At 42.5% G+C, this 109713-nt stretch overlaps 7 protein-coding genes and 2 long non-coding RNA genes across 18 annotated transcripts; 5 read left to right on the forward strand and 4 right to left on the reverse strand.

Annotated features, from left to right (window-relative positions):
- Window positions 1-1600: 1600 nt before the first annotated feature.
- Window positions 1601-15814, reverse strand: LOC115147446 (interleukin-2 receptor subunit beta-like). 3 transcript variants are annotated; one of them, XM_029689688.1, is made up of 10 exons: window positions 15593-15814; window positions 9743-9802; window positions 8962-9064; window positions 5719-5830; window positions 5511-5583; window positions 5145-5244; window positions 2819-2952; window positions 2468-2660; window positions 1963-2062; window positions 1601-1739 (listed from the first exon to the last, which is right to left on the reverse strand). In XM_029689688.1, exons 3-10 carry the CDS (start codon window positions 9032-9034, stop codon window positions 1625-1627), a joined length of 900 nt encoding a protein of 299 aa, XP_029545548.1. In that variant the 5' UTR covers window positions 9035-9064; window positions 9743-9802; window positions 15593-15814; the 3' UTR covers window positions 1601-1624. The 3 variants fall into 3 exon arrangements, with proteins under 3 accessions (XP_029545548.1, XP_029545549.1, XP_029545550.1); XM_029689689.1 differs by lacking the exon at window positions 9743-9802; XM_029689690.1 differs by lacking the exon at window positions 15593-15814 and having other exon boundaries at window positions 9743-9890.
- Window positions 15815-23165: 7351 nt separating this feature from the next.
- Window positions 23166-24951, reverse strand: LOC115147447 (uncharacterized). The gene is made up of 2 exons (XR_003866341.1): window positions 24099-24951; window positions 23166-24056 (listed from the first exon to the last, which is right to left on the reverse strand). It is a non-coding gene; the product is annotated as an uncharacterized LOC115147447 (long non-coding RNA).
- Window positions 24952-26987: 2036 nt separating this feature from the next.
- Window positions 26988-45363, reverse strand: LOC115147448 (interleukin-2 receptor subunit beta). Of its 2 annotated transcripts, XM_029689692.1 has the most exons (11): window positions 44814-45363; window positions 38155-38258; window positions 36832-36934; window positions 35098-35209; window positions 34890-34962; window positions 34514-34613; window positions 32555-32688; window positions 32183-32375; window positions 31677-31776; window positions 31349-31442; window positions 26988-28813 (listed from the first exon to the last, which is right to left on the reverse strand). In XM_029689692.1, the coding sequence occupies exons 3-11, from the start codon at window positions 36902-36904 to the stop codon at window positions 27617-27619; spliced, it is 2076 nt and encodes a 691-aa protein (XP_029545552.1). In that variant the 5' UTR covers window positions 36905-36934; window positions 38155-38258; window positions 44814-45363; the 3' UTR covers window positions 26988-27616. The 2 variants fall into 2 exon arrangements, with proteins under 2 accessions (XP_029545552.1, XP_029545551.1); XM_029689691.1 differs by lacking the exon at window positions 38155-38258.
- Window positions 45364-45527: 164 nt separating this feature from the next.
- On the reverse strand, window positions 45528-48571 carry LOC115147449 (3-mercaptopyruvate sulfurtransferase). The gene is made up of 2 exons (XM_029689693.1): window positions 47901-48571; window positions 45528-46401 (listed from the first exon to the last, which is right to left on the reverse strand). Exons 1-2 carry the CDS (start codon window positions 48487-48489, stop codon window positions 46091-46093), a joined length of 900 nt encoding a protein of 299 aa, XP_029545553.1. The 5' UTR covers window positions 48490-48571; the 3' UTR covers window positions 45528-46090.
- Window positions 48572-49321: 750 nt separating this feature from the next.
- On the forward strand, window positions 49322-54421 carry LOC115147450 (active regulator of SIRT1). Of its 2 annotated transcripts, none has more exons than XM_029689694.1 (4): window positions 49322-49516; window positions 51562-51744; window positions 53109-53206; window positions 53540-54421. In XM_029689694.1, exons 1-4 carry the CDS (start codon window positions 49462-49464, stop codon window positions 53687-53689), a joined length of 486 nt encoding a protein of 161 aa, XP_029545554.1. In that variant the 5' UTR covers window positions 49322-49461; the 3' UTR covers window positions 53690-54421. The 2 variants fall into 2 exon arrangements, with proteins under 2 accessions (XP_029545554.1, XP_029545555.1); XM_029689695.1 differs by having other exon boundaries at window positions 51565-51744.
- Window positions 54422-60869: 6448 nt separating this feature from the next.
- On the forward strand, window positions 60870-70261 carry LOC115147452 (uncharacterized). 3 transcript variants are annotated; one of them, XM_029689696.1, is made up of 13 exons: window positions 60871-60999; window positions 62472-62600; window positions 64799-64924; window positions 65087-65218; window positions 65683-65766; window positions 67203-67328; window positions 67491-67622; window positions 68089-68172; window positions 69071-69223; window positions 69611-69656; window positions 69742-69793; window positions 69889-70008; window positions 70172-70261. In XM_029689696.1, exons 1-12 carry the CDS (start codon window positions 60991-60993, stop codon window positions 69959-69961), a joined length of 1146 nt encoding a protein of 381 aa, XP_029545556.1. In that variant the 5' UTR covers window positions 60871-60990; the 3' UTR covers window positions 69962-70008; window positions 70172-70261. The 3 variants fall into 3 exon arrangements, with proteins under 3 accessions (XP_029545558.1, XP_029545556.1, XP_029545557.1); XM_029689698.1 differs by lacking the exon at window positions 68089-68172 and having other exon boundaries at window positions 60870-60999; XM_029689697.1 differs by lacking the exon at window positions 65683-65766 and having other exon boundaries at window positions 60872-60999.
- Window positions 70262-71201: 940 nt separating this feature from the next.
- LOC115147453 (uncharacterized) lies at window positions 71202-76892 on the forward strand. 2 transcript variants are annotated; one of them, XR_003866343.1, is made up of 4 exons: window positions 71202-75348; window positions 75559-75690; window positions 76037-76120; window positions 76322-76892. It is a non-coding gene; the product is annotated as an uncharacterized LOC115147453 (long non-coding RNA). The 2 variants fall into 2 exon arrangements; XR_003866344.1 differs by having other exon boundaries at window positions 71202-75054; window positions 75181-75348; window positions 75559-76120.
- Window positions 76893-78226: 1334 nt separating this feature from the next.
- On the forward strand, window positions 78227-84785 carry LOC115147454 (cyclic AMP-dependent transcription factor ATF-4). Its single transcript, XM_029689699.1, has 3 exons — window positions 78227-78398; window positions 80294-80824; window positions 82858-84785. Exons 2-3 carry the CDS (start codon window positions 80440-80442, stop codon window positions 83862-83864), a joined length of 1392 nt encoding a protein of 463 aa, XP_029545559.1. The 5' UTR covers window positions 78227-78398; window positions 80294-80439; the 3' UTR covers window positions 83865-84785.
- Window positions 84786-90685: 5900 nt separating this feature from the next.
- LOC115147455 (uncharacterized) lies at window positions 90686-101195 on the forward strand. 3 transcript variants are annotated; one of them, XM_029689702.1, is made up of 4 exons: window positions 90686-91009; window positions 91455-91543; window positions 99577-99785; window positions 100135-101195. In XM_029689702.1, the coding sequence occupies exons 1-4, from the start codon at window positions 90984-90986 to the stop codon at window positions 100819-100821; spliced, it is 1011 nt and encodes a 336-aa protein (XP_029545562.1). In that variant the 5' UTR covers window positions 90686-90983; the 3' UTR covers window positions 100822-101195. The 3 variants fall into 3 exon arrangements, with proteins under 3 accessions (XP_029545562.1, XP_029545560.1, XP_029545561.1); XM_029689700.1 differs by having other exon boundaries at window positions 90687-91018; window positions 91359-91543; XM_029689701.1 differs by having other exon boundaries at window positions 90687-91009; window positions 91359-91543.
- The last annotated feature ends 8518 nt before the right edge of the window (window positions 101196-109713 follow it).

Below are 109713 nucleotides of genomic sequence, written 5' to 3' on the forward strand. Positions count from 1 at the left end.
CCTAACTACAGCCATTGTAACCTAACTACAGCCATTGTAACCTAACCATAGCCATTATAACCTAACTACAGCCATTATAACCTAACTACAGCCATTATAACCTAACTACAGCCATTATAACCTAACTACAGCCATTGTAACCTAACCACAGCCATTGTAACCTAACTACAGCCATTATAACCTAACTACAGCCATTATAACCTAACTACAGCCATTATAACCTAACTACAGCCATTGTAACCTAACTACAGCCACTGTAACCTAACTACAGCCATTAAAACCTAACTACAGCCATTAAAACCTAACTACAGCCATTATAACCTAACTACAGCCATTATAACCTAACTACAGCCATTATAACCCAACTACAGCCATTACAACCTAACTACAGCCATTGTAACCTAACCACAGCCATTATAACCTAACTACAGCCATTATAACCTAACTACAGCCATTATAACCTAACTACAGCCATTATAACCTAACTACAGCCATTGTAACCTAACAACAGCCATTAAAACCTAACTACAGCCATTAAAACCTAACTACAGCCATTATAACCTAACCACAGCCATTATAACCTAACTACAGCCATAATAACCTAACTACAGCCATTATAACCTAACTACAGCCATAATAACCTAACTACCACCATTATAACCTAACTACAGCCATTATAACCTAACCACAGCCATTATAACCTAACTACCACCATTATAACCTAACTACCACCATTATAACCTAACTACAGCCATTATAACCTAACTACAGCCATTATAACCTAACTACAGCCATTATAACCTAACTACCGCCATTATAACCTAACTACAGCCATTATAACCTAACTACAGCCATTATAACCTAACTACCGCCATTATAACCTAACTACAGCCATTATAACCTAACTACAGCCATTATAACCTAACTACAGCCATTATAACCCAACTACAGCCATTACAACCTAACTACAGCCATTGTAACCTAACCACAGCCATTATAACCTAACTACAGCCATTATAACCTAACTACAGCCATTATAACCTAACTACAGCCATTATAACCTAACTACAGCATTGTAACCTAACAACAGCCATTATAACCTAACTACAGCCATTAAAACCTAACTACAGCCATTATAACCTAACCACAGCCATTATAACCTAACTACAGCCATAATAACCTAACTACAGCCATTATAACCTAACTACAGCCATAATAACCTAACTACCACCATTATAACCTAACTACAGCCATTATAACCTAACCACAGCCATTATAACCTAACTACCACCATTATAACCTAACTACCACCATTATAACCTAACTACAGCCATTATAACCTAACTACAGCCATTATAACCTAACTACAGCCATTATAACCTAACTACCGCCATTATAACCTAACTACAGCCATTATAACCTAACTACAGCCATTATAACCTAACTACCGCCATTATAACCTAACTACAGCCATTATAACCTAACTACAGCCATTATAACCTAACTACAGCCATTATAACCTAACTACAGCCATTATAACCTAACTACAGCCATTATAACCTAACTACCGCCATAACAAGGAAGTGCACAATACAGGGAATAGGGTCCCTTTGGGCACATGACTTCAGTCAAAAGTAGAACTGACCTTGAAGTTTCCATCGTGATGGAGTTTGAGGCCCTCAAAGTACCTGGAGGGATCTGGTATCGGAGGATTCAGAATCTTCTTGACCCTGTCGGCACTGAACGGAAATGAAAGGAAGTTGCACTTAACCAACTACAAAACATGATGTTAACTTTGCAATCCGTTGGTGTTAAAATACATCACATTTACAATGGACCCCACCCCCCTCCCTCACTCACACACACACACACACACACACACACACACACACACACACACCACACACACACACACACACACACACACACACACACACACACACACACACACACACTACTCACTTTCCTTTGCAGAGCAACATGGAGACCAGCAGGACCAGTACAACAACAGCTCCCACCACGGTGACCACCACAAAGTCCTGGTCTAGAACATCAGGACTACCTGAGAACAGGACCAGAGGAACAACATAGAACATACTTAGAACATATTTACAACGTACATAACAACACCACTATTTGACTAAAAGATTGGCATAGAAAAGCGTTCTTTCACATTTCTGTCTGTAAGTTTGTTTTGAGCATGTGTCTGCCTATCTAAGAATGAAAGAAAGAAATAGGGAAGGAAGGAAGGATGAAGAAGAAGCTATTTTTCAAGATTCATATGGAAACACACTACTATGCCTGCATTCCAAATGGCAACATATTCCCTGTTTAGTGCAGTACTTTTGGCCCATAGGGCTCTGCACTCTAGGGAACTTTAGGGCCATTTGGGACACAGTCCAACTATATATAGGCCCACATTCAAACGTCTACTAATAACCAATGACATCACGGATGCTGTATTTACCTGTTGGCTTCATCTGGCCCAAAGTGGAGACCCATGATGCACTGGGGCTCCAGTCGCTCCACTGACAGTCTGGGTAATCGTCTGGGTCGGCTCGAACCCTGACTCTGACCTGGTACCTCCTTTCTCTCTCCAGCATGTCAGGGTCCAGGTCAAAATCTGTCTGTTTGTTTGATATGTTCACCTCCACAGCATCCTGCAGTACCACAACATATATGTTTCAGTAGGTGTACTTTTAGATAGTGTACAAAGAGATGTGCACTCTTTCACTGTATTCTCTCTTTCACATCTCTCCCTTTTCCCTCTTGTTATTATGTGTCCTCTGTCTCTCTTCCTCCCCCCTCTCTCTCTCACCTCCCAGTGATGTAGTTCCTGTTTCCACTGTAATTGGAAGTCATAGTTGAATATCATGTCTGAAATGGGAGCTCCTGGTGTCCAGGCGATTGAGGCATTGGTGACAGTCGGCTGGCCAGGGGGATGCATTTTAACTGCCAAACACAAAACAATGTAGTCATAGTAGTACTAATATCACTGTAACAGAACTACTAGTACTAAGATGAATTAGAAATGTTAGTATCAGGTATGAATTAGTATTAAGTTGTATACAGTGCATTCAGAAAGTATTCAGACCCCTTCCCTTTTTCCACATTTTGTTACGATACAGCCTTATTCTAAAATGAATTTAAATCAATCTACACACAACACCCCATAATGACAAAGCGAAAACAGTTATTTTGAAATGTTTGCAAATGTATTAATGTATTAAGCATCCTGTTTCCATTGATCATTCTTGAGATGTTTATACAACTTCATTGGAGTCCACCTGTGGTAAATTCAATTGATTGGACATGATTTGGAAAGGCACACACCTGTCTTTACAAGGTCCCACAGTTGACAGTGCATGTCAGAGCAAAAACCAAGCCATTAGGTCGAAGGAATTGTCCGTAGAGCTCCGAGACAGGATTGTGTCGAGGCACAGATCCAGGGAAGCTTACCAAATAATGTCTGCAGCATTGAAGGTCCCCAAGAACACAGTGGCCTCCTTCATTCTTAAATGGAAGAAGTTTGGAACCACCAAGACGCTTCCTATAGCTGGCCGCCCGGCCAATCTGAGCTGTCTGGGGAGGTGACCAAGAACCCAATGGTCACTCTGACAGAGCTCCAGAGTTCCTCTATGGAGATGGGAAAACCTTCCAGAAGGACAATCATCTATGCAGCACTCCTCAAATCAGGCCTTTATGGTAGAGTAACCAGATAGAAGCCACTCCTCAGTAAAAGGCACGACAGCCCGCTTGGTGTTTACCAAAAGGCACCTAAAAGACTCACACCATGAGAAACAAGATTCTCTGGTCTGATGAAACCAAGATTGAACTCTTTCGCCTGAATGCCAAGCGTCACGTCTGGAGTAAACCTGACACCATCCTTGCGGTGAAGCATGGTGGTGGCAGCATCATGCTGTGGGGATGTTTTTCAGCGGCAGGGACTGGGAGACTAGTCAAGATTGTGGGAAAGATGAACGGAGCCAAGTACAGAGAGATCCTTGATGAAAACCTGCTCCAGAGCACTCAGTACCTCTGATTGGGGCTAAGGTTCACCTTCCAGCATGACCCGAAGCACACAGCGAAGACAATGCAGGAGTGGCTTTGGGACAAGTCTCTGAATGTCCTTGAGTGGCTCAGCCAGAGCCCAGACTTGAACCCGATCGAACATCTCTGGAGAGACCTGAAAATAGCTGTGCAGCAACGCTCCCCATCCAATCTGACAGAACTTGAGAGGATATGCAGAGAAGAATGGGAGAAACTCCCCAAATACATCTGTGCCAAGCTTGTAGCATCATACCCAAGAAGACTCAAGGCTGTAATCGCTACCAAATGTGCCTTAACAAAGTACTGAGTTAAAGGGTCTGAATACTTTTGTAATAATTTTTTTAATATATATACATTTGCAAAAATGTATAAAAAACAGTTTTTGCTTTGTCATTATGGGGTATTGTGTGTAGATTATGAGGGGAAAATTTTTTTTTAATACATTTTAGAATAAGGCTGTAACATAACAAAATGTGGATAAGGTGAAAGGGTCTGAAAACTTTCTGAATGCACTGTAAATTAATAAGCTTTCCAGCATGTTTGTATTGCATTATGTTGTATCATTGTGTATTGATTTTGTGTATTTTGTATGATGACCTCACAAAACCTCATAAAGTTATAGTATCGTATCGTTGTAGTTGGTCTACAATTAATGTAGTACTAGTAGGTTAGTGTCACGTCCTGGCCATAGAGATCTCTTATTCTCTATGGTAGAGTAGGTCAGGGCGTGACTGGGGGGGTTTATCTAGTTCTATGTTGTTTGGTTGTAGTTTCTTTTTTCTATGTTGGGGTTTTTGTATGATCCCCAATTAGAGGCAGCTGGTCATCGTTGTCTCTAATTGGGGATCACATTTAAGTAGTTGTTTTTTCCATCTGTGTTTGTGGGAGATTATTTTGAGTTAGTGCATGTTGCACCCCTTTCGTCACGGTTTGTGTTTTGTTTGTAGTTTGTTTGTTTTGCAAAGTTTCACATTAAAATAAAAGATGTGGAACGATACCCACGATGCGCTTTGGTCTCCTTTCTACGACGAACGTGACAGTTAGTAATAGCTGACACATCGTACATGATATCACTCAAATTACTGTACACTTACTGTGGTTAAATGGTTGATACAGGTAGTTAATATGTATCACATAATCTTCTGCTTGTCCACACCGTACATCAATGGGTATTTCATCATCTTCCCAAAAGAACTGAAAGATAATTTACAGAAGTTCAGTTATCCAGGGTTGTTTGTCTATTGGTCTATATATATGCTGTCATTGTTTTATTATTATTATTATTAGGAAAAAATATTTAAAAAATTACAAATTCCTGGTTAATTTATTCATCCAGATTAATATATTACATTCATGTTATTATTTTTATAATCTGTTTTGAAATCATTGTTTTTATCTATAATACTGCACATATATAACCAAGCATTGGTTTTAACTTGATGTAGTTTTATAAAACTCACAGGATTGCCCTCAAAGACCAGACTGCCGCCTCTCAAAGTGTTGGAACCGCCCAAGGACTTCATCTCACATTGCCTGTAGTTACAACAGTGAACCATTGTTTCAGTTAGCATCCCAAATGGCACCCTATTCCCTATATAGTGCACTACTTTAGACCAGGACTCTATGGGAATAGGGTTCCAGTTACGGTGCATCCTTAGTCTTCTTTACCTTTTAAACCCGGGGTATTCACCATGCAGTGTGCATGGCATGTCTGGGGGCACGCATGGGTTGTTCAACACACATGTGATGTTACTGATGAAGTCATTGACACACTGCAGACCTATGAGAAACAGAGACAAAGAGAGTGAGAGAGGGGAGAGAGGAGAGAGAAACAGAGAAACAGAGACGGAGAGAGTGAGAGAGGAGAGAGAGAGGAGAGAGAAACAGAGACAGAGAGAGAGAAACAGAGAGAGAGAAAAATTATAAGAGTTTTAATATAAGGGTCAATATAATGTTTTATAAGGCTCTATATCATGTTTTATAAGGCTCTATAACATGTTTTATAAGGCTCTATATCATGTTTTATAAGGCTCTATATCATGTTTTATAAGGGTCAATATAATTTTTTATAAGGCTCTATATCATGATTTACAAGGCTCTATAACATGTTTTATAAGGCTCTATAACATGTTTTATAAGGCTCTATATCATGTTTTATAAGGCTCTATAACATGTTTTATAAGGCTCTATAAAATGTTTTATAAGGCTCTATGTCATGTTTTATAAGGCTATATGTAATGTTTTATAAGGCTCTATATCATGTTTTATAAGGCTCTTTATCATGTTTTACAAGAATCTATGTCATGTTTTACAAGACTTTGTGTTATGTTTTCTATATTATGTTCTATAAGGCTATATGTAATGTTTTATAAGGCTCTATATCATGTTTTATAAGGCTCTATATTATGTTTTATAAGGCTCTTTATCATGTTTTACAAGAATCTGTCATGTTTTACAAGACTTTGTGTTATGTTTTACAAGACTCTATATTATGTTCTATAAGGCTCTATGTCATGTTTTTTAAGGATCTATGTCATGTTTTACAAGGCTCTATATCAGGCTCTATGTCATGTTTTACAAGGCTCTATATCATGTTTAATTATACACTGCCGTTCAAAAGTTTGGGGTCACTTAGAAATGTCCTTGTTTTTGAAAGAAAAGCATTTTTTGTCCATTAAAATAACATCAAATTGATCAGAAACACTGTGTAGACATTGTTAATGTTGTAAATTACTATTGTTGCTGGAAACAGATGATTTTTTATGGAATATCTACATAGGCGTACAGAGGCCTTTTATCAGCAACCATCACTCCTGTGTTCCAATGGCACGTTGTGTTATCTAATCCAAGTTTATAATTTTAAAAGGCTAATTGATCATTAGAAAACCCTTTTGCAATTATGTTAGCACAGCTGGAAACTGTTGTTCTGATTAAAGAAGCAATAAAACTGGCCTTCTTTAGACTAGTTGAGTATCTGGAGCATCAGCATTTGTGGGTTCAATTACAGGCTCAAAATGGCCAGAAACAAATAACTTTCTTCTGAGACTCATTTTTACATTTACATTTACATTTGTCAGTCTATTCTTGTTCTGGGAAATGAAGGCTATTCCATGCGAGAAATTGCCAAGAAACTGAAGATCTCATACAACGCTGTGTACTACTCCCTTCACAGAACAGCGCAAACTGGCTCTAACCAGAATAGAAAGAGGAGTGGGAGGCCCTGGTGCACAACTGAGCAAGAGGACAAGTACATTAGAGTGTCTAATTTGAGAAACAGATGCCTCACAAGTCCTCAACTGGCAGTTTCATTAAATAGTACCCGCAAAACACCAGTCTCAATGTCAACAGTGAAGAGGCAACTCCGGGATGCTGGCCTTCTGAAAAACAGCTTCTATCTCAAGGCCATCAGACTGTTAAATAGCCATCACTAGCACAGAGAGGCTGCTGCCTACATGCAGACTTGAAATCATTGGCCACTTTAATAATTGGAATAATAGTCACTTTAATAATGTCATTTTAATAATGTTTCATGTCTTGCATTACTCATCTCATATGTATATACTGTATTCTATACTATCTATTGCATCTTGCCAATGCAGCTCTGTCATTGCTTATCCATATATTTATATTTGTATATTCTTATTCCATTCCTTTACTTAGATTTGTGTGTATTCGGTATCTGTTGTGGAATTGTTAGATATTACTTGTTTGCTGCACTGTCAGAACTAGAAGCACAAGCATTTTGCTACACTCACAATAACATCTGCTAGCCATCTGTATGTGACCAATACAATTTGATTTGATTTGATTTACTGCAAGTCCCAAAGAAAACAGGAGCTGCCTCCACTATCCAGCACCATTTCAACTTCAACATTTCATCATCATCAAATCACCTCTGCTTAGTCTAATACAGTGACAACTACAAGATACCCCCCCCCCCCCCAAAACAAATGTGTCCAATCAACATAAGCTGAATATGATGTGGCTGTCCATGGTTCTGATTTATGTGTGCATTCGTGCAAGTAGAAAAACATGTTGACCCCACTCTACTTGTAGAGAAACACCAATGCCATCCTCCTCTCTTTCATGTTGACGAAACGTTCTGTCATACAGTACAAGCTTATTTTTTTGTCCTAGGCTACCTGGCTAAAACACTTGCTTGAACTTCCATCCTCTCAGGCCAGGTTCACAACAATGTATGAATTAATGGTTGGATCGGAATTGCCGTTGGCCAATACGGAGAATTAAGTAAATCCAAAAGTCCAAATCCCTATCTCCGTCAATGGCTAATTTAGGAGGACAACAACACAACAAAACACACAACAATTCAGTTGTTTCTGTTAATGATGTATACTCTCAAAGCGTTTTGATAGGAGAGATGCCAAATCCAAGCTGGCTTCCCTTGATACTTTTCTTTCTTTTTTCCAGGACCATTCACAGTTGAGCTCACCCAGTTTAGCTCAACGCTCCTCCAGGGGAAGTTAGCATTTTGTTCTGGGGGGGATGATATTTCTCACTCATCATTATTCATGGTAGCATCCACATTAGAAGTGTTTGGAAACATGCTCTATTCTTATTTACAGTAAAAGTAACTCCAAAATGACAAAATACATTATTTACCATTCATTTCTATTAGGCACAAAATAATAACACATTTATAGAGTCACAAGCTTGATGTAATCATTGTGTGCTATGAATATGGGACCAAATACAAAACTTTTTACTACTTTAACACACATTAAAGTACTTTTGGTCGCCTAAAATGGGTAGACAAAAAGTGCTGTAGTTTCTAAAAAGGTTCACCCGATATGGTTGAAAATACACTCAAATTAAAGCTGACAGTCTGCACTTTAACCTCGTAGTCATTATAAATGTGCTTGTAATGCATTATGAAGGGTATTGATGACTTACAGGACTGTGGTTGGCTGGAGCAGGTTAGTAGGGGGAGGAGCAGGATGACATAGAGACACCATAGAACCTCCATTATGACTTCTTCCTGGTCCTTTTTCTCATTCTAGAACACAGTAGGAGACATGACCTTTAGCAACAGGTGACAGGTGGCTTAGTGTTCCAAATGGTACCCTATTTCTTATATAGGGCACTACTTTTGACCAGGGCTCATTGGGCAATGGTCAAAAGTAGTGAACTATGTAGGGAATAGGATGCCATTTGGGATGGAAGAAAAACTGAAGCATAAGAGAGAAGAAAAAGTACAATTTTCTATGTCTGTCTGCGTGGTGTGTTTTTTCCGTGAAAGTAGATCAAGTGTTATCAGTTTCACCGTAGCCACACACGCATACACACACACACACGCACAGTGAAAGCCACAGAAACTGAACAGGTGTGCAAGTGGGAGAGGGATCCATACATCCTTATTTACAGAATAGAAACTTATTAGGTCACATAAGGAGAAATACATGTCAGATATAATTAACATCTAGTGAATACAAAGTATCATCTGTTTTACTGTTACGCATATCAGTAGACATGAAGGTTATTTGCATAAAACATCTTATTAACAAAGTTGCATTTGTTTAAACGAACCTTTCGTACACACCGGTATGCCAGAAATAAGCCAAGCACAAACTTAAACACTGTAAACCCATTTAGTATGTTATTTACATTTGCATAGCATTTTAGGTGCATTTCAAACATTTACATTTTTTAATATTGCAGATATTTTGTCTCTTACCTTTAGATTTTGAACGGCCCAAGCTGGACAGCTTGTGTCATTGGATGAGCTGTGATGGAACTAGATAAAACACATGGAAAGGGTTGGATGAAGGATGATAGCTGGACTGATGATGTTACTAACTATGATGTTACTCCAACTCTAGTGAGGCTGACACATGAGAGTCTCTCTCTCTCTCTCTCTCTCTCTCTCTCTCTCTCTCTCTCTCTCTCTCTCTCTCTCTCTCTCTCTCTCCCTCCCTCTCTCTCTCTCTCTCCCTCTCTCTCTCTCTCTCTCTCTCTCTCTCTCTCTCTCTCTCTCTCTCTCTCTCTCTCTCTCTCTCTCTTTCTCTCATGTAGGACCTTACTGACCACATCATCGGATGAACAGCATGTTCAGACCTATATCTGAGAAGATATATATAGTTCCCATAGCTATACATGGGCACTGTGCTGTTTGCTACCATTCTCTCATGTGGGGTTTTCTTAGTAAAAGGTCACTGTGGTTAGAGAGACTGATGTTATGTTCAGCCTGAGGTGTGAAGTTTCCACTCCTTTTAAAAAAAAACAACCACCTAAAAACAACCACCTAAAAACAACCACCTAACAACAACCACCTAAAAACAACCACCTAACAACAACCACCTAAAAACAACCACCTAAAAACAACCACCTAAAAACAACCACCTAAAAACAACCACCTAAAAACAACCACCTAACAGGTACAAGATGTGTTGAAACGGTGAAGAAGAAGAAGAAGATTGTGATGATGATAATGAATGACCTGGATGATATGTTAGTGCAGGGCTGGGACAAAAGCATGCACATCCTGTGTGGCTATAATGCTTCTACAAGGAATACCAGTACTGCGTAACATTGGTCATTCCTTTGAACTGTTTGTAACAAATTGATAGGTGGTTGAAGGTTGCGCAAGAGCGAAATGTTTATATCAGAGGATGGCTCATAATAATGCATTGAATGGAGTTAATGGAATGGTATCAAACACATGTAATCAGTGTGTCAGATGTGTTTGATACCCTTCCATTAATTCTGTTCCAGCCATTACTATGAGTCTGTCCTCCGATTAAAAGAGCCACCAGCCACCACTGGTTTCTGTACATTGTTAGCTGTGAAGCCTTCTGATGTCGTGTTCGATGTCAAATGTACCAACAGTCCTGTGTGTCCCAATTCAGGGCTTTCCAGCCCTAACCTGGTAGCCTGGTCCCAGATCAGGGCTTTCCTGCCTTAACCTGATAGACTGGTACCAGATCAGGGCTTTTCCTGTCTTAACCCACAAGCCTGGTCCCAGATCAGGGCTTTCCTCCCTTAACCTGATAGTCTGGTCGCAGATCAGGGCTTTCCTGTCTTAAACTGAAAGCAGAGAACATACACACACATGCATGGCCACGCAAGCTAACACACACACATTATACATGCACACACACACACACACACACACACACACACACACACACACACACACACACACACACACACACACACACACACATATTGTGCATGCACGCACACACAAGCGCATTCTGCATGCATGAACACACACAGTACTCACGCACACATGCATACACACACACACACACACACACACACACACACACACACACACACACACACACGCACACACACACACACAAAGGGGCTGCAGGTAAGAAAACCACAACGTCCTCGTTTCCCAGAATGTTTACAAGCTGTTTCCAATAACAAACAAACCGCAAACCACTAACACCCCCGTCCCTCCTCCTCTCTTCTCTACCTCTCTTCTCATCCTCTGCCAAACCAAACCTCAAACTAACACCCCCTCCATTCGTCTTCTTATCGTGTACACCTCTCCCCTCCTCCCCTTCACCCTCCCTATCTTCTCTCTGACTTCCTTTCCACCAACACTCACTCCCTGACTCCCCCCTCACCTCCCCCTCCTGTCTTTGACTTCCTCTGTACCTGTGGCTGGGTGTGTACATCCTGTCCTACTTAAACACTGGACCAAATCAACCCCTAGGTTACATTCTAACAGGCACCCTATATAGTGCACTATATACCCTAGAGGCCCTGGTTAAAAGTAGTACACAATATAAGGAATAGGGTGCCACAATGAGGACAGTGGTCTCCAGTTAAGCCCTACTGGAAGCCCACAAGGTGTGCAGGGTTTTGCTCCAGGTCTATTTGAACATCCTGTCCTACTAAACCCAGACCCTAATCAAAGCCTAGCCCCCTCCGTAATGAAGCCCTAATCAACCCCAAGCCCCTTCATAATGAAGCCCAAATCAGCTCCTAGCCCCCTCCATAATGAAGGCCTAATCAGCTCATAGCCCCCTTCATAATGAAGCCCTAATCAGCTCCTAGCCCCCTCCATAATGAAGCCCTAATCAGCTCCTAGCCCCCTCCATAATGAAGCCCTAATCAGCTCCTAGCCCCCTCCATAATGAAGCCCTAATCAGCTCCTAGCCCCCTCCATAATGAAGCCTTAATCAGCTCCTAGCCCCCTCCATAATGAAGCCCTAATCAGCTCCTAGCCCCCTCCATAATGAAGATTGAATCAACTCCTAGCCCCCTCCATAATGAAGCCCTAATCAGCTCCTAGCCCACTCCATAATGAAGCACTAATCAGCTCCTAGCCCCCGCCATAATGAAGCCTTAATCAGCTCCTAGTCCCCTCCATAATGAAGCCCTAATCAGCTCCTAGCCCCCTCCATAATGAAGCCCTAATCAGCTCCAAGCCCCCTCCATAATGAAGCCCTAATCAGCTCCTAGCCCCTTCCATAATGAAGATTGAATCAACTCCTAGCCCCCTCCATAATGAAGTCATAATCAGCTCCTAGCCCCCTCCATAATGAAGCCCTAATGAGCTCCTAGCCCCCTCCATAATGAAGCCCGAATCAGCTCCTAGCCCCCTCCATAATGAAGATTGAATCAACTCCTAGCCCCCTCCATAATGAAGCCCTAATCAGCTCCAAGCCCCCTCCATAATGAAGCCCTAATCAGCTCCTAGCCCCCTCCATAATGAAGCCCTACTCAGCTCCTAGCCCCCTCCATAATGAAGATTGAATCAACTCCTAGCCCCTCCATAATGAAGCCCTAATCAGCTCCTAGCCCCCTCCATAATGAAGCCCGAATCAGCTCCTAGCCCCCTCCATAATGAAGATTGAATCAACTCCTAGCCCCCTCCATAATGAAGCCCTAATCAGCTCCTAGCCCCCTCCATAATGAAGCCCTAATCAGCTCCTAGCCACCTCCATAATGAAGCCCTAATCAGCTCCTAGCCCCCTCCATAATAAACCCTAATCAGCTCCTAGCCCCCTCCATAATGAAGCCCTAATCAGCTCCTAGCCCCCTCCATAATGAAGCCCTAATCAGCTCCTAGCCCCCTCCATAATGAAGCCCTAATCAGCTCCTAGCCCCCTCCATAAAGAAGCCCTAATCAGCTCCTAGCCCCCTCCATAATGAAACCCTAATCAGCTCCTAGCCCCCTCCATAATGAAGCCCTAATCAACTCCTAGCCCCTTCCATAATGAAGCCCTAATCAGCTCCTAGCCCCCTCCATAATGAAACCCTAATCAGCTCCTAGCCCCCTCCATAATGAAACCCTAATCAGCTCCTAGCCCCCTCCATAATGAAACCCTAATCAGCTCCTAGCCCCCTCCATAATGAAACCCTAATCAGCTCCTAGCCCCCTCCATAATTAAGTCCTAATCAGCTCCTAGCCCCCTCCATAATGAAGCCCTAATCAGCTCCTAGCCCCCTCCATAATGAAGCCATAATCAGCTCCTAGCCCCCTCCATAATGAAGCCATAATCAGCTCCTAGCCCCCTCCATAATGAAGCCCTAATCAGCTCCTAGCCCCCTCCATAATGAAGCCCAAATCAGCTCCTAGCCCCCTCCATAATGAAGATTGAATCAACTCCTAGCCCCCTCCATAATGAAGCCCTAGTCAGCTCCTAGCCCCCTCCATAATGAAGCCCGAATCAGCTCCTAGCCCCCTCCATAATGAAACCCTAATCAGCTCCTAGCCCCCTCCATAATGAAGCCCTAATCAGCTCCAAGCCCCCTCCATAATGAAGCCCTAATCAGCTCCTAGCCCCCTCCATAATGAAGCCATAATCAGCTCCTAGCCCCCTCCATAATGAAACCCTAATCAGCTCCTAGCCCCCTCCATAATGAAGCCCTAATCAGCTCCTAGCCCCCTCCACAATGAAGCCCTAATCAGCTCCTAGCCCCCTTCATAATGAAGCCCTAATCAGCTCCTAGCCCCCTCCATAATGAAACCCTAATCAGCTCCTAGCCCCCTCCATAATGAAGCCCTAATCAGCTCCTAGCCCCCTCCATAATGAAGCCCTAATCAGCTCCTAGCCCCCTCCATAATGAAACCCTAATCAGCTCCTAGCCCCCTCCATAATGAAACCCTAATCAGCTCCTAGCCCCCTCCATAATGAAGCCCTAATCAGCTCCTAGCCCCCTCCATAATGAAGCCCTAATCAGCTCCTAGCCCCCTCCATAATGAAGCCCTAATCAGCTCCTAGCCCCCTCCATAATGAAGCCCTAATGAGCTCCTAGCCCCCTCCATAATGAAGCCCTAATCAGCTCCTAGCCCCCTCCATAATGAAGCCATAATCAGCTCCTAGCCCCCTCCATAATGAAGCCATAATCAGCTCCTAGCCCTCTCCATAATGAAGCCATAATCAGGTCCTAGCCCCCTCCACAATGAAGCCCTAATCAGCTCCTAGCCCCCTCCATAATGAAGCCCTAATCAGCTCCTAGCCCCCTCCATAATGAAGCCCAAATCAGCTCCTAGCCCCCTCCATAATGAAACCCTAATCAGCTCCTAGCCCCCTCCATAATGAAGCCCTAATCAGCTCCAATCACCCTCCATAATGAAGCCATAATCAGCTCCTAGCCCCCTCCATAATGAAGCCCTAATCAGCTCCTAGCCCCCTCCATAATGAAGCCCTAATCAGCTCCAATCCCCCTCCATAATGAAGCCATAATCAGCTCCTAGCCCCCTCCATAATGAAGCCCTAATCAGCTCCTAGCCCCCTCCATAATGAAGCCCTAATCAGCCCCTAGCCCCCTACACACATACTCCCTAATCAGCCCCTAGCCTCTTCCACAATGAGGACAGTGGTCTTCAACCTTCTTCTAGAGATCTAAAGGGTTTGCAGGGTTTTGGTGCAGCCCAGCACTAACACAGAACAAAAAACCTGCAAAAATAATGCACAAAGCCTGAAAAAGTGAACAAAAGCATGGTCTTCTCCGGGACCAGGATGGAAGAATCCTGTCCTAGCGCATAGCCTAGACACATTTCATCAGCCCCAAAGGATGGGAGAGGTGTATGCAATATTGTAACAGCTTCGCTCTCTGTGTGTCTCTTCAGTGATAATAGTCATCATCATCATCAACACTACCGTGATCATGACCTCTGTTTAATACTGTGTAATACTGTGTCTTCCAAATGATCACAGTCAAACCCACACATGGGCAAACACACAGGCAGAGTAGCTTTTCTTGATTGAACAACAAATGTAATCCATAACCACCTGAATACATCATAGATGTTGGAGCTTCATTTGAGCCAGTTTGCTACAGCAGGAAAATTATCCTGCAGCAACTGGAAATGTGAATTATTATGTAGATTATAGTTATATGGATTATGGATATTTGTTGTTGGGGATGATACATTTTTCGATAGGGCAAATCAAGTCTGACATTTTAAATTGGAGATTACAAGCCTTAATGAACCTTGAATACACTACAAGTTTGCATTTTCTACTGTGCAGGAAAATCAGCAACAAAAGAGTGATCAAATTAAGATCCTACATCTGTATATGAATATTCAGAGAGCACTAGTCAAAGAGAGCCTTACCTTGTATAGTGGACCTTCTTGTAGTCTCAGAAACACCGGCTTCTCAATGCTCTACGTTTGAGTTTCGTTTCACTCTGAACTGAAGGACAAGTGCTTAATGATGAATCAGTTTCTTGTCTCTCAATTAGTCACCACTGAATGATTCAACCCCATTAATGACGAAAAACGTCTGCCCGCCTCCTCTGAGAAGTAAATGAGTGAACAGAAAAGTGATTGCTGACTGAAAAGGAATTTCTGTGGCTTCAGTTAGTTTCAACTGAAACCACATGCGTCATCAACGCTGCTATCTGTACTTGTCAGAAACTGGGATTAAAACAAAAATATTACATTTTTCAGTTGTTCTTCTGTTCTTGTTACTTTTTTCTAAAGCGTCCAATGTGACTTCTGTTATTGTGAAATGTTGAGATGATGTAAAGTGTAAAATTAGAACATTTTATGTTTTTATTCCTTTCTGGAAATAACCGGTGCAAAAGCTTTGAAAGTGCCGTGTGTGGCGAGTGAGGTAGTGAAAGAGACAGACAGACCAAATAACACGTTTTGCTGCCATCAAGTGGACAAAGTATAACTAGAGTATGGACTTGGTGTAACAACTAGTTGATTTTCCACAGGTGCTTTTCTCCTCCACAAGCAACTATGAAAAGAGACTGTTCATTACATGTTAGTCTTCCTTCAACCGTATCCAGGTGCTTTATTTATACAGCAAAAGGATAAAGAGGTTTAATAGTTATTATAGAACTTATTTTTAATATCAGATACAAACAAAAATTCAACCATGTTCTTAACAAATTAAAGATTTGATTACACCATCAGGAAGAGGTTTTTTTGGGGGGGGGGGTATTTTTCTCCCTGCTCTGCTGAATAGTATTGTTCTCTGCTCATACAGGCCTACGGCACTAATTTGGTGGTAACAAAATAAATAATCATAAATGTTTTATTTTTACATGTATTATTTTTCAAATGTGATTCATCAGGGGGTGCTGAAGCACACTCAGCATCCTTACTTCCTGCGGCTATGCATACCATGTGTTTATTCCACGTTAAGTACATTCCTATGACTACGGAATGTCTTCAGGTTTAAAGTGTGTGTGTGTTTCCGTGTGTGTCTGTGTGACCGGTTGGTGGGTCCACTCGGCCATCCTGTATCTCTGCTAAACCGGTCTGGTCCAAAGGTAGAGACAGATAACAGATTGAACCCTTTCATCTGATGATCATAAACACACACACCAGTTGGGTCAATAGACTCAACAAAGACTATTTGTATCATGAGGATGAGTCACCTATTATTTCACAAGGATATGATTTTCCTTGGAGACCTCTGAATGCAGACATGGAAGAACTTCCTGAATTGACTATATCCATTTACTGATACAGGACAAGTTTAGTAGGTGGGAACAGGAGCACAAACAGTTGATGGTCAAACTGTAAGGTTACACTTACTAAAATACACTATATACAAAAGTATGTGGACACCCCTTTAAATGAGTGGATTCTGCTATTTCAGCAATGCCCATTGCTGACAGGTGTATAAAAGCGAGCACACAGCCATGCAATCTCGATAGATAAACAATGGCAGTAGAATGGTCTTACTGAAGAGCTCAGTGACTTTCAATGTGGCAGCGTCATAGGATGCCACCTTTCTATCAAGTCAGTTCGTCAAATTTCCACCCTGCTAGAGCTGCCCCGGTCCACTGTAAGTGCTGTTATTATCACGTTTCAGGTAAGACCCAGATGCAGACAGTGTCGAAGTAACAAAAGTGTATTACTAGAACAGGGGGCAGGCAAAACGACAGGTCAAGAGTAGGCAGAGGTCAGTAATCCAGATCAGAGTCCATAAGGTACAGAACGTCAGGCAGTCTCGGGGTCAGGGCAGGCAGAGGTCAATAATCCAGATCAGAGTCCATAAGGTACAGAACGGCAGGCAGTCTCAGGGTCAGGGCAGGCAGAGGTCAGTAATCCAGATCAGAGTCCATAAGGTACAGAACGGCAGGCAGTCTCAGGGTCAGGGCAGGCAGAGGTCAGTAATCCAGATCAGAGTCCATAAGGTACAGAACGGCAGGCAGTCTCAGGGTCAGGGCAGGCAGAGGTCAATAATCCAGATCAGAGTCCATAAGGTACAGAACGGCAGGCAGACTCAGGGTCAGGGCAGGCAGAGGTCAGTAATCCAGATCAGAGTCCATAAGGTACAGAACGGCAGGCAGTCTCAGGGTCAGGGCAGGCAGAGGTCAGTAATCCAGATCAGAGTCCATAAGGTACAGAACGGCAGGCAGTCTCAGGGTCAGGGCAGGCAGAGGTCAATAATCCAGATCAGAGTCCATAAGGTACAGAACGGCAGGCAGTCTCAGGGTCAGGGCAGGCAGAGGTCAATAATCCAGATCAGAGTCCATAAGGTACAGAACGGCAGGCAGTCTCAGGGTCAGGGCAGGCAGAGGTCAGTAATCCAGATCAGAGTCCATAAGGTACAGAATGGCAGGCAGGCTCAGGGTCAGGGCAGGCAGAGGTCAATAATCCAGAGTGTTGTGACGAGGTAAAGAACGGCAGGCAGGCTCAGGGTCAGGGCAGGCAGAATGGTCAATAATCCAGAGTGTTGTGACGAGGTAAAGAACGGCAGGCAGTCTCGGGGTCAGGGCAGGCAGAGGTCAATAATCCAGAGTGTTGTGACGAGGTACAGAATGGCAGGCAGGCTCAGGGTCAGGGCAGGCAGAATGGTCAAGAACCTGGAACTGGAAAATAGGAACTAGAACAAGACAGGAGCAAGGGGGAAACGCTGGTAGGCTTGACAAACAAAACGAACTGGCAACAGACAAACAGAGAACACAGGTATAAATACACTGGGGATAATGGGGAAGATGGGCAACACCTGGAGGGGGGTGGAGACAAGCACAAAGACAGGTAAAACAGATCAGGGTGTGACAGTTATTGTGAAGTGGAAAAGTCTAGGAGCAACACAAGTGGTATGCCACACAAGCTCACAGAACGGAACCGCCGAGTGCTATCCTCTGTTGCAACACTCACTACCGAGTTTCAAACTGCCTCTGGAAGCAACGTCAGCACAAGAACTGTTCGTCTGGAGCTTCATGAAATGGGTTTCCATGGGCGAGCAGCCGCACACAAGCCTAAGATCACCATGTGCAATGCCAAGCGTCGGCTGGAGTGGTGTAAAGCTTGCCACCATTGGACTCTGGAGCAGTGGAAATGTGTTCTCTGGAGTGATGAATCACACTTCACCATCTGGCATTCCGATGGACGAATCTGGGTTTGGCGAATGCCAGGAGAACGCTACCTGCCTCAATGCATAGTGCCAACTGTAAAGTTTGGTGGAGGAGGAATAATGGTCTGGGGCTCTTTTTCATGATTCGGGCTAGTCCCCTTAGTTCCAGTGAAGGGAAATCTTAACACTACAGCATACAATGACATTCTAGACAATTCCGTGCTTCCAACTTTGTGGCAACAGTTTCAGCATGACAAGGCCCCTGTACACAAAGTCAGAGAGGGGGAGTGGGAGAGACAGAGAGAGAGAGAGAGAGAGAGAGAGACAGAGAGAGAGAGAGGGGGAGACAGAGAGAGAGGGGGGAGACAGAGAGAGAGATATATGTATATTCTGTAGTTTGATTGTCAGTATTTAAATTGAAAAGAAAAAACAATACAACAACACAGTAAAACAATAAAACAACAAGACAATACAGAGACTGCAATGCATGTGTGTGTGTGTGTGTGGGTGTATGTGTGTGTGTGTTAGTGTGTGGGTGTTTGTGTGTGTGGGGGTGTTAATGTGTGTATGTGTGTTAGTGTGTGGGTGTGTGTGTGTGTGTGTGTGTTAGTGTGTGGGTGTATGTGTGCTAGTGTGTGGGTGTGTGTGTGTGTTAGTGTGTGGGTGTATGTGTGCTAGTGTGTGGGTGTGTGTATGTGTGTTAGTGTGTGGGTGTATGTGTGCTAGTGTGTGTGCACAACTAGCTCTCACAGTCTCATGTCAGAATTAGACGTTCATCCATTTTTCTCGAACGTCAAATTTCAAAGTGTTTAGGGTTAAGGTTAAGCATTAACTCCGTAATGGTTAAGGTTAGGGTTAAGGTTTGGTTAACACATTTCTATCACTGGCTTCAAACTTGCAACCTTTGGAATCAGAGGCAGATGCTTACGCCCATCCACCATCCTTGTCCACAACGCCCCAGCAAAACCGAAACCTACTACCAAAACCTACTGGAAGGTAACAGTTGTCATGACGTTGGCCTGTGGGTAAGGTTTATGACCCCCCCCATAAATACCTTTCTCCCTTCCCCTCTCTTACTGACCTTACTGAAGGACTGCTGTCCTGTTAAATATAGAGAGTCTGGGAACATCAAACAAATGGGGAAAGGAACCATCTTTTGATGATAAAACCAGTTGGAAATATGCTTGATAACGTAATGAGTATGTATGTCAGTTCATTGTTATCTGAGACATTATGATTGATGACAGGACGACATAAACTGTACCTGAGAAAGTATACACCCTCTAGTTATCAGAGTCACATGGAATTGTTATGCAATTGAAATGTTTGATATTGAAATTGTTTGTTAGGAGATTAAATGTCATTTTAGCTTCCAAATGAGAGAATTGGGTTTTCATAAGGAAAGTGCCCTGCTCGATCAGTGGCCAACCCTGTGAAGAGACAGGGGTTATAAACGATGAAACACCTCCTTCCCTCCTCTCCACTATATAAGCCTTTGACGAAAATACATTCACCATGTTCCAGTACGGGAGGTCTGCAGCCTCTATGTTAGAAGGACAGACACATATCAAGGACAGAACTAAGCCAACCTCGGCGTGAGCTATGGTATGAACTGGTATGAACTTTGAGCTTATTCACTACAGAAGTGATACTTCCTAGCCGTTGAAAGGACGGACGACGGATCCAGTCTAACAACCAGACGAAGATACCACCACGTATCCAATTTGCCACCATTGACATTCTTCCACTACAGGAAGATCTGTTGGCTTAATCAGGTAATATTAATTACCTGATTAATTACCTGATTAGCTTAATCAGGTAATATTAATTACAGAGAAATAATTTTATAAGTTAGCATGTCATATCACTTAATCCGGCATAGCCAAAGACACGACACAGTGCTCACTGTTGCCCCTAGTGGCCGGTATCCACGCCATCTCCCGAAGTCCTCAGACATGGATGGACATCGAATACTGACTTGTATCACTGGTGACTTGCCTGGTGTGCAAGCCTTCCTGCCTGCTTGCATGCGTGGCTGTGTCCCACCGGTGCACGTGTGAGCCTGCGTGTGTGCCTGAGTGTGTGTGTGTTTGCTTGTGCATGACTACATGCATGCATGCGTGTGTGTGTGTGTGTGTGTGTGTGTGTGTGTGTGTGTGTGTGTGTGTGTGTGTGTGTGTGTGTGTGTGTGTGTGTGCGTGTGCGTGTGCGTGTGTGCGTGTGTGCGTAAGTGTTCTGGGCTGCTCGCAAGTGTGTCTGCGTCCCACATTATTATCCCACAATCCCTTGCTCACCCAGGAAGTACCAGACCAGAGTGCTTCCTCCGGCGAGGATGACGATGGTGACGATATAAAGAAGGCTAGGAGACACCCGCAGGGTCGTCTAGACGTATTAGAGGACGTCACAGAGGTCTCGTTACCAGCCTGTAAAGAACATCATCAACACCACCACCACACAAACCCACACACACACACACACACACACACACACACAATCCTCTCTAACAGCTGGCATCAGAGTTTAGAGTTCTGCATGAGTAGGATTCTGCATACAGGCTCAGGTATTCTTTCATCCTAACGGTAATGATTGGGTTAGAGTATGCTAGTCTGACTCTAGATCTGTTCTTATGGACAAGGGAACTATTATAAAGTAGAAAATATATGTTATTTACTTGAAATGGTAACTAAATCATAGGCCTATTGTCAATCACTACTTCTGCTGACCTATTCTAATGGCAGGTCCACAGGAGCGCGACTTTTTGGAGCCGTGCCCGAGCGCCATAAAACTTCACAAATCCGTTATTCCCTCGAGACATGTACTGTCTCTGTCTGGTAACTGTCAAAGCATTAAACATTTAACAACAGTTCCGTCCTCGTTCTTGTTATTATTTCGCCTCCATGGCCTATTTATTGCCTTACCTCCCTACTCTTCTACATTTGCACACACTGTACATAGATTTTTCTATTGTGTTATTGACTGTATGTTTGTTTATGTGTAACTCTGTGTTGTTGTATGTGTCGCACTGCTTTGCTTTATCTTGTCCAGGTTGCAGTTGTAAATGAGAACTTGTTCTCAACTGGCCTACCTGGTTAAATAAAGGTGAATTAAATAAAAATACATTTAAAAAAGCCATCGCCTGTAGCACCGTACATCCTCTCGGGGCATGTAACAAGTGTGGGCTCTATTGACATCACCAGTGGACCTCTAACAGCAGCAGCACCTTCACCATCATCCGGGCAGCCCGCCCCCCGCATCCAACAGGGTCTGTGCTATCTGGTATTGTTGGGACAGCTCTACCCCATTGAAGTTGAAAATGAAATGAGTTAAAGTAAGGGTTAGTGTTCGGGTTTAGGGTATGGACGTCCTAAGGATCCCGGAATAGCACTGACCCATCCCACAGGTATGCCTATGCCCTCTAATGGTACATTTCAATGGGTCCAATGGAAGTGTTTGTAGAATTTAAAACACACAGAGACAGAGACAGAGACAGAGACAGAGACAGAGACAGAGACAGAGACAGAGACAGAGACAGAGACAGAGACAGAGACAGAGACAGAGATAGAGACAGAGAGAGAGAGTTGATTCTTTATTAATTGGCTGAAATATAAAAAACACCAACTTTCAGCTATGTTAAACAATACATCCCTTCACCAATGACTATCAATAAGATTGTAATAAAAATTAAGCTGCCTTATAAAAATACATTTAAAAAGGAAAACCCAAACATAATTTCATCTGCAACATTTTTATTCATTTTTTTTATTGAATTTTTGATAGAATATTTAAAACATACAATATACTTGAAGCGAAGCCGCTCAACATCAACTACATCACATTAGTCATCTAACAGACTCCCATCCAGAGAGACACACAGAAGCAACTAGGGTCAACGCCCTGCTGAAGGGCACGTCGACAGATGTCCCACAAGGTCAAAAACGTGGCCCCAAACCAGCGAACGATCAGCCCCCGGCCCAAGCTCCCAACCGCCAGGCCACCAGCCCTCCAAGACCCCCCCCCCACAGTTCCCCAAGAGCTGCCCCTCAACCACCCAAGACATGTTTTATCATTCCATTCCCCACCCCAAAGCCCCCAATGCACCAACAACCAACAAAATGAACAAAAGACAAAAAAAGAGAAAGACAAAGGAAAACAGAAAACAACAATGCAAAAAACAAAAGACATCAAGGACAACTAAAATCATAACAGCAAGGCCAACTGAATATGTTTGAGTGAATGTATGGCACTATTTATGTGCACGTGTGCATTTGAAGGAGAGTGTGTGTATATGCATGTGTACAAACACCTGCACGGCATCAGCCTCAGGGAAACAGGCATTAGCTGTAAAAACACTGCACCTCAGTGTCATTCAAACTTACTTTTTGTTTTGTTTTATTTTGACTTGTTTTACTTTTATCTTTGACCGTCATTCTATCCCCTACCAAGCAACTCCAATCCCACTTGTCTCTAATTCCACATCCCAACCCTCAGCTTCCCTCAGCTTCCCTCAGCTTCCCTCAGCCCATCCCACCTATCTCTGCTGGCCACTCTTCGGATTTCTATGCACCATATATCTTTCAACTATGCTGTGATGTTTAACATACAACAGTATTATTTAAATATACAAAAATAATAATATAATTTTTCAAAAAGAGACATTACATTCAAGATGGTCATGTTATAAATAACATAATAATACATTCTTCATTTCTACTGAGAGATTTAGCTGTATCAGATCAGTATTTACTGTGAGCACAATCATAGTATCATATTCATATCATAAATAGATGTAATACTGACATGAGAGGTAGAAAAGTGTTTAGAAGTGGTATAAAAAACACCAAGGCCCGAGGGGGTGTGGTATGTACCAATATACCACAGCTAAGGCCTGTTCTTACGCACGATGCAACGTGGAGTAAATTAGCCATATATCACAAATGCCCGAGGTGCCTTATTGTTATTATAAACTGGTTACCAAAGTATTTAGAGCAGTAAAAATAAAATGTTTTGTCATATCCGTATCATACGGTCTGATATACCATGTATTTCAGCCAATCAGCATTCAGGGCTTGAACCACCCAGTTTATTAAAGCTTATAGACTATTTTCTGAGCATTCCACAGAAAATGTATGACTTGAGTGGTTAACTCAACTGCTATTTCTTCTTTGTTTTTTAAACTAACAAAGTAGCCTACAAGACAAAGCACTGTTTATGACTGTAACACAAAGCAATGAACAATAACTGTCTGTCTCTATCCACCTGTTACCATCCTATAGAACCACATTAACTGTCTTTATCCACCTGTTACCATCCTATAGAACCACATTAACTGTCTTTATCCACCTGTTACCATCCTATACAACCACATTAACTGTCTTTATCCACCTGTTAGCATCCTATGGAACTGATGATATGCACACTAATGAGTCTTTGTGAGCATCAGAGAGGGCAACAGAAAGCACGTATGTGTTCCTTAGAGTTGTAGCTTTCATCATATTTTGAAGTTTAAACCGTTCAAATGCTACCGCCAAATGCAGATGACAAAAAAAAATCATTGACATTCTACATAGGCACTATAAACCAGACTATAGACAACCACCATAGTGCTTGTCATTTTGGCACTGAACGTCGGATTTTGGTGGAAATAATTACTTTTTTTTACAGATCTTTTATTACTGTTCAGGGTATAAATTCATAAACGGGCCGGATCTGGCGCGCGGACCGCTAGTTGAATAGCCCTGATGTACAGTATCTACTGTACATGCATATCTATGAGCTTATCTAAAACATTCCCATACCTCAACATCCCATTTAAAGGTAAATCTGGGATTCAAACAGCAACAAAATGAATGTACCAATTCCAGATTGCCCCTTTTTTCTTTATCCACCTGGAAGCACTGTATCCCTCCCAATGACCTATATAAACCCTGGATTGCGGATGCTACTGTATGTTTTGACCAATGAGAGGCTTTGAAGCCACCGGGCGACCATATTGGCACTCCTCAGAAAAGCAGTCCTCCATAGAGTTACCACAGTATGAGTCATAATACACATAAAACTTAGCAGTCATACAGGGAAATGGTTCCAACCGTTTTTACACCATACATTTTTCCCATAGGGGATTTTGGAAACACTTAAAATAAGGGTTGTGTTTCATGTAGGCTCATGATGTGATGTTTTGATAACCATGTAAATCTCTCGAGGACAATGTGACTTTTATCAATATATTCGCCTGTATTTACACCCCCCCCCCCCCCCAAAAAAAAGTGATGCTAATTAGCTGCTAATGTGGCTATCATAAAGAACTACAAATGCCATGAGGGAAAAGGTAATAATTAAAAAAATAAGTTTTTTAAATGTAACCTTTATTTAACTAAGCAAGTCAGTTACGAACAAATGTTTACTTACAATGACGGCCTACTGGGGAGCAGTGGGTTAACTGCCTTGTTCAGGGGCAGAATTACATTTTTTACCTTGTCAGCTCAGGGATTCAAACCAGCAACATTTTATTTACTGGCCCAACGCTCTAACCACTAGGCTACCTGCTGCCCCAAATCTCTGGATTAAGTGTCTAATGTTAGCTAAATGGAGTAATGAATGAATTGGCAGAATCTTTTTAAATGTACAATTCTGGAAACTGTCTTGTGCAAGTTTTAAATTGACACAATACCTGTTAGCAAAAGGTGTCAGCGATGACACCAGAGATGATGTGCAGGACCTTGTTGGGATTTGTAGTCTTGCATGATGTCTATGTTGATGCTAATTAGCATTTTCGAATTGGAGAGTGAATAGAGCCGAATATACAGTACCAGTCAAAAGTTTGGACACACCTACTCATTCAAGGGTTTTTCTTTATTTTTACTATTTTCTACTTTGTAGAATAATAGTGAAGACACCAACACTATGAAATAACACATATGGAAATAAAGTGTTAAACAAATCAAAATATTTGTTATATTTGAGATTCTTCAAAGTAGCCACCCTTTGCCTTGATGACAGCTCTGCACACTCTTGGAATTTTCTCAACCAGCTTCATGAGGTAATCACCTGGAATGAATTTCAATTAACAGGTGTGCCTTGTTAAAAGTTAATTTGTGGAATTTCTTTCCTTCTTAATGCGTTTGTGTTGTGATAAGGTAGGGGTGGTACACAGAAGAAAGCCCTATTTGGTAAAAGACCAAGTCAATATTATGGCAAGAACAGCTCAAAAAAGCAAAGAGAAACGACAGTCCATCATTAATTTAAGACATGAAGGTCAGTCAATCCGGAAGATTTCAAGAACTTTGAAAGTTTCTTCAAGTGCAGTTGCAAAAACCATCAAGTGCTATGATGAAACTGGCTCTCATGAAGACCGCCACAGGAAAGGAAGACCCAGAGTTACCTCTGCTGCAGAGGATAAGTTCATTAGAGTTACCAGCCTCAGAAATTGCAGGCCAAATAAATGCTTCACAGAGTTCAAGTAACAGACACATCTCAACATCAACCGTTCAGAGGAGACTGCGTGAATCAGGCCTTCATGGTTGAATTGCTGCAAAGAAATCACTACTAAAGGACACCAATAAGAAGAAGAGACTTGCTTGGGCCAAGATACACAAGCAATGGAAATTAGACTGGTGGAAATCTGTCCTTTGGTCTGATGAGTCCAAATTTTAGATATTTGGTTCCAACCGCCATGTCTTTGTGAGATGCAGAGTAGGTGAACAGATGATCTCTGCATATGTGGTTCCCACCGTGAAGCATGGAGGAGGAGGTGTGATGGTGTGGGGGTGCTTTACTGGTGACACTGTCTGGGATTTATTTAGAATCCAAGGCACACTTAACCAGCATGGCTACCACAGCATTCTGCAGCGATATGCCACCCAATCTGGTTTGCGCTTAGTGGGATTATCATTTGTTTTTCAACTGGACAATGACCCAACACACCTCCAAGCTGTATAAGGGCTATTTGACCAAGAAGGAGAGTGATGGAGTGCTGCATCAGATGACCTGGATTCCACAATCACCCGACCTCAAACCAATTGAGATGGTGTGGGATGAGTTGGACCACAGCCAACAAGTGCTCAGCATATGTGGAAACTCCTTCAAGACAGTTGGAAAAGCATTCCAGGTGAAGCTGGTTGAGAGAACACCGAGAGTGTGCAAAGCTGTCATCAAGGAAAAAGGTGGCAACTTTGAAGAATCTAAAGCATATTTTGATTTGTTTAACACTTTAACACCGCCCCAAGGAGTCGCTAGAGTGCGATGAGCCTAGGAAAGCCCCCTCGGCCAAACCCTACCCCAACCCATGCCGCTCTGGGTCAATTGTGTGCCGCCCTATGGGGCTCCCGCTCACGGCTGGGCTCTGACACAGCTTGCGATGCAGAGTTTTAGACCACTGTGCCACTCAGGAGGCCACTTATTTAAGTGTTTCTAAAATCCCTTAAGGGAAAAATGAATGGTGGAAAAACAATTGGAACCATTTCCCTGTTTGACTGCTAGGTTTTATGGGTATGATGACACCTCCACAGCGGAGCTTTATTGGAATGGATGGAATTCTACAGTATTTCATTGAAATGTTTCAATGACAAAATGACATATTTGTAAGTATTTTTTGTTGTAGTAGGGACAGTTACATTAGTTCTTAAAAAAGTGTCTGTAACAGAATAAATGTGGTAAAAACAAATGTAGACATTAGTAAATGCATTTCTATAGCATCCAAAGTATTTTTTACAATGGAGGGGGAGTGCCCAGATGGAGGAGCGGTGGCTTCAAAACAGCCTGTCAGTCATCTAGTGTATATATAAGTCATTAGTCCCTCCCTAGTAAAATGTTTTCATAGTTCAGTTCTGAGCTTCTTTCACTGGCATGTAGCCGCCACTAGAGGGCTCTATTGCCATTGAAGAAGACAAGAGAGACATCTCCTCCAGGAGCCTGTCATGATGACTCGTACTAGTACTGGGTCCCAGGGATGGATCCAACCCCAACCCAGAGAAGGTGAAGGGTAGTTGGGGTAAAACGTCCAGCGGGATTGGTAAGGGAGTGGAACAGAATGGAAATATATTGTTAGTGGTAATAAGAGGGATATGGTTACAGGCGGTCACAGTTGGCCCGACCGCATCCTCCATGCTCTCCTGACTTTCCTGATCCTCTCCACCACTGCCAATGCCTGAGTCTGGGCTCTGAGGGGCACGGCGTTGGGTCTGGAGCTGGAGATTATCCACACGTTCATAGGAGGAAGACATTGTGAGAGAACCTCCTCCAACCTTCATCTCTGTACCCTTTCCCCCTACACTATCCAACCCAGGTAGGGTGAAGGGAAGCTGGGGAAAAGCAGACAGGGAAATGGGTAAGGGGGTGGAGCAGAATGGAAAGTTATTGTTATTGATAAGAGGAAGACGCGGAACAAGGTGGAAGTCCTGAGAGACAAAATGGGGGATGGTCGAAGTAGGCCCGTCCGCCTCCTCCACACTCTCCTGACTTTCCTGATCCTCTCCCCCACTGCCGATGCCTGAATCTGGGCTTATGAGGGCCCGACGCTCGGCCTGGATATTCTCAACACGCTCATAAGAAGAAACCTGGACGATATCTTCACCTCCACTGATGCCTCCAAATATACTGCCACCCAACATCTCTCTATCCTTCCCTCCACCCCCCATCTCTCTATCCTTCCCTCCACCCCTGATATCTCCGTCCTTCCCCCCTACACCTCTATTACTGTCCATCCTTTCTCCTCTGTTCTCCTCCTTCCACTCTACTATCTCTTCAGTAGTGCCACCTACTGGTCCGTAAGGGGAGTGGACAGAGCAGGGTTCCAGCTTGGTGGAGGTGGATCCAGGCTGGGAGCATTGGGATAAGAAGTTGCTGAAGCCGGAGCGGCCACTGTTGTCCAATCTCTTCTTCAGTAGTAGTGCAGTACCGGTCTCCCTCCTCAGGGAGGCAATGGTGCCAATGCTGTTGGTAATCTCTACCTGGGAGATTTCTTCACGGTGCAAGGCAGAGTCGACGGATTCAAAGGCAAACAAAGGACCCAGCCAAGCCTGTAGGCGCGCACAGAGAGACACAGAGAGAAACAGACACACAGAGACACACAGAGACAGAGACAGAGAGAGAGAGAGACAGACACACACAGACCGAGAGAGAGAGACACACACACACACACAGAGCGAGAGAGAGACACACACACAGAGCGAGAGAGAGACACACACACACAGAGAGAGAGAGAGAGACACACAGAGCGAGAGAGAGACACACACACAGAGCGAGAGAGAGACACACACACAGAGCGAGAGAGAGACACACACAGAGCGAAAGAGAGAGACACACAAAGCGAGAGAGAGAGAGAGAGACACACACACAGAGCGAGAGAGAGAGACACACACAGAGCGAGAGAGAGAGACACACACAGAGCGAGAGAGAGAGACACACAGAGCGAGAGAGAGAGAGAGACACACACACAGAGCGAGACAGAGAGACACACACACAGAGCGAGAGAGAGAGACACACACAGAGCGAGAGAGAGAGACACACAGAGCGAGAGAGAGAGAGAGAGAGAGAGAGAGAGAGACACACACACAGAGCGAGACAGAGAGACACACACACAGAGCGAGAGAAAGACACACACACACAGAGAGAGAGAGAGAGAGACACACACAGAGCGAGAGAGAGAGAGACACAGAGCGAGAGAGAGAGACACACAGAGCGAGAGAGAGAGACACACAGAGCGAGAGAGACACACAGAGCGAGAGAGAGAGACACACAGAGCGAGAGAGAGACACACACAGAGCGAGAGAGAGAGACACACACAGAGCGAGAGAGAGAGACACACAGAGCGAGAGAGCGAGAGAGAGAGACACACACAGAGCGAGAGAGAGAGACACACAGAGCGAGAGAGAGAGACACACAGAGCGAGAGAGAGAGACACACAGAGCGAGAGAGAGAGAGAGAGAGACACAGAGAGGGAAAAATTATTATCATTATTTTCATTCCTTTTTATTGCAGAAGAGGCTGGTAAGGTGAGGATGGCATTGTCTTCCGACAGTTGGCTTCAATCATACATGATGCTAATGTAAGACAATGGTGAGGACAGCTCATAATACTGTCTGGTAATAAATATATGGAAACTATGTGTTTTATACAATTCCATTCATTAGACTCCAGCCGTTATAACCTAACTACAGCCATTATAACCTTACTACAGCCGTTATAACCTAACTACAGCCATTATAACCTAACTACAGCCATTGTAACCTAACTACAGCCATTATAACCTAACCACAGCCATTATAACCTAACCACAGCCATTGTAACCTAACTACAGCCATTATAACCTAACTACAGCCATTGTAACCTAACTACAGCCATTGTAACCTAACTACAGCCATTATAACCTAACTACAGCCATTGTAACCTAACTACAGCCATTATAACCTAACTACAGCCATTATAACCTAACTACCACCATTATAACCTAACTACAGCCATTATAACCTAACTACAGCCATTATAACCTAACTACAGCCATTATAACCCAACTACAGCCATTATAACCTAACCACAGCCATTGTAACCTAACCACAGCCATTGTAACCTAACCACAGCCATTATAACCTAACTACAGCCATTATAACCTAACTACAGCCATAATAACCTAACTACCACCATTAAAACCTAACTACAGCCATTGTAACCTAACTACTGCCATTATAACCTAACTACCGCCATTATAACCTAACCACAGCCATTGTAACCTAACCACAGCCATTATAACCTAACTACAGCCATTATAACCTAACTACAGCCATTATAACCTAACTACAGCCATAATAACCTAACTACCACCATTATAACCTAACTACAGCCATTGTAACCTAACTACCGCCATTATAACCTAACTACCACCATTATAACCTAACTACAGCCATTGTAACCTAACTACCGCCATTATAACCTAACTACAGCCATAATAACCTAACTACCACCATTATAACCTAACTACCACCATTATAACCTAACTACCACCATTATAACCTAACTACAGCCATTATAACCTAACCACAGCCATTATAACCTAACCACAGCCATTATAACCTAACTACAGCCATAATAACCTAACTACCACCATTATAACCTAACTACAGCCATTGTAACCTAACTACCGCCATTATAACCTAACTACCACCATTATAACCTAACTACAGCCATTGTAACCTAACTACCGCCATTATAACCTAACTACAGCCATTGTAACCTAACTACAGCCATTATAACCTAACTACAGCCATTGTAACCTAACTACAGCCATTATAACCTAACTACAGCCATTGTAACCTAACTACCGCCATTATAACCTAACTACAGCCATAATAACCTAACTACCACCATTATAACCTAACTACCACCATTATAACCTAACTACCACCATTATAACCTAACTACAGCCATAATAACCTAACCACAGCCATTATAACCTAACTACAGCCATTATAACCTAACTACCGCCATAACAAGGAAGTGCACAATACAGGGAATAGGGTTCCTTTGGGCACATGACTTCAGTCAAAAGTAGAACTGACCTTGAAGTTTCCATCGTGATGGAGTTTGAGGCCCTCAAAGTACCTGGAGGGATCTGGTATAGGAGGATTCAGAATCTTCTTGACCCTGTCAGCACTGAACGGAAATGAAAGGAAGTTGCACTTAACCAACTACAAAACATTACATCTAAAACATGATGTTTACTTTGCAGTCCGTTGGTGTTAAAATACATCACATTTACAATGGACCCCACCCCCCTCCCTCCCTCCCACACACACACACACACACACACACACACACACACACACACACACACACACACACACACACACACACACACACACACACACACACACACACACTACTCACTTTCCTTTGCAGAGCAACATGGAGACCAGCAGGACCAGTACAACAACAGCTCCCACCACGGTGACCACCACAAAGTCCTGGTCTAGAACATCAGGACTACCTGAGAACAAGGCCAGAGGAACAACATAGAACATACTTAGAACATATTTACCACGTACATAACAACACCACTATTTGACTAAAAGATTGGCATAGAAAAGCGTTCTTTCACATTTCTGTCTGTAAGTTTGTTTTGAGCATGTGTCTGCCTATCTAAGAATGAAAGAAAGAAATAGGGAAGGAAGGAAGGATGAAGAAGAAGCTATTTTCAAGATTCATATGGAAACACACTACTATGCCTGCATTCCAAATGGCAACATATTCCCTGTTTAGTGCAGTACTTTTGGCCCATAGGGCTCTGCACTCTGTTGGGAAATTTAGGGCCATTTGGGACACAGTCCAACTATATATAGGCCCACATTCAAACATCTACTAATAACCAATGACATCACTGATGCTGTATTTACCTGTTGGCTTCATCTGGCCCAGAGTGGAGACCCATGATGCACTGGGGCTCCAGTCGCTCCACTGACAGTCTGGGTAATTGTTTGGGATGACTCGAACCCTGACTCTGACCTGGTATCTCCTTCCTCTCTCCAGCATGTCAGGGTCCAGGTCAAAATCCGTCTGTTTGTTTGATATGTTCACCTCCACAGCATCCTGCAGTACCACAACATATATGTTTCAGTAGGTGTACTTTCAGTAGATGTACTTTTAGATAGTGTACAAAGAGATGTGCACTCTTTCACTGTATTCTCTCTTATACATCTCTCCCTTTTCCCTCTTGTTATTATGTGTCCTCTGTCTCTGTCTCTCTTCCTCCCCCCTCTCTCTCTCACCTCCCAGTGATGTAGTTCCTGTTTCCACTGTAATTGGAAGTCATAGTTGAATATCATGTCTGAAATGGGAGCTCCTGGTGTCCAGGCGATTGAGGCGTTGGTGACGGTCGGCTTGCCAGGGGGATGCATTTTAACTGCCAAACACAAAACAATGTAGTCATAGTAGTACTAATACCACTGTAACAGAACTACTAGTACTAAGATGAATTAGAACAGTGCGTTCAGAAAGTATTCAGACCCCTTCCCTTTTTCCACATTTTGTTACGTTACAGCCTTATTCTAAAATGGATTTAAAAAACTATTTCCTCATCAATTTACACACAACACCCCATAATGACAAAGCAAAAAATATTTGCAAATTTATTAAAAGTAAAAAACAGAAATATCTTATTTACATAAGTATTCAGACCCTTTGCTATGAGAATCAAAATTGAGCTCAGGTACATTCTGTTTCCATTGATCATCCTTGAGCTGTTTCTACAACTTCATTGGAGTCCACCTGTGGTAAATTAAATTGATTGGACATGATTTGGAAAGGCCCACACCTGTCTTTATAAGGTCCCACAGTTGACAGTGCATGCCAGAGCAAAAACCAAGCCATGAGGTCGAAGGAATTGTCCATAGAGCTCAGAGACAGGATTGTGTCGAGGCACAGGAAGGAAGGTTACCAAATAATGTCTGCAGCATTGAAGGTCCCCAAGAACACAGTGGCCTCCACCATTTTTAAATGGAAGAAGTTTGGAACCACCAAGACGCTTCCTAGAGCTGGCTGCCCGGCCAAACTGAGCAATCGGGGGAGGTGACCAAGAACCGGATGTTCACTCTGACAGAGCTCCAGAGTTCCTCTACGGAAATGGGAAAACCTTCCAGAAGGACAATCATCTATGCAGCACTCCTCAAATCAGGCCTTTATGGTAGAGTAACCAGGCGGTAGCCACTCCTCAAAAAAAGGCATGACTGCCCGCTTGATGCTTACCAAAAGGCACCTAAAAGACTCACACCATGAGAAACAAGATTCTCTGGTCTGATGAAACCAAGATTGAACTCCTTGGCACGAATGCCAAGCGTCACGTCTGGAGGAAACCTGGCACCATCCCTACGGTGAAGCATGGTGGTGGCAGCATCATTCTGTGGGGATGTTTTTCAGCGGCAGGGACTGGGAGACTAGTCAGGATTTAGAGAAAGATGAAAGGAGAAAAGTACAGAGAGATCCTTGATGAACACCTGCTCCAGAGCAAGGTTCACCTTTCAGCATGACCCGAAGCACACTGCCAAGACAACGCAGGAGTGGCTTCGGGACAAGTCTCTGAATGTCCTTGAGTGGCTCAGCCAGAGCCCAGACTTGAACCCGATCGAACATCTCTGCAGAGACCTGAAAATAGCTGTGCAGCAACTTTCCCCATCCAATCTGACAGAACTTGAGAGGATATGCAGAGAAGAATGGGAGAAACTCCCCAAATACATCTGTGCCAAGCTTGTAGCATCATACCCAAGAAGACTCAAGGCTGTAATCGCTGCCAAATGTGCCTTAACAAAGAACTGGGTTAAAGGGTCTGAATACTTATGTAATTATTTTGTATATATATATACACATTTCAAAAAATGTATAAAAACCTGTTTTTGCTTTGTCATTATGGGGTATTGTGTGTAGATTATGAGGGGAAAAAATTATTTAATCCATTTCAGAATAAGGCTGTAACATAACAAAATGTGGATAAGGTGAAAGGGTCTGAAAACTTTCTGAATGCACTGTAAATTAATAAGCTTTTCAGCATGTTTGTATTGCATTATGTTGTATCATTGTGTATTGATTTTGTGTATTTTGTATGATGACCTCACAAAACCTCATAAAGTTATAGTATTGGATCGTTTTAGTTGATGTACAATTAATGTAGTAGTAGTAGGTTAGTAATAGCTGACACATTGTACATAATATCACTCAAATTACTGTACACTTACTGTGGTTAAATGGTTGATACAGGTAGTTAATATGTATCACATAATCTTCTGCTTGTCCACACCGTACATCAATGGGTATTTCATCATCTTCCCAAAAGAACTGAAAGATCATTTACAGAAGTTCAGTTATCGAGGGTTGTTTGTCTATTGGTCTATATATATGCTGTCATTGTTTTATTATTATTATTAGGAAAAAATGTTATTAAAAGATATTTAAAAAATGACAAATTGCTGGTTAATTTATTCATCCAGATTAATATATTACATTCATGTTATTATTTTTATAATCTGTTTTTAAATCATTGTTTTTAACTATAATACTGCACATATATAACCAAGCATTGGTTTTAACTTGATGTAGTTTTATAAAACTCACAGGATTGCCCTCAAAGACCAGACTGCCGCCTCTCAAAGTGTTGGAACCGCCCAAGGACTTCATCTCACATTGCCTGTAGTTACAACAGTGAACCATTGTTTCAGTTAGCATCCCAAATGGCACCCTATTCCCTATATAGTGCACTACTTTAGACCAGGACTCTATGGGAATAGGGTTCCAGTTACGGTGCATCCTTAGTCTTCTTTACCTTTTAAACCCGGGGTATTCACCATGCAGTGTGCATGGCATGTCTGGGGGCACGCATGTGTTGTTCAACACACATGTAATGTTACTGATGAAGTCATTGACACACTGCAGAACTATGAGAAACAGAGACAGAGAGAGTGAGAGAGGAGAGAGATAGAGAGGGAGAAAGGAGAGAGAGAGAGAGAGGAACAGAGAGAGAGAAAAATATTAAGAGTTTTAATATAAGGGTCGATATAATGTTTTATAAGGCTCTATATCATATTTTATAAGGCTCTATATCATGTTTTATAAGGCTCTATATCATGTTTTATAAGGCTCTTTGTCATGTTTTATAAGGCTCTATGTCATGTTTTACAAGGCTCTATGTCATGTTTTATAAGGCTATATGAAATGCTTTATAAGGCTCTTTATCATGTTTTATAAGGCTCTTTATCATGTTTTACAAGACTCTATGTCATGTTTTACAAGACTATGCCATGTTTTACAAGGCTCTATGTCATGTTCTATGTCATGTTTTACAAGGCTTTATGTCATGTTTTATCAGGCTCTATGTCATGTTTTACAAGGCTCTGTATCATGTTTTATCATACACTGCTGTTCAAAAGTTTAAAATTAAAATGACATAACATTGATCAGAAATACAGTGTAGACATTGTTAATGTTGTAAATGACTATTGTTTAGGGAATATCTACATAGGCGTACAGAGGCCCATTATCAGCAACCATCACTCCTGTCTTCCAATGGCACGTTGTGTTAGCTAATCTAAGTTTATCATTTTAAAAGGCTAATTGATCATTAGAAAACCCTTTTGTAATTATGCCCGGAGCCTTCAGCGGTGGTCCGAAGCCTTCAGCGGCGGTCTGCAGCCCAGAGTCTTCAGCGGCGGCCTTTAGCCCAGAGTCTTCAGCGGCGGATGGCGGTCCGAAGCCTCCAATGATGATCCATGGTCTGGTTCCTCCGGACATACAGAAGCGGGGGGATCAGCGGGCGGTGGGGGTACTACGCCCGGAACCAGAGCCGCCACCATAGACATTAGTCACCCACCCTTCCCTCCCTCCCTTTGTGTTGTGTGTATTTTTTTTGGGGGGGGGGGGGTGTTTGTTGTTTTCTTTTTGTTTTTTTGTAGGTGCGGTCGGAGTCCGCATCTTTGGGGGGGTACTGTCACGTCCTGACCATAGTAAGTTGTTATTTTCTATGGTAGAGTAGGTCAGGGCGTGACAGGGGGTGTTTGTCCGGTTTTGTATTTCTATGTTTAGTTTCTTGTTTTGTATTTCTAGGTTAGTTTTTGTTTGGCATGACCTCCAATTAGAGCAGCCGGTTGTCATTGTCTCTAATTGGAGGCCATATTTAAGTTGATGTTTGTCCCACTGGTGTTTTGTGGGTGATTATTTTGTGAGTAGTGTATGCCTGCTCTGCATCACGGCTTTCTTGTTTTTTAGTATTTCAAGTCTATGGTTTATTTCATTCGTTTCACGACTGAATAAAATATGTGGAAGTACGATCACGCTGCGTATTGGTCCGATCCTTCCGAAAGCCCTGACATTAGTGAGTTTATCCCAATACTTTTGGTCCTCTAAAATGGGTGGTCTATGTACAAAAAGTCCTGTAATTTCTAAAAAGGTTCACCCGATATGGTTGAAAATACACTCAAAATAAAGCTGACAGTCTGCACTTTAACCTCGTAGTCATTATAAATCTGCTTGTAATGCATTATGAAGGGTATTGATGACTTACAGGACTGTGGTTGGCTGGAGCAGGTTAGTAGGGGGAGGAGAAGGATGACATAGAGACACCATAGAACCTCCATTATGACTTCTTCCTGGTCCTTTTTCTCATTCTAGAACACAGTAGGAGACATGACCTTTAGCAACAGGTGACAGGTGGCTTAGTGTTCCAAATGGTACCCTATTTCTTATATAGGGCACTACTTTTGACCAGGGCTCATTGGGCTCTGGTCAAAAGTAGTGCACTATGTAGGGAATAGGTTGCCATTTGGGATGGAAAACAGAAGGAACCATAAGGGAGAAGAAAAAGTGTATATGAATTTTCTATGTCTGTTTGCGTGGTGTGTTTTTTCCATGAAAGTAGATCAAGTGTAGTCAGTTGTATTAATGCCACACGCATGCCAGTGGTGATTTTAGCATAGAATCTTGGTGGGGCAAACTCAATCTTTTTTAACACATGCCAGTAAAGCCATTTTATTATTTTACTAGGCCGATGTGGTCTAAAAATCAAGGAAAATACAATCACAAGCATCCACTTTTATATACATTATACCGACGCACAGGCAGCGCTTTGCACAAACAACACAACCCTCGCAACATCAACTGGAATTACATACGTCTATTACTGAACTTTCTGTTGAAAAAAACGATTTGAATGAGAACAGTGTCACTGTCAAACATGGTTACAGACCCAGCAACATTTTATAGTATCCCCTCCTCGTGAAGAATACCACATCAGCTAATTATAATACACAAAGTAAGCAAAACAAATCATTCCAACATTGTCTAAAATGATGAATAAGATACTGTACTGAGATATACCTATATAAGCAATATAGCAATTGGGATGTACAAACTATGGCATAAGGGAACGATGAGTGGATAAGAGGCAAGCTGTAATTTCGATTAAGATATGAATGAGCGAGTAGCCGATATTTGTCCAGCACTTTTGAAATGTACAGGGACAGAGTTCAGAACATCGGCCATTCTTACAATGTTCTCCCTGTACACCAAGTGAGAACCGTAGGATAAATAATGGGGGAATATAAGCACACAATGAAAGCGTTTACAATATTCGATGATGACATTTCTCTAAAACAGGCTATAGGCTACATGTGCACCACCAAGTCAGAACAGTAGAATAAGTTCTAAGGGGGAGAGGTACGAAATTCTTAGGATGAGGCCTTATGGGCTACTAACAGCTTACTATACAACATACACTTAGTATTACTTTCTTAGCTACTGTATATATATCTCCCTGGCATATTACATAATTTATCCAGCAGTATACAAGACATATTTTTGGACACAACCGTTGATGTGCTGTACTCACTTGAATGTGGTGCAGTGGTCCTTCTTGTGGGAAAACTTTGTCATCAAACTGTCATCAAAGTCTGGCATTCTCTGGATTTATACTGCTTTCAAGACAACTGGGAACTTGGAATAAAACACACAATCATGACGTCAGTGTTCTTCAGGTCGGAGATCTAGAAAGAGGCCAGAGTTCAAACTTGGAATTCCAAGTTGGATGACCATTCAAAACGTATTTTTCCAGTCTGCGCTCGTTTTATTCCGAGTTGCCAGTTGTCTTGAATGTGGCAGAAATCATGCTGGATTGACTACATGACCAATGTATTCAACCTTTTCTGACCTATGGTGTTGCATGTGAATGTTAATCCATTTAAGCTTGGAAAAGAGAGCCTTTCAGACAGATGTTTTAAGTCCTTAAACCCAGACTTGGACCACACACCCTTTCCACCGAATAGCAGGCAAGGAAAGCAAAATAGTGATTGCTTTGCGACTCTTGCAGTTAGCCATTGAAAATGTAAGCAGGAAGCACCAGTGACTTGGTCAATAGAAAAGTTGTCAGATGAAGCAGATGCTAAGATCCAGGATTGTTTTGCTAGTGTAACCGATGTGAAATGGCTAGTTAGTTAGCGGTGGTGCGCGCTAATAGCGTTTCAATCAGTGACGTCACTCGCTCTGAGACTTGAAGTAGGGTTTCCCCTTGCATTGCAACGCCCGCGGTTTTTGTGGCGCGATGGGTAACGATGCTTCGTGGGAGTCAGTTGTTGATGTGTGCAATGGCCGCGGCTTTTGTGGCACGATGGGTAACGATGCTTCGTGGGTGTCAGTTGTTGATGTGTGCAAGGGTCCCTGGTTCGAGCCCAGGTTGGGGCGAAGAGAGGGACGGAACCTACACTGTTACATTGATGCTGTTCACCCGGATCATTGGTTGCTGCGGAAAAGGAGGAGGTCAAAAGGGGGGTGAGTGTAACCGATGTGAAATGGCTAGTTAGTTAGCGGTGGTGCGCGCTAATAGCATTTCAATCAGTGACGTCACTCGCTCTGAGACTTGAAGTAGGGTTTCCCCTTGCGTTGCAAGGGCTGCGGCTTTTGTGGCACGATGCTTCGTGGGAGTCAGTTGTTGATGTGTGCAAGGGTCCCTGGTTCGAGCCCAGGTTGGGGCGAAGAGAGGGACGGAACCTACACTGTTACACTAGCACAGACTGGAATATGTTCCGGGATTCTTCCAATGGCCTTGAGGAGTACGCCACCTCAATGCTGGCTTCATCAATAAGTGCACTGGCTTCATCAATAAGTGCATCAATGACGTCGTCCCCACAGTGACTGTACATACATACCCCAACCTGAAGCCATGGATTACAAGCAACATCCGCACTGAGCTAAAGGGTAGAGCTCCCGTATTCTAGGAGCGGGACTCTAACCCGGAAGCTTATAAGAAATCCCGCTATGCCCTCTGACGAACCATCAAACAGGCAAAGCATCAATACAGGACTAAGACCGAATCGTACTACACCGGCTCCGATGCTCGTCGGATGTGACAGGGCTTGCAAACTATAACAGACTACAAAGGGATGTACAGTCGAGACCTGCCCAGACTAAACACCTCCATCTGCAACTGGATCCTGGACTTCCTGACGGGCAGCCCCCATGTGGTAAGGGTAGGTAACAACACATCCGCCACGCTGATCCTCAACACGGGGCCCCTTAGGGGTGCGTGCTCATTCCCCTCCTGTACTCCCTGTTCACTCATGACTGCACAGCCAGGCACGACGCCAACACCATCATTAAGTTTGCCGATGACACAACACTGGTAGGCCTGATCACCGACAACGACGAGACAGCCTACAGGGAAGAGGTCAGAGACCTGACCGTTTTGTGCCTGGACAACAACCTCTCCCTCAATGTCATCAATACAAAGGAGATGATTGTGGACTACAGGAAAAGGAGGACCGAGCACGCACCCATTCTCATCAACGGGGCTGTAGTGGAGCAGGTTGAGAGCTTCAAGTTCCTTCGCGTCCACATCACCAACAAACTAACATGGTCCAAGTACACCAAGGCACGACGTGAAGAGGGTCTACAGCTGCACCATTGAGAGCATCTTGATGGGTTGCGTCACTGCCTGGTATGGAAACTGCTCGGCCACCGACTGCAAGGCACTACAGAGGGTAGTGCGAACGGCCCAGTGCATCACTGGGGCCAAGCTTCCTGCCATCCAGGACCTCTATACCAGGTGTTGTCAGAGAAAGGCCCTAAAAATTGTCAAAGACTCCAGCCACCCTAGTCATAGACTGTTCTCTCTGCTACCACACGGCAAACGGTACCGGAGCGCCAAGTCTAGGTCCAAGAGGCTTCTAAACAGCTTCCATCCCCAATCCATAAGACTCCTGAACATTTAATGAAATAGCTACCCCACCCCCCCCCCCCCCCCCCCCCCCCCCCCCCCCCCTTCACGCTGCTGCTACTCTCTGTTACTATCTATCCATAGTCACTTTAATAACTCTACCTACATGTGCATATTACCTCGAATAACCGGTGCCCACGCACCTTGACTCTGTACCGGTACCCCCTGTATTTAGCCTCACTATTGTTATTTTACTGCTGCTCTTTAATTATTTGTTACTTTCATTTCTTTTTTTTTTTTGTGTATTTTTCTTAAAACTGCATTGTAGGTTAACGGCTTGTAAGTAAGCATTTCACTTTAAGGTCTACACCAGTTGTATTCAGCGCATGTGACAAATACATTTTCATTTGATGGGCAGTGTGCTGTTGGCTACCATTATCTCATGTCTTGGTATTTAGTAAAAGTTCACTGTGGTTAGAGAGACGGATGTTATGTTCAGCCTGAGGTGTGAAGTTTCCACTCCTCTGTTATATAAACAACCATCTAACAGGTACAAGATGTGTTGAAACGGTGAAGAAGAAGAAGATTGTGATGATGATAATGAATGACCTGGATGATATGTTAGTGCAGGGCTGGGACAAAAGCATGCACATCCTGTGTGGCTATAATGCTTCTACAAGGAATACCAGTACTGCGTAACATTGGTCATTCCTTTGAACTGTTTGTAACAAATTGATAGGTGGTTGAAGGTTGCGCAAGAGCGAAATGTTTATATCAGAGGATGGCTCATAATAATGCATTGAATGGAGTTAATGGAATGGTATCAAACACATGTAATCAGTGTGTTAGATGTGTTTGATACCCTTCCATTAATTCTGTTCCAGCCATTACTATGAGTCTGTCCTCCGATTAAAAGAGCCACCAGCCACCACTGGTTTCTGTACATTGTTAGCTGTGAAGCCTTGTGATGTCATGTTCGCTGTCAAATGTACCAACAATCCTGTGTGTCCCAATTCAGGGCTTTCCAGCCCTGACCTGGTAGCCTGGTCCCAGATCAGGGCTTTCCTGCCTTAACCTGATAGCCTGGTCCCAGATCAGGGCTTTCCTGCCTTAACCTGATAGCCTGGTCCCAGATCAGGGCTTTCCTGCCTTAACCTGATAGCCTGGTACCAGATCTGTTTGCGCTCTTGTTTGGCATGACAAGGACTTGGCATGATAGCACAAACAGTCTGGCACTCAGGCTACTGTCCAGGGCCTGTATTCATAAAGCCTCTCAGAGTAGGAGTGCTGATCTAGGATCAGTTCTGCCTTTTAGGTCACAGTTACAAAAACAGAGGGGGGGGGGGGGGGTCCGAGATCAGCACTCCTACTCTGAGATTCTGTCCCTGAGATACTGTCCCTGATGGTCTTTGTCCCTCTTATTGGTCTCTGGGTCAAACATTAGGAAGTTCCCTTCAGTGAAGTGAAACAGCACAGCAGACATTATCAACCTCTGAGAAAACAGTTTAAAGGTCAGTATCGCAGAGAACACACATGCCCACGCAAGCACGAACGCAAGTGCAGTCTTAACGCACGCACACACACACTCACAAAACAAATTATCCATGCACATACACACACAAGCACATTCTGCATGCACGCACACACAGTACTCACACACACATGCATACACACACACACACACACACACACACACACACACACACACACACACACACACACACACACACACACACACACACACACACATACAAAGGGGCTGCAGGTAAGAAAACCACAACGTCCTCGTTTCCCAGAATGTTTACAAGCTGTTTCCAATAACAAACAAACCGCAAACCACTAACACCCCCGTCCCTCCTCCTCTCTTCTCTACCTCTCTTCTCATCCTCTGCCAAACCAAACCTCAAACTAACACCCCCTCCATTCTTCTTCTTATCATGTACACATCTCATCCCCCCCTCTCTTTTTTTGACTGGCTCTACACTATACTCAAAGAAAAATAGGGGATATCTAGAACCTAAAGGGGTTCTTAGGCTGTCCTTATAGAACTGTTTGAAGAACCATTTTTGGTTCTAGATAGAACCCTTTTGGTTCCTTTCCACAGAGGGTTCTACATGGAACCAAAAAGGGTTCTCCTATGGGGACTGCCAATGAACCCTTTGGACCATTTTTTCTAAGAGTATATACCCACTCACCCATCCTCTCATCCCACCCACTCACTCCCTCACTGGCAGTGTCTGAAATCTGGCTTGCCTACTACTTGCATACTGTGTGATAATCTGTGTACTAATGGTACTACATACTATTTAGAACGTGCTGTTTAGTATAAATGTATGCAGTCAGCAACAAATAACAGAAAACAAGCTTCATCCTAGTGAGAATGTGTCATCTGAAGCACAGCTGTGTTGATTCCAGCCATTCCTTCATTTTGATTATCAGCTGTTGTCAGACACACGTAGATTTCAAAACAGGATTCTGTTCCTCAATAGTGTGCAGTGAATTCTACTAGATGAAAAAACTAAATCAGTATGACATGCTGGTATTTAAAGAATACTACAGTTTTGACATTTCACAAACTATAAAACTTTTTCACAGCCCAAATGCTACTATTTCGAATGTTGTGGTGTTTAGACATGGCCGCTCACATCTCTGACTCCCCCCTCCCTCTCTTCTCTCTGACTCCCCCCTCCCTCTCTTCTCTCTGACTCCCCCCTCCCTATCTTCTCTCTGACTCCCCCCTCCCTCTCCGACTTCCTTTCCACCAACACTCACTCCCTGACTCCCCCCTCACCTCCCCCTCCTGTCTTTGACTTCCTCTGTACCTGTGGCTGGGTGTGTACATCCTGTCCTACTTAAACACTGGACCAAATCAACCCCTAGGTTACATCCTAACTTGCACCCTTGTGCACTATATACCCTAGAGGCCCTGGTTAAAAGTAGTACACAATATAAGGAATAGGGTGCCATTTGGAACACACTCTTAAGCCCCTCCACAATGAGGACAGTGGTCTCCAGTTCAAGCGTACCTCAACCCACAAGGTGTGCAGGGTTTTGCTCTAGTTCTATATGAACATCCTGTCCTAGTAAACCCAGGCCCAGATCAGCTCCTAGTCCTCTACATAATAAAGCCCTAACCAACCCATAGCCCCTCCATAATAAAGCCCTAACCAACCCATTGCACCCTCTATAATAAAGCCCTAACCAACCCATAGCCCCTCCATAATAAAGCCCTAATCAACCCATTGCACCCTCTATAATAAAGCCCTAACCAACCCATAGCCCCCTCCATAATGAAGCCCTAATCAACCCATAGCCCCCTCTATAATAAAGCCCTAATCAACCCCTAGCCCCCTACATAATGAAGCTCTAATCAATCCATAGCCCCCTCTATAATAAAGCCCTAATCAACCCCTAGCCCCCTACATAATGAAGCTCTAATCAACCCATAGCCCCTTCCATAATAAAGCCCTAATCAGACCCTAGCTGATAGACATTCACAAAGCTTGAAAAAGTGATTAAAAGCCTTGGGTTCTCTGGGACCAGGATGGAAGAATACTGTGGTAGCGCATAGCCTAGATGTCTCAATGGCCCCAAAGGATTGGAGAGGCGTATGCAATATTGTAACAACTCCGCTCTCTGTGCATCTCTTAAGTGGTAATAGTAATCATCAGTACCATGATTTTACATTTTTTATTTTATATTTAAACCTTTAACTAGGCAAGTCAGTTTAGAACAAATTATTATTGACAATGACGGCCTACCAAAAGGCCTTCTGCGGGGACGGGGGCTGGGATTAAAAATAAATTAAATAAAAATATAGGACAAAACAGACATCACGACAAGAGAAACAACATAACACTACATAAAGAGAGACCTAAGAGAACATAGCATGGCAGCAACACATAACACAGCATGGTAGCAACACAATGATCATGACCTCAACTGCTTAATACTGTGTCTTCCAAATGATCACACTCAATCCCACACATGGGCAAACACACAGGCAGAGTAGCTTTTCTTGATTGAACAACAAACGTAATCCATAACCACCTGAATACATCATAGATGTTGGAGCTTCATTTGAGCCAGTTTGCTACAGCAGCAACCGGAAATGTGAATTATAATTAATGGACATTTTTTGTAGGGGTTGATACCTTTTTGTTAGGGCAAATCAAGTCTGACAAAGAGGAAATTAAACTTTAGAAGCCTTATTCAACCTTAATTACACTACAAGTTTACATTTTCTACTGTGCAGGAAAATTCTAAGCAACAAAAGTGATCAAATTAAGATCCTACATCTGTATATGAATATTCAGAGAGCACCAGTCAGAGAGCCTTACCTTGTATAGTGGACCTTCTTGTAGTCTCAGAAACACCGGCTTCTCAATGCTCTACGTTTGAGTTACATTTCACTCTGAACTGAAGGACAAGTGCTTAATGATGAATCAGTTTCTTGTCTCTCAATTAGTCACCACTGAATGATTCAACCCCATTAATGACGAAAAACGTCTGCCTGCCTTCTCTGAAAAGTAAACAAGTGAACAGAAAAGAGATTGCTGACTGAAAATAAATTTCTGTGGCTTCAGTTAGTTTCAACTGAAACCACATACGTCATCAACGCTGCTATCTGTACTTACTTCCCTTTGTCAGAAGTGGGGGTGGAGAATTTTTTTTGTAAAAATGTAAGTTCTTCTTTCGATCTGTTCTTGTTTCTTTTTCTAAAGCATCAGATATTACTTCTGCTATTGTGAAATTTTAAGAAGTGTAAAAATATATATTTTTTAAAATATTCCTTTCTGAAAATAACAGGTGCAAAAGCTTTGAAAACAACTTGTGAGGTAATGAAAGAGCGAGCAAAAGAGAGACGTTTTGCTGCCATCAAGTGGACAAAGTATAACTAGAGTATGGACTTGGTGTAACAACTAGTTGATTTTCCACAGGTGCTTTTCTCCTCCACAAGCAACTATGAAAAGAGACTGTTCATTACATGTTAGTCTTCCTTCAACCGTATCCAGGTGCTTTATTTATACAGCAAAAGGATAGAGGTTTAATAGTTATTATAGAACTTATTTTTAATATTAGATACATACAAGAATTCAACCATGTTAACAAATAAAATAAAAATCAGTGACATTACAACATGGATTGATATTTACTACATTCATATGACTAGAGAATGTCTTAGGGTTTGTGTAGGCGTGTGGGGTTCAGCCCCATCCATCTGTACGTGAGGACCAGACCCACACACTGTTTAGCAGAGATACTGGATTGTCCAGTGGGGCCACCCACTTCCCCTCGTGTTGAGGAAATTATAGTGATGTCATTGTCTGTCGTGTGAATGATAAGGCTAATGAAAGACTGAGTAACTGACGTGAACTCAAACTCCAACTGACCTATGACATGTGATCTCTAGCCCAAACAGTAGTATACAGTTACACCCAGACACTGACCTAAGGCTAGTTTTACATTGCTCCTTAAGAATTGAGGGTACACTGATCCTAGATCTGTGCCTACAGGGTGGGGGGGGGATAAGGAAGTTTCTAACTATTGTCCAATAATCCTCCAATCACAGCGAGTTTCCTCCCTCCCCATCCAATCACACATTCCTCTTCCTCCCTCATTGAAAAACAGGGGAGTGTTTCCCAAACCCCACAGAGATCACATGCTCGGGCACGGCGCGGGTGTACCACTCGGACCACGCCCCGTCGTACACAGACACCCCAGGGTGCCCGCACTCGTGGGCGGCGAGAGCCACGTGGCAGGCAGTCACACCCGACCCACAGGACACGCAGAGCGGGAGGGAGAGGTCGACACCAGCCTGGGTGAACATGGTCTGGAGGTCTTCACGGGGATGGAGGTGACCGGACGGAGAGAGGAAGGAGGAGAAGGGCATGCTGATGGAGCCAGGGATGTGGCCTGGCTCAGTATCTGAAAGAGAGGAGGAAGAGCATGAATGGGTGACAAAAAGGACAAACAGAGGGAAAGGGTTAGTGCTGCTGGGTGAATTTCCAGTCTAAAAATGCTCCCTCTTCCTGTGTCGTTTCCATGCCAATAGAGAATACTCAAGAGATCAAAGTCCCCAGCCGGAGAGACACTTATAGGCAGATGAACACTGAAATGTGTGAAAGAGCACGTATGTAATGTGTGTGTGTGTAGGACAACTTCAGAATAAATAAAGTACACCCACATAAGACCTTATCGCCATAGAGGTAAATTAGAACACTTAGAACGAATAGAGCGTCCCCATAAGGTAGATTAGAACACCTGCAATGGATAGAGCGTCACAACAAGGGGTATGCTCTAAACTGGTACAATACCAATCAAGTGCAACAGTCAAATCTACAGAATTGTATTCAGACTACTACTATATGTAGTGTTTCCACTCCGTTCACTACAGTGTGTGTGCATGCATGCCTATGTGTGTATGGTACACAATTGTGCTGACAGATGTTCTGATTTATGACCCAACCTCCATGTTTGCTTATCAGCTTGTGCAAACAAAAGGAGGCCTATGGCTTGCGTCTGCAAACGTCATCTTGTGCAAAGCCTTGCTTCCTCTGTCCTCGTCTCCTCAATTCCACTCAAAGCTTATTGGAGGAAGAGGTCCAAAGGAAGAACCTTGGATCCTCTCCTTCAATGAGCTTTGGAGAGGAATTGAGGAAACAAGGACAGAGAAAGAAAGGATTTGACAGGCAGTAAGTAACATTTCAGACCAAGTGTGCACCCAAAAATCCCACCCCATTTCCTACATAGGGCTCTGGTCCAAAGTAGTGCACTATGGGCCCTGGTCAAAAGTAGCGCACCATAGGATGCAGCCAGTGTACGAGGAGGAAGTCACACGTTCAGCAGGTCTGTGCCTCAGGGCCAGACGAAGTCCACATCCCATAGATAACACACCCATTATCGATCGCAACATGACAGCTGAGAGAAACTGGATCATCTAACATGAGCAATCTGTCAGTCTATTGTGTTGTTGATTATGGGTCAAAGTTCAATGGAGGAAGAGATCCGAAGGATTGGAGGAGAGGAGTGGGCTACTCCGTGATCAGTAGTTGGTCTAGGCCTATTGATTATAGGTCAAAGGGGGTTGTTGTTTAGGTTTACCCCCACAGTTGGAACCCTGTTGGCCTATCAGCAGAATTGATCAAATGCTAAATGAGCTACTAATAAGGTGACATGAGCAGGCCTCCATACTTGAAGTTATGGCTAGTTATACACCTATTGTAGGCTACACATTTGTGTTTATATCTTTTTTTGCATTTTCTTAAAATGTTTAACTCTGCATTGTTGGGAAAGGGTAAGTAAGCATTTCACGGTCAAATCTACACCCTTTGTTTCCGGCACGTGACAAATACATTTGACTTCACCTGACGTATTTACACTGTGTGAAATAACATCAATGCACTTTCTGTGTGTGTGTTGCTCACTGTCTCTGGGTTCTGGATCCACCCCTCTGAATCTCCCCCCTGGTCTGGCATCGACCACCTGAAATTCTTTACTATCCAGATTATCCAGGATGTCCTCGTACGTCTTCACCCAGGAGCGGTTCAAAGAGGCCCTAAATTCGGTCTGCTCGGGTCGGGAGTACCGGTCACTCACTGGAAGTCCCTCGTTCGCCCAGTTTTTGAGTCCTCCATTCAGAACCGAGACAGAACTGTGGCCGAAAACTCGGAACATCCACCAAACTCGAGGCGCAGAGAACGCGCCGAAGTTGCTAGCATCGTAGACCACGACGTGCGTATCGTTCCCAATTCCCAAATTTCCAACATAATCTGAAAAAATGCGCTCGGATGGCAGCATATGATCCAGCGGAGAAGTTTTGTCGCAGCACTGGTCTATGTCAAAGAAGGCTGCACCCGGAATATGCCTCTTTTTGAATTCGCTCTTGGCGTTGCGCCTGAGTTTGGGTAAGTACCAAGACGTGTCCAAGACGCGGAGTTTGGGGCCGACCCGTGTGTCTTTGACGGCATCGAGAAGCCACTTGGATGCGACGATAGCCCTCACTTGGAGCGCCATGGTTGAACGTGTAATTCCCGACGGTTGCAAAGGTGATACAGGTAGAACGAGAGACGGGTTTTATGGGGAGAGAGAGAGAGAGAGCTGTCCCAGGAGAAATAACACGCCCCCAATGCACAGCCTGTAGTTACAGCTGAAAGTGAATGGGGGCGTCACCATAAGGCCAACAGACATTCATCAAAATTAACAGCAAGGCAACTTTATATAAATCGGTATTCGGTATTTCCGTCATGTTTTTTTTTATTTTATTCATATGGAATTGTGCATAATTTGTAACATTTTATTTACAAAAACATATATAGACAAAAACATATAACAACTTAACATTTACATACATTTCCAAAAACATTAATGGCATCACACTTGTGTAACCGATGTGAAATGGCTAGTTAGTTAGCGGTGGTGCGCGCTAATAGCGTTTCAATCAGTGACGTCACTCGCTCTGAGACTTGAAGTAGGGTTTCCCTTTGCGTTGCAAGGGCCGCGGCTTTTGTGGCGCGATGGTTAACGATGCTTCGGTGGGTGTCAGTTGTTGATGTGTGCAAGGGTCCCTGGTTCGAGCCCGGGTTGGGACGGAACCTACACTGTTACACTTGCTCAGACCCACATTTTCCCACCGTATCCACAACGATTGAAATAGGATCAGATGATGAACTTTATAAAGCATGTATTTAAATAATTTTAAAATAATAATAAGGCTAAGTAACCTCATTAACATGACCTTATGTGTTTTCTATGACATGTCATCATTTTCCAAAAGCGAAAGGTATTTTGACAACAATCCGGAACCATTTTGTGATGGTGCACTTTGAAAATAGTTTTCACCCGAGTAGTGATACCCAAACACTATTTGCCGGATGTTGAATTCACATGTTATTTTTTACAGAAGCAAGATAGTTTTGCTAGATTTGCCGGAGAAATCTTAACGTTTACTCACATGTTTGTTATTTAAAAAGTAAAGTGCATATCAACATGTCGGCATCAATGATTCGGAGGGGACTGGAGTTGCTAAGCGATGACATAAAAGGTAAATTATCTACAGTAACCACGGTTTCATTAGCTAGTTGGGTCATTCCTACTTTGAGGTGCATTTTCTGCCCCTAGGAAATATCAGTTCTTATTTAGTGTAAAGTGTGGATTCCAAAGGCTTTAAGTATAATGTCAGGTGTTATGTACCTTAAAAACTCAAAAATAAGGATTCTGAAAGGGAATTTTATGCTTTAAAAAAAAAGTCAGTAGATGTAGGCGTTTTTGGTGTTATTTATCAACTTCCACAAGAAATATAAGCCATGACATTTATAACATCTTTAATCATTAACGTTTTTTCATGATCATTGTATTCATTATATATTTTCTGTTTTTCCCTGATATCACTTTCCACCCGTTTAGTTTGTTGTAATTCTCCATTTAAGAAAACAACCCCTTCCTACAATGACACCACATTCAGGAAATCTAATTTCTTTGATGGGAAAACTATGGTACAAAGCTAAATAAATATAAACACTCAGCTTTATCTGTTTTTCCATGTTTCATTTTAGTCTGTATGTCCAACTCATAAATGTTCACCCTGTTAGGCTAAATTATATATTTGATAGAGAAGTTAAAATCCTGTTCAAGTGTTCACCATTATGCGAGCTCAATCTTGCTCATTCACAGAGCTATGGCACATTTAGGCAAAACATTTCAACCCAGTTAGGATTATGCAACTAACAAATTGGAAAATGCACCCAAAAAGTTCCTGAGCTTGACCTGTATGTTTTTCGGAAAGTCAAACATCCTTTTTCTGATAGGAAAAAAAAACATGTATGTGTGTGCGTGTTCTAAAGTTTTGAGGTCCAAATGGTACCGCATTGTGGGAATGACTGAGCTAGCTATGTTAGCTTCGATGCAACCAAGATAGCGTCCAGCACAATATAAAAACTATCTCGGTTGCATCGAAGCTATAGCTATCTATGAAACACCAAGGGCACAGGTTGAGAGCAGTTTATGACAATTCAATTGGCTTTCCAGACGTAGATCTTTAGTTCGGTGATGTTCCTATTTATTGCAGATAAACGACATACTTTGAATAATATAAATACCGAAATGTCACAACGTGAAAGAAAGGTGCATTTCATACGTGTTGTAGTGAAACCCGTTATTCAAATAAAATTGTATTTGTCACATGCGCCGAATACAACAGGTGTCGACTTTATCGTGAAATGCTTACTCATGAGCCCTTCCGCAACACTGCATAGTTAAAAAGTACGGAAAAAATATAATTAGCAATACAAAAATAGGAATATAGTAGCTAACACAATGGAATACCAATAACGAGGCTATATACAAGGAGTACCGGTACTGAGTCAATGTGCAGGGGTACGAGGTAGTAATATGTACATGTAGGTTGGGGTAAAAGTGACAAGGCAATCAGCATAGATAATAAACAGGGTAGCCGCAACACGTGTGAAAGTGTATCTGTATGTATGTATGTATGTATGTATGTATGTATGTATGTATGTATGTATGTATGTATGTATGTATGTATGTATGTATGTATGTATGTATGTATGTATGTATGTATGTATGTAGTGTGTTGCGAGTGTCAGTGTTGTGAGTGTGCATAGAGTCAGTGCACAAAAAAGGGGGGGGGGTCAATGTAAATAGTTCGGGTAGCCATTTGATGAACTGTTAAGCAGTCTTATGGCTTGGGGATAGAAGCTGTTAAGGAGATGTTTGCAGCTGTAGAACTTTGAGGATCTGAGGGACCATGCCAAATCTTTTCAGCTTCCTGAGGGGGAAGAGGTGTTATTGTGCCCTCTTCACAACTATGTTGGTATGTTTGGACCATGTTAGGGTTCACATTGTTACAGTATTTATTCTATGCAAAGTAGTGTCATCTGTGCTAACACTTCCTGGTCACCACTGTGTGCCTATTTACACGTGACCTATTAGCCCATGTGAAACATCCCTAGACAGACCACATACACAACACACATGAGCACATAACATAAGCAGTCCAAAATGTCTCCGACACAAATGTCTCTCTCTCGCTCCCCCTTTCTCCCTCCCTATCTCCCTCCGCGGTGTCAGAAGGTAGCAAGAAGCAGAAGAGCGCGGCCAAGAAGAAGCACACACCGAGCAAGGCTGAGGTGATGGGCCTGGTGAGCACCAACCGTCAGGGCGTCAGCAGGCAGGTCCGGCGGCTGCAGGGGCGTCTCGGTCCGGGGAAGAGCAAGGCCACCGTCAAAGACAAGAGGATCAAGTCTGCCGTGGGTGAGTGGCTCAACGCGTTCGCAGGCACAAAGCATTTCTGTGCACTGTGTAGAAAAACAAACACATTAATTCATGTAGGGATGGTCTGGCACATATAAATATAGTCTAGTAATTCTATTGCTATGGTCTCTGTTCATGCTATTTCTATGTTCTGGTTGATGTCATGCAACTAGCTAGAATGTTTTTTTTTTTCTTGGGTTGAGGATCATGCTCTTCTCTTAGCTATTTGTTGACTTGTGTGTCTGAAGAAGGAAACTAGTCTGTCTGTGAAACTGGTGTCAGTGTATCAGCTTCCTTGTGTAGTCAAGGGGAATTCAACTCTTACCCTATGAGATTAATTAATTATACCCACCTGGTGTCCCAGGTCTATTATTTTTGCTCACGGGGTCGAAACATAATTACAAATCATTTGTAGACTGCAAATTAGTGGTGTAAAGTACTTGAGTAAAAATACTTTAAAGTACTACTTAAGTAGTTTTTTGGGGTATCTGTACTTTACCTTAATATTTGTAACTACTTTTACTTAAACTCATTCCTAAAGAAAATGATGTACTTTTTACTCCATACGTTTTCCCTGACACCCAAAAGTACTCTTTACAATTTGAATGTTTAGCAAGACAGAACATGGTCCAATTCACACACTTTTCAAGAGGACATTCCTGGTCATTACTACTGCCTCTGATCTAGCAGACTAACTAATCACAAATGCTTCGTTTGTAAATGATGTCTGAGTGTTGGAGTGTGCCCCTGGCTATCCGTAAAAAAATTAAATAACACATTGTGCTACTGGTTTGCTTAATATAAGTAATTAGAAATGATTCATCATTTTGATACTTAAGTACACCTGAGTCATTTTCTATTAAGGTCTCTTTACTTTTACTCAAGTATGACAATTCGGGACTTTTTCAACCACTGCTGCAAATTGACCGCAAGAAGCCCAAACAGATATAATATTTGACTAAAACATAATAATTTCTTATCTTGCTTACATTTGTATACGATCACATACAGTATCTCTTTATTATATGTGGGAATACTTTGGAACTTGAAAATGAAAATCACTTGGCGCTGATTTGCTTTTGTTTTTACAGTCTGTCCAATAATAAAAATGAAACGCTAATCAAATCAATAGAATCACACGGGCCGCCAGTTGAGGAACCCTGGTCTAGTCTGTCCGTAAACCTGGTGTCAGTGTGTCAGCCTCGTGGGCCGACTCCTTACCATCCTCTTTTGTCTCCATCTTGTGTTTCCATAGATTATGCGTAGGCCTTCTGTGCAAACTCCTCAGGTCATATCATTTAGTGTCTGTGTCATGGACTTCGTCTTGACCTCTGAACTGGGATGTCATGTCTTTGTGTTTCCAGAGGAGTTCAGGAAGAAGCAGGGGAAGAGCCATCTGAGCTCCAACCTGCTGTACTTCCTGGGGACGGGCTTCAGAGCTACAGACTCTGACACTATGAAGGTAAGAGACAGTCTGACAGTTTAAATGTCATGCCCTCTAAATACTACTACTATGGAGGATAGTTAGTTGAGGTCTTTGGTTCCTGTCATGACTTTTGATTTATTTGGTAAAATAACTGCAGATACATGTGAATTATGTTCATTAGAACGGAAAAATGCTTTAACATTTTGAAACGGAAAGCAAAAATGTAGTGTTTTATTTTATTGGATAGGTCCTATCCCTGTTTCAGTCCATTTGTCTTCTAAGTGCCTAATGAACGTGACCCTCTTATGGGTGAATCACATAGTCTTCATCTTCATTTCTTAGACTGTCTCCCCTCTTATTCCCCTTCAGATCGTCAACCAGAATTTGGGCCGGCAGTCTCGACACCGTCCGGACCGCCCGGTCAAGAAAGCCCCCAAGGAGAAGTCTGTGTTCACAGAGGATGAGTTCCAACAGTTCCAGAAGGAATACTTTGGCAGAACTGTGGAGGAGGGGAACTAGACAGATTCTAGTTCCAGAGACTTAAGGCTGCTTTCCAATTCCAGAGGTGTGCGCTTCACACTCCTTGCCATGGATTGCTAATTTCACCATTGTTAAAGGTCTAATGCAGCCGTATTTCAATATCGACTAATTTATGGATAACAATTAAGTATCTTACTGCGATTGTTTTTAAAATAACATGGTCAAAAATAAATAAAAATACCTTCTTAGCAAAGAGCAATTTCTCAAACAATTATCTTCCCATGACTGTCTGGGAGTGGTCTGAGTGGGGACGGAGAAAACTAGCTGTTATTGGCAGAGAGGTTGGAACTCTCTTATTGGTCTAGCAACTAATTTACCTCCTGGTTATGTCACCAGGCAGGCCAAAACTCCATCTCACCAAAACAGTCTGACATTTTAGCCGGTCTTTTCAAACAGCTTACTCTAACAGGGCATTTTCACAGTATTATTCCAACCCCCTAGGAGGGGGGGGGGGGAGAAAACAGTAAAATCACATTTTGGACTGCAATGGGCCTTTTAAATCCATGGGAGAATGTGGGTTCAGTTTCAGAGCCAATGAGGACTTGGTAAAGAGCTCGGACACTTGACGGACTTTAGTTTTTCACTTTGGACTCGGAATGTGATACTGCGCTACATGGACAATAAGTGACTGACTGTTAAGTGGCCTTGAGGCTCATTCCAAACTTGTTCTATTCATGCACGAGAAAATAGTAAACTTTCAGAGAAACAAAAGTATTGTTTAAAACTTCATTTTCTACTTGTCTTCAAATCGATTTTCAGAGAATTTCTTGTTTCCTTCTGTTAAAAAGATGAACGACGTCACTACAAAGGCAATAGAAATTCCCATCAAAAGCTTCATTATGCTGTATGTGCAGACGCTTTCATCCAAACCGACATTTTTTACATTTTTAAATTTTTAGTCATTTAGCAGACGCTCTTATCCAGAGTGCATACATTTCATGCATTTTTTAAATAATTATTATATATATATTTTTTGTACTGGCCCCCCGTGGGAATCGAACCCACAACCCTGGCGTTGCACACACCATGCTGGCGTTGCAAACACCATGCTCTACCAACTGAGCCATGCGTGCATACATTTTACATATCGGTGGTCCTGGGAATCAAACCCACTACCCTGGTGTTACAAGCGCCGTGGTCTACCAATGGATTGAATTTGAATAAACTGAATTCTGAGGATAAATGGTGATGGGAGTGCATCATCTTTAATCAATGGTGTAGACTAGAGAATTCCATTATGAATAAGCCCAACTCTCTTAGGCTGTGTTTACACAGCCACCCTAAAAACCCAAATCTGATTTTGTTTATAGCCAATCTTTTTTCTGAATGTCCACACGTGACCCATATCAGATCTATGCACATTCACACTTGATGTAGCCTCTGAAGTAGCACACAGATTTCACTGTTCCTTTAAAATGTGGGGTGGTTGTCATGGTAACGACGGGTTGTAAAAAATAATCTATAATAATAATTTCTAAACAAAACAAAATCTGATCCGAGTGTCCAGACAGGTCGCATATAGAGAGCAATTAATAGTAGTCCTAATGGCGTCTTTTTGTAGGCACTAACTCCGTCATGGTTCGTTGGCCAACACCTATTGAACCCTTTCTGTGTTTACAAATATTGCCACACGAGGGCGATGCGCGCAAGTTGGTGGCAGAACACGGAGGAGTTCTTATAGAACGCCAACAAAAAAATGCTATTTACATGTTGCTTATGAGTGCATTTCACACTACTTTTGAATTGTAATTGGGTTTTAAGTCTAATATAAATGTCCTGCTTAATATAATGTTTGTGTCATCCTCGCAAATCAACTGCATTATACTTAAGCACTTCAACCAATAAAATGGGTCTTTGTCTAGTTTTTGATACAGCCTATGTCAATGAGCGTTAGCATTCTAGCTAACAACTGCTGCATCCAAAATAGTTATTTTGCTAAAATCACAACCAAATATAATCTTAGCAATTGTTCAAGCTAGAATCAAAACATAATTGTAAGCGTATGTGAACCCCAAAAAGTTATGTTGTTTACAAGTAATAACGTAAATCTAGGCTATGATGAATGGGCGCAGGTGGCGATGGCTTTCTTACTACAGCCAAGAGTCGCGTGACGTCAGTGTATTGTAAAGGGGTGTATGGGAGCATGAATGGAGTTTTTGGATAAACACCGAAAATAAGGTCTGTGGTAAATACAGGCTTAGGAGATCTTATACGTTTTGTTCTATGAGTATCTTTATCAGCTAACGTCACTTTTTGTGAATTTTGAAGCATTTATGTAATCATATAAAGCACATAATTGGCTTCATAATTCATAAAGGTCATGTTAACTGACGGATATTATCTCATAGAACAAAACGTATAAGATATCCTAAGCCTGTGTTAACCTCAGACCTTATTTTTTTGGCATTTATCCCAAAACCCTATTCTTTGCCCATGAATTTACCCCATAGGAATGGCTGAACGAAGCAAAGGTAACTCATTTCCGTTTTTTAGTACCAGGATTGAGATCCACATATGGACGTGGTATAAATCGGAAGTCAAAAGATCAGATTCAATGGCTGTTTTTTTTTCACTAGTTGGTCTTTTGACCTATCATCTCTGAAAAACGATCCGATGTAAAAAAAGATCTGATGTGATTGGTCAAAAGACCAATTAGTGGAAAAATATTTTTCTGAATTGGCCTGCCTGTGTAAACGCATCCTTAATAGCCTACAGGGCTCTGGATGGAAGTAGGCTAACATCATAATTAGAGTGATTAAATATGGTGCAAGCACAGAGAGGTCAAACATTGTAGCAGTGAGTTTTAAAGTCATCACACTCCCACCTAGAGACATGTACTAAGAGGTGGGCCATAGAGAATGATAGAGGCCTCTAGCAGCCAAAAGGCAGTTTTAGCAGGGGCAGTGCATGGAGGGATTCCACCCTTTTAGTCAACTGGGTGGAGATTCCTATGGGTTGTAGCCTCAATGGCGCTGCCCATGCTGTCACATATATAATGGAACAGATATAAATATGAGTCCTCTATCTATCTCTGGTTAGGAGAATTAAGTTAAGGTCAGGAAAGGGATTAGCTAAAAACTATCAACTTTTGATGTCAAATTTGACAAAAGCTGTATCCAGTCTAGACATGACCTTATCAAGTGGGTGATCAATCAAGGTGATGATGGAGAAAGACCTTCCTTTATAGGCTCTGCCCCCAGAATAAGTAGATCGCAGGTGCAGCACATAAATGAACCAGTCTCCTCACTGACATCTGAAATGGTAAGGGCCTTGTCTTATCTGTGGAATAGTAGGACTCCGAGTCTGGTTTGATTTAACATTTAATGTGTTGACTGAATGAGAATACTTGGAAATTTGGAAATGTACCATACATGCAGTAGATGGAATGCAGACCGTGGGACATAGGACGCCTTCGTTAGCGGCCGTTCAAAAAAGCTGATCAAACAAGTAGATATTCGTCAAATCCGTCATGACTTGTGTTCGAACAGGCCCATAAGGTTACTAAAATCCGATGTCGCTGTTTTTGATGCATAATATTTAGAAGTTGTCTAATTACCAATATATTTAGATTAAAATGGTAACGGTTATCGAAGCTGTTTGCGATGGATAAAGATACTGAACTTTTAAAATCAATCAGATATTGACTGAATTATATCACACAATAAAACATTACTTGCATGGACAAACAATTGAGTTCAGGCATTTGTTGAAACTCAGGTAGGTCTATTACATTTATTGTAACATTTACGTTTTATTTTTTTCTGATAACACAAATCAGGAGGGCATCCGGTATTTTATGAACGACTCTTTCACCAATTCGATTCGGCCACCGACGTTCACCAAAACAATCGGCTCAAAAAGAGCCGTCCGTTCGAGAACGACCCATCACTAGCCAACAGCGGGTAAACTAATCTAGGCTACATGATGAGATTATTATGGGTAAGAGCGAGAATACTTTTATCAAGCATCGGTCACCAGAATAAGACCCTTAAATACATTTAATTTTGTCCATGGCATATTTAATTGAAATACTGTACAATTCCATTCATTCCTATGGAAGACTGCGCCTACAGGGAGTGCCAATTATGGCTGACCTGTTGCTTCAAAGCCTTTCAATGGCCAATAGCCTAGATGGAGATAGCATCAGCAATCCAGGGTTTATATTCGTCATTGATTTGGCCCCATATTAATAGAACGCAATGACTACATCAAGCGTGTGACTACAAACTTGTTGGATGCATTTGCTATTTGTTTTGGTTGTGCCCAATATAAATTATGGTAAATAATGTATTGTCAATTTTGTGAATAGAATGTTTCTGAACACTTCTACATAATGTTGATGCTAGTATAATTACGGATAATCCTGTATAATGAGTAAGAAAGTTGAGGCACAAATATCATACCCCCAAGACATGCTAACCTCTCACCAATAACAGGGGAGGTTAGCATTTTGGGGGGAGAGTATTTCTTATCATTATTCGCACTTCATTCAAGATTCTGTAATCATGGTAGCATCCACATTATGTAGAAATGTTCAGAAACCCAGTCTGACTCCCCCCAACAGTCTTCACCTCTGGTGCCTGTGGTGGCTAATTTCTGTATTGCCAAATGAGGAGAGTTACAAACTTCACACACAAGTCAGAGTTATACTTAAAACTACATCTTTAATAATTAAGATGCTTTTGCAAAAGCACTTGACCTTCAATGATGCTCTATCTCTAATCAACCATTGAAGAGTGATTACACAAAAGTACAAAGATCTTTTATACCCAAGATCCCCCCTCTCAACGTACATGACGAACAACAGATCTTAGGAACAGTTCAAAGGTTAAGTTTTGTATGAAAGATATCTATAAAACATAGCAGACAGCAACTGCTGTGTCAACAGTTTTGATTGTATAGACCAGTATCTGGTCCTCCTACCCCAAACTGGAACCGTCTCTCCCTGGTACGGTATAGAACAGAACCGTTAGCTCATCCAATGGCATAAATCAATTGACAACTCTAGATACTCCCATCTCAAGTAAACCCCCTCTTGACTCCACTCCTGGACAAGCTCACTGAGGGGAGTGACTTGCGCACAGACATTGTGGAGACAAATAATTGGTTCCCCATTAATCACGCCATCCCTTCACATGGTTTAACAGATACATTCACATATGAAGACAATGTTCCATTTTGTCCTCCCTTTCTAATATTCTGCATAGCAACAGAGATATGTCAAAGAAGTCTGACCTCTCCCCTCCCTGGGCCCCAAGTGACTGAGCCCCAGCTAAGGGAAAAGTGCAACTAAAAGACACCAGAGTCCACAGGATACATTCTAATGACAAGTATCTCACATAAGCATATTATGCAAATAAAACATCTTAATTATCTATGTTACCCAACTAATTCTGATTCATCCACCACATGCCCCACCCAAGGAAAAGCTTTCTGGGCAACCCTGAAGAGAGTGACCCCCTGATGAGATGGAGAATTGGTTCGCCCTCAGTATCTCCGATACACTTCACCCAGGGGTTGGTGAAGGCAGGGTAAGACACTGTCCATAAATCAAGAGATTCAAATCAACCCACCCTCTCTGCCTTCAACAGCTTCAGTTTGTCAGGCTATGGACTCTACAAGGTGTCAAAAGCGTTCCATAGGGATCCTGTCCCATGTTGACTCCAATGGTTCCCATAGTTGTCTGGATGTCCTTTGGGTGGCGGAGCATTATGGATACACACAGGAAACTGTTGAGTGTGGAAAAACCCAGCACCGTTAAAATTCTTGACACAAACCGGTACGCCAGGCACCTACTACCAAACCCTGTTCAAAGACACTTAAATATTTTGTCTTACACATTCACCCTCTGAATGGCACACATACACAATCCATGTCTCAAGGCTTAAAATTCCTTAATTAACTTGACTCCTCCCCTTCATCTACACTGATTTGAAGTGAATTTAACATGTGACATCAATAAGGGGTTGTAGACTGACCAGGTGAAAGCTATGTATGGAAAGAGCAGGTGTTCATACTGTTTTGTATACTCAGTGTACATTGTCTTAAATTCCTTTTTGTTTGAACTGTAGTTTCACTTTTTCTCCCATTGACATCAATGCATGGCTAAGTGAACATTCTACTTCAGTGGAAGTTACATTTCTCCCCAGAGTGCATGGTCTCTGAAATGACTTGAGTAACTTTTTTACTTTTCTCAGGCCACCTGCTATTCTTGACAGAGAGGAGTCCAGTTTAGATAACAGGAAATTTGTACGGTGAGACAAAATGAAAGCATCAGTCAGTCAGCTCTAAATACTGTCTTTAAGATTTTCACTTCATTCTTAAAGGATTTGTTTTCCAGACACAGATTAAGACTATTCCAGGACTAAAAAGCATTCTCAATGGAGATTTTCTGCTGAGATTGAGTCCAGGACTAGGAGTAATTAAATTCTAGGAAATTGGCCCCAAGTGGCATATTTTCGATGTAAAAGTACATTGTCTCTACACAGGAAGAAAACAGAAAGCGCTCTGTTTATTACAACCTCAACTAGCGGCAACTGGAGTTTACTAATGTAACCCCGGTTCTATGAACCAAGCACACATTTTCTCTTGCAACCAAATTTTCAAATCAGGCGAATACACCCCACCCATAGTCTGGGAAACCCTGCATTAGTGAGACAACTGGGTACATTAAGTCTGCCTGGGTTCAGTTGTGCATCAGAATGGCTACCACGTTTCATCGTCAAATCTATTGTTGTGAACCAAATCCTTAAAAGAAAATAGATTTAATCATGTTCATTTCACTGAATCTCTCAATGGGCTTTGTAAAAGTTTACCATATAACTGCACCGGGGGATAGAGTCCGTTGTTATATGGCAGTGTTGCCCAACCCTGGTCCTCCAGTACCCCCAATAGTACACATGTTTATTGTAGCCCTGGACAAACACGCCTCATTCAACTCATTGAGGGTTTGATGATTAGTTGGCAAGTTGAAACAGGTGTGCGTGTCCAGGGTTACAAGAAAAATGGGTACTATTGGGGGTACTCCAGGACCAGGGTTTGGGAAACACTGCATAACAACTGACTCTGTAGTCCCGTGTGCAGTGTGCATGGTGTTATCAAGTTGCTGCAGAAAAACCTGCTTTTCTAGGCACTGCCCTCCGAATAGTAGATTGATGCACACAAGGGAATCTCTCTCCTATTGTGAGTGGAGAAAGGAGAGGAAGTGTATGAGGTAAACTGTGCTTTATGACAAGACAAATATCCAGGAGTTCAGACAGGAGAATACTGGTATATCTGAGATGGCAAAGGTAAGGGACTTTTCCATTTACTGTAATTTCCGGACTTTCGTTTACCGTAATTAAGCGCACCTGAATATAAGCCGCACCCACTGAATTAAATTATATATATTTTTTTTAACATAAATAAGCCGCACATGTGTATAAGCCGCAGGTGCCTACCGGTACATTGAAACAAATGAACTTTACACAGGCTTTAACGAAACACGGCTTGTAACAAAAATAAATAGGCTTTAACGAAACACGGCTTGTAACAAAAATAAATAGGCTTTAACGAAACATGGCTTGTAACAAAAAATAAAAAATTAGCAGTAAGCTTTAGTTGTCTTTTTGCACTGAGTCAATTCCTCACGCTGCTGTTTCCAACGTCTTCTCATCGACTCATTAAGACCAAGCTCCCGTGCAGCAGCTCTATTTCCTTTTCCAACAGCCAGATCAATCGCCTTCAACTTGAAAGCTGCATCATATGCATTTCTCCGTGTCTTTGCCATGATGAGGGTGACAAAATGACTACCGTAATCAGAATGATGGGAAGTTTGAGAGCGCTCGATTTAATCTAAACAGTAAACAAAAAAGTTGTTTGACCGTAACCCGTTCGGCAATTTCATTGGTCTAATGAAAGCTTCATGCCGCCAAAAAACTGAGCACGTCACAGAATGTGTTTTTTTGGAGAAAAAAAAATTGAAAGCGGGAAAAATCCATATATTAGCCGCGTCATTGTTTAAGCCGCGAGGTTCAAAGCCTGGGAAAAAAGTTGCGTCTTATAGTCCGGAATTTATGGTACCTGTGGAGTTTTGACTGAAGTGCAATTGATAAGCTTATAACTTTAAGTCGAAACTAACATTGTGCAGCAACAGTGTTTGAAAGATGTTTGTAGCTATCTTTTGTGTCACAATAAATGCGTTTTGTTTTTCACACAATCTAAATGCAAAAAGTCAGACTGAAAGTGAAAGGGATGGAATGGCAAGGCTCTGTGTCAACAGCTGAAATATGTCTCGTCCAACTGGATAGACAAGGCAATTACATCCAGGGTTCCTTCTCCACTGCAAAATAAAACATAAATCATATTTAGGCAGATATAACTATTAAATGGGTAACATTTTACTTAAGATAAATGCATAATTTGTGGTAGACGTGTTTTGGGGCTATCATGATGGAACATTCCTAGTGGGAGATCCTGGAAAGAGTACTTAGGTGCTCAGTTGGTCTTTGTTGGCGGGAGAGCAAGCTGGGCAGGTAACAGGTTGGGTAGAGTACAGTCATACCTGAGTTTTCTTAAAGGCCAAGTTGTTGCCTGACTAGTATACGGAGTATCTTTTGATTTATTAAATTATTTATGTCAACGTTTTGTTGTTTTCTGTACAAAGTTTATTGGCCAATTCGTCCTGTCTGTCTCCTCACTGTCCGATCAGCCGCCTCAGCTTCTATTTCACACCCACCCATACTTTCTTAACCCCCCCCCCTCCCCCCTCCTCCACCCACAGCCTCCACCTCTGGTGCCCCACCACAGGAACATCTATATGGGCAAGCCTGAGGAGAGTGAGCCCCAGAGGAGATGGAACTATGGTCCCTCTCCCTCAGACCCATCTGGCCCAGGGGTTGGTGAAGGCAGAGTAAGACTGTCAATCTTTGATAACATGAGCCCTGGTCAAAAGAAATGCACTATGTAGGGAATAGGGTGCCATTTGGGACCCTATTCCCTATATAGTGCACTACTTTTGACATGGCTATTGACTTGCATTCCTTACTATTTGAACTGCAGTTTTAACTATGACATGACTTACCTGACTTTATCCTCTTGGCCCCCTGGGGAGCATAGGACATCCACCATGGCTCTCCACCTCACTCTTCTGTGAGAGACCTATGGTTTGAAATATACATTGATTGAAATTAATTTATATTTGAACTGCAGTGGTACACTATGATGTACAGTATAACTATGGTGTGAAACTGTGTTATTGTAAATGTGACTTCTTAGAAGCCAGGCACAGCCCAGAAGCTGCCAGTGATCGCTGAAAGAGTCCTCCACAAGAAGGTGGTTGTGACCCTCAGGATGGAGTGTCTGAATTCATTAAGGCATCTCATCTGATGCAGCAACATGCATTCTTCTCTTCAATTTGCTTTCATACAGTATGAATCTTAACACCCACCCATACCCCCTCCACCCCCTCAAAAACAATGGCAAAAATGTATCCCATAATACTTTATTAACATGGAAATAGCTGTTCTATCATTCAGCCTACGGTAGCAGCTAATGTGTGGTGTTCAATGTAGGCCTACATTCCATGAGACTTTTGAAAAAAACAAAACATGCAGGGCTTGACATTAACCTGTTAATCCACTTGTCCTTCAGTCAAGGAGGTGACTGAAAATGTTGTGGTGTTTGATGCAAGAAACCACTTTACAAAATAAAATGCATCGTCGCTATATGTAGCTCTCGCTTTGACGTCAAGCACATCTACTCATGACCCCTCATGCTGTGAACACAGTCCAGTTCAAAGTGAATGGCACAGATCCATATATGGCAATGGTCTGTTTGCATATAAATCTACTGCACCACTGATTTGGTTATGGCGCACGGGTCTGTGTAGAGTATGGGTCGTGCCTGTCAATGCTATAGAATTCTACTCCGACGCGTTCGGCCTACAACAATCTCTTGCATAGTTCGTTTTTGTTTCGGTATGTTAAATTGAAAATGGCTAATATTGTGTTGATTTCGATCACAATTCCCACAGTAAAGGGAAATGTTGATAGGTAACACTAACGGGGGAAACTATAAAATTGAGTGATGTTCAATCATGCTTCTCTGCGTGCACTGATATTTCTGCTGTGCTGCAGTCCCGGGGGAGCTGCGTGCTAGCGCAGGCATGCAGCTTAGAAGGAACATCGATCATGAATACAAAGCATTATGTTTGGGGCAAATCCAACAACACATCACTGAGTGCCACTCTTTATATTTTCAAGCATGGTGGCTGCATCATTTATGGGTATGCATGTCATCGGCAAGGACTAGGGATTTCTTAAAATAAAAATGAATGGAATAGAGCTAATAACAGGCAAAATCTTAGAGGAAAACCTGGTTCAGTCTGCTTTTCAACAGACACTGAGAGACAAATTCACCTTTTGAGCAGGACAATAACCTAACACGAGGCCAAATATACACTGGAGTTGCTTACCGAGACGACTTTGAATGTTCCTGAGTGGCCTACTAGTTTTGACCATTTTTAATTAAATTGGTTTAAATCTATGGCAAGACTTGAATGGCTAGGAGCATGAATACTTTCTGAAACCACTGAGTGTACAAAACATTATGAACATCTGTCCTTTCCACTACATAGACTATCCAGGATAAAGCTATGATTCCTTATTGATGTCACTTGTTAAATCCACTTCAAACAGTGTAGCAAGGCAGGGGGACAGGTTAAATAAGATTTGTTTTAAATGTCTTGAGACATGGATTGTGTATGTGTGCCATTCAGAGGGTGAATGGGCTTGACAAAAGTTAAGTGCTGTTGAAAGGGGTATGGTAGCAGGTGCCAGGCGCACCGGTTTCTGTCAAGAACTACAACGCTGCTGGGTTTTTCAAGATCAACAGTTTCCCGTGTGTATTAAGAATGGTCCACCACCAAAGGACATCCAGCCAACTTGACACAACTGTGGGAAGCGGTGGAGTCTAGATGAATTGAGGCTGTTCTGAGGGCAAAAAGGGGAGGGGGTACAACTCGGTATTAGGAAGATGTTCTAAATGTTTTGTACATTGTGTTTATATAACTATGGTGTGAAACTAATTTTTTTGTAACTGACTTCTTAGAAGCCAGGCACAGCACAGAAACCGCCCCCTGTGACCCAGAATAAGTGGTCGGTGGGAAGTGATCCTCCACAAGAAGGTGGTTGTGACCCTCAGGATGGGGCGAGTGTGTCTGAATTCATTAAGAAGGTATCTCATCTGGTGCAGTAACACACTTCTTTCATTTGTATGTCACATTTTCTGTCTCCCACTGACTTAACGTACAACTAAGTGGAAATTCGTCTTGAGCGGAAGTTAGGATTTACGTCAAAGTGCACTGTCTCTGAATATGACTTGAATGTTATTTTTCAGTTTGAAGCTAAAGAGGACCAGAACAAGCAGCTGGTGGTGCGTCGTCCTCTTGGCCCGCCTGCAGTCATTGACAGAGAGGACTCCAATCCCCCTCTCTATGAAAAGGTTTTGGTTACGCGGGAAACTCGTACGGTGAGACAGACAGAGAAAACAGATGTTTAACACTAAGCTTAAATCAAATAATCGTGTATTGGCCGCGTACACAGTTTAGAAGATGTTATAGCGTGTGCAGCAAAATGCTTATGTTACTAGCTCCTAACAATGGAGTATAATGCCAAACAAGTAAACAAATAAGGATTGTCTCAACGAATCCAATTAACAACCCAAATAACACTGTAACAGTAATCCAAATGCAATCTATATGTATGTATACCGGGATAATTTACACATTGTACTGTATACTAAGAATGACAGAGTACAGCAGTAGCTCACTGTAATATCTATCTCAAGAATCCAGTATATAATAAATATGGTGTGTGTATAAACGGTAACTACAATGTACAGTAGTAGAAATATTAGAATGAGCTATATGGAGAATACAGTATTTAATCTTAACACTAATACTTGGTTTTCCGAGCTGTACATTGTTCTTCCAGTTTGGGTTGCCTGCCGTCGTTGACAGAAAACAGTCCAGTGACTATATCTATGAAGAGGTTTTTGTTACGCAGGAAACTCGTACGGTATGACGACTAAAGGAATCACAGTCAGCCAGCTACAAATACTGTTTTTCACGTTATACTTCAAGGGCCGGTTTCCCCAACCTGGACTCGGGGGTGGATGTAACAGTAAACAAAAATCGGGGACACTCAAATTAGTATGATATGTATTTATTTGTGGATGGCCATCATTCACTTTGTATGATATGTTATGAATTACAATATGTTACAAATTTGCAATACATATGTTACAGATTCCAATTTGTGGTGGCTAACGTTAGCTACTTGTCTGTTTGCTAGGCTAGTGGTAAAGGTTAGCTAACATGCTAACTAGTTGCAAAGAAGCAAGTAGTTGCAAAGTTGTCCATGAGGCGATTTGAACATACAACTTTTGGGTTGCTCAACATTCTCTTTATATACCAACCCATCCATCCCCCTTTACTTTTTGCCTTAAGTAACCTTCTGTCTTATGTAACTATACCAAACGTTACATATCATATACATTTGATATGCAGGCATGCAGCTTAGAAGGAACATCGGTCGTGAATACAAAGCATTATGTTTGGGGCAAATCCAACAACAATTCACTGAGTGCCACTCTTTATATTTTCAAGCATGGTGGCTGCATCATTTATGGGTATGCATGTCATCGGCAAGGACTAGGGATTTCTTAAAATAAAAATGAATGGAATAGAGCTAATAACAGGCAAAATCTTAGAGGAAAAGCTGGTTCAGTCTGCTTTTCAACAGACACTGAGAGACAAATTCACCTTTTGAGCAGGACAATAACCTAACACGAGGCCAAATATACACTGGAGTTGCTTACCGAGACGACTTTGAATGTTCCTGAGTGGCCTACTAGTTTTGACAATTTTTTATTAAATTGGTTTAAATCTATGGCAAGACTTGAATGGCTAGGAGCATGAATACTTTCTGAAACCACTGAGTGTACAAAACATTATGAACATCTGTCCTTTCCACTACATAGACTATCCAGGATAAAGCTATGATTCCTTATTGATGTCACTTGTTAAATCCACTTCAAACAGTGTAGCAAGGCGGGGGACAGGTTAAATAAGATTGTTTTAAATGTCTTGAGACATGGATTGTGTATGTGTGCCATTCAGAGGGTGAATGGGCTTGACAAAAGTTAAGTGCTGTTGAAAGGGGTATGGTAGCAGGTGCCAGGCGCACCGGTTTCTGTCAAGAACTACAACGCTGCTGGGTTTTTCAAGATCAACAGTTTCCCGTGTGTATCAAGAATGGTCCACCACCCAAGGACATCCAGCCAACTTGACACAACTGTGGGAAGCGGTGGAGTCTAGATGAATTGAGGCTGTTCTGAGGGCAAAAAGGGGAGGGGGGTACAACTCGGTATTAGGAAGATGTTCTTAATGTTTTGTACATTGTGTGTATATAACTATGGTGTGAAACAATTTTTTTTGTAACTGACTTCTTAGAAGCCAGGCACAGCACAGAAACCGCCCCCTGTGACCCAGAATAAGTGGTCGGTGGGAAGTGATCCTCCACAAGAAGGTGGTTGTGACCCTCAGGATGGGGCGAGTGTGTCTGAATTCATTAAGAAGGTATCTCATCTGGTGCAGCAACACACTTCTTTCATTTGTATGTCACATTTTCTGTCTCCCACTGACTTAACGTACAACTAAGTGGAAATTCGTCTTGAGCGGAAGTTAGGATTTAAGTCAAAGTGCACTGTCTCTGAATATGACTTGAATGTTATTTTTCAGTTTGAAGCTAAAGAGGACCAGAACAAGCAGCTGGTGGTGCGTCGTCCTCTTGGCCCGCCTGCCGTCATTGACAGAGAGGACTCCAATCCCCCTCTCTATGAAAAGGTTTTGGTTACGCGGGAAACTCGTACGGTGAGACAGACAGAGAAAACAGATGTTTAACACTAAGCTTAAATCAAATAATCGTGTATTGGCCGCGTACACAGTTTAGAAGATGTTATAGCGTGTGCAGCAAAATGCTTATGTTACTAGCTCCTAACAATGGATTATAATGCCAAACAAGTAAACAAATAAGGATTGTCTCAACGAATCCAATTAACAACCCAAATAACACTGTAACAGTAATCCAAATGCAATCTATATGTATGTATACCGGGATAATTTACACATTGTACTGTATACTAAGAATGACAGAGTACAGCAGTAGCTCACTGTAATATCTATCTCAAGAATCCAGTATATAATAAATATGGTGTGTGTATAAACGGTGTAACTACAATGTACAGTAGTAGAAATATTAGAATGAGCTATATGGAGAATACAGTATTTAATCTTAACACTAATACTTGGTTTTCCGAGCTGTACATTGTTCTTCCAGTTTGGGTTGCCTGCCGTCGTTGACAGAAAACAATCCAGTGACTATATCTATGAAGAGGTTTTTGTTACGCAGGAAACTCGTACGGTATGACGACTAAAGGAATCACAGTCAGCCAGCTACAAATACTGTTTTTCACGTTATACTTCAAGGGCCGGTTTCCCCAACCTGGACTCGGGGGTGGATGTAACAGTAAACAAAAATCGGGGACACTCAAATTAGTATGATATGTATTTATTTGTGGATGGCCATCATTCACTTTGTATGATATGTTATGAATTACAAGAGCGTCAGCTAAATGACTAAAATGTAATATGTTACAAATTTGCAATACATATGTTACAGATTCCAATTTGTGGTGGCTAACGTTAGCTACTTGTCTGTTTGCTAGGCTAGTGGTAAAGGTTAGCTAACATGCTAACTAGTTGCAAAGTAGCAAGTAGTTGCAAAGTTGTCCATGAGGCGATTTGAACATACAACTTTTGGGTTGCTCAACATTCTCTTTATATACCAACCCATCCATCCCCCTTTACTTTTTGCCTTAAGTAACCTTCTGTCTTATGTAACTGTACCAAACGTTACATATCATATACATTTGAGTGCCCCTGATTTTTGTTTACTATGTTACGTCTAGTCTGAGACCAGCCTGATTTCCCAGACCCAGATTAAGCCTAGTCCAAAAACAAAAAATGCTTTTTTAATATTTAGCGTACACGCTTGTCCAGAGCAATTTAAAGTAGTGAGTGCATACATTTTTTTTTTTTTTTTCTTCGTTGGAATCAAACCCACAACCCTGGCGTTGCAAGCACCATGCTCTACCAACTGAGCCACACGGGACCATTCTCAATGGAGATTCTCTTTTGAAAGAGTTTTTAATCCAGGACTAGGCTTGATCTTAATCTGGGAATCCGGCCCGACGTGTCATACTTTATTACAGGCCAAACAAAGTGTCCTGAAAAAGTTTATTGTATTTCTATTTTTTTAGGTAGCAGTTCACCAACAGATATGTACAACCTATGTTCACTGTGTAAGGCCACCTCCTCCATTGCCGTTAAAGCAGTCACTCCCTCTGAAAGGCAGAATCAAAACACTCTCAAAAAGCAGCATTAGTGAAGAGGATCAAGAAGATAACATCAAGGTATTCCAAGTATGACCTTGAACTTGCTCTGTGATGATTCCCCTGGGTATAGATCTAGGATCAGCTTCCACTTCCCCAGTCCTAACTTTAACAATTAGGGGTGAAATATGCTAAACTGATCCACGATCAGAATTTACTGGCAAATTCACCATACACCGTAAAACCTAGCCTAAACAGCCCTAAGTGGTCAAAAGACAGGAATGAAACCACTAGCGGCTCTTGGGCCTATGTATAACCATGAACAGCTCAACTAAGCTGTCAGGCATCAATACATTGTGTATTATATTATTTACATACAGAACCTCCAAAGAATCATCACTAATGACAATTTGACCACAACCATTTGTCAAATTCACATTTCACCCTTTCATTTGATTCTTCCATCAGGATGCAGATCGTCTGATGGAATGGTGGGAGAAGGTGAAAAGTGAACGTGAGCATCACAGCTTCAAAATGTACTTTGTAATTTCCAGCATAGTTTAGGTGTGACTTTAATATTTTCCTCTGTTGCCTTTTAGCATGGAAAGATCTGTCTAATGACCCTAAACTGGCCAAGAAGGGAGAAGCAAAGTAAGTTATTTAGTTTAGACCCAGCTAACAAACTTTTGTGTACATTTGAATATTGTCACTAACCACCCTCCATACTGATGACCTTCTATATCTAGACTGTTCAAAAAGAAAGCACAGCGGTTCCAGAATGCATTGCAGTTGTACAACCTAAGCATGGGAAGACCCTAAAGAACCACATCATTGACCTCTTCAGCATCGCAGACAACTTAGACAAGGTAGGAGTACTATAGACTACTACTATACATGCTTGTAATGCCTTTGATTTTTAATGTAAGCCTGTAACTAACATCAATTACCCCCAAGCAGATGATTTAAATACAATTCTACAATTACATTAGATTTAATTCCATTCAATTCAATAATTTAATTCTATCCAAGGTTTCCAAGGGAACCAAGATCGCTGGCATCACCGGGGGCGCCACGGGGGCGGTTGGAGGGGTGGCGGCTGCAGCAGGGGTGATCTTCGCCCCCTTCACCCTAGGGGCATCACTGGCCTTGACAGTGCTCGGAGTCGGTGTAGCTGCAGCTGGAGGGGTCACAGGGGCCTCTGCAGCTATTGCTAACAAAGTGAGCTGTTAGAATCCAAACACAATCAAACTTTATTTATAGAGCATTTTAAGGATGATAGCACACTTAATATATTAATATGGTTCATGCTTGATTGGACAGACACCAGGAATTTCAATTGGCCTGGGAGCCAAGTTAGTTTCCCATGAAACTCACTCAGATAAATTCACTAAGTGTTCCATTCGGAACTTAGCTACTTAAAAGAATGTTGAGAAGTACTGTGCATAACATCACTGTCCAACTCCTCTTCATTCCAGGAAGTAAATTCTTCATCTCTCTTAGGTGAGCAGTGCACTGGACAGGAAGAAGATTGAGCTGATCCTCCAGGACTACCTGGTCCTGATGGGTGACATTGAAGACTGCTTGAGGTTCATCAACGTGGGCATGGAGCACCTGAGGAAGCACAACCTTTCAACCCTCCAGGAGGTTGACACAGAGGCCGTCAGAGTGGTCAGGTATGATCTTAATATACTGCATTTACTCTTGTCTGGAAATATATTCTCTTTTTTTAATTTTTTTATATTTGCATGTTTTTAAACCTTAACCTAAACCAGGGTGGCCTTAGTGACAGGAGTGGGTAGCTCCAGTGCCATAGATGCCAGCAGTAAGGCATCGGGGATGCTCCAAGGCTTTGCTCTAGGCATGGATATCTATTTTACCCTGAAGAAGGATGGCAAAGGTGGGCCGAAGCTGAAGAAGGGATTGGAGTCCACGTTTGGGAGAAAGATACGAGAAGTGGCTCAGCAGCTGAATGAAGGGCTGGATGAAGTGATCAAGGTCAAATATGAGCTAGTGGAAAATAATCTCATCCTCTGAAGAAAGGGAAAGGGGGATACCTAAGTTGCTCAACTGAAATGTGTCTTCCGCATTTAACCCAACCCCTCTGAATCAGAAGTGCGGAGGGCTGCCTTAATCGACAGCCCTACACACACAAAAATGTGGTTTCCTCAAGGCTTCTTTGGGAAGGGTGATGGTTCCAGTGATAATTAAAATGTTGGGGTGGCGGCTCATTGGACTTGATGTTATGCGATTACATGATTATGGTCAGTGTCTTGTGAATTGAATGGTTGACAGTCAGTAGTTCTGAAGTGTCTCCTCAGGGACCCTGAGCAGTTCCAGCGCTAGCGTACTTGATTCCGTTAAGACACAATAGTAAAACCTATGGAATTTAAATTATATAACCTTGCTATTAAACCAGAATAAAAGAACCTTTTGAGATTGGTTCTATAAAGAAACTATCATTCTCCATGAAGTTTCTATAAATAACCATAAGGGTTCTATATAGCCCCAAAAAGGCTTGTAACCATAGCGGAACCCTTTGTCTGAAACATTTTATTAATGGTTATTTCAGTTGTGTATCATACAATCACTGCAACATTTTCCATTGTCAAATCTATTGTCATATAAACCAATGTTGTGAATAAATAATTAGAAGACAACGATTTAGTCATGTTCATCAATGGGCCTTGTAGGACTGTATATTATAACTGAATATGTACTCTCCGGTGCAATGATCAGGGTCTGCCCTCCTTTTAGGCAAGATTAGGCCCGGCACTTGATTTTGGGGAGGCATTATGACAATTGGCTGCCGCCCTCCGGCGCCCCTGATAGGCTACTACACCGCCCGCGGCACCCCAGCCACCAGCTCATAGCGTTGCTGCTGTTCCCGCCCCCACCCCATTCCTGCTTCTCCCGAATCCCACTATCCTTGCTGGTGATGTGTTTATGGAAAATGTATAAAAATTAATCTGCCAATTAAATGGTTTTTTTTTTACATTTGTGTGTGACGAAAACGATTAGTGATTAAGGCAGTAGCCTACCCTGTTAGTAGCTAGCGAACAGTGGAAATAATTTAGCTAAACAATCTATTGAGTTGAAACAATTTGCTACCACGTCTAAGACTGACAAAAACTGTGAGAAAAGAGGCACAATTTCTAAACCAAAGAAATGTGCTGGTGCAATGTGTCAGCATGCAGCAATGTCCATCAGCCGGTGTGGAGAATGACAAGCCTACGAGGACAGGCCATTCATTCGCCGAAAACGACGAGCCCCGGTTCGCTGATTCTAGCAGCAAAATGGGCAAACCGGAGGAGTCCCGAGCCATACACTTCCACCGATGACAGTTCTCTGTCTGGACAAGAACAGGTGGTCGCACCAGGCCTAGCCACACCTCCAAACAATGCCGGGGAAAACCCTATCTTGGACCCAGACTCAGATTCGTCGCTCCCCGTCCCCGATGACAGTTGTGGTGCTGCTGCTAAATCCGACTCCCAGACAAAAAACACAAGATCCCCTGTGAGTGGCCAAAATATATGAATGGATGTTTACGGCATATGTTAGTGCAGGCTGGGCCACATCAGGATTAGGATGGGTATTTCCCAGGAGATGAGGGTAAGCGAAAGTTTTCGTTGGCCCACTACAATAAGAGGATGGCGAACGGGGAGAGAGTGGAGCGACCAAGGTTTGTCTATTCCAAGCAAAACGTTGCAGCCTTCTGTTTTTGCTGCAAACATAGAATTGCATACATAATTGGTGCTTATTTCTTCATCTTCCAAGAAATAAGTGGTAAGCCTACCTGTATGACAGACACAACTTTCCTATCAATAGATGTCGGTATAGCCAAATACTCCAATACTGTCGCATGCACTGATTAAATACCTCCGTGTCTGGGAAGGGCTTGGGGTGTTTGACTAAAACCAGGGCTCGAATTAAGTGAGGGTATCACATACCCTTTGTTAAAGGGCAAAAATGATATTTCCTTTATGAAATAAATACATAGCGTATCCAGATTATATCAAGCGTTCTATAAGAATGCTTAACTCGGTGATATATTGATTCCTCTCTATGACAATCTGAAGCTAAACTGCAGCCTATAATATTCGAAGACATAAAAAAAAAAATACTTTACTATTCTGTCCCTATTAAGTTAGCTTTTCTCTTTCTGAAAAGAGAAGATGTTTGTTTAAAACCAGGCAGCTTTTAGGGAAGCAATTATGTTGTTTGGTTATACAACTAAAGAGTAGCCAGCAGTTGAAGCTTACCGTTTTCTGTGTCAGTTGAGCTTCAGTCTGTGGCGAAAGGTAACTTTTGAAAGTGCCATAAGGATGTCGAAAATGTAATTATTTTTGTTTCGCCTAGGGTGGCAGAGCTTCCAGGGCATTAGTGATTTTATCAATAAAATCAGATTGAAAATATTAGGCTATATTATTGACATTGAACTGATTATATAGCCTACTAACCAGATGTTTAATTTGTAGCATAGGCCTATTAATTGCGCCGCTATTATGTTCCGTTCCCTCTGACTTTTAGCTGAGAAAACCATTGTCTCGCCTAGGACGGCAGCACGCCCAGGACCGGCCCTGGGCATGATCATGTTGTGGCTCAAGTTAATGAAGTAGAAAGTTTGATGCCCTCCGAAAAGTAGATCCAAGCACACAAGATAGTAATGATCTTCTATTGTGAGTAGAGGAAGTGTATGAGCGAAACAGTGCTTTGTGACAAGACAAATCTCCAAGGATGTTCAGACGAGTATAGTTGTACATCTGTGATGGCAAAGGTTTAAGGGCCTTTTTGTCTTTACCTGTGGAGTTTTGAGTCTGGTATGATTTAGCCCTCAATGCATAGCCTTAAAGGAATGAGCAGACTTCATTAAAGTACATTTTTTTCAATAAGTACATACGTTTTTGCCCCAACATACATCCCTAAGTGAGCACAAATAATATAGTATGTCAAACCTTGTATTGACTATATTAACCCAAACATAAATTAATGCATTGCAAAAATAATACTATTGGGGTTTTTTTATAAGTAGGGCCCTGGGTTTTGTCATGACATGATGCCTGATTTTAAAACTACATTTTCATCCTTACATTTTAAAAAAATGAAGCAATTGTCTGAGTATGGTGCTGGACAATCTGACATAAAAAGAAAAGGGGGACAGTTTGATCAAAAAGCTTTAAATGAAGGTTAAAATCCAGGCATGTCACATGATGGCGCAAAACACAAGGCCCTATTTCTAAGACACGCCCACTTGTGTGTGACACTGTCAGAGTTAAAGTGAAAAGGATGCAAGGCATTACTAATGATTCATTCCAAGTTGCGCAACTCAACAGCCCTAAATGTGTCTTGACTCTTGTCCAAATGGATACAGCCAACATCCAGGGTTCTTCCTCCACTGCAAAAGAAGACAAAGCATGTACAGAAAGCAGATTATCAACTGTTGTCAAGCGCACCTGGGTCAGAAAATATGATTGCCTTCCTCAATAGTAGGCAGCGCATTCTACTAGATGAAAAGCCAAAATTAGTATGACGTCCTGGCATTTGAAGCATACTCAATTCGAAGTGGGACATACAATAAAATGTTATATTTCCGCATACCCCAAAATACTACTATTTAGAACTCAACTACAGTTATTCAGCAGGTGCTTCATCTCTGTCCGGCTCCTTACTATTCACCGTTATAAACATGACAGTATCGATTTTAAAGTATGTACAAGAGTATTTGCTTTTAACCTTTTCACCTTAGCTACTTTTTGAGTGTGTGGCAGATTCATCCCCCCACAGCCTCCACCCCTGGTGCGCCACTCCAGGAACATCTATATTGGCAAGCCTGAGGAGAGTGAGCCCCAGAGGAGATGGAGCTGTGGTCCCCCTCTCCCTCAGTCACACTTGGCCCAGGGGTTGGTGGAGGCAGAGTAAGATTGGATTCAACCATTGTCAACATACTGTACATCAAGTTGAATGCCTTTATATTTGAACTGCAGTTTTAACTATGGCATGACTTACCTGACTTTATCCTCTTGGCCCCCTGGGGAGCATAGGACATCCACCATGGCTCTCCACCTAACTCTTCTCTGAGAGACCTATGGTGTAAAATATACATTGACTTGAGAACTCCAGACACAGTTCAGAAGCGGCCTCCTATGGCGCAGCAGAAGTTGTCTGTGAGAAGTAATCCTGAAATCACTGTGACTGAAATGGTCAAGAAGGTATCGTGCCACAACACACTCTTCTCTTCCATTTTCTCTCATATATTCATATAGGAGTGAATCCTAACTTCCCCTGACGTCAAATGTTCACGTTGTCTCCCATTGACAACGCAGTGCTATGTAGTAAAAATCCGACTTGAGTGGAAGTTAGGATTTGCCTCAGAAAATGCACTCTCTGAAAATGACTTGAATTACTATTTTATTTTTCAGTTTGAAACTGAAGAGGACCAATACAAGCCGCTTGTGGTGGGTCATCGTCTTGGGCCGCCTGCCGTCCTTGACAGAGAGGAGTCCAATCTTCCACTGTATGAAAATGTTTTGGTTACGCAGGAAACTCGTAAGGTGAGACAGACAGAGAAAAGAGATGTTTAACGCTAAGCTTAAATCCAATTAACAACCCAAATAACACTGTAACAGTAATCCAAATGCAATCTTTACGTATGTACACAGGGAGCATTTACACATTGTATGACAGAGTACAGCAGTAGCTCATTGTAATATATCTATGTCAAGAATCCAGTATATAATAAATATGTGGTGAGTGTATAAACAGTAACTACAATGCAATGTACAGCAGTAGAAATATTACAATGAGCTATATGAAGAATACAGTATTTAATCTTAACACTCATTTATTACCAATACTGTAATACCTGGTTTTCCGAGCTGTACATAGTTTTTTTTCCAGTTTGGGTCGCCTGCCGTCGTTGACAGAGAGGAGTCCAATCACCCTCTTTATGAAGAGGTTTTGGTTACGCAGGAAACTCGTACGGTGAGACAACTTTCTCAGTTTTAGCATTTATGTATCTGAAGGACTTTGCACTGCATTATCTGTTGTGTTGTGTATGACTTTATTGATGATATATTTAGGCAGATCATTTCTTTACTTGTTTTATATGATATGACACATAACATGTTAAGAATGTTTCTGCTTATGTACCACGATGATCAAATAAACCTTAACCATAACCAGGGTGGCCAAAGTGACAGGAGTGGGTAGTGCCAGTGCCATAGAGCCCAGCAGTAAGGCATCGGGGGTGCTCCAAGGCTTCGCTCTGGCTTCACTAAGCAAGAGGATGGTCCAAAGCTGAAGAAAGGACTGAAGTCCAAGTTTGGGGAAAAAGATACGCAAAGTGGCTCAGCAGCTGAATGAAGGGCTGGATGAAGTGTTCGAGGCCAAAGATGAGCTAGTGGAAAATAATCTCATCCTCTGAGGTGGAGGAGACGGAGAAAGCGGATGAGGAGCCAAATCAATGTTTATTTGTAAGGTGAAAATTACATCGGGTGTAAACTGTACAGTGAAATTCTTACTTGGAAGCTCTCCTCAATGTTAATCATGATTTGTCAGGACTCTTGACATCTACTTTTCCAGATTTAGATATTTTTACTAATAACTTTAACAAATGCACCACAACCCACATCGATTGACTCAACCTCAAAATATGTAATAAACAAATAGCCTTGAATTCATTCTATTTACATCTCTATCAACAAAATTAGGAGACACAATATTTTTGCTCAATAAACTATTTTTTTCAAATGATCTTTCTAAAAAACATTTCTATATTGTCATGTATACCAAACATTAGGAACACCTTCCTAATATAGAGTTGCGCCCCCCCCCCCCCCTTTCACCCTCAGAACAGTCTCAATTTGTCAGGGGATGGACTCTACAAGGTGTTGAAAGAGTTCCACAGGGATGCTGGCCCATGTTGATTCCAATGCTCCCACAGTTGTGTCAAGTTGACTGGACGTCCTTTGGGTGGTGGACCATTCTTGATACACACGGGAAACTGTTGAGCGTGAAAAACCCAGCAGTGTTGCAGTTCCTGACACAAACCAGTGTGCCTGTCTTGCCCATTCCCCCTCTGAATGGTATACATACACAGTCCATGTCTCAATTGTCTCAAGGCTTAAAAATCCTTCTTTAATCTGTCTCCTTCCCTTCATCTACACTGAAGTGAATTTAACAAGTGACATCAATAAGGGATCATGGCTCTCACCTGGATTCACCTGGTCAGTCTGTCATGGAAAGAACAGGTGTTATTAATGTTTTGTATACTCTGTATATCTGTACTATACATTTGTTGTTAAAAATGTCAAATCAATTGACTTTTATTTTTACTACCCACTAGACCCCGACTTTGAATACCACTGGTTAAATGGTGCAGTAACATTGTCTGTTTCTCAAATGGCACCATATAGGGCTGTCGTCAAAGTAGTGCACTACATAGGGAATAGGGAACCATTTTGATGTACAACAGAGAACCCAATGACCTCCACTACTTCTTTATTTGGCTTTTCAACCACCAGGTGGAGAGATTGGACATGTATTCAATTGTAATCATGAGTTGTCGTCAGAATATAACTAAACTAATTGTTTATAAAATTGAAATAAAGTTACCACAATTTTCGTATTAATCTGTTGATTAGTTACCGTTGATTAGTCTTCAGTTAAGTTAACAAAGACACTCGAATCCTTGAGGACAAATAGTCTTTGGAAAAGAGACTCCTCTAGAAATTCAACGTGTCCTTTGCTATGGGTGTATTAAGGATGAAAAACAATTATTTGATCACTTTAGACAAGTTCTAATACAGTTTGATCGATCTTAGATTGACTATCTAACTTTGTGAAGTAGTCTACTCTACACATTGCAGTCCTTCGTTTTGTGGGCAACCTCTTCAATCTTAATTCAATGTATACATGTTAATTTGACCTACATTTCGTCGGTTACACTAAAGCCCTGGGCCTATTTATTTCCAACAAGGGGAATAACGAGCTAAACCAATCAGAGGCAGTAACGGGATCGGAGTGATACACCACAGCGCTGTTTGACGGAAGGATACACTTGGGTGTGATGCGGGACTATAAATAATCATGTGACCTCGCGCGACCGTTGTTTCTCTGTGACATTCAACGATATTTCGTAGTATTCCGAGCGCTCAGTTCTCCCTCGCAAAATGGCAGTTTAACGTGCAGCGGCTTATCCAGCAGCGGCAACAACCCGGCAGTGCAACGGTCAAGCACTGGCTTTTTTACGCAAAATGGCGTAAGTAAAACTTATACGTATTTCTTCACAGGAAATGTAAAGTCAGTCACACGTCAGCTGTCGGGCAGGTGTGGCTGGCAAGCAGGCTTGGGAAGTTGTTGTTAGCGTTCTAGCTAGCTAACTCTACATACAATAGCTTATACTGTTAGCTAACTTCGGATATTTGATATGTCTGACTGGCAGCTAGATTTGGGCTGTCTTTGGCACCTACCCAGCGGTGGAATAGTAACTCGTATCAACTGTCGGCGTTTCAGTGCCTTTCAACAAAGTGACAAAACAATGTGGATCCCGTGCCATCTACAGTGGGCCATTTAAACCGATATCTACGTCATAACTAATTAACTACCCCCTTCTCATATTGAATAACAATATTATGATTTTTAACTCATGTTATTAAGCCCAGGCTCATAAATGAAGTTACTATGCCAGACATGGCAACGTGGCACTTTCAAAATGGCGTAGTTTTGTCCTCGCTTTCTACTTTCCTTTCATGACAGATGGTTGTTGTGAAAATGGCGGTATCCTCACCCCCTCTCTCCGTTTCCATAGTGAGTCAGCGAGGAGGCGGCGTTACCGGTCACATCATGACCAGATTAGGATACGTTATCCGGTGGCGGAGGGCGGGGAGTTTACCAGCACTGGCGGAATTTCCACTGAAGTATTAGACCAGAATAGCTCTCGTACTATTTTATTGTGAAATACATGAATGCGTTTTAGGAGATATTAAGTCAAAGTTGTTATTGACTCGACTTGTTCCTTTAGTTCTTAGTTGAACAAATGGCCTCAAATTTTCCAGGAAACGACCGAATGTTACTGTTGACTAGGTCACTAGGACATAACTTAAGCTACCACAGGTTTTACAAGATATCGCAAGCTGACTGTTTTCAGGTCTATTTCCCAGACGCATACTTCCTCTTATAAGACTTCCTCCTAACACGGAGGGCGTTTGTTTATTTGTCCCTACCCCGGTGGGAGGAGTTTGAACCGGTGCATTCGTTGCATGTGGAGTGATGTGTAGGATTCTGTGTTTTCACATGTAAAAGATTGCTTTTGATAAAAACGCTGTATCTGCCTTCAAAGTGAAAACTAGTTAAATATTTATTATATGGAGAAGCTATGTATGTTTCTGGAAGACGCACCATGCTGCCTTTGTTGACAACATGACAGAGCAGTGCAGATTACTGTTTGATTTGTCAAGGGTGCTCCTCCCTCCCCACTTTCGCCCGATGACGTGAAGGGCTATTCCCCGGTTCAACCCAGGCCAGCAAAATAGAACTTCCTTGATGGGTGTTACTAACACAATACAATGAGGGTAGTCAATGAGTAGCACCATTTAAACTGACACCATTTATTGATATGATTACCTATCCCTCAGAACAATGAGGCGAAGAGAGTTCTTCAAGATAATATCTGACCTTAAAGGCCATGTACTCTTATAATCTCCACCCGGCACAGTCAGGAGGACTGGCCACCCCTCAGATTCTGGTTTCTTCCTAGGTTCCTTCCTAGGTTCCTTCCTTTCTATGGAGTTTTTCCTAGCCACCATGCTTCTACATCTGCATTACTTGGGGTTTTAGGCTGGGTTTCTGTTGAAGCACTTTGACATCTGATTAATAAATTAGGCTTTATAAATACATTTTATTGATTATTTTCCTTTTTCTGTAGCCTAGCTATGATGGTATTAACGCCATGTCATACACGACATCTCACCCCTATCCCACCTCCTCTCCTACAGTATGTGTATGTCTACCAAACAGAATGGGATATGCAAAATACATTTCTGTTGCTCATGTAGTAAATGGACTAATAAAGTAATGTTCTCTCCTCTGTGGAACTACTTGTCATACTGCAATTTGTAACCCCTATCCCTCCATCTCTCTCCTTTCTGCTTCCAGTTCGCTCAAACCAACCACCCTCAGCTCTGCTGTTGTCTACCACAGCACGATATCACCGTTCCCCCTAACGACGACAACGTCCGAAGACTCTCTGTTATCCCGTTATAGTACCCCGTTACTGTTGACAACCACCAGAAGAAGCAGTCATGTCCCTGTTGACTTCCCAACTGGTCTTGGAGGACGTTGGGGCCCTGTTACTGGACAACTGGTTTCTGACGGCTGACCCCATGGGGCCCCGTCTGGACCAAGATGAAGAGGATGATCTACCCCCCTCTCTCTCCTCCTTCTCTTCTTCCCGCTCCCCCTCTCTCTCCAACCCTTCTGCCTCCTCCTTCTCTCCCTCCTCTTTTAGTTTGTCTCCTTCCCCCTCCCATCTCTCGTCCTCCGACTCCCTCCCTACATCCCCTCGTCCCTCGTTCCTGGGGAGCAGCAAGGCCGGGTTCGGGGTAGAGGACCACCCGATGCCGTTGACTCCGTGGCTGGACTCTAGCGAGCTGCTCCATTCCCACATGGGAACAAACTTCTGCAGAGGTGAGAACACAGCTGAAAAGGAAACCACAACAAAAACGCACAGCGTTTGCTGCCTAACCCTATAGGTGGCTCCATCTGTGGTGTTATCACAACTATTAGGCTTAACCTCTCTGGGGTATGTGGGACGATTTCGTCCCACCTACGTAACAGCTACTGAAATTCCAGTGGCGCGATTTTTGAATCGTTAGAAATACTATTACTTCAATTTCTCAAACATATGACTATTTTACAGCTATTTAAAGACAATAATCTCGTTAATCTAACCCCACTGTCCGATTTCAAAAAGGCTTTACAACGAAAGCAAAACATTAGATTATGTCAGCAGAGTGCCCAGCCAGAAAAAATCAGACAGCCATTTTTCAAGCTAGCATATCATGTCACATAAACCCAAACCACAGCTAAATGCAGCACTAACCTTTGATGATCTTCATCAGATGACACACCTAGGACATTGTGTTATACAATACATGCATGTCTGTTCAATCAAGTTCATATTTATATCAAAAAACAGCTTTTTGCATTAGCATGTGACGTTCAGAAAAAGCATAACCCCCGCAAACTTCCGGGGAATTTACTAACAGTTTGCTAAATTACTCACGATAAACGTTCACAAAAAGCATAACAATAATTTTAAGAATTATAGATACATTACTCCTCTATGCACTCGATATGTCCGATTTTAAAATAGCTTTTCGGATGAAGCACATTTTGCAATAATCTAAGTACATAGCCCGGCATTACAGGGCTAGCTATTTAGATACCCACCCAGGTCAGCCTCCACCAAAATCACATTTCCTATAAGAAAAATGTTCTTACCTTGCTTGTTCTTCATCAGAATACACTGCCAGGACTTCTACTTCAATAACAAATGTTGGTTTGGTCCCAAATAATCCATCGTTATATCCAAACAGCGACGTTTTGTTCGTGAGTTCTAGAATGCTTCTTCACGGTCCCGCGCATGGCGCATTGGCGTGTCAAAAATGTCTAAATATAAACTGCTGTTTAAAACCAATTTTTATGCCATTTCACTCGTAGATTAGTGATAATATTCCGACCGGGAGTATGCATTGAGCCTAAACAGCCGAATAAAATTTCTCCTCAGAAGCGACTCGTGCACGCGCCTCATTCAAAGGTCCTCGGAGCAGCCACTTACAAAAGGTGATAATGTGTTTCAGCCTGAGGCTCCCTCGTAAACCTTCAGGTTTTTCGCGGGTTCTGAGAGCCTATTGGAGCCCTGGGAATTGTCACGTTACAGCTAAGATCCTTACTTTTCAATAAAAAGATGCAAGACGCACGACTCCTTGTCAGACAGGGTACTTCCTGCTTGAAACCTTGTCAGGTTTTTGCCTGCCATAGGAGTTCTGTTATACTCACAGACACCATTCAAACAGTTTTAGAAAATTCAGAGTGTTTTCTATCCAAACCTGAACAATAATATGCATATTCTAGCTTCTGAGTTGGTGTAGGAGGCAGTTAAAAATGGGAACATATTTTTTCCAAAATTCTCAATACTGCCCCCTAGCCCAGACAGGTTAAACCTATCATTTTAAGCAATCCCCCACCTACGCTCTTCCCTGGGCTCGGTTTGTCATAAACAGTTGCCCGATACCAACGTGTATGGTAATCATTAACCATAGAGGTCGTTAGTAACTACCGGTATTACCTGTTTGCACATCCACACGTGATGACAAGCCATCCATCACCTGAACAAACTGTTTTGCACCAGATATCCTGGCTAATACTGTAAAACAACACTAGTGTCAGCGGTGCTTTTCCTCCTGTTGTACAGACAGGAAACATGTTGGCAAACAGTAGGGTTCCGGTATCGGCAACTTCAATGTCCCCACAAATCATGATTGACTGGAATATTGTCTTTCAGAGCAGATTTTTGTTTGGGAAAGGACTGATTTTGTTTGAGGACCAATTTTTACTTCGTTATCACTGTACAATAATTATTAAAATTGTCATATCATAAACATTGAGTATAATATGTTGTATATTTAGATGCAATTTACTTATTGCTTCTTCCCCAGATGATGCGTTTTTGGGCATGGACTGGATGGCTGAGAAGATAGACCTGAGTGACTTCGACCTGGACTCACTGATTGGTTCCTGTTGTTCCAACGCCCCGCCCAGTTCCCCCGAGGAGCTCCTGGCCTCCCTGGAGACCCAGATGGACCTAGACCTGGTGGACCCCTTCACCGCCCCAATCCCTGCCCCACACGAGGTGCTCTCCCTGGGCATCCCTCTGGCTGACCTCCCCTCCCTGGATGTCCCTGAGGAAGAGGTAAGGGATGAGGTCAGAGGTCATGTGGTGACGGTTCAGGATCAAGAGGTCGTGGTGAAGTCTGAGCCACAGTCTCCAGCACCCCTCTCCATGGGATATACCCTCGAGCTGGGGAGCGAAGTGGACGTTGATGTCTTGGAAGTCAAGACCACCCACACTCCAACTACCATCATCTCTGAGCCCAGCGACAGCCTCCAGACCACCGCCCCTATCGTCCTCTCCCTCCTGCCCTCAGGCCACTTCGTGGTGGTCCTCTCCCCTAAAGAGGAGCCAACCATCATCCCCACATCAACCCTCTCAGCCTCCAGTAGCTGTGATGACCAGTCTGATGACAGCGACTCCGGCATCGACTCTGTATCCAGCTCCCCTCCTCACCACCCATCTTCCTCCCCCTCTCCTTCTCCCTCCATAGCCGGGTCCTCCAGGACCAAACCCTACTCCAAACCTGAACCTGAGACTACATCCCCCACAACCCTCAGCGGCAAGGTCAAATCAGTATCGGGGGCGCCCAAGGTCGTGGAGAAGAAGCTCAAGAAGATGGAGCAGAACAAGACGGCAGCGACACGTTACCGACAGAAGAAGAAGAGCGAACAGGAAGTGCTGAGCGCGGAGTGTTCCGAGCTGGAGCAGAGGAACCGTGAGCTGGCAGAGAAGGCTGACGGCATCAGCAGAGAGATCCAGTACCTCAGAGATCTGATGGAGGAGGTCCGCTCAGCAAAGAACAGGAAGAAGACCACTGTTAGTGTGGCGTAGTCAGTGGAATTCATGGATAGAAGGAAGGCAAGAAAGGGGAATGCTTAAAATGAGATCCAGTATCTTGTGGAGGAGGGGCTACGTCCTGGTTATCCACCCTTCTACCAAAGTGTACTTTTGCATACTTGCTGTCTATGATGGGAAGTGTGCATTTGCATACTTTGGGAGAAGGGTAGAGAAGGCAGTCGGGTAATGGCTAGAAAGATGATAGAAAAGTTGATGAGATTATTATCAGGGGGAGAAGATGTGGGACTTATTTTAGTCAGGCGGAGCATCAGTCATGCTGGTCTGTTCTGTATGAACTCTATCACCGTGTTACACTGGTATACATACACACCATTAAACACACAAGTGTTGTACGGTATGTGTGTTGACTCGGCCGTGGTTACTGCGTAGGTAGGAAAATGTAGAATTACGACGAAGACCAATTAGTACGGCCACACTCTTACCAAGATCCAACCCACAACCTTCCCCCAAAAATACTCCAGTTTCAAAGACTGGTTACAACACCCCCCCCCCCCCAACTGTCACCCTACTGTTACTCTTACCCTACTCACCCGTTTCTCTTACCCCCTCCCCTTACCCTCCCCCTCTTTTCTCGTTACCCCACTACTCTTTGTCTTCCTCTATGCAGCTTTAGTCCAGAAAGGGGCCTCGCCCTGTGGCAGATTTTTTTAATGTTACACTGAATTCCCTCTGTCACAATGTTATGTTTGGTATGTATATATCTTCACCTGAAACCTGAACTCTACTCTGGCTTCATCAGGGTTTTATTTAACGCTGAATAGTAGAAAACCATCCATCTACTAGACTGTCCTAGACCTAGTTGGCAACTCTAGTGTAGCTTTTAGCTACATGTTTGTTTGGCTTGTATAAATGCTTTGCTATTGTTTACTATTAAAGCTCCTTATTGAATCTCAATTGATCTGTTTGAAGTGTGATCTTTTATATTTTGGATTAAGAAGTACATGTTATTTGTGGCAAATCTAAATGCCATGACAAATTTGCAGTGAAATTGATATGCAATTTTAGTAAGGCACTAGTAGTGTACGCATACGACTGATACCATATAAGCGTTGAATCAATTTGATCATCATGACTAAGCAACAGTACTCTGGTATTTTAAGCCTGTGCAACTGGAATGGCAGGTGATACTGGTCCTGGGAAAAATATTCATGAAGCATCTGAGTAGGAGTGCTGATCTAGGATCAGGTCAAGGGTCCATGTAATTTTGATCTGAAATATAAACCGGTCCTAGATCCGCACTCCCTACTTTGACGTTTTATGAATACAGACCCTGGGTCTGTCACACTTGAGCTCCAACCTGAGCTTCGTGAATATCGGGTCTATTTAAGCATCTTGGAGTAGGAGTGCTGATTTGAGCTCCATTTTGCCTTTTAAATCACAAGAGTACATGGACGGGACTGATCCTAGATCGGATCTCTCTTGATACATACGGCCCCAGGTATACCTGATTTACATGTAAGATTGCGCAAACAGGAAATGGATGGGTAGTTGGTAGTGCAAACATCCATGCTATAACTAGTACAGCTATACTACTTGTCATTGTGCAATAGCTAATGCAGGGGTTGGCAAGTACACTACTACATGTTTGAGCTTTTAGAGTGATTAGCTCTTAATATTTGTTTTTAAATGTTATTTAAGTAATTATTAAACCATAACATAAGGATATATAGCAGGGATCGTCAACTGGCGGCCCTCACATTTTTTTTCAGAATACATTTTTAGCATAAAAAAATTGGGACATAAAGTAATAAAATCACTAGGAATTCACCTCAAAATGTTATTTAGAAAATCTATTCCCAAGTATTTACATTCATAAATAGAGACGTGATCTTGTACCAATATAAGCAAGGTTTGAAATGATTGTTTCTGTCAAATACAATATCTGTTTGGGCTTCTTAAGTCAATTTTCAGAGTACAAATGATTAGTAATTATGTTCCGGCACCCTGACCATCCGCTCAAGAAAAAAATCATCCCGCGGCTGAATCTAGCTGATGATCCCTGGTCTATATAATATCAGTGTTTGTCATTGTGCTTTAAGGGTTAGCCAGTACACCCTGCTTTAACAGGCTTCGCTTATACTGTGTCATTAGCTGTTTTACAATAACATTTGTTTAAAAAATATATTATCCTTAATTAAACAATTTAAAGACTAATCGTCTGAAAATAAGCCTTGGTGCGAGTTGAGCTATTTCAGAAAGTCTTAGAAAACAGGCTTGAACCTGCTAACATTCGACACATTTTCTTGCCATTGGCTGAAGGAGCAAAACCCAAAGAGCAGAAGTGAGACAGAGAAAAGGGAGGTCTGTGAGTGAGAAAGAGACTGAGTGGGGGAGGATACAGAGAAGAGTGAAGCACAGCTGTGAAAACGTCTCACAGGAAAGAATCTCTGTCTCCCCCATTTGTTTTATCTGAAACCAGACAGACTGAGGGGAAACATTTGTCTCTTTCTCTCTCTGTGTGTGTGTGTGTGTGTGTGTGTGTGTGTGTGTGTGTGTGTGTGTGTGTGTGTGTGTGTGTGTGTGTGTGTGTGTGTGTGTGTGTGTGTGTGTGTGTGTGTGTGTGTGTGTGTGTGTGTGTGTGTGTGTGTGTGTGTGTGTGTGTGTGTGTGTGTGTGTGTGTGTTGTGTGTGTGTGTGTGTGTGTGTGTGTGTTTGTGTGTGTGTGTGAGAGAGGTAAAAAGTTGTGGGTTGACAGCATGTGTGTCAGTGAGTGAGAGAGAAACAGATTGTGGGTTAGTGTGTGAGTATGTGCAATGAAAATAGTGTGAGGTCACTAGGCTGAATATTTGTGTGTCTATATGTAAGACTAGTGCGCGTGTATGCGAGAGTGTGTCTGTTCGTGTGTACAAACGTTTGTGTGTGAAAGAGTTCAGTGGGTTGAAGGAAACATGGCAGATGAGTACATTTAGCTTGAGTAGTAAAAAACAGATTTATTTATTTTACCTTTATTTATGACCATGTAAGCCGGGAGAACAGAGACACACAGACAGACAGACAGACAGACAGACAGACAGACAGACAGACAGACAGACAGACAGACAGACAGTCCACAGTAGTGAGGCCTTCCACTCCTGCACAGGCCCTGATAAGAACCGCCCTGATAGAGAGAGAGAGAGAAGGGGAGAGAAGGAGAGAGTGGAAACGATAAGGGGAGAGAGGAGGGAGAGAGGTAGAAAGAAAGGTGGAGGGAGAGAGCGAGAGTAGAAGAGAGAGGTCAAAAGAGAATACTTAGTAAGTTGTACAACTGAATCCATTCAACTGAAATGTGTCTTCTGCAATTTGTAAGTCGCTCTGGATAAGAGCGTCTGCTAAAGGACGTAAATGTAAATGTAACCCAACCCGTCTGAATCAGAGGTGCAGGGGGGAGGGGGCCTTAATCGACGTCCACGTCATCGCGCCTGGGGAGCAGTTGTTGGGAGTTAACTGCCTTGCTCAAGGGCAGAACAGCAGATTTATCTACCTTGCTGGCTCTGGGTTTTGAACCAGCGACCTTTCAGTTACTGGCCCAATGCTCTTAACCGCTAGACGGAGGGAGAGCAATAGAAAGAGAGGGATAGAGAACAAGTGAGAGGCATGTCAAGCCAAGGCAAATGCCATGCAGGGAATGAATGCCTGTTTGAAATGGGACTTAGAAATGGCTCCAGACCTGGGTTCAAATACCATTTGAAATCATTTCAAATACTTGATCTGTGCTTGACTGAGGTTGCCTGTTGAAATGGAACCAATAGAGAAGTCCCAAAAGTGCTAACCCAGCCCACCAGTGACCTAGCACTCCAGGCAGACTAAAGCAAATACTCAAAGTATTTGAACGTTTTCGAATAGTATTTGAACCCAGGTCTGAATAGCTCATTAGGAGATCATGGGTGTGAGTGCTGGGATCGACGAAGCGTTTTAAAGCAGGCTGACTGAAGATGAGCCTTGACTTGTAGTGTTCATTCCACATGAATCTACTGTTATTTGGTCTGCGTACCAAATGGCATCCTATTCGCTATGGGACCTGATCAAAATGAGTGTTCTCCATAGGGAATAGGGTGCCATTTGGGATGCACACTACCAACCACAATGGGCTTAATTCATTAATGGCTTGGCTTGTCAGTATGCTTTTGGTGTTTTGAGCCATTCACAATAACAGGGATTCTCACTGGCGTGTGTGTGTGTGTGTTTCATGATTCACTGGCCCTAAACTAAGGTTTGATCAGGACACAGCCACATAGCAGTTACTGGTGGTATGTAGTGTTAATTATAACTCTTGGCTAGAGCCCAGGTAGAGGCCTCATTGGTTAACAAAGGCAAAGAAGGCCTGAGTAAGGAATAGTATAGATGTATCTGTCCCCCACTGAGTAGATCCAAAGAGGGACTACAGTACCATGAAACTGAGACTGCATCCCAATGGCACCTATCGGGTTCTGGTCAAAAGTAGAGCACTGTATAGGGAATAGTGTTATTTGGGACGTGACCTCTAACAGTCCATTGCTACTTCCCACAGACTTGTCAAAATGTTATTTTAGGCACTTGCCTTCAAAGCACAAAATACTAGACCTAACAAAAATGACGGGGAAGCAACTTTGATTCAACCAGCGTGTGCCCAGTGGGGATCGTCTCTTTCTACCTCTCTCTCCTCTTTCCTTCTTTCTCTTTCCAGCCCCCTCTCTTCTGGCTCTCGCTCTCTCACTCGCTACTGTATGTAGGAGTCGAAAACCAGATGACTCGTCTCAAGTAGGTCTATTTTAGGCTAACTTGAATCTGAAGCAGGATTTAACCCAGCAACTCTTCAACTCAGTCAGTCACAGGACAAGCGCACTGGCCTGCGTCATAAAGATGGTTGAGTAAGCTGAGTTGACTGAGGGGTAACACAGAGAAGTGGTAGTGATAGTGTTAGCAATGGCCCTACTTCTCTGAGAGTATATATAGTTCCCTAATCCCCAGCCGTCAGCCTGTTAATGAGCTCAGATCCTCAGACTGTCACTGTGACCAGATAATTAGCCTGTGTGTGTGTGACCAGATAATTAGCCTGTGTGTGTGTGACCAGATAATTAGACTGTGTGTGTGTGACCAGGTAATTAGCCTGAAGGCTCGGGATCAGAGTGAGTCATCTAGGGACATGTCAGTCAGTATACAGACGTGTGAGAGAGGAAGAAAGAGGAAGTAGGGGTGGAGCTTAAATAGTTAGTTAAATCAAACACAGGTTCAACTGAATGACAACAAAGACAGAATACAATATGGAATTTTATTGTATTCATCTCCGTGGAATACTCCTCAGAGCCAGATGCTGATGACAAGTTACCCTATGCTGGAAGAACGGGGATGCGATGACAGGCCTTCAGTTGGTGGTGGGGAGGTGGAAGGTCGTTGAAAGGCTGTTGCTGCAAAACAGCAAGTGGGAGACAAAGTTTGAGTTGACATAAATACTCCCCTAGATTCATGCTCATTGGTTGAAAGAAAGGAAAGTGATTAGTGATTATTATTGCACGAGTGAGCCCATAGGTTAATCAGCAAGCGGGGTGGGATTGCCTTACTGTGCCATGCTCATAGGCTGAAGTGAATAGGTGAATGACATTCTGCATTCTTGCTAATAGCAAAGGAGGAGGAGAGACGTGACGCCATACTGATGAGGTAACATTATAGACACTACCATACCTGCTATGCTGATGAGGTAACATTATAGACACTACCATACCTGCTATGCTGATGAGGTAACATTATAGACACTACCATACCTGCTATGCTGATGAGGTAACATTATAGACACTACCATACCTGCTATGCTGATGAGGTAACATAGACACTACCATACCTGCTATGCTGATGAGGTAACATTATAGACACTACCATACCTGCTATGCTGATGAGGTAACATTATAGACACTACCATACCTGCTATGCTGATGAGGTAACATTATAGACACTACCATACCTGCTATGCTGATGAGGTAACATTATAGACACTACCATACCTGCTATGCTGATGAGGTAACATTATAGACACTACCATACCTGCTATGCTGATGAGGTAACATTATAAACACTACCATACCTGCTATGCTGATGAGGTAAAATTATAAACACTACCATAGATACCTGCTATGCTGATGAGGTTATAACATTATAATCATTACCAAATGCCTGCTATGCTAATGAGGTAACATTATAAACACTACCCTATAAAAACCGGTTGTGTTTATGAGGTAACATTATAGACACTACCATATGAACAAAAGAGATGTGAATTATATGCGTTTATGAATAAAAAGTAACCCTAGACTAGAGTTTCTAGACTGTGTGTGTGTGTGTGTGTGGAAGCGAGAGGTGTGTATAAGGAAACTATGAGTCACTGTGAAAGAACCACTGGTATGGTGTCATTCTACACTTCTAGAGAATTGGGGAGGAAGGACTTGAGGTACTGTAATAACATTTTCAAACCTCGACTCAATCAGCAATAAAGATAAACAAAGTAAACTTGTCATGGATAATGTGAACATTTTGGATAATATGATGAATATAAATACAGCATCAAAGACAATCAATTGCATTGCCAAATATCTGTGTCTTCCTAGGGTAATCCTCGTTTGTAAACTTTAAAACGTTTTTCTCTCCGTCCATTGTCTGATTTGTGTTGTGCTTTTTAATTTATGCTAGCAAACATACAGAAATGCACTCGTGATAAAAGTAGGCCTCCAAGTCTTCATTTCATAAATGTACAGTACCTTCCCACCTTTTTACTTCTAATGCTAGAGTGCCACCTGGCGTCATTACTGTAAACTACACTTCCCAATTTTTATGAAAACATAATCACCGCAGACTGTCATGTGATCAGTAAACACTGGGCTTGTTCCGACATTGCAGCCGACTGATCTACAAATCACCTTGCATCATAAATAACGATATTATTATTTGTAGATCAGTCAGTCCGGATTTGATGCTCCCGAACACCGCCACAGCTTTAACGAGAAACAGAAAGTTGAATGAACTAAGGGTGTTGTGACGGTATGATAGAAACGACACTGTTACACAGCGTCCAACTCTATCATTCTGAACTCTTTTGAATGAACACCAAGAACCAACGGAAGTCGTTTTGATCCCACGTTCTTGCTGTATGCTGCTTGCACGGTTTCTAAGAAGGTACCGTAAGTAGGTGGACAAACATCGATGCTAGCTACAGTTATACCAGATAATGTTATTTAACCAAATAGTTTTGAGATCCATTACTGGGAGTTACAGGTTAGGTACTGTTTGTAGCACAGATCATTTTCGACCAACCTTAACTTGAATGTCCAGTTTCAGGTGGTGGGTTTGAATTTAGAAAATGCTCAGTTATTAAAATAAATGTTTTGCTCCATTAAGTAAATTCAACAATGTGTACTGCGCCATCTTGTCTATTTAAAATCTCTTATTGATTGAGACAGGTCCACCCCGAAAGTGCAGCATGTCATGATGACACTCATCACTTCTTACCGTCCTTGTATTACAGACTTCCCATCTTTCTCTCTCTCTCTCTTTCCCCCTTTCCTTCCCTCACTCTCTTCCTCCCCCTCTGTCTTTTCCCTTCACTCCCTTCCTCCATCAGGATGTCATCGTCTCTTTCCCGACCTCTTCATGTGATCTGGGAGACAGAGGAGCTGGTGGCCTACCTCCACCCCCAGCCCTGGACACCAGGTAGATGCATATATTTACCACCTAGATCTGGTCCAGGGCCCGGTTTCCCAAAAGCATCTTAAGGCTAAGTTAATCGTTAGAACTTTCGTAGGAGCATCGTTAAATATTGTAAGGTCGCGTCAATTCATATCTGATATTAGAACAAATTATTTGTCAAAGAGTAACTCAAGTTCTTTGTTCTTTAATTATTGCAAACACGTGTATGGTAAATAAGTTGTATTACGTTCTCCCCTCGGGTGTAGCTCGTCTGAGGAGGAGACGTAAATGCCTGGGCCTAAACACACCAGGTAACACGGATGAAATGGGAAGAAATGTGGGGTGCAATGGGCGATGAATAAATCAGACCACAACCAAAACTCAATTTTAACCCTCAGGGGATGTTTAGTAAATTATTTAAATAAACAATATAACACACCCATAAATAATCAGTAAACAACAAGGGAAGGTAAGCGAAGGGAATGTTTGGGATCGGGGTCCAAGTAATGAAAATAAACAAAAGGTCCCTCTTCTACACACCTAAACCTTCCTAACACACTCTAAACCCTAACCCACTGTCCTACCTGGTTCCAAGAAAATACAAGGGTGACACCCGCCCGGCTAACCTAGTGTATAAAACAATGGGTTATCTACGTGAGAATGTACACCCATGGGCAGATCTACCTTTTCCCTTCTCCAGGACCTAGGTAGGGTGGAGCGCCTCAGGAGGACAGGCTGAAACACAAACAAAGAAATTAACACCAATAATCAACCAAAAAAAACAAGTGTCCTCTCTCTCTCCCTCCTCCTCCTTCTCACACAGCAAACAGATATCCTCTCTGTAATCAGCTACAGCCACGCCCACCATCGTTAGCCGCAACTTGGTACACCTGTAATGCTCCGGACAAACACACTAACAGGGGAAAATGGGGAACAAGAAAAACGTAACACGTAACACGCCCCCCACAAAAAAAAGAGTAAACCCCTGGGTTTATGATAAAACCCTTATACACTTACATCAAAGTTATCAAGGCCTTGTTCTATTATTACTTATCTTTGTTTTAACTAGGCACGGGACAAAGCATCCGCAACTATGTTTTCTGAACCCTTTATGTGCTGAATTTCTAAATTATAACCCTGTATAACCAACGCCCAACGCATAAGACGTTGGTTGTGGTTATACATGCGGCTCAGGAAAGTTAAAGGGTTGTGGTCTGTGTATACCACAACAGGCAACACACTGGAGCCAACATAAACCTCAAAAAATTGTAGTGCAAATAACAGCGCCAGAGTCTCCTGTTCGATAGTGGAATAACGTGACTGACAGCTGTTGAATTTTCGAGAGAAATAACAAACTGGGTGATCTAGACCATCGTGTTCCTGTAATAGTACAGCACCTGCACCTACTGAACTGGCATCCACCTCCAACTTAAATGGTTTCTGGAAATCAGGGGCAGAAAGAACAGGAGAAGTACACAATAGTGCTTTTACAGAGTCAAAAGCAGATTGACACTCAGCGGTCCACTCAAAGGACACTGAAGGACTGAGTAACCTAGTCATTGGGGCTACAACTGTTGAGAAATTCCTACAAAATGTACGATAATAACCCGTCATGCCTAAGAATCTGCGTAATTCTCGGCGAGTGGCAGGAAACCGGGTGATAGCATCCACCTTAGTTGTTACGGTACGCACCTGACCCCGACCCACCGCTTTACCCAAATATGTAACAGTTGCCTTTCCAAACTCACATTTGGCTAAGTTAAGGGTCAAAGAAGCGTTGGCCAAGCGTGCAAACACAGCCCTCAATGTGCTCATGTGATTAAGCCAGGTAGTTGAATGAACAACCAGGTCATCCAGATATGCTGTACAATCAGGAACATCAGCCAACACAATATTTACCAAACGTTGAAACGTGGCCGGAGCATTCCTCATTCCAAAAGCCATCACTGTGTACTGGCAGAAACTGTCAGGAGTTACAAAAGCAGACACCTCAGAGGCACGAGGGGTTAAAGGCACCTGCCAATAACCTTTTAACAAGTCAAGCTTCGTAACATATGCAGCCGATCCAATGGTGTCTATACAGTCATCCATACGAGGTAAAGGGAATGAGTCAGGTATAGTTACATTATTCACTTTCCTGTAGTCAGTGCAAAACCTTTGAGTCCCGTCAGGCTTTGGAATCAGCAGACAGGGGGAACTCCAAGGACTGCCACTGGGGATTGCCATCTCATTTTCCAGTAAATAAGTTACCTCTTTCTTCATCACTCCTCTCTTGATTGAATTCACACGATAAGGGTGCTGTTTGATTGGAGCAGCATCACCTACATTTATATCATGTTTCAACACATTGGTACGACTGGGAACATCCTGAAAGAGACTTGGAAAATCAGCGATTAGTAATTCAATATCAGCCCTCTGCTGATCATTCAAGTGCAACAAATGGGTTGGGAGAGACGCCACCATCTCCGAATTACACAAACGAGCACACTGCTCAGGAGTATTCCGCATCACCAAACCGTCCTCATCATTTATGCTGACTCCTGGGTGAGTAACCAGGCTCACAGAAGCAACAGAGGATACAACAGGTTTTCCACTGGTAATGGGAGACTCGATACCACCTCTAACAAGATAGGCTTTAATCATGTTAATGTGACATACCCGAAATGGTCGTCTACGGTCTGGCGTTTTGATAACATAATCAGTATCACTGAGTTTTCAGTCCACCACATATGGACCAGAGAAACTGGAAGAGAGACACGAGCCGGGTACCGGCAACAACACCAAGACTTGGTCACCTGGTTGAAAAGAACGAGACACAGATTTGACATCAAAATGACGTTTCATTTTCTTTTGTGTGGAAGACAGATTTTCTCTGGCTACAGCACAGGCGTCATGCAACCGCTCCCGGACTTGACTAACAGTCTAGTACATTAGTAGAGGACCCAACTGAATCATCAGCCATAAGTTGTTCTTTCAGTACCTTGAGGCCCTCTCACGGTATGACCAAAGATTAGCTCAGCTGGGCTAAACCCAAGAGACTCTTGTACGGTCTCCCGAATAGCAAACAGCACGTAGGGCACCCCCTCATCCCAATCTTTTCCTGTGTCCATACCGTATTTACGCAACATAGCTTTTAGCGTCTGATGCCAACGTTCCAGCGCGCCCTGACTCTCCGGGTGATAAGCGCTAGACATCTGATGGGACACTGACAAGGACTTCAACACACTTCCAAACAATTTTGATGTAAAATTTGTGCCTTGATCCGTCTGTACAATTTTTGGAAATCCAAAGGTAGAGAAATACTTAATCAGCGCCTTCACAATTGCCTTACTTGTGATTTTACGCATAGGAATCGCCTCTGGGTACCTTGTAGCAGTGCACATTATTGTTAACAAGAATTGATTACCCGACTTAGTCCTGGGTAAGGGACCAACACAATCGATGATTACTTTCTCAAACGGCTCTCCCATAACCGGAATAGGGCAGAGAGGAGCCTGGGAAATTACCTGGTTAGGTTTCCCCACCACTTGGCAAGTACTACATGTACGGCAATAACGAGCCACATCCCGTTTCATTCCCGGCCAGAAGAAATGACGGAGAAGTCGGTCGTAGGTTTTAGTCACCCCTAGATGACCAGACCAGGGAATATCATGAGCTAGGGACAACACCTTCGTCTGAAATGGGGCAGGAACTACAATCTGGCAAACAGAACTCCAATCATTTTCTAGGTCAGCACAGGGAGTCCATTTTCTCATCAGAAGCCCCTTCAAGGAAATACATCACCCCTTTCCTGTGTTTCTCACTCAAAGGTAACATGGAGGAAAAACATTTGGCCAAGCCCACATCCTCTATCTGGGCAGCTATTAGCTCCTCCCGAGTAACTGGCAACCTTAAACAGTCCACCGAGGAAGCCATTGTCTTGTCTTTATTCCCATCATCATGATCAGAACTCACTGGGAACACAGGAGTAGAACACTGAATATCTTCCCCATTCAACATAGGTGCAAGCACAGAGTCAGCTAAGTCTACCATGGTACCTAAGCGACGTGACTGCGCACGCGTAATTGCACACGCTGGAAATGCTTCGGGAAACGTAGTTCCCAAAACATCAGCACTTGACTGAGCATCAGGCTTGTCTAGCACTTCTAACACAGGCACAACTTTTCCTCCTGCTAGATCGTTACCCATGATTAGGTCAACCCCTTTTACGGGAAGCTCGGACTGTACACCGATTCTGAAATATCCACTCACTAGATCAGAAGTCAAATGGACAGTATGTAACGGAACAGGCACACAACCCATTTCGATCCCCTCAATAATACACTAGAGCCACAATAAGACTCTTCTGACCAGGGCAGAACACTCGAGAGAATTACAGACTGAGCTGCACCAGTATCTCTCAATATCAAAACTGGCTTTTGGTCTCCAGAATCACCTGTCAGGGAAACAAAGCCTTTAAATATGAACGGGTCGTACGTGTGATCAGGACAACTTAGTACAACTTCAGGACTCTCCTTTACAGAGCTCTTATTGGTTACTTTAATCAAACCCACACTTTTATGGAGTTTAGGGGTTGAAGCTGGTGACTTGCGTTTTAGAGACATACATTCCGAAATTACGTGTCCTACTTTATGACAGTAAAAACATGCGCGTTCCTCCTTTTGATTCAGCCGTGTACTTCCTGAGTAACGAGGTGAATAGTAAACAGAAGAGGATACAACCGGTCTAGTCTCACTACGGGGTGTGGGAAACACCGTTTTATGTGTTAACACAAATTCATCTGCAAGCACCGCGGCGTCAGATAACTAACACTTTCTGTTCATTAAGGTATACAACCAACCGCTCTGGGAGGCTGTTTTTAAATTCTTCCAATAACATTAATTCACGAAGACCTTCAAAGTCTTTGATTTTACTCGCTGAGCACCATTTGTCGAAGAGAGACTCCTTCTCTCTAGCGAGTTCAACAAAAGTTTTTATAGAGGATTTGGAGTGCTTTCTAAACTTTTGTCTATAAGCCTCTGGCACAAGCTCATACCCACGGAGCACAGTAGCCTTAACTATGTTGTAATTAAGACTATCAGCGAGAGAAAGAGTACCCAATACCTCCTGCGCTTTACCGGACAATTTACATTGGAGTAAAAGCGGCCACACATCCCTAGGCCAATTCAAAGCCACTGCTATGCGTTCGAATGCACAAAAGTAAGAGTCAACCTCAGATTCACGGAATTGTGGAACTAAAGCAATATGCCGGCTAATGTCAAAGGTAGAGACAGATCCTAGGGTGGAAAACACACTATTGGAAACGGCAGGGACAGCGGCCAGCCTCGCCATCTCTGCCTCTAATTCCAATTTGCGCATTTCGAAGTCCATCTGCCTTATCTTAAGGTCCTTTTCTGCTTCCAACTCCAGTCGGCGCATCTCCAACTTGAGATGTAGCTCATCCTTTCGGATTTGTGCTCGCTCTTCTGCCTCCATCTGTAAATGTACAGCTGTAGGCATAGGAGAAAGAGGGTCAAATCTCGGCAAGGTGGCCGGGGCCTTATACTCGACCTCATCGTCGGGCCTAGACGGGGTACCCAGAACATCCACCACCTCTCCAACCGTAGGCCGAGGCAAAACCAACACCTGCTTTTCCATCAGCGCCGCTAATACCAAGGCCTTTACCTCCACCTTAACAAATCCCCTTGGCACGGAGATATCGAAATGGTCTGCCAAAGTCTCTAAATCCACTCTCCTACAATTCTCAAAACCCTCCCACGTTGGGTTATCCAGAAAAAACTTCAGGTTAAAGTTGGCCATATTCCAAATCCACCACCTAACTACTACGCAGCACTAAACCAAACACAACAACTACCCAATCCACCTTTACTACCCTAGTGTGCGGGCACAAGCTGGATCAATAAAGATCCCGGATGAGCCCCCATATTACGTTCTCCCCTCGGGTGTAGCTCGTCTGAGGAGGAGACGTAAATGCCTGGGCCTAAACACACCAGGTAACACGGATGAAATGGGAAGAAATGTGGGGTGCAATGGGCGATGAATAAATCAGACCACAACCAGAACTCAATTTTAACCCTCAGGGGATGTTTAGTAAATTATTTAAAATAAACAATATAACACACCCATAAATAATCAGTAAACAACAAGGGAAGGTAAGAGAAGGGAATGTTTGGGATCGGGGTCCAAGTAATGAAAATAAACAAAAGGTCCCTCTTCTACACACCTAAACCTTCCTAACACACTCTAAACCCTAACCCACTGTCCTACCTGGTTCCAAGAAAATACAAGGGTGACACCCGCCCGGCTAACCTAGTGTATAAAACAATGGGTTATCTACGTGAGAATGTACACCCATGGGCAGATCTACCTTTTCCCTTCTCAAGGACCTAGGTAGGGTGGAGCGCCTCAGGAGGACAGGCTGAAACACAAACAAAGAAATTAACACCAATAATCAACCAAAAAAAACAAGTGTCCTCTCTCTCTCTCTCTCCCTCCCTCCTCCTCCTTCTCCTTCTCCTTCTCCTTCTCCTTCTTCTTCTTCTTCTTCTTCTTCTTCTTCTTCTTCTTCTTCTTCTTCTTCTTCTTCTTCTTCTTCTTCTTCTTCTTCTTCTTCTTCTTCTTCTTCTTCTTCTCACACAGCAAACAGATATCCTCTCTGTAATCAGCTACAGCCACGCCCACCATCGTTAGCCGCAACTTGGTACACCTGTAATGCTCAGGACAAACACACTAACAGGGGAAAATGGGGAACAAGAAAAACGTAACACGTAACATTCATATATATATACGGTCTCGCTGTTACACCTCGCAGGGCAGACAGAGAAGAGAACGTCACATCCTATTGTTCTCTCTTATATACTATGACAGAGATAGTTCCCGCTCACTGCTGGCCTGTCAGAGGGAGGAGGAGCGTGGTTTAAACTTGCTCCTCCTATCGTCGGCGTGCAGGCTGGTCCCAGCCTCGTGACGCACTTCCTGTCGCCGGGTGTAGTTCTTGTCTTCAGCAGTTGACTTATCCGTAGTTTATATACTTAATATTGTAGCATAGCTTCCCCGGTATATTATATAGGTTATGCAAACAAATAGCCAATTCAACCCTAACAATATCCAAGCTGTTTCCCTAAACCATCGTTATTAACGCTGCACTTGAAAACGCTCGTAATCTAACACCTGCCTCAGACCACTTGTAGAACAGCGTCGTTAGATGCATTCTTTGCCATCCTGTGTCACTTAATATACAGAAAATCTCAACTAAACATAGAATCACATGGTTGATCCATCTCTACGACCACTGATAACTTCAGAACAAAAGTTGACTACAAAGAGGAAGTTGCCAATGTCTTTGCAGTTGATACAAACAAGCCACGTAGACAAAGATAGCCTACTGTTTGTAGCGTATGTGTTTTCAATCAATATGAGACAATATACCCACAGGAAAGTATAATTCTATCAACCTTTCAAAGCGCAGGTAGTGCATTCAGATTCCTATCACCTGAAGCATGCGCAGAAACATGTAAACATGTGCAAGAGCTCGGCAAGTATGCATGTGTCTCGTGCATGTATTTTTGTCTTGTGCGCATGCTTCAGGTGATAGGAATCTGAATGCACTACCTGCGCTTTGAAAGGTTGATGGAATTATACTTTCCTGTGGATATATTGTCTCATATACCGACCAAAAGGACCAACCGCACAGACAACCAGTAAAGTACATTCAAATATAATTGTAATTTTATTCGACATTCTGGCTTGTAAAGTTGAGAGGAAACTGTCCTGATTCAAACGCTCATTTCTGCCCAACGTAGAATTCAATGTAATTCATCGTCGGGTTTCCAGCCAGGTAACACACCTCATGTCAATCCATTGCTTTTACATTTTATGAAAGTCAGTTGCTACGCAACCACTGAACATGTACAGTGAACTGTGCAATCCTTCTATAGTATACTATCATCCACTATATCTTGCTGTCTGGCACCCTATCCTCCATATAGTGCACTGCATAGGGAAAAGGGTTCCATTTGGGACGATCTTTGTCTTCATATATGGAATATCAATCATAGGCACTACCATCCTGGAGCCGAAGACCCCCAGGGGCTCCGATGAGGAACCAAGCCCAGCTCAGGGCAGTCTCTTCAAGCTGGGTGAGGGAGCCTACCTGAGGTTGCTGCTGGGGGCCAGGGAGGTGGGGGCCCTGCTGTGTGAGAGGCTGGGGGTGAAGAGATGTGCCCTGGTCTGCAGGCCCCACCCAGACAGTAACAGTCCACCCCAGGTCTGTTGTGTTTGTACTCTACTCTACTATTTTCTACTTTACTCTTATTCTACTGTATTCTACTCTTTTCTACTTTACTCTTATTCTACTCTATTCTACTTTTTTCTACTTTACTCTTATTCTACTCTATTCTGATCTTTTCTATTTTTCTCCATTCTATTTTATTCTACTCTTCTCTATTCTAATCTATTCTATTGTGTCTCATCTAGTTTTGAATAAAAACTGGCAATATAATTTATGTTGATGAACAAAAACATTACATTTGTGTTTAGATAGCATCATAATTCTGTCGTCGTTTCTAGAATGAACAGGTAACCTAGTAATAGTCCCTGTTGTTATTGACTCTCAGATCCGGGTGCTGCCGCTACACGGCCTTGACAGCGATTGGCGCCCCCACCTGGCGGAAGATGAGCACTACACCCACCACGACCCCGGCTACGTCACCTCTAAAAGCGGCCCTCGCTGGACTGACACGTCCCTCCAGGAGATCCAGGCTGAGATTCGGGCCCAGCTCCCTTCCCCCAATGCCCTACCAAACCTCACCTTCCTGGGGGAAGACCCATCGCACCCTGGCCTCTTCTCCCGGATCGTCCGTGGAGAGGAGCAGCAGTGGAGGGTGTGGGAGGATGAGGGACATGTGGCATTCCTCACCCCATTCCCCAACGCCCCTGGCCTCACCGTACTGGTCCCCCGTCGACCTCTGACCTCGGATATATTTAGACTCAAAGAGGCAGATTATACGAGTTTGGTACTGGCAACCCAGAAGGTGGCCAGGGTTTTGGAAGAGGGTCTCGGAGCGTGGGGGGTGGGGTTGATATTCGAGGGGTTTGAGATTGACTACGCTCATGCTAAATTGATACCTCTGCTCTCTCCTCCCTCCTCTCACCAAGTTGATGGGGGCTCCACCACCACCACTAGCTCTCCACCTCCTCAGGCCCAGTTTAGTGCCACCTATCCTGGGTTTGTGACCTCGGAGGATGGCCCTGAGGCCAGCCTGGAGTGTTTGAAGGAGTTACAGGCCAAAATCACACAGTAATGATAATGTATTGACATGTTATGAAATATGTATGTAATTGCATATTATGAAGGACCTGAAACTGGGTGATTATAGTATTGGATGTATTGCACTTGACTACATACATTCCAATTGGTTGACTTGGTGATGTGGTAGCTTTTTTCAATACGAAGCCTGTTGATTCATGTACATACTGATTTGGTATACCAAATTCTATAGATGTGACTGTTTCTGTAATTCATTTTATTATCAACTTTAAATAGGACAACAATCAAGAGCTTTATTTGATAAACATGGTACTTTAAGGTTTTTAGACGTTTCCTTTGAAAAGTACTTAACAGTAGCATGGAAAAATACATGATTGTTTGATCAAAATAAACATGTGATTTCTATTACGTTTTGTAAAGTTTATTTTCAGATGATATTAGTTAGAGTACAACAGGCTGAGAAGGAGAAAACGGAAAGAAATGAACCGCCATCTTTCATTGTCAAATGTTACTATACATATGTCATTACTCATTATCCCTCTAATTGTATTAAATTAGTACAAACAACCATGAAACCAAGCACCTTCATATAGGGCTAGTTCACCCAAATTACAAAATGAACTATTGGATTCCTTCAAAAGTTTACATTTGAAACAGTGGCCATATAGACATACCTTGTACATAGACAGTTTTTTTTCTTACCCTGTAAGCAATGTAATTTAGTGAACTATCCATTTAATCATTATATTACATATGTTTCAGTCATATCATTGAATCATCATCACCCAGTGTTTTGTCTCTCAATTATGTTTGGCGGGACCTATTTACAGAGTTCAGCGCTCACAACACATCTGCATATTCCCCTAACAAGGTCTTAAGATCTCTGCCTAACAAGGCTTCTAATTGGTCCCTCAGTGTTTCAATTAAGAGGTTGAATTAATGAGCAGTTAAGTGGTTAATTAGCAGGGTATAAACAGGGCATTACCCGAGGCTATCATTATACAAAGACTGAGGCCGCATCTCAATACTCTGCATGGTTACTTTTCAGAGAAAAAAAAGACGGGACACCACATCTCAATGTTCTTTCCATGGTTACTAGAGAAACAAAAAGACTGGGGCTTCATCTCAATACTCTTTCCATGGTTACTAGAGAAACAAAAAGACTGGGGCTTCATCTCAATACTCTTTCCATGGTTACCAGAGAAACATAAAAGACTGGGGCTTCATCTCAATACTCTTTCCATGGTTACTAGAGAAACAGAAAGACTGGGGCTTCATCTCAATACTCTTTCCATGGTTACTAGAGAAACAAAAAGACTGGGGCTTCATCTCAATACTCTTTCCATGGTTACTAGAGAAACATAAAAGACTGGGGCTTCATCTCGATACTCTTTCCATGGTTACCAGAGAAACATAAAAGACTGGGGCTTCATCTCAATGTTCTTTCCATGGTTACTAGAGAAACAAAAAGACTGGGGCTTCATCTCGATACTCTTTCCATGGTTACCAGAGAAACATAAAAGACTGGGGCTTCATCTCAATGTTCTTTCCATGGTTACTAGAGAAACAAAAAGACTGGGGCTTCATCTCAATACTCTTTCCATGGTTACCAGAGAAACAAAAAGACTGGGGCTTCATCTCAATGTTCTTTCCATGGTTACTAGAGAAACAAAAAGACTGGGGCTTCATCTCAATACTCTTTCCATGGTTACTAGAGAAACAGAAAGACTGGAGCTTCATCTCAATACTCTTTCCATGGTTACCAGAGAAACAAAAAGACTGGGGCTTCATCTCAATACTCTTTCCATGGTTACCAGAGAAACAAAAAGACTGGGGCTTCATCTCAATGTTCTTTCCATGGTTACTAGAGAAACAGAAAGACTGGGGCTTCATCTCAATACTCTTTCCATGGTTACTAGAGAAACAGAAAGATGGTTAATGATAGGATTGAGGGAGGGGAAGCTGATCCTAGATCTTTATCTAGGGGAAACTTCAACCCGGAGCATGGCTTCATCTCGATACTCTGTCATGGCTTCCTTTCTTTCAGTACCCCAAACAGGTGAAAGGGCTTAAAAGACATGTCATCCTTTATAAATCTAAAATATCGCAGAGTGGAGTAATAGTCTATGGAATCAGTGATGATTTTATTACATTTTGCACAAGGAAGATTTTTAAAGATATATTTAAGGGATATATTTAAGTGCCTTTGATACAGTTAACCACTGTCTCCTAATCTCCAAACTGGAGGCACTGGGGTTAAGCAGTATCCCTCTAGGCTGGGTAAAGTCCTATTTATCAGGAAGAGAGCAAGTAGTAGAGGTTAATGGTTCACTGTCTCAGGCAAAACCAATGAGTTGTGGCGTTCCGCAGGGGAGCGTGCTTGGGCCTCTGCTGTTTTTATTGTATATTAATGATATGAAAGATGCTTGTTCTTGCCGTCTTTTTCTTTATACTGATGACTCTACACTTCTGGTGTCTCACAAAAGTAAAACTATGTTGGAGAGCATACTTAGCACAGAGCTTACTAACATTAGCAAATGGCTTGGAGATAATAAGCTATCTCTGCACTTAGGGAAAACTGAAGCAATTATTTTTGGATCCAGACCTAAATTGTGTAGGTTGTCTGAAATCAGAGTGGAGTTAGAGGGTGAGGTGCTGACTACTAAAACCTCTGTTAGCTACTTGGGATGTATCCTTGATGGAAGCTTCGGAGGTGTGAGCATGGCCAATAAGGTGCTAGGGAAGGTTAATGCCAGGACTAAGTTTTTGGCTAGAAAGTCCAAGCTGCTTGATAAGGACACCATGAAAGTGCTAGCTACTGCCCTCATTCAATCCCATTTTGACTATGCTAGTACTTCCAGGTTTGGGGGCTTATCTAAACTTATGAAGGGGAAGCTCCAGATAGCACAGAATAAGTTGATCAGGGTAGTATTGAAGGTGAGTCCACATACTCACATAGGCAGGAGCTGCTTTCAGGAACTAAACTGTCTGCCTGTTGAGGCTAGGGTGTCCCAGATTAGACTAGGTTTGGTTTACAGGAGTATTTATGGTCCTGCGCCCAGATATCTAAGTGATTACTTTCCTCGTATTAGGGATGCACACAATCACAGCACCAGATCAGGTGTTGCTGATGTGTGCTTATACAGGTTCAGGAGTAATGCTGGGAAAGGTACTTTCTTGTATACTGGAGCCTCAGAATGGAATGAGTTGCCTCTTCCTATAAAAACAACGTCCTCTCTGGACAGCTTTAAAAATGAAGTAAAAAATATGTTTGATGTCCTCTGTGCCCATATAAATAACCCCTATGATGTAACTGGAATGATGAGATAGATGTTCTTCTATGTTTTTGTTTTATTATTTCACTGCCATACTGTGTTCGATCTTGTATAGCCATCTTGTCTCAAGAGGACCACAATGGAAATAAGTCCCAGACTTTATTGTATGTTATCCTCAATGATTTTATTCATGTGCATGTATGGCTTTTAGGTTTTATGTGTGCTTGTTTTTTTAAATGGTTGAATTAATAAACTCAACTTAACTAAATCCTTTGACAACAAACATAATTTTGAAGGCAATATTATTAGGGTCTCTTTCATTAATGAACACATCAAAACTTTTTGCAACCGAAAACTTAAGAAAGCGTTTCCTATTGGACAAGTTCATGATAGTCGTTTTTTGTTTCAGTCCATTTTCTTCCGTTTGGTGCTTAATAAACATGACACAGGTCTACCTCCCGATAACAACCCAGGATTGTAAAGAGACAGGATTTCTCTTCTCTTTTATCACAGTCTTAGGAAGGGAAGATTGCGTCTAACTCTGAGCAGCGGGGAAACGCTGACACGGCAGCTTGGGCAGTTTCCTGGTCCGGATGAGATAACGCAGAGGCTGAATGAAACTGCTTATAGAGAGCACCGTGTAGACCACGCAGGTCAGTGGTGAGTAGGGCTGCAACGTATTGATACAGAACCTTAACACAAAGTCAACCAGGGGTTGAATGTAGTGAATGCTAATCAACACAAAAACAGTCAGCACATTTTAAAGGCCTGCTTTTTTGATTGGGTGGAACTCCTGTCTGCCTGGACCTGATTGGCTCAGGGACTTAAGGACCAGTATGTTGCAGTTTGAAGTGATCGCCATGGCAATGAGGAGGATGATGACCATCCAATTGCGTTAGGCATTCGCAAACTTCAACGAGAGGCAGTATGAAGCATGCTAGGGAACACGCCGAAAAACACAGACAGATGAAACTTGGGCTTCTTGATTTTCTGAAAGAACAGTGGGTGAAACACGGCGAGGTAGCTGTCCACACATAGACAACATAGCAACAGAGGCCCGCTGAGGTCAGCTGATCAAGTAATTTCACGTGCCATGGAATGTATTCATCTTTGGTGAAAGTTCCGGTAGGGTGTAAAGAGAGAGGGAGGGAGCATAGAAACACAAGCATGAGCTACACCCGCCATAACAACTGCCACCCCTGGCATTGTAATGGTGTTCTGATGTTCCATAACATTCAATTATATCTATTAGTTCCAAGAACTGGTGTAATTGGTGTAATTCAAATGACCCTAAAAACAAATCAAATTGTATTGGTCAGATACACATATTTAGCAGATGTTATGGCGGGTGTAGCTCATACTTGTGTTCCTCATGTTTAGTATGATGTAACTTCCAAACCTGGATAAAACATGTCATAATGTATATATATACAGTTGAAGTCGGAAGTTTACAAATACTTAGGCTGGAGTCATTAAAACTCATTTTTCAACCACTGCACAAATTTCTTGTCAACAAACTATAGTTTTGGCAAGTCGGTTAGAACATTTACCTTGTGCATGACACAAGTCATTTTTCCAACAATTGTTTACAGACAGATTATTTCACTTATAATTCAATTCCAGTGGGTCAGAGGTTTACATACACTGAGTTGACTGTGTGTTTAAACAGCTTGGAAAATTCCAGAAAATGATTTCATGGCTTTTGAAGCTTTGGATAGGCTAATTGACATAATTTGTGTCAATTGGAGGTGTACCTGTGGATGTATTTCAAGGCCTACCTTCAAACTCAGTGCCTCTTTGCTTGACATCATGGGAAAATCTAAAGAAATCAGCCAAGACCTCAGAAAAACATTGTAGACCTCCACAAGTCTGGTTCATCCTTGGGAGCAATTTCCAAACGTTTGAAGGTACCACGTTCATCTGTACAAACAATAGCACGCAAGTATAAAGACCATGGGACCACGCAGCCGTCATACCGCTCAGGAAGGAGACGCGTTCTGTCTCCTAGAGATGAATGTACCTTGGTGCGAAAGGTGCAAATCAATCCCAGAACAACAGCAAATTACCGTGTGAAGATGCTGGAGGAAACAGGTACAAAAGTATCTATATCCACAGTAAAACGAGTCCTATATCGACATAACCTGAAAGGCCGCTCAGCAAGGAAGAAGCCACTGCTCCAAAACTGCCATAAAAAGTCAGATTATGGTTTGCAACTGCACATGTTGACAAAGATTGTACTTTTTGGAGAAATGTCCTCTGGTCTGATGAAACAAAAATAGAACTGTTTGGCCATAATGACCATTGTTATGTTTGGAGGACAAAGTGGGAGGCTTGCAAGTCGAAGAACACCATCCCAACCGTGAAGCACGGGGGTGGCAACATCATGTTGTGGGGCTGCTTTGGCGCAGTGGGACTGGTGCACTTCACAAAATAGATGGCATCATGAGGATGGAAAATGATTTGCATATATTGAAGCAACATCTCAAGACATCAGTCAGGAAGTTAAAGCTTGGTCGCAAATGGGTCATCCAAATGGACAATGACGCCAAGTATACTTCCAAAGTTGTGGCAAAATGGCATAAAGACAACAAAGTCAAGGTATTGGATTGGCCATCACAAAGCCCTGACCCCAATCCTATAGATAATGTGTGGGCAGAACTGAAAAAGCGTGTGCGAGCAAGGAGGCCTACAAACCTGACTCAGTTACACCAGTTCTGTCAGGAGGAATGGGCCAAAATTCATTCAACTTATTGTGGGAAGCTTGTGGAAGGCTACCCGAAACGTTTAACCCAAGATAAACAATCTAAAGGCAATGCTACCAAATCCTAATTTACTGTATGTGAACTTCTGACCCACTGGGAATGTGATGAAAGAAATAAAAGCTGAAATAAATCATTCTCTGTACTATTATTCTGACATTTCACATTCTTAAAATCAAGTGGTGATCCTAACTGACCTAAGACAGGGAATTTCTATTAGGATTAAATGTCAGAAATTGTGAAAAACTGAGTTTAAATGTATTTTACAAAGGTGTATGTAAACTTATGACTTCAACTGTATATATATATTGTAAAAATAATAGTGAAGATATCAAAACTATGAAATAACACATATGGAATCATGTAGTAACCAAAAAAGTGTTAAACGAATCTAAATATATTTTATATTTGCCATTCTACAAAGTAGCCACCCTTTGCCTTGATGACAGCTTTGCACTCTCTTGGCATTCTCTCAACCAGCTTCATGAGGTAGTCACCTGGAATGCATTTCAATTAACAGTTGTGTTTTGTGAAAAGGAAATTTGTGGACTTTCTATCCTTCTTAATGCATTTAAGCCAGTCAGTTGTGTTGTGACAAGGTACACAGAAGATAGCCCATTTAGTAAAAAAAAGTCCATATTACGGTAAGAACAGCTCAAATAAGCAAAGAGAAACACAGTCCATCATTACTTTAAGACGTGAAGGTCAGTCAATCAAAAAATGTCAAGAACTTTGAAAGTTTATTCAAGTGCAGTCGCAAAAACCATCAATCTCTATGATGAAGCTGGCACTCGTGATGGACCGCCACAGGAAAGGAAGACCCAGAGTTACCTCTGCTGCAAAGGATAAGTTCATTAGAGTTCAAGTAACAGACACATCTCAATATCTACTGTTCAGAGGAGACTGTGTGAATCAGGCCTTCATGGTTGAATTGCTGCAAAGAAACCACTACTAAAGGACACCAACAATAAGAAGAGACTTGTTGGGCCAAGAAACACGAGCAATGGACATTAGCCCTGTGGAAATCTGTCCTTTGGTCTGATGAGTCCAAATTAGAGATTTTTTGATCCAACCTGCCTTGTCTTTGAGAGACGCATAGTAAGTAAACTGATGATCGCCGCATGTGTGGTTCCCACCGTGAAGCATGGAGGAGGAGGTGTGATGGTGTGGGGGTGCTTTGCTGGTGACACTGTCAGTGATTTATTTAGAATTCAAGGCACACTTAAGCAGCATTGCTACTGCAGCATTCTGAGGCGATACGCCATCCCATTTGGTTTGCGATTAGGGGGACTATCATTTGTTTTTCAACAGGACAATGACCCAACACACAAGGGCTATTTGAACAAGAAGGAGAGTGATGGAGTGCTGCTTGGAGACCTGGCCTCCACAATCACCCAACCTCAAACCAATTGAGATGGTTTGGGATGAGTTGGACTGCAGAGTGAAGGAAAAGCAGGCAACAAGTGCTCAGCATATGTGGGAACTCCTTCAAGACAGTTGGAAAAGCATTCCAGGTGAAGCTAGTTGAGAGAAGGGTGGCTACTTTGAAGAATCTAAAATCTAAAATATATTTGGATTTGTTTAACACTTTTTTGGTTACTACATGATTCCAGATGTGTTATTTCATAGTTTTAATGTCTTCGCTATTATTCTACAATGTAAAATAAATAAAAACCCTTGAATGAGTTGGTGTGTCCAAACTTTTTCCACATTATGTTTGGTTACAGCCTATATTCAAAAATGTATGAAAAAAAATGTACATTTACAAACAATACCCTATAATGACAAAGCAAAAACAGGTTTGAAATTACATTTACATAAGTATTCAGACCGTTTACTCAGTACTTTGTTGAAGCACCTTTGGCAGAAATTACAGCCTCGAGTCTTCTTGGGTATGATGCTAAAAGTTTGGCACATCTGTATTTGGGGAGTTTCTCCCATTCTTCTCTGCAGATTCTCTCAAGTTCTGTCAGGTTGGATAGGGAGCGATGCTGCACAGCTATTTTCAGGTCTCTCCAGAGATGTTCCATCGTGTTCAAGTCCGGGCTCTGGCTGGGCCACTCAAGGACATCGATCCAGCAACCTTTCGGTTACTGGCCCAACTCTCTAACCACTAGGCTACCTGCTGCCACGATAGCTCAGTTTGGCCGGGCGGCCAGCTCTAGGAAGTGTCTTGGTGATTCCAAACTTCTTCCATTTAAGAATGATGGAGCCGACTGTGTTCTTGGGGATCTTCAGTGCTGCAGAAATGTTTTGGTCTGTGCCTCGCCACAATCCTGTCTCTGAGCTCTACGGACAATTTCTTCAACCTTATGGCTTGGTTTTTACTCTGACATGCACTGTCAACTGTAGGGCCTTATATAGACAGGTGTGTGCCTTTCCAAATCATGTCCAATCAATTGATTTTACCACAGGTGGACTCCAATCAAGTTGTAGAAACATCTCAAGGATGATCAATGGAAGGAGGATGCACTTGAGCTCAATTTCGAGTCTCATAGCAAAGGGTCTGAATACTTATGTAAATAAGGTATTATTATTTTTTATTTTTAATACATTTTCAAACATTTCTAAAAACCTGTTTTTGCTTTGTCATTATGGGGTATTGTGTGTAGACTGCTGAGGATTATTTATTTTTTAATCCATTTTAGAATAAGGCTATAACCTAACAAAATGTGGAAAAAGTCAAGGGGTCTGAATACCTTCCGAAGGCAATGTATATATATATATATATATTAAGAATAACTGATAATCAATATGTAGCCATAGTCTAGTGACTGTATAAAGTCAATGGATCAATACACAATAACCCATTCAGGCCACACACTTCACAGTACATGACATGCCCTATTCCAGATTATAAAACGGTGAGTAAACATCATGTGAAGTGTAGCT

The sequence above is a fragment of the Salmo trutta genome, chromosome 14 (genome assembly GCF_901001165.1).
Source record: "Salmo trutta chromosome 14, fSalTru1.1, whole genome shotgun sequence".
Classification (NCBI taxonomy): domain Eukaryota; kingdom Metazoa; phylum Chordata; class Actinopteri; order Salmoniformes; family Salmonidae; genus Salmo; species Salmo trutta.

Bases quoted from the DNA above. Each gene is read 5' to 3' on its own strand.
- LOC115147450 (XM_029689694.1), top strand. From the start codon at position 49,462: ATGTCGGCATCAATGATTCGGAGGGGACTGGAGTTGCTAAGCGATGAC. The intron at 49,517-51,561 runs GTAAATTATCTA...CCGCGGTGTCAG, and splicing joins GCTAAGCGATGACATAAAAG to AAGGTAGCAAGAAGCAGAAG. The intron at 51,745-53,108 runs GTGAGTGGCTCA...TTGTGTTTCCAG, and splicing joins GAGGATCAAGTCTGCCGTGG to AGGAGTTCAGGAAGAAGCAG.
- LOC115147448 (XM_029689691.1), bottom strand. From the start codon at position 36,904: ATGGAGGTTCTATGGTGTCTCTATGTCATCCTTCTCCTCCCCCTACTA. The intron at 31,443-31,676 runs GTGAGTAGTGTG...ATTTCCGTTCAG, and splicing joins ATGTTGCTCTGCAAAGGAAA to TGCTGACAGGGTCAAGAAGA. The intron at 28,814-31,348 runs GTCAGTTCTACT...GCGCGCCTACAG, and splicing joins ATCACGATGGAAACTTCAAG to GCTTGGCTGGGTCCTTTGTT.
- LOC115147446 (XM_029689689.1), bottom strand. From the start codon at position 9,034: ATGGAGGTTCTATGGTGTCTCTATGTCATCCTGCTCCTCCCCCTACTA. The intron at 2,661-2,818 runs GTGAGAGAGAGA...GTGGTACTGCAG, and splicing joins AGGAACTACATCACTGGGAG to GATGCTGTGGAGGTGAACAT. The intron at 2,063-2,467 runs GTAAATACAGCA...TCCTGTTCTCAG, and splicing joins GGGCCAGATGAAGCCAACAG to GTAGTCCTGATGTTCTAGAC.
- LOC115147455 (XM_029689700.1), top strand. From the start codon at position 90,984: ATGCTGCTTGCACGGTTTCTAAGAAGGTACCGTAA. The intron at 91,019-91,358 runs GTAGGTGGACAA...CTTGTATTACAG, and splicing joins TTTCTAAGAAGGTACCGTAA to ACTTCCCATCTTTCTCTCTC. The intron at 99,786-100,134 runs GTCTGTTGTGTT...ATTGACTCTCAG, and splicing joins ACAGTAACAGTCCACCCCAG to ATCCGGGTGCTGCCGCTACA.
- LOC115147449 (XM_029689693.1), bottom strand. From the start codon at position 48,489: ATGGCGCTCCAAGTGAGGGCTATCGTCGCATCCAAGTGGCTTCTCGAT. The intron at 46,402-47,900 runs GTGAGCAACACA...CCTCTCTTTCAG, and splicing joins GGATCCAGAACCCAGAGACA to ATACTGAGCCAGGCCACATC.
- LOC115147454 (XM_029689699.1), top strand. From the start codon at position 80,440: ATGTCCCTGTTGACTTCCCAACTGGTCTTGGAGGACGTTGGGGCCCTG. The intron at 80,825-82,857 runs GTGAGAACACAG...CTTCTTCCCCAG, and splicing joins GGGAACAAACTTCTGCAGAG to ATGATGCGTTTTTGGGCATG.
- LOC115147452 (XM_029689696.1), top strand. The intron at 65,219-65,682 runs GTGAGACAGACA...TTGTTCTTCCAG, and splicing joins TTACGCGGGAAACTCGTACG to TTTGGGTTGCCTGCCGTCGT. The intron at 69,657-69,741 runs GTGAGCATCACA...GTTGCCTTTTAG, and splicing joins GGAGAAGGTGAAAAGTGAAC to CATGGAAAGATCTGTCTAAT.